This window comes from Hemiscyllium ocellatum, chromosome 16, assembly GCF_020745735.1.
Source record: "Hemiscyllium ocellatum isolate sHemOce1 chromosome 16, sHemOce1.pat.X.cur, whole genome shotgun sequence".
In the NCBI taxonomy this organism is placed as follows: Eukaryota; Metazoa; Chordata; class Chondrichthyes; order Orectolobiformes; family Hemiscylliidae; genus Hemiscyllium; species Hemiscyllium ocellatum.
This window is the reverse complement of record NC_083416.1, coordinates 71,674,758-71,810,365: the sequence shown is the minus strand read 5'-3', so window position 1 is coordinate 71,810,365 and position 135,608 is coordinate 71,674,758. Positions and strand designations below refer to the sequence as shown.

Genomic DNA, 135,608 nt, shown 5'->3' with positions numbered 1-135,608 from the left:
TTTGCGTGCTCCTTTTAAAAGATCATGTGCTTTATCTGTGCTTCGAGATTTAAAATGGACGCCTGTGAGCAGCAACTTGAGAGTTTGCAAGTACATAAAGAGCACCTGAATTGAAACATTTGTATCAAAAGGCCGTACAGTGAGCAGGTCAAGCAGCAGTTTTTATCAAGCAACAGGCTTTTGAATTTGTCAGTCAGTATGAACCAGATACTTAGATACTAAAAGCCTGTTAATTTTAAGTCTGATGGTTTTGAGAATATACTGCTTAATTTAAAACAGCAACACAGAAAATATTTATCTCCACAGCAATCTGTGAAAATTTGAGAGTCCAAGAAACATTTAAAGCACAAATAAAGAACAACTGTATTTATAGCAGAAAATAATTAACTAACAGGTATTTAAACTCCTTCCTCTAACCTATATTTGACCTTCCCCTTTTATAATATTAGTCCGATAAAACCGCCCAATTAAGATTTACCAAACATTCAAGTTTTTAAAAACAGTCAGATGTTGAATCTTCTCTTCCTTGGTTTTCTGTTCGTCTTCTGAGAGTTTTCTGTTTCACAGGTCACTGATTGATGAAGGTACCTTTAAGAGAGCTATTCTCCAGGCAGTCTGCAGATGTCATTGGCTTGGCAGATCTCCTCTCAACTATTTATTTTCCCGGACTGATACCCCCCCAAAGCATTGTATTGTGTCATTGTCATTTACGATAGTCAATATTCATAATTCAAACTTAATTGGAATTTGGTAATTTGGGGAGCACAATTTAAACTGATTGGCCTAATTTGAATCTGTTTTGTCATTTCCAGGCAACCAGCTACCCTAACTTTCAACCAAGTGTTACATTTTTACCTTATTCAGAACACTTGGTGCTGTTAGCTTTTAACTCTCTTAAAGGTACAGTACACCCAGATTTTCACAACAATATTAGCAATCCTATTGCAAGGAATACTGATATGTCATCAAGGAATAAAAAGCATAGGGCAGGGGCAAAGACCACCACTCCAAACCTCCACCCACCGCTCCCACCCAGCCCCCCCACACACCCCTGCCCCCACCCCACCCCCAGAGTTAGCTGCCATTCACCAACGTTCGAGAGAGAGAGAGAGAGAGAGAGAGAACCGTCAGCTGTCAAAGGTTCCTCAGTGACTTTAGCCAAATAACAACGGTATCAAGCACACAACTGGTTAATATTCCTGACAGAAGAATCGACAGAGAAGGCACTGAACTTCCTGGAAGATTTATAACATGGCTGTAATTTTGAGAGACTAAATCTAGTGTTTTTCTATATATAGGTGGGAGTTTTATTTATTAGAACAGCATACCATTAGAATCTTGCTTTGTTCAGAAATAGTTATTCGTTAGAAGGGATTTATTTGATTTGTTCATAGTATAGATAATCTGTTCACTGTTAGAGTTAGATAAATAAAGTTTACTTGTTTATTTTAAAGTGAGTATCAGCAATTTATTTTATTTAACCTCTAGAAGTTACTGTAGAGCAGGTTACACCTTTTTCACACACCTTTTACAGATTATAGGGCAAAGGTGCTCCTCTTTGGGTGTTTCAGTCTCAGTTTTACTTCTGAAAATGTGTTGCTGGTTAAAGCGCAGCAGGTCAGGCAGCATCCAAGGAACAGGAAATTCGACGTTTCAGGCAAAAGCCCTCCATCAGGCTTTTGCCCGAAATGTCGAATTTCCTGTTCCTTGGATGCTGCCTGACCTGCTGCGCTTTAACCAGCAACACATTTTCAGCTCCGATCTCCAGCATCTGCAGACCTCACTTTTTACTCAGTTTTACCTCTGCTTTATAACACCCTTGAGAAGGTGGTGGGGAACTGCCTCATGATCCTCTGCTGTTCATTTGGTGTAGGAAATCCAAGTAATTACCTGCTCATAGTTGCTCCTAGTAAATGTCACCAAATACTGTCTAATGATGTTGAAATTGACCTTTCCCCAATTTAGATGCTTAATTTCTGAATGATCCTTTTCCCTTTCCATAATGAAATAACTGCACAGAGGCTAGTATCCTGTCATCAAGTCATAGTACACTGGCCATGCTCGGAGTCAGTCCTCAACTGAAGAGATTCTAATATCCTGGTTATATTGGTCAGCCAAGGCTTTCCTGACTGAGGTTGGGCCAATCAAGAACCTTATAGAGAATAAGGTTGCGCTTCTCCCCCCAACCCAAGTCCAGAGATGTTGGCCTGGTCTTTGACTTGTAGATTTTCTTGCGATGCTTTCACCCCAGGTCCAGTCCCTCTGCCTCAAACCTAGACACAGGTAGCGTGTATCAGGCCATAGACCATCTTTTGCATCCGGAACATCCCAGGAGTGTCTCTTCCTCTTGTTCCAACTGAAATGGTATTAAGGCTGCATCCATTGCAGTCTCTGAGATTTCATCAGCACTAGACAGAGGGGGATAACCTGCTTTTGGGCTGATTTGAGGGGGCAGATATGTTTTGCTCCTGCCCTGTTTGTGAGCTAACAGCTTTGAGGTGATCCACATCTTCGTCAAGACTGTATCAACCTACCCAAACTTTGTCAGGCATGGGACCTGAGCTTGTGTCAACCTCGTCTCATGCCCATACAGGGCCATTTCCATCATTCCAGCACCAAACTTCCTTCCCTGAGTTAAATTGTCTCTCTTGGGTAGAGGAGGCATTTGGCTGGCATTAGCATTCCTATTGCTGTTTCATCCTCTTGCTGCTGCCCAGGTCTGGAAATATCACATTTAACTTGTTGCATAATCTCCTCCCCATCAGCAACTCTGCTGGAGCTATCCTTGTTGTTGCATGAGGGTAGTCCTATAATTGAACAGGAATCAGGACGGTTTGGTACCAATTGACACTGTAGGCTGCTTCTTCAATACTGGCTTCAATGTTTGGACTGCTGTTTCTGCTGGGCCATTGAATGATGGATGGTGTGGAGCTCTCCTTATGTGCCAAATCCCATCAGACTATAGGAAATATTGGATCTACCTGTTGCTGAATGATGTCGCCTTGCTCCGGAATTCCGAGTATCACGAAAAATGCCACAGCTCCTCAGTCATCCCTGAGTTTGTTGAATGAACATTATGCACATCCAACTGCTTTGAAGGGTATCCACAATGTCAAGGAACATTGAGCCCATGAAAGGACCATCGTCGTCAACATGAAACTGAGTCCAGGGTTTACCTGGCCGTTCTCACGATTGTGAAGGTGCTGCTACTTGCAATTGTTGTTCATGTTTGCATTTTGGCACTGCCCCACCTCAGCAACTAAGTCAGCATCCAAACCTGGCCACCAGACATATTTTCTTGCCAGCAACTTCGTCTTGGAAATCCGTGGATCACCCTAGTGGAGTTTGGACAGTATGTGGCAGCGAACTTTATTTAGGACACTCTCACTCTTGCTCCCCACAGTAATGTGCCATCCTCGACAGTGATCTGGTCTCACTAGGTCCTGAAACATTTCAAACCTGGTTGAGATGGCATTTCTCTTCCCCCATTACCACCAGCTGTTTCAGTTTTGCTAAGACAGGGTCTTTTTATGTCCTCAGTCAGATAGTGTCCACAGTGACTGGAAACATGTCCAGAAAATTTAAAACCAAAATGGACTCTTTCAGAGGAGGCACAACAGGTGGAGTATCTGTCAGTGTGAGGCAGCCTCAAGCCATCCTCTGTAGCTAACTGGCTTCCTGGACAGTGTTCTAACGTGTATTTATACATGCTGAGAATAAGGTCGAAAGTGAAGTCGTAGAGCAAAGTTGGTCGGGAAGGTAAGTGATTGTTGTTTGAGTGGGTGTGTTCTAGACTCCAGGTCCTACAATGTAGGGCCTCCTCTAACCTAAATTAAAAGTCCACAGACTTGCCCCAAAAAGAGAGTCCAAGGAAGTTCCTGTGGATTGAAGAGTGAGGCTTTAGCTCAGGAGTCTTTGACAAGGAGGTTGAGTGAAGTGATTACGCCACAGTTGAAGAGGTTGAAGACATGACTGCCAAGCTGGTTCAGTGCGCTACGTACTTGATGTGGGAGGTCAACGACTCTGGTGTGTCTGGCTCAAATAAGTGTGGAAAGTGTGTTCAGCTACTGACAGGGCATATTGCAGCACTGATGAAAGAACTCGAGGACCTTAGGCTCATCCGAGAGAACGAGATCTTTCTGGACAAGACCTTCAGCGAGGTTATTACACCAGTCATGCCAGAAGAGAGCAGAAGAGAGTAGATGATGAGGAAGACAGAGAAGAGACAGGTGCAAGACACCCCAGGGGAAGTACCTGTCAGGAACAAGTTGAATCTTTTGGAAACAGGAGAGACAGATGACACTGCCAGTCCGAGAGGTGGCCAGGTCTGTCAATCAAAAGTTAGCGCAGAGGCAGAGCGGAAGAGTCAGACATCGCACAGAGCCGTGGTAATAGGGGACTCCATAGTGAGAGGAACTGACTGGGGGTTTTGTGGCAGCAGATGGGAGTTAAGGATGGTGCGTTGCCCTCCTGGTGCCACGGTTAAAGACATCACAGACAGGGTGCAGGAAATCCTCAAGGACGAAGGTGAAGAGCCAGAGATGTGGCACATGTCGACACAAATGATGTTGGGAAGAAGAGGAGGAACATACTACAGCGGGACTTCAGAGAACTAGGAAGAAGGCTGAAAAGCAGGATGTCCAGGGTGGTTATCTCCAGTTTGCTTCCAGTTCCTCGGGCTGGTGAAGCCAGAAACAGGGAGATAATGGACTTGAACGTGTGGCTGGGGAACTGGTGCAGGAAGCAAGGATTTAAAGTCTTGCATCACTGGGGTATGTTTTGTGGTAAGCATAAATTCTACAAGAGGGACGGTTTGCACCTTAATAGGTTAGGGACCAGCGTTCTGGCAGGCAGGCTTGCTACTGCAACACAGCTACGTTTAAACTAAGTTGCCGGGGGAGGGGACAAACTGGATGTTTAAGAAGGAAATTGAAGGGAAAGTTAGAACAAGGGAAGTCAAGAAAGACAACTGCATCAATGAGGCAGAAAATTCAAAGGGATCATGCTGTAAGGTTGAGTGGAATAGGAGTTGATGAGAAGGGTGAGGGTAGTAACAAATCAAAAATACAATACATGAATGCACAAAGCATTAGAAATAAGATGCATGAGCTTGAGGCTCTTTTGGAAATTGGCAGATTTGATATTGTGGGGATAACTGAGACGTGGCTTCAAGTGGACAGGCCCTGGGAAATGAATACTCAAGGCTACACGTGCTATTGTAAGGACAGACTGACGGGCAGAGGGGGTGAGGTGGCCATGTTGGTTAGGATGATATTCAGTCCCTTGCGCAGGGAAACCTAGAATCAGAGGATGCAGAGTCAGTGTGGATAGAGCTGAGAAATACTAAGGGTAAAAAGACCCTCTTGGGAGTTATCGACAGGCCCCTGAACAGTAGTCTGGATGTCGGATGTAAGCTAAACCAGGAGCTGCAATTGGCCTGTCGCAAAGATGTTACTACAGTTGTTATGGGGGATTTCAACATGCAGGTAGACTGGGAGAATCAGGATGGTATTGGACCTCAAGAAGGAGACTTTGTGGAGTACCTCAGAGATGGAATCTTAGAACAGCCGGTGCTGCAGCCGACCAGGGAGAAGGCAAATCTGGAACTGGTATTGTGCAACGAACCAGAATTGGTCAGGGACCTCAAGTGAAGGAGTCATTGGGAAGTAGTGACCATAAGTAAGCTTCAAACTGCAATTTGAGAGGGAGAGGGTACAATTGGAAGTGACAATATTTCTGTTAAATAAAGGGAACTATGGAGCTATGAGGGCGGAGCTGGCCAAAGTTCAATGGTGCAATACCTTAGCAGGGATGACAGTGGAGGAACAATGGCAGATATTTCTGTTTATAATGCAGAAGTTGCAGGATCAGTTCATTCCAAAAAGGAAGAAAGATCCTATAAGGAGGTATGGGTGGCCGTGGCTGATGAGGGATGTTAAGAAACATATAAAGTTGAAAGAGAAAAAGTATAACATAGGAAAGATAAGTGGGAAAAAGCAGGATGAGGAAGCTTTTAACAACAGCGAATTACTAAGAAGGAAATAAGTGGAGAAAAAATGAGGTACGAAGGTAAACTGGCCAATAATATAAAGGAGGATTGTAAAAACTTTTTTAGGTATGTGAAAGACAAAAAAATGGTTAAGACTAAAATTGGGCCCTTGAAGACAGAAACAGGGGAATATATTACGGGGAACAAAGAAATGGCAGAAGAATTGAATTGGTACTTCAGATCTGTGTTCACTGGGGAAGACACAAGCAATCTCCCTGAGATAACAGTGGCTGAAGGACCTAAACTTAAGGGAATTTATATTTGTCAGGAATTGGTGTTGGAGAGACTGTTAGGTCTGACGTTTGATAAGTCCCCGGGGCTTGATGGTCTACATCCCAGAGTACTGAAGAAGATAGCTCGAGGAATTATGGATGCGTTGGTGATTATTTTCCAGAGTTCGATAGATTCGGGATCAGTTCCTGCAGATTGGATGGTGGCTCGTGTTATACCACTTTTTAAGAAAGGTGGGAGAGAGAAAACAAGAAATTATAGACCAGTTAGTCTGACCTCAGTGGTGGGAATGATGCTGGAGTCTATTGTAAAGGATGAAATTACGACACATCTGGATAGTAGTAACAGGATAGGTCAGAGTCAGCATGGATTTATGAAGGGGAAAACATGCTTGACTAATCTTCTGGAATTTTTTGAGGATGTAACTCTGAAGTTGGACAAGGGAGTTCCAGTAGATGTAGTGTACCTGGACTTTCAGAAAGCTTTTGATAAAGTCCCACGTAAGAGGTTAGTGAGCAAAATCAGGCGCATGGTATTGGGGGCAAAGTACTAACTTGGACTGAAAGTTGATTGGCTGATAGGAAACAAAGAATAGTGATAAACTGCTCTATTTCGGAATGGCAGGCAGTGACCAGTGGGTTACTGCAGGGATCAGTACTGGGACCGCAGCTTTTTACAATATGTGTTAATGATATAGAAGATGGTATTAGCAATAACGTTAGCAAATTTGCTGATGATACTAAGCTGGGTGGCAGGGTGAAATGTGATGGGGATGTTAGGAGATTATAGGGTGACCTGGACAAGTTAGGTGAGTGGTCAGATGCATGACAGATGCTGTTTAATGTGGATAAATGTATGGTTATCCACTTTGGTGGCAAGATCAGGAAGGCAGATTAGTACCTAAATGGAATCAATTTACGTAAAGGGGCAGTACAGAGAGATCTGGGTGTTCTTGTACATCAGTCAATGAAGGTAAGCATGCAGGTAGAGCAGGTAGTGAAGAAGGCTAATAGCATGCTGGCCTTCAAAGCAAGAGGGATTGAGTATAGAAGCAAAGAGGTTCTTCTGCAGCTGTACAGGGCCCTGGTGAGACCACACCTGGAGTACTGTGTGCAGTTCTGGTCTCCAAATCTGAGGAAGGACATCCTGGCTATTGAAGGAGTGCAGCGTAGGTTCACGAGGTCAATTCCTGGAATGGCGGGATTACCTTACACTGAAAGAGTGGAGCGACTGGGTTTGTATACTCTTGAGTTTAGAAGAGTGAAAGGGGATCTGATTGAGACATATAAGATGATTGAAGGATTGGACACTCTGGAGGCAGGAAACATGTTTCCGCTGATGGGTGAGTGCTGAAACAGAGGACACAGCTTAGAAATACGGGGTAGACCATTTAGGACAGAGATGAGGAGAAACTTCTTCACACAGAGAGTGGTGGCTGTGTGGAATGCTCTGCCCCAGAAGGCAGTGGAGGCCCAGTCTCTGGATTCGTTAACGAAAGAGTTGGATAGAGCTCTCAAAGATAGTGGAATCAAGGATTATGGAGATAAGGCAGGAACGGGATACTGATTGAGGACGATCAGCCATGATCATAATGAATGGTGGTGCAGGCTCGAAGGGCAGAATGGCCTACTCCTGCACCTATTGTTTATTGTCTGTTATCTATAAAGGCCCAATGCTGAACTCTACCGGAAGCTATTGGCAGCATGTCCTTCAGTAGTTCTAGCACAAGTTTGTGATCTCTTACTATGACAATTTCCTGTCCATAAAGGTACTGGTGAACCCTCTTCACAGCGAAGGCTTTAGCAAAAGTTTCCTCCTCTCTCTGGGCATACTTGTATTCATTATGAGCCAAACTCGAGGAAGCACATGCTATTGGGCATTCCTCACTGTTTGGCCACTGGTGAGCCAACGCTATCCTGATATCCCTCAGGAAGGCATCACACGTCAGCACCACCAGTCGCGTCAGTTCATGGTTTGCCAACACCCGAGGTGATGATAACTGCTTTTTCACTTCCCTTGCTTTTATCGACTCTGTACATCAGGCAGGACACTTGGGGTGCCTGGAACATACATTTTTTCTCATCCAAGGTATACGCCACCTGGGAGAAATGTTTAAGGAATATGTCCACGTTCTCCAAGTGCTCTTTGTTGGTTCTTCCCTGTTATTAATACATCATTCAGATAAATAGCAACCTAGGGCAACCCTTGTAAAATGTTCTCCATGGTGCATTGGAAAAGGGCATGGGCTGATGACACCTCAAATGGCAGGCTTGCATATTGATATAAACCCTTGTGGGTATTAATTTTAGCATACCTCACTCCTGGGACTTCTCATCCAGTGGCAATTTCAGATTGATGTGGCTCAAGTCCAGTTTCGTAAACGATAGCCCCCATCCCCATCAAATTTGCACGTAAGTCCTCTATGTGAGGGACCACATATTTACCCAGCTGCAAAAAGCTGTTTACTATTTGCATAAAATCCCCCACAACAGAAAACCGAGTCATTAGGCTTCACAGTCAGTGTGACTGACAATGCTTATTCTGCAAACTGCACTGGTTTGGTGATTCTTTCACTCTCCAGCCTCCTGATTTCTACCTCTACTTTTGCCCGCAAGGCACAAGGCACTGAGCAGGCCTTGCAAAATCTTGGAATTGCATCCTAGTCAACAGGTAAAGTAGCTTGGCCTCTGATAATTCTAACCACTTCTTGAAAAATTCCTGGGTATTTTACTTGGACTTCACTTGAGGTAGCCATTTTCCGATTGAAAAGTATTGAGCCAATCAAAGTGAATCTTTCTCAAACAATCCCACCCCAATAAGCTCAGCCCCAACCTTTTTACTACCATCAGGGGTAACTGCACCACTTGCTTCTCACAGGAGACTGGAACTGACATCATACCCTGGGAAACTGTTGCATATTCAGGGTATGTTCTCAGTCTGGGTGAGGCTTCCCGCAAGCTTAAAAGTTGGAGTCCCGAACAAATGTTATTAAATACAGATTCTGCAAACACAGATACAGCTGCACCAGAATCAACCTCTATGGGAAATGGGTGACCATTTAACAAAACATTAATTTTAATTGCAAAATAAAAAAAACGAAAGAAGTGCAGATGCATAAAAGAGATTCTAATCTCCATTTTTTTCTTTAATCTTAATACAATACATTTCTGCCATACAGCGGTAGTGCTTATTTCCCCAGCATCCATCTTGTTTGTGTGTAGTTGCAAGACACAGTGAAAATTTCCTGGTTATTTTTCCCCCCTGAACTGAGGAGATTCTAATCGCCTGGCTTTTTTTTGTACATTGACTATGGCCAACCAGGTCCTCATTACATATATTTTTAAAACCCCTGCACAACTCTTGGGAAATAGGGCAGGACAGGTGACAGAGGTGACAGTGGGGAGTACACTTTGGGTCCAGTGCCCATAGTTTGCACCTTTTGGCCGCCCCCAGGACAGCCGCCCGGTACCTGCCTGGGGTTCCCCGGTTCTATTTTTTTTTATTACTTTATTAAACGTTGCAAAACAGTTTAGAAAAAAAACAGTTAACATTTACAGCTCTATACAGCAGCAATTTTACAAGGGAGAGGAGCAGCAAAGCTAGGCCCCAAACTCGACCGTTCAACTAGTTTAGAGGGAGATGAGGACAAGCCCCATATCCCAGTTTCAAGCATGACAAGACAGCAACAATGACATTTGTACATAAAAAGACAATCGAATTACACAAAAAAAATGCATACAAAACAGACCCAGCTAGCTCCGCCCCTCCCACCTTCCGGCCACTCGAAGGCAGCCCACTCCTACGCATCTTCTGGCTCTCGATCCACCTAATGTCCCTCCCAGTTCTCGGTCCACACTGACACAGCTTTCGACCACCTCTCGGACAGCCCGCCCCGGTACCTGCCTGGGGATACCCGGTTCTATTTTTTAAAATTTTATTAAACAATTAGAAAAGAGTTGACAGAAAAACAGTTAACATTTACAGCTGTATGCAACAGCAATTTTACAAGGGAGAGGAACAGCAAAGCCAGGCCCCAAACCCTACTGTTCAACAAGTTTACAGAGAGATGAGGACAACTTCAAATCCCAGTTTCACATATGAAAAGACAGCAACAATGACATTTATGCATAAGACAATCCTGTTACATAAAAAGTGTAGACAATACAGACCCAGCAAGCCCCCCACCCCACCCACCTTCCGACCACTCTAAGGCAGCCCACCACTACGCACCTTCCGGCTCTCGGTCTACCCCATGCCCCTTCCAGTTCTCGGTCCACCCTGACACAGCTTTCGACTACCTCTAGGACAGCCCGCCCCGGTACTTGCCCGGGGTGACAGCGGTCAGGATGGCCTACCCACCTTCCGGCTTCACTAACCGCCCTCAGCACCTTTCAGCTACCTCGAGGGCAGCCTGCCCTGGTACCTGCCTGGGGTTCCTCTGGTTCTATTGGTCAGCCAAACCTTTCCTGATTGGGTAAAAAGTGAGGTCTGCAGATGCTGGAGATCAGAGCTGAAAATGTGTTGCTGGTTAAAGCACAGCAGGTTAGGCAGCATCCAAGGAACAGGAAATTCGACGTTTCGGGCCAGAAACCTTCATCAGGAAATGATGATTGGCCCAGTTTAACTACACCATTCAAGTACCTCGTAGTCAAATAAGTCCACTTGGTTCCACTTGCTACACAACATGACCTTAAAACTTACAGAGTTACGGTCACCATCCACAAAATGCTTGCTCACTGATGCTTCAATCACTTGACCGTCTTTATTCCCCAAGATTAGATCTCCAACCATTCCATCTCTCATGGGATATCTATGAGATGACAGAAAAAAACCTGTTTGGCTCAAGGGCAATTAGAGATAAACAACAAGTGCTGTTCTTTCCTGTGACATCCATATCACACAAAACAAAATTAAATACAGCTTGAACACAAAGACCTTTGTTCTGTGAACTACAAAGTCTCTTACTCTGGTGTGTTCGTGCTGTGTCATATCTGAATCATAATTAAGAACTTACTGAAAAAAAATTTCTGTAGGCTTCATAATTACACAAATAGACATTGAAATGTATTAGCTCATTTTATCAATTTTCATCTTTCCTTACAGGAAACCTCAATGAAGCATTTTTTCTCCATCAGGAAGGGTACTTTTTATTGAAAGGACCAGACCATCCTGGAAATAGCTCCATTATCTGGGAATGGAGACCACATTCAGGACAACAAACTATAAAACAATTGGGAACTTTTCACAGAGAAGGTCAGCATTGGGCTGTAAAATGGAGTGATGATTACAATGATACACCAGACATTTCTCGAAGAATGTATGAGCACTATGGTACCCTCAATCTGTTAATCAGAAATCCTAGCTTTGAACTTGGTGGATTGTTTAGCTGGACTCAAACAGAGCCCATTAAGAAGATCCTGAAACAGATTGAGCTATTTGTGATCAAAGGTAAGTAAGAAGGAGTGGAAAGGGTTGAATAAAATGATTTTCTGTCAATCCATGGAAATTCATAGATTGTTGGAATCCATTCCTATTGAGTCATAGTACAAATAGGAATTGGAAACTCAATCTCACGATTGTAGTGGTGGGAACCTTAGATGAGACTGGGTCAATTATCTTATTAAAGTGAAGTTGCTGGAGTTTAAGGTCTTTGAACGGGAAGAATGTATTCATGTGCTATATAGCTTATAGACTTAGACTTAGCACTCTTCCATCTCTTTTTGTGCTCTTTACTCCACAGTCATAAAATGATCTCTTAAACTAATATTGCTCAACTGCATAGACTTTGCATCCACTGTTTTCAAAAAAGTGTTTGTTGGAATCCAACCCATTTAAGATAACAGGTTATTTACATTCTCTTCGCTGCATAGAGTTAGGGCAAGATCTCAATTGTTGCATTGCTCTCCAGAGTCAGCTCATCAACATGTGATTTTTTAAATCACTCATGATATAGTTTATTGTTCCCATATTCAATCTTAGCCTTTTCCTCTATAATCACAGGGCAAGCACACTCTAAATTTACAAGCTGTCCAAGTTAATCTCAAAGATTCCAAGGAGAGTGAGATGGTGTCAGCAGTTAGGGAATGGAGTTTGGTACAGCGATCAAAAATGAAACTGTTTCATACCGGGTGGCACAGTGGCTCGGTGTTTAGCACTACAGCCTCACAGTGCCAGGGACCTGAGTTTGATTCCCGCCTGAGGTCACTGTCTCGATGGAGTTTGTACATTTTTCCCATGTCTGCCTGGATTTCCTTCCACAATCCAAAGACGTGGTGATCATGCTAAATTGGCCATAATGTTAGGTGCCTTAGTCAGGGGTCACTATAGGGTAGAGGAATGGGTCTGGGTGGGTAACTGTTCAGAGAGTTGGTGTGGACCTGTTGGGAAAAATGGTCTGTTTCCATACATTAGGGAATCTAATCTATACTTCTCAATATTTAACCACCTAAACTAGAATAACTAACTCAATTAAAAAAAAGAAGATAGTAAAAACAGTCTGGTCATTAAATTAAGTGGATGGATTGAGGATAATTAATTCTGATTCTTATCATTAGCTTTTGTTCTCAATCTTTTCTCCATTTTCATATAATTGAAGAGAAAGTTGCCACGGAGAGAGACAGAGCTGCAGGTATCAGTACGGTGTTCAATGTGAACGCCGATGATGATGATGACTTTGGCCTTTTGATTATGTAACTGGAACAAATTGCATCTGATCGAAGAGTAGAGGTAATATCAACATTGTGACAACACAGAAGCAAATGTGAGCGAAGGTAGACATACTGATCAGAGTGTCATGAATAGACATGTAGAAGCTGACCCAATGGATAGAATGTTCCACACTTGGAAGGACTGAGCGTTGGGACAGAAAGGCACTGAATAGGGTGCAATGTGACTCACTCAAACATTGCTGCATTCTCACGTTCACCATAATCACATTCTGGCCAGTTGGACCCATGGTTGATCCTTTTGTCAAGCTGCCTCAAAATACTCCACAGAGGCTGGTCTTCTATCAGAATGTCACCTTTTATTTCCATGTGAAGAGTCCTTGACTCTGATCCATCTCCCCTAGAGCCAGGTGTCAAAGTGAAGAAATTGTCTGTAGTGTTCAGGGATGTATAGGTTAGGTGCATTAGTAAGGGGAAATGTAGAGTAATAGGTTAGGGGAAGGGGCCTGGGTGAGTTACTCTTCGGACGGTCAATGTGGACTTGTTGGGCTGAATGGCCTGTTTCCACATTGTCGGGATTCTATGATTCTATGATGTCTGATACTCCTTTGTCATCTATCAGTGAGGGCTCCCTGATTGGACCAGATTAATGGTGACAATTAGCTGTCTCATATTCGTGTCATACACCAGGCTGATCTCATTACAATCGATACAGCCTTTAAGTGAATACTTCAAGATAATTCAAGGGTCTCATTCCACACTGCTGGGCTTAACTCAGAAACAGAAGGGCCTGTCACCAAGCAGTGTTCATGGAGGTTGTCAATCATTGGGCAGGAAGTCACCTTGGGGCTGGAGTTTCACTACATTGATCAATGGCAGCCAGTACCAATGATCAAGGGAATAGACATCAGACAAGAGGGTGTTTGCTGGAAGAAACCCCTTACACCCTTGCCTCTGACCACTCTGAACCATTAGCACTGCTACCCTAATCCGAGAAAAGCACACACTCTTGCTGAGCAGGACTTCCATCTCCAATGTCTTGATTTCAGGTGAAGTTGGGACAATGGCCTCATTAATGCCTGTTTGGCAAATGGTTCAATAACCTTCCCCAGAAAGTCATCTTGAGTTTCCAACAAGCACTATAGAGAACATGCAAATCTTTCAGAATCTCAACTAATTTCAAGCCATGTTTTTGGGTAATATTGCCAAGAAACTGCAGGTAGAAAAGGAAAAGGGAGATGCGAAGGGAAATCATCTGTGAACAAAACTGGGAAATGTGAATGATAAGCATGAAAGAGCTTTCTGAGATGTATAAGCTTCATGTCTCTGTTTTACAGTTGAGATTGATTCACAGTGGCCTGTAATGGGCAGTGACATCACCCTCAGCTGCACCATCTCCAGACTCTCAGACACTGTCAATCTTCAGTGGAAACAGAGAAACTCTTCTCAGGAAAACAGGAGGATCAACACTGAAGAGATCCAACTGAATAACACAGTCTATCTCATCATTAGACATGCTGGAACCGAAAATCAGAATTTATATACATGGGAAGTACAGGAAAATAACTCCATTATTCTCACTGGAAGCACAAACATTGATGTGAATCACAGTAAGTCCAGAACTACCATAAGTAGATGATCAATAGTCACTGATATAAAACCATTCCCCACAAAATAGAGTGAGCACTTTAACACTGTCAGATTCTAATGCAGAACATGATCTTTGTCTCTGTTCTGGTTATTGATATCATAAAATGGTGAATTTATGAATTCATGCCACCTATCAGGAGAATTTGCTAGAATCATTTCAATTTATATCAGTTCATAAAACAAAAGCAAAAACCAAAAATCAAATGAAATTAAGGCCAATGCAATTGAAAGTACAAACTGATTGAAGGTGCTGACACTGAACAAGATTTGGGTCTTTTCTGGGACATTCTTTCAATGGAACCAGTGACTTCGAAAAGTTCTCAGTGTTCTTACACTCAGAGACGATCATTTACTGTACCTGAGTGAAGGAAGGCATAGCCAAGGGATGTAAGAAGAAGATCCCTTGTGATTTAAATTGGTTATTTGTGAACCTTGTCTCTTATTCCTCTGTCACCTTGCTGCTAATGCTGGTCATTAATGGTAAAAGTGAGGGAGTGTATTTCAGGCAGTCACTGAGCATCCTGCTGCACTTGACTCTCCTGAAGATCCAATGATGCCCCATGAGAAGACCTGACTATCAGTTGGCCCACACTCCCAACTCAATCCGACAGGCATCACTCTGATCGACATGAACACCTTTCTGATTTATCCTGCTTATCCATAGCACCCACAACTGTACATGGAGACAGCCAAATGCATTTATGTTGGAGCCAGTGTAGTACTAGTTATATTGAAGGACTCCACCTGTTCTGACAGACCCCTCCAGATTTAACAAAGCATTCAAAACTGGGAACGCCTATTGTCTGCGGTGCAATGTCTCTGGTGGAAGGGCATGTTACCTTATATGTACATTTGGCCCCAGGAATATATCATCATTATCTCCGAGCAACCATCCTTGAAAAGCATTTATCCCTGACAGTGAGGCAGGAATGTGAGAGCTATGAAGACTGTAAACAGAATGGATATAGATTTTCAGGACGCCTCTGCAGCTTTATTAGTAGTCGTAACAACGATCCCAGATGAATTGGACCCTGACCAAGTGTAAACCTTTCCTGAGAATGAATTCAGCTGCATTATGAAATGGTATTGTTCGTGTGGCGTGTGGAATACCAAGCAACTTGTCACATTGGACAGTGTTTAATGGTTCATTTCTTCATGTGACATTGCAGCTGGTGGTGTTCCCACATATCTGCTATCCTTGCCCTTCTTGAAGGAAGTCTTAAAAGATTTGGAAGGTGCTCTTTAAGGTCTTTGGTTGCAGGGGGTGATTTGAGTTTCCCAGCCTCAAACCAAATGTTAAACTGTCTAATATTTCCTGCATCAGTGTCAATGCCTATCATTTGGTATCTATGTGTGATTAGGACCAGCTGATCAACTGCTTGCCTTAAACAAATTAACTTCTCTTTGCTCTTCTACTGTCTAAAGGTCTGAGGCTCATCCAAGTTTGCCCTCACTCTTTGATGTAGCAAACTTTGATGGACCTGTCTGTGTTTCTATTTCCATTGGACCATGAAATAACATCCCATTGAGATAATAAGCATCCAAGAGAATGATTATGAGACATTTCTTGATGTTTCATTGCTGAAGTAGTTCAACTAATTCAGATCCAAAGAAAAGACATATTGGACTTGGGTTTGTAAATGCCATTTTTTTCTTCAAAGATGTTGCCAGAGTTACTCCAGCCCTTTCTATTTTTATTTCAAATCTCCAGCATCTGCAACATTTTGATTTTATTTAACCAATTAAATATTGCCTCCAGGCCTTGTGGAAATGATATCACTTGGACAAGGAGATTATCTTGAGGGAAGATTGACTTTGTACCACAACCCCTTACTTAATTCAAAAATAGCCTGGGTGAATAGCCAGTGTACTCAGATCCTAATCAATCTCACTAGCCCAGTAATGTTCTCCCAGATGACAAAAGGGAAGAAGATGATACTTGGCCTCATTGAATTTCCACCCCTGTGTTTATCAGTGACTGTAACAATCTTCGGTTTCTCTTTGTTGCAGATTTACGTGATAAAAAATACACACTTTATCGGTCAGTCACAGATCGCAGTGAAGTCGAGCTGATTTGTGAAGTCGATTCTACGATAATAAAAACTAAATGGACCTGGTCTTCACCTTTAAAGGATGAAGATCAAGAAATTGCTTTCACTTACAAATCAAAGCCTGTCAACATAAACAGGACCTACTTTGGGAGTCGATTGGTCCCTCCAGTGAGCAGTTTCACTGACAGGTTTTTCAGTGTGCGGATTGTGCCTGTCCTGTTTGAAGATGCAGGAGTTTACAGATGTTTTCAGGGATCAAATAATCATTTGACCATTAACCTGATCACAGTTAAAGGTAGGGGATAAAATGTTGATGATGCTTTCATTGATCGAGTCATTGTTTAAAATCTAAATGATTTTCTTGTTTACACAGTCACAGCGGAACTCTCTGATGCAGAGACTGAGGGAGGCTCTGTTACCCTGACCTGTTCTGTCTCTGATGTCACTGAATCCATGAGACTTGCTTGGATTGATAGCGGTGGTAAAATTGTTGCAGCAAAAACATTCAAGGAACAGAAGCAGGAAGGGGATAATTTACAGCTGATTACTCAGGAATTTGATAGAGACAGCAGCTACTGGGCATGTATTTTGTTTCATGAAAACGTACCCAAGGTTTTAATTCCTTATGATCTGAAGCTTTACAGTAAGTGTCTCAGATTTTATTTGAAATGCATTTTTAGTTATTTCTTTTAAAATGAAAATGACTTCCTTTTCATCCTCTTTTATGTTTCACATTACTGAGGGTTCACAATTTAGCTCTGCAAGCAACTGAAAATGTGTATTTGTGCCAATTACGTTTATATAAGGTTGAATCCCCACTATCAACTTTAATACACCTTGCTTGTAGTGGACTGGAATTATGCAGACTTCATTGCATTCCATTAGATTCTATGTATAATGATTGAAAAATATGATGTTATTCTGTCTCCACCCCTCAATCATATCAATTCCATAACTCTCCAACACTTCTGACATTGTTTACCTGCAGCAGAGTGGTATATAATGGTTGTTCTCAAACTGTGAGATTAACAGCACATAATTCCACACGAGCACACCAGCCCACTAATACACACAGACCAGGGGTTGCATTTGGTTTCTCGATGTGGCTTTCTGTACATTCCTGGAAGGGTGAAACATAGACCTGTCTACAGTGTGGTATGCCATCCACAAGGGATAACATTCTTCTGTGAGTGGTAATCAGCCACTTTTTATCTCGGGAGCAGAAGAGGTCACAGAGCAGTTTGTTTTGAACAGCTTCTCATCTTTGGAAGGGAAAAAAAATTCACATTAACGTTTGAATTGATCAGTGATGTAAATTTGACTGATGATGTTGGGGATGGTTCAGAGTCAACCACTCACTTCCCGATCAGCAGGATTACAGATTATTATAAACAATGACCAAAAAGAAATTGTAAACTAGGCATCAGAGAAGAAATCTACTTTGACGTGGACAGTAATATGATGGTGATTGATCTCCAGATTTCATGACAGATCATATCGAATGTTTCATTTCATCGATTAAAATCTTGACCATGTCCAGGCGATGGGACCTGACTCAATTCAGCAGAAGTGTATCAGGACTCTGTCTGTCTGAGTAAATTGTGCAATTACTTTATTCATTACCTGATCGCGTGTTACAGGAGTGGATTGAGATATTGCACTACAATTTTAAATGTAACGTGCCTGAGAAAAATGTTATTCTTGTCATGAAACATTCTGAACCATCCATAGTTGCAAGGCTGGATATGAATAATATCACCAACATTGCATTTCTGAGTATACTTCTGGTTTGAAAATAGTTTCCAATTTCAGAGCTGTGGCTGTTTCACGCCTTGATGGCACAATACAGCTGAGATCGAGAGCTCACCACCTGGGCAATCTCAGTGGTGAGTTTGGTTTCATCCACTGTGGCAAACATAACACTTTTACATCGAGTCAGTAAAAGTAAACAAATGATTCAATTACTTTCCACACTCCTTTTTTCATTCACACAAAGCTGATTAATTTCATTGAATTAATTTAATTTAATTTTCAACTTTGAATGAGATGGAGACTTTAACTGTTATCAACCACTTTCTTGTTCACAGTGAGCATGAGGCCAGTTCCAGTCATTTGGACCATCGCAGTTTCTGTTCACTTGATTACTAAACTGGTCTTTGTGGTTGGCCTTATCTTCCACATGAAGAAGATAAACAGAGTAAGAATTTTTTTAAAAATCCTGATTTAACTGTCAATTGTCGCTGAGGAAACTGGTGCCTTTGGACAGATATTAGTGGTCCAAACTGAATTGTTGTTTGTGATTAATAAATTGTTCATTAAACCCATTTAAAAGAATCATAATGAGTAGAGTGCAACAGATCAATTTATCAAAATTGGATGAAATTATAAGCCTTGATTTTTTTTCCGGACTTTCCTGTCAGAAACCCTTTTTATTCCCATTATCCCCAAGGAAGAAATCAGGAAAAGCAAATAGTTCCTTCCCTGTTTATCAATGAGTGGACATGCACAAACAAGGATGCTGTTCTTTGAACAGTTTTCATTGATTCTTACAAATACTCCTCTTGTAAATTATGTTATTGAAAAATGTCAAAAAACAATATTTGAATAATTAAACCAAGAGCTGTAAAATTATAATGAACTGAAGATACCTCCTGAATATTTACTGTTTGCTCTGATTCTTGTTGCTGTAATTCTTGATGTTAGCGATCTGATGTCTCGAGAAGGCTTCAGTTGAGTTGGGATTCGGAAATCCACTTGTCACAAAGTAAACCACAACCTCTGGGGCAGGTTTGGTTTCGCTGCTTCACTGATGTTCAAATCTCAGTCAGCTCCAAGAAAAAGACTGTTTGAGAGAAACCTATTTGACTTGTATTTGAGGAAGGGGTTTTTCAAGGCCATGAACACTTGGGTGAAATTAAAATTGTGCAAGTATCTTCCAATGATGCCAAGAACTGCAGTTTATAATTTCTGCCAGGTTAGTTCCTTCTATTTGCTGAAGCCTATCAGCTGGGTTTCACTGCTCGCTGGCCGATCCGATTCTGACAAGACCCAACCAAGGTTCACCAAGTTAGTACCTTGCGAGATGGGCTAGCCCAAATTGATGAGCTCCTGGGTGAACAGGAAGAACTGGCTCCACTTCGTTATTCACCCACTCCCTCAATTAATCACCACAATCTCATCTTACAAAGAATTCCCTCCCATGTGGAAACTTCTCTCCTTAATTGGATGAATTTATATTTTAACAATGAACAGTTGATTTTGAGATTCTTGGCTTTGAAGGTTGATTGAAAGTCCTTTGTCCTGGTTCTTTTTGTCAGTGGCTACCTGTCAGACCTCAGAGAGAGATTCTTTACTCTCTCTTTCTCCAGTACAGTGTAGGGGGTCGGGCTTAATCGCCTGCCTCAGAATTGTCACCTTCAAAGCACATTGGTGTACAGGTGAGGATGTCAGGTCACTAACACAAACAGAGTAGAGTTGAATCTCACTTCTAAACCCTGTTCCTGTGTATTAGTGAAATGGGGAAAATAGGTTTCTCCTAAACCGCTGTCATTTTGTTTTAGCATCTCGCCTTCAGACTGAGACAATCTCAGGGAATTATGGTTTGGTTTGTAAATCTTTTCTCAGAAACCAAAGTTGCTGGGGTTTTGGAGAATTAGAAGCTGTCTTTACTCTCTTTCGGTTACAGCTAGGAGCTGGGGTTTCTCTCTGCTGTGAGACAAATCAGATTTTCTGAATTAGACGTTTTGCCAAGGGGTGGATTTGTTGGACATTACTATACTGGAAGCATTAATTACTAATGTTTACAGCATCTATTATTCTGTTAAGTTTTCCAGTATAGTTAAGTTATTCCAAGTTCTTCTTTCATCTGTGTATTTTAACAATAGTGTTTCGATAAATTCTGTTTTGCGTAACATCGAGTAGTTTGACCAATCAAATTGCATCTGGAACAGCATCTGGCACACAGTAAGTTACATTAGATGTTAAAATTAGACAAAATCAGGGTCTAGGTTACCTTCCAAATATTTTGAGGGGGTGGGGTCTGATTTGATCCGGAACAACAGTCACGGAGTTTACATTTGCAGTCATTTTGTTGGCTCTATGTCCTTGCTTTCGATTTTAGAAAAGGCACGTCTTGTAACTTAACATTGCTATTTGTGAGCAAACCCAGTGAGAAGGTTCAAAGTTTTCTCTCTAATCCTTACAAAGCTAACTCCCCAGAAATAGGAAAAAAAATCAGTTTCAACTGTTGAAATGATCTTATCCACCATGAGTCAGCGGTACATGAGTCAAACTCTGTTTCCTTGTCCATTCGTAAAATTTCCTTTGTCCATCACTTCCTTCTGAATGTTTACCCTTGAAGGATTAAATTTGAAGTAATTCTTTGCCTCTTGTTAGAAATCAAGCAGCAGGATTCTGGAGAAGGCAACAAGAAATACAGAAGCTGTTGGATTACAGATCCTGAACTCTAGCCCTGATTTGTGATCGCAGAATGAATGATGAGACACAGATGTACCTGTGCTCAATGAGATCTTCACTCCTATAAAACAAAATTAATCGAACTTTGCAATCTTTCATGTTAGTTTTTTTCGGGTTATATCTTTGATGCTACTTTCATGTCGGTGGATTCATTTATATTGTGACTTGTGTACATCTATTGTTCCAATCTCCGTATAATGTTACTTTCCAAGTGCTAACTTTCAAGGTGGCTGTGTCATATTGCATTGAATGGTAATTATGGTGGATGTTGGTCTGAATTCCTGATCTCTGCTCTTGGCTGGTTGGGTCACATCCTGCAGTGACCGTTTTATACCTCGAGGGATGGATGGGTGTGATGTAGGATTTGTGATTTATATCTGTTTCAATATCATTGATTGCTGTGTGTTGATTGGTTCATTCTGTTCCATCTTCATTTCTTTTGTTCATTAACTTGTTTCCTGGTTAACCAGAAATCTGCCTGATTCCGTACTTATGTTTCAACCTTGTTAAAATAAATACGATTCCAGGCAGGGAACTGAATTCTCCAGTAATAACATCAGCTGGGATCATAACGCGGTGATTTAACACTACTGCCATGTGTAAAGTTAAAAAGCTGGCAGTATGGATTTGTAACTGAGAGGGATGTCAGCCAGATTCTCTCTGCAGCTGAGTTGAATAGAATTGATCCGTTTTAACATCCACTTTGAGAATTTACAACAGAATTTTAATGCCCAATGATCAACTCAAATGAAGACACCATGTCTCCTGTGCATCTCCTGGAAACAATAATATAAAGCAACTGTGGAATCACAGGGGAACATTGTCTCCATGCTCCCCCTGTTGGAATTGTTTGGGATATGACCAATTGTGACTAAAAAAATCAATAAAATAATCATTAAAAAATCACCATAATGAAAAGACGGAAAATAATTTTGCAAATTAAAGTTATAATGGCAACAGGTTTGGGGCGGATTTACTGAGATATCCTTCACAATCATTGACACTCTCAGAATGGATTGTTTGCAGATTGTTCTGCGTGATGGTGATGAAAAGGTGAGGACAAGCACCTTAGGGGAATACCAGATGACTGCTGGACCCTCCAAAGCTCCAAGGATGGGACAGAACTTAGGTGTGCCTGTAAAACAGATCCTTAAGTTATGAGGACAGATAGATAAACTTATGAAGAAATCTCATTGCATTCTTTGTTGTATTTGCTGAGTTTAAGGGCTGAAAGTTCTGTTAGAACTGTCTAAACGATTGGTTATGCTGCAGCTAGAGTATTGTATATGGTTCTGGAAACCACATTGTCAAAGGTATGTAATGGGACTGAACAGGGTGCAAAGGAAATTTCCCAGGATGGAAAGAGAGATTAGACAGAATTGGAACCAAAAGGGCCACAGATGCTGTAAATCTGAAACAAAAACAGAGATTGCTGGAAAATCTCAGCAGGTCTGGCAACATCTGTAGAGACAAATTAAAGTTAATGCTTTGGGTTGAGTGATCTTCCTCAGAACACAATGGTGTTGTTTTCCTGAGAGCAGAGGACACTGAGAGGGGACATGATAGAGATGTTTAAAATTATGAGAGTCATAGACAGGAAGAAATGTTTCTCCTTGATGGAAGGGCCAATACCCAGGGTGCATAGATTATAAGCAAGGGGCTGGAGGTTTAAAGGAGATGTGAGGAAAAATGTTTTCATGTAGAGGAAGGTGAGGATCTGGAACTGCCTGTAAGGCTGGTAGAGGCAAAAAAAATCCTCAGTGCATTTAAGAAGCATTTATATGTGCACCTGCAATGCCAAGACATACAAGGCTATGGGCCAAGTGCTGGAAAATGGGATTAGAGTAGTCAGGTGGTTGTTTTTAATTGGTGCAGACTCGAAGGACTGAAGGGCCTTTTGATCTCTCTGACTCCATTGTTTCAGAATGGAAGGTGTGAGTATTTCCTGTTGTCATTGGATCACAGAGCCCTCTGTCCTTGACCTTCCTCTTTGTTCCCACGCTGTTAGAACATGTCTAACCTGCTTGTAAGGAGCATTCTCAACAAGGACAATAAGTAAATTACTTCGATCTAGTTTATAATTTTTAATAGAGAATATTTTTTAAAACTTTGATACTTAAATTTCATGCTTATTTGTTTGGTCTGTGTACAGATATGTATGCAATTATCACTGGTGTGCTATATCGTGTCACGAGTCTTTAAATCCCCCATCCTCGGGAAAGGCAGGTACCATTAATGATATCCATACCCCTCATGATTTTATAAACTGCTATAAGGTCCTTTCTCAACCTTCTACGCTTCAATCATGTCTGTGCTGATACATTGTGTATGTATTTATCATATGTGTTTATATTCTGATCCTGTGTACATGCGTTTGTGCATTTATCTGCAGTCTATCTATATTGTATCAGTGATTGATTCCTACTCTGAGATGGAGACTGTAATGCAGTCCAATGGAACAACCATTAGCATAATGCGTGATCTGATTTGTGATTGCTCACCAATGCAGTGTCTTATTTTATAAGAGCAAAGATTTAGTCATGAATGAGAATTCCAAAGTAGATACAAAAAGAGTTATCAGGTGTACATTTATTGTTTGAAATTTAAAATTTATGGACTGGGGTGTACAAAGTTAAAAATCACAAAACACCAGGTTTAATTGGAAGCACCTAGCTTTCGGAGCACTGCTCAGCAGCGCTCCAAAAGCTAGTGTTTCCAAATAAACCTGTTGGACTATAACCTAAGGCTATATATGGACAGTGTGAAATTGAATTTTTGAATTCAATATTGGAGGAAAACCTGAAGAATTTAACAAACTTGTTAACACAGGAATGTAGGAACAGGAGTAGGCCATTCATCCCCTCCAGCTTGTTCTACCTTACAATGAGATCATGGTAAATCTGTGGCCTAACTCCATCTACTACCTCTGGCCCAGATTCCAACGTACCTTTTTGCATAATAAAAATTTAGCTATCTCAAATTTGAAATTAACAATTGATCTTCAGTTGTCGTTTATCAAGAGAACTAGAAGCATCTCCACATTTTGCACACAGAAGAGCTTTCTAAACCTTTTCTGAAACATTCTGGCCCTAATTTTCAGACAATGCCTGTTATTTCTCATATCCCCAACAAAATTGAAATAGTTTATATTTATCCACCCTGTCTTTTCCTGATAATATCAGTAAAGACTTTGATGAGTACACACCGTAACTTCCAAAATTCCAGAGATTACAGTCCTAATTTACATCATCCTACTCAGAATAACACCCCTGACGTCCAGGTAACATTCTTGTGAACAAATGCTGTGTACCTTCCAACATCAATGAACACTTCCTAATATCCGATATATGTAAACTTCTAGAGCGTTAACATTTATATCTAATAACCAGCGATGGAATGAGTCAATAGAACAAAGAAACGATTACAACATTGTAAGTGTGTTTAATCCTGAATAAATACAACGTAAAATAAGAGTACACCTCTCTATTAGTCGTCATTTGTGGGGTTGCGTCATGGTTCAGAGGCTTGATCACAACATCATCGGTTGACAGTAGTTCTGAAGAAGAGTCACAATGGACATGAAACATAGATTGCTTCTCTCTCCACAAATGCCACCAGACCAACTGAGGTTCTCCAGCATTTTCTTTGTGTCGGAACTTCACCTTCCGCAGTATTTTGCTTTTAAGTGACAGTTGATAGTTCTGTGCCATACTGGAGGAGTACTGCACAGGCAATGATATTGTCTTTCGCTTACAAATTCAAACATGGCCCGCTACATCTAGCCTCTCAGCTTTCTATTTTTGCTGTTTCAAAGAGGATTGTGGGAGCTCTTTCAATGTGCTGCTGAGAATTTATCCTTCAACCAATTTTAATAAAAATTATTGGACTAATTTTTTAGACATTGTTATTGGTGGGACATTGCTTGATGTGAATAGCCTGGTTTGTGTTCCATATTCCAACAGTGACAACTCTCAAAAGAAAACAATGTTTCTCCAATCATTTTGGTGCATTTGGATATCATGAATCATGCAAATACAATTCTCTAAATGCAGTCACTAATTTGAGATGGATTTGAGGCGCTCTGTTTTCCACATGTGCTGTCATTCTTGATGCTGCAGACTGGTGGCAGTGGGGAGCTGCAGTAGTGTTGGTGCTCATAAATGAATTAGTTGGATGTTGTGGTTGGTGGGGAAAACAATGACGCTGGCTGTTTCCTTTGAAGAAGGACATTGAGAGATCTTTAAAAAGTTTTTGTATAGATTTGTAGCTCAGGTTGTGGATGAAGTCGGCGACTCGTTCGCCAAGCTGATGTGGTTTTCTGCAGAGATTTTGTTGCCTTGCTCGGTGACAATATCCGTGCACCTTCGACACGGTGTTGCTGGCCTGTCACATCCTGCATTTTTATGTCCCTGGTTTTTGGTCCTTGCAATTCTGTATCTGAGTGGTTTGTATATGAGTTCCAGTTCAATATGTTAATTGGTTGAGTTCAGGACAGAGTGTCAAAAATTCTCTCACGTGTTCCTGCTTAGCTTGTACTGGGATGGTTACATTGTCCCAGTTGAAATTGTGTCCGTAGTTGTCTGTATGGTTGGAAATGAGAGAGTGCAGGTAATGTCTGACAATGGTGAGCGGATGTTCATGCACTCATATGGACAGTTTGCTTCCTGTTTGTCCGATGTCGTGTTTCTCACAGTCCTTGCAGGGTATCTTAGAGTCAGAGAGTCATAGAGATGTACAGCATGGAAACAGACCCTTCAGTCCAACCTGTCCACGCCAACCAGATATCCAAACCCAATCTAGTCCCACCAGCCAGCACCCGACCCGTATCCCTACATTATTCATAAATGCCTCTTAAATGTTGCAATTGTACCAGCCTCCACCACATCCTCTGGCAGCTCATTCCGTACATGTACCACCCTCTGCATGAAAAAGTTGCCCCTTTGGTCGTTTTTATATCTTTCCCGTCTCACCCTAAACCTATGCCCTCTAGTTCTGGGCTCCCGATCCCAGGGAAAAGGCTTTGTCTATTTATCCTATCCATGCCTCTCATAACCTTGTAAACCTCTATAAGGTCACCCCTCAGCCTCCAACACTCCAGGGAAAACAGTCCTAGCCTGTTCAGCCTCTCCCTTTAGCTCAAATTCTCCAACCGTGGCAACATCCTTGCAAATCTTTTCTGAACCCTTTCAAGTTTCACAACATCTTTCCCATAGGAAGGAGAACAGAATTGCATACAATATTCCAACAGTGGCCTAACTGATGTCCTGTACAGTTGCAACATGACCTCCCAAATCCTGCACTCAATATTCTGACCAATAAAGGAAAGCATACCAAATGCCTTCTTCACTATCCTATCTACCTGTGACTCCACTTTCAAGGAGCTATGAACCTGCACTCCAAGGTCTCTTTGTTCAACAACTCTCCCTAGGACCTGACCATGAAGTGTATAAGTCCTGCTAAGATTTGCTTTCTCAAAATGCAGCACCTCGCATTTATCTGAATTAAACTCCATCTACCACTTCTCAGCCCATTGGCCCATCTGGTCCAGATCCTGTTGTAATCTGAGGTAACCTTCTTCGCTGTCCACTACACCTCCACTTTTGGTGTCATCTGCAAACTTACTAATTGTACCTCTTATACTCACATCCAAATTATTTATGTAAGTGACAAATAATAGAGGACCCAGCATCGATCCTTGTGGCACTCCACTGGTCACAGGCCTCCAGTCTGAAAAACAACCCTCCACCACAACCCTCTGTCTTCTACCTTTTGTAGATAAAGATCACCCTGTTGGATATGGGTGTTGAGTCTTTATGAGGGGCTGGTGGATGGTGATCACTGGTTTGAAGGCCACCAAGATTCCTAGGGATGTATGGTCAGTATCATGTCTGGTCATTTTCTTCTTTAGGTTTGTTGCATAAGTATCGTGGAATAGTGCGATTGGGCTAGCCATTTCATTTAAATCCATTGAATAGGTTTCCTGTTGTTCCTTCTGGAGTTCTGGGTTTGCTGCAGTGTGTCCTCACTTGTTTACATAGTATTCTTATGCAGCGGTTGAATATCCACAAGGATTTGTGTCTCAGATGCTGCTGCTCCTTTAACAAGGTTATGTTGTCCTTGGGGTTTTTTTCAGAGTGGTCGTAAAGACACAGGCTCTGGGGTATCTAGTTGGGATGGGTTTGAGGGCCAATTTGATTATACCTAACAGATACTGCCTCAGGCAATATGCGTTTCAGTTTTTTTAATCAATATTTTTATTGAAAAACATGTTAAAATATTTTACAAAACATTTATATATAAAGAAAAAAACCCATCAAAACAGAAAAAAACAGTATAAAGAACAATGCCATAACACAGTACCATTGTTAATAAACAACCCACTATTCTACCGAAACAAATTGATCTGCTTAACTAAAACCAAACTACAAATATACTGAATAAATACTAGCTTAAACTACATTCAAGTTACTTAAATTAAATAATATCTTACTGCTTTATCCTATCTTACTCATCATACATCCGCTGAGGTTCCCATTCCTGGGAGTACCCCCTACTGTATCAGTATTCTTTTCCTTCCAGTCTCCTCTTCCCAGGGCCCCACAAGCGCCCATAAAGATTCCCATGGCTATACCACAGCCCTGACCAATATTGCTGACAAATCAGTTTCAATATAATTTAAAAAGGACCACCACGTCTTATAAAACTGTTCCGTTTTGTGGTACACCATATTTAGATTAGATTACTTACAGTGTGGAAACAGGCCCTTCGGCCCAACAAGTCCACACCGACCCGCCGAAGCGCAACCCACCCATACCCCTACATATACCCCTTACCTAACACTACGGGCAATTTAGCATGGCCAATTCACCTGACCCGCACATCTTTGGACTGTGGGAGGAAACCGGAGCACCCGGAGGAAACCCACGCAGACACGGGGAGAATGTGCAAACTCCACACAGTCAGTCGCCTGAGGCGGGAATTGAACCCAGGTCCCTGGCGCTGTGAGGCAACAGTGCTAACCACTGTGCCACCGTGCCGCCTAAGAGGTAATTTGTGAGGTAATCTTGGGGGAAATGCTCCATCACCAGCTCACACTACTCCAGAAGACCTGGTGGGTTTTCTGACATCCTATTTAGTAGAATGTTCTTCCTTGCGCAACGGGCAAGGATATTACACAGTCTCTGAGGAGAAAGTGTGGTCTGCAGATGCTGGAGATCAGAGCTGAAAATGTGTTGCTGGAAAAGCGCAGCAGGTCGGGCAGCATCCAAGGAACAGAAAATTCGACGTTTCGAAGGGATGAAGGGCTTATACCCGAAACGTCAAATTTCCTGTTCCTTGGATGCTGCCTGACCTGCTGCGCTTTTCTAGTAATACATTTTCAGCTATTACACAGTCTCTTCCAATGTTCCCCCATCGAGGGTAAATTTGGTAGCCCCCAAAGAAGAATTACTGAAACCATGTTAATTTCAATCCCCAGAATGCCCTTTAACTTCCTTAAAATAGCTCTCCAATATCTTTCGATCTTGCAGTATGATCATAAACAATGTAATTTTACACTTGGGACATTCTGGTGACACTCTACGCTAAAACTTAGTTAGCCTCTGTGGTGCCATATGAGCCCTGAGTAAGAACTTCAATTGCATAGCTTGTGCTCTGTTACATGCTGAAATTTTCCTGATATTCTCCCAGATACCTTCCCATATCTCTGGTGAAATGTCCTCTCCTAACTCTTAGTTCCACATCTTACAGAGTTCTTCCATATCCCCCAGAGCATGCCCTTTCTGGAAATGATAGAAAGTACTGAGTGAAAGAGTACCTATACACCGGAGTACTCTTTTCTCCACATCTGATTTATAACATTGGGTCAGGAGTGTGGTCTTCCTCTGTATGTAGCCCCTCATGTGGAGTATCAGAAAAGGTCCTGATTGGATAATCAATATTTCTGACTTAACTGACTAAATGACATCAGGACCTCTCCCTCGAATAAATCTCCCAAACATTGAATTCAAATGTTCTCCCATGTCTTATAGATGGTGTCCATTTCCCCAGGTTTAAATCCTTGGGCACCTACCAATGGGGTAAATGGCGAAGTCTTAAATCAATTGCCCTCGTCTTGCATCATTATCCTTTCACTGTATTCTAGATAATTGGACTATTGAGTTGCTGGGTCACGGATTTCATCTTGTCCATAAATAATAAATTAATTAGAGGACATTTTGACTGTGAGGCTTCAATATCAAGCCATATCGATTCCGAATTCCCCTGTACCCAGTCACCAACACATCTTAACAGAGCACTTATTTGGTAGTTCTTAATGCCCAGAAGATCCATCCCTCCCACAGCCTGCAAGAACTGTAATCTGGTGAATTTAATTAGGCCTCGCCTATGGCACCAAATAAAGGACTCTAGCCAACCATTAATCCTCCGTCATACTTGTCTAGATGACAACAATGGGAGCATTCTCATGGGACATAGCAGTTGGGGAAGGACATTCACCTTAATCAGGGCTATTTGGCCCAGCCATAAAAGTGGTAATCCCTCCCACCACTGCAAATCTTGTTTTATTCTCTTTAATAATTGTCCAAGGTTTGTTTATACAGCTGGTGGAAGGGAGGGGTAATAAAATTTCCCAAATATAGGAAAACCTTTGGTGACCATCTAATGGGAATTGCTTTTTATCCTTCACGTTAGGTGTCTCAACTAAGCCCCCCACCAGCATAGCTTCCAATTTTGTGAAATTGATCCTATAACCTGAGAAATTACAATAGGAATTAATTCTTTGGATCATTCAGGGAACAGACTTCTCTAGATCAGCCAACAATAAAACAACTTCATTAGCATAATCTTATGTTCCCCACATTCCCACCTTTCATGCTATTATTTCAGAGTTCCTTCTGAAAGTTTTGGCTAACGGTTCAATCGCCAAGGTAAATAGCAGCGGTGACAAAGGACATCCCTGTCGACTATCTCTTCTAATATTAAAATCATTTGACTTAACACCATTTGTAATAATTGCCCACCTTTGTTTCCTTATACAGTACTGCTATCCATCTGGCAAAGGGTCCCCCCAAACTAAAACGTGTGATACGGTCATTCTATCCAATCAAAGGCTTTTTCTGCATCTGAGGATACCATCAACCCTGGAATCAAACTTTACTGACATACCTGTATTGTATTCAGTACTCTCCTAATATTGTTAAAGGAACTGCAGCCCTTAACAACACCTGCTTGGCTTTCTTTTATAATATGGGGCAAAACCTTCTCCAACCTCCCAGCCAAAACCTTCGATAAAATTTCGAAATCTACATTCAGTAGTGAGAGTGGTCTATATGAAGTATGTCTTTCAGGGTCCTTCCCTTTCTTTAAAATAAGGGCGATATTAGCTTTCCTCAGAGTGGACGGCAGGCAACCCTGTGCATAAGAATATTTGTACATCCCCAGAAGTGGTTCCACTAATATGTTTATGAGTTCCTTATAGAATTCAGTTGGGAATCCATCTGGCCCTGGTGCTTTGCCATTTTGGAGATGTCTTATCGCTTTTTGCACTTCCTGAACTGTTAGACCCACATTCAAAAGGGAAGCCTGCTCCTTACTCACATTGGGGTGGTCCATATTTTCAAAGAAGGACTGCATTCCCATTGTACAATGTTCGCTCCCCTCCAACCGATATAGCTCTTCCAAATATTCCCTAAACCTAGCATTGATCTTTTTCAATTCATGGGCAGTATTACCAGCCTTCTCCCTTACAGATAATAGATTGGGACACTTTTTTCCACCTAATTAAATTACCAGGCTTATCTCCGAATCCAAACAGTCTTTGCTTGGCAAAGGAGACCTCTTTTTTAGCCACTTGTGTGTGTATTGAGTCGAGGGCAGCCCGGAGAGCTGTGACTTGCTGAAGTTTAACCAATGATGGCTGATTATAATATGTTTTCTCAGCTACCTTCAGCCAGGCCTCCAGCATCTCCTGCTGCTCCTTCCTCTGCCTTTCTTTAGTCGTCAATAATAAAATAATCAGACCTCGTAAATATGCCTTAGTGGTCTCCCAAAGTATTGAATCTGAATCAATATCCCAAAAGGTCCTAAATTCTCTTGTAATATATTCAATGGATTTACTATCTGGTTACAAGAATGAATCCATGTGCCAGTGATGTGCATTTGCTCCACTACCCTTAGCTTTAAGATCTAAATATATTGGCGCATGATCCAAAACAGCTATCTTTCCTATTTTACATGCAAGTATTCTGTCCAGACCATCAGCTGGATAAAAAGTATATCAATTTGCACATGACATTTATGTGGGTTGGAACAGAACATGAGGGTGGAGGTATCCCCACACACCCACTCATCCCAACTCATCACATATGTCCACCAACTGTTTAGACTGTGTGGGCGTACCTGCCAGGCCCTTTTGAACCCTGTCAATCTCTGGATCTATAAAGCAATTAAAATCATCTCCAATAATCATACCGCAAACCCTCAGGTTCGGTATTTTAGTCATTGCATCAATTAGAAATTTAAGAGGGTATGCCGGGGGACAATATGCATTCAAAATACCGTATTCTTCTCCATATATTAGAGCTTTCAAAATAATAAACCTTCCCTGAAGACCCTTAATCTGCTCCATTTCCTGGAAGACTTTCAAAATAATAAACCTTCCCTGAAGACCCTTAATCTGCTCCATTTCCTGGAAGGGGAGATTCCTTTTTATCAGTACAGCTACCCCTCTACTTTTAGGACTGAAGGATGAAAACAACATCCTATCATAAACCCTCTGCTGCAGTTTCAGATGTTCCTTGTCAGTTAGGTGCGTCTCTTGCAGCCGGGAAAAATCCACCCATTCCTTCCTGAGGCTCGACAAGGCCTTCTTACTTTTAACAGGAGAATGACCATGTCCACTAACTATGACTCCCTTTTATATTCCAGGTGCACCACCTGAACAAAATCACTAGCCATGGTCATCCAGGACAGCCTGTGATTTCCCAGGAGGAAGGAACTCATCTGAGGTATGATGAGTACAAAGATACTAACTCTATGAAATCTAGAAACTATTCCTCTGAAAGCAACTACAGCTAAGAAAAAACTACATTTAACTGAAACAAGTACCCTTGTCCTTGGGGTGGTTGAAAAGGTAGGATGGTGGTGGGGGGGGGGGGGGGGGGGTAAAGTCCATCCTGTCCAGGGGTCTGGCAGCGAGCCCAGCCCAGCAAACCACTCAGACTGCCACCATCTTGGATCTCCGGCTTTTATGTTTAAAAAAAAACACTTTTCCAATGAAAGGCAAGTGGCCCGTTCTCCCAGTTCCACTTTCCTCTGGGTTGGTTTGTTTTGGTTTTAGCAGCCTGCCTGTTCAGAACAAGCAGTCAGTTTTTGGAAGCTGCTGGTCAAAGAAACAGCTCCATGGGAGAAGGTGTTCCCTGCTGAATCTCTCTGCCATCTCTCCTGTAAGACCCTGTGTTTGATCCTATCCTTTTTATGAAGCTGGTGGTTATTGGATAGTTGCAAGTATTTGGAACAACATTATTAAGTTGCGATAATCTGTTGGGATTTTGGGTAGGTTAAGTCATTCTGTATTCTGTTGTTTTGTGTTTCATTTGGTAATCTAAATAAATTCCGCTTTGTTTAAAACCCAAGGATTTTGACCAACTGCATCATTCCTGGAATATCCACTCTACACCTGCTCAAAACAACTAGAAAAGTTGGGCTACCTTCTTGAAATGTTTTGAGGGGGTCTGACCTGGACCATAACGTCGGAACAACAGCTTTACTCTCCATTACTGCTCATGGAATGAGAGCTGGTGGACAGTAACTGTTCCCTCAGCATGTGATCAGCAGGTTTAGTTATACCATGTTCAACATCTATGCATTGATTGTATTCAGTTTGTGTATCACCTATCTGGGTAATTGGTCAATATTGTGATAGTATCCAGCATTTCTTCAAGATGACTTTCTGAGACTCTTCTCCATACTGATACTTCCCATAGGATCAAAGCTTTGTGGCTGAATACCTGAATAAAGATATAGTCTGGAGAGGTCTCCAGGGATCATGTGGTTGGCAGCGAGTGCGGCCTCTGCCACAACCTCTACGTACGTTATCCCTCGGCTATCCCCACACCGGATGTATCCTCTGTTTCATGACACGTGGTCACTCCAGGATTCCTCATTGCTGTCTGACACCAGTTCACTGTGAGCCACTGTCCAAACACACTTCAGGATCTGCAGTACTACCAAGTGAGCTGTCTGTCCAACATTAGTCAACAGACTTTTAGCCTTAAGTAACTCCTGACTATAAACTGTTTCTATGGTTGTCATCCAGCCATTGGCAGAACATCATCGGCTTGACCACCTGAGCTGAGCTACATGGTGGATCCATAAGCTTCAGGATCTCAACAAAGTTGGATTGAAAAACATGACTGAATGGCAGAGCAGTCTTGATGAGCTAAGTGACCTAATTCTGCTCCTACATCTTATGGTTTTATGGTCTATCTGTGAACATTTAAAGTAAACACTCTTGGGATTCAAGAAAAACTTTTGCTGAGGAGATTATTTTCTCAAATCGTGCATTTGAAGGTTAAGTCCTTCAGAATCTGGCGACACTGTTCTTGATTTGTTCTCTCTCAACCTTCCTTATCTGGACCGATTATCTCCTGAGCCTTGTTCCTGCAGTGGATCAGGAGCAAAGGAGTTGAACATTACAGTGGGTGATTCAAATATTCAAAGCTTCCAAAAATCTAGTCCTTGAGACTTGGGATTACTTCAGCACCAGTGGGACAGGGACCAGGAAAAATGTTTTTTTCTCTTAAGGTGCAGAGGATCTGGAATTCTAAAACATCAACCCAGTCAATTCATAGGTTAACATGCTTTTCATTGTAAATATCTGCATTTCTCTGATCAACCATGAACTCTGCTATCGGTCACTTTGCGTTGATGTATAATATTGCAACCCATCAAGTGAGCACTATGGTCCCCATCACAAAATATGAAATCCCACTACAAACTGCGATGTGTTTTCTACTTTGAGCCAATTCTCTGTCCCAGCCCAAGTATATTTTACTCAGTGATGCCAGAACCTGGTCTGCAAAGGAACAGGAAACCCACCTAGCCTGTACTTTCACAAGACAAATGTCAATGACTTTGTCAAGATTGACAGTCTCAGTTTCTGGATTAGAGTGGTGCTGGAAAAGCACAGCAGGTCAGGCAGCATCCGAGGAGCAGGAAAATTGACATTTCGGGCAATAGAGTCAGGATGCTTACAGAGTGGAGAGGTAAATGAGAGGGGGGTGAGAATCGGGAGGAAGTGGCATAGAGTACAGTAGGTGAAGGGGGTGGGGATAAAGGTGATAGGTCAGAGAGGAGGATGGGGGAAAGTGGCAAAGAGTACAATGGGTGAATGGGGGTGGGATGATGGTGATAGATCAGAGAGAAGGGTGGAGAGGATAGATGGAAGGAAGATAAGCAGGTAGTACAGGTCAGGTAAAAACAATGACTGCAGATGCTGGAAACCAGATTCTGGATTAGTGGTGCTGGAAAAGCGCAGCGATTCAGGCAGCATCCAAGGAGCAGTAAAATCGACGCTTCGGGGAAATGTGGAAACGATTGAAGTCCACAGTGATGCCCTGGGGTTGAAGTGTTCTGAGGTGGAAGATGAGGCGTTCTTCCTCCAGGTGTTGGGTGGTGAGGGTGTGGTGGTGGAGGAGGCCCAGGACCTGCATATCCTCGGCTAAGTGGGAGGGGGAGTTGAAATGTTGGGCCACAGGGCGGTGTGGTTGATTAGTGCGGGTGTCCTGGAGATGTTCCCTGAAGCACTCTGCTTGGAGGCGTCCAGTCTCCCCAATGTAGAGGAGACTGCATCGGGAGCAATGGATGCAGTAAATTATATTGGTGGATGTGCAGATAAATCTTTGATGTATGTGGAAGGCTTCTTTGGGGCCTTGGATAGAAGTGAGTGAGGAGGTGTGAGCACAGGTTTTGCAATTTCTGCAGTGGTAGGGGAGGGTGCCAGGAAGGGAGGGTGGGTTGTTGGGGGTATGTGCGCTTTAGGGAACATCTCCGGGACACCCGCTCCAATCAACCCCACCACCCTGTGGCCCAACATTTCAACTCTCCCTCCCACTCTGCAGAGGACATGCAGGTCCTGGGTCTCCTTCACTGCCGCTCCCTCACTTCCCAACGCCTGGAGGAAGAACGCCTCATCTTCCGTCTCGGAACACTTCAACCCCGTGGCATCAATGTGGATTTCACCAGTTTCCTCATTTCCCCTTTCCCCACCTCACCCCAGCTCCAGCCTTCCAGCTCAGCACCGAACACATGACTTGTCCTACCTGCCTATCTTCTTTGAACAAAATAAAATCTAATTCTGTAAATACAAACTCAACCGATAAACTCATATGTGTGCACATGCAGGAGAGACAGAGTGAGTATATGCATGTGAGTGTGCATGTGTGTGGGTGTGAAAGAGTGTGTATATGCGTGTTTGTAATCTTGGTCAAGAATGTGTGTGAGTGTAATGTGATATAAGCTGGTGAGAGGGTGAGTGCGTGAGTGAGTGCTGCGGATGAATGTATGTACGTATGGTAGAGACCTTGTGTACGACAGTGGGTCTGTGTGAGTGTGTGAGGATGTAGGAGTGTGTGTGTATGTGTGTGAGTGTGTGTGTATGTATGTGAGCATCTGTGTGACTATGTGTGTGTTTGTGTGAGGATGTAGGAGTGTGTGTGAATATCTGTGAGTGTGAGTGTGTGTGTGTGTGTGAGTGTCTGTGTGTGTGTGTATGTGTGTGAATGTGTGAGAGTGTGTGTGTCGTGCAGTGGGGGTCACCTGTAGTGTTGAAAAATGTGTTGCTGGAAAAGCACAGCATGTCAGGCAGCATCCACGGAGCAGGAGAATCGACATTTCGGGCATAAGCCCTTCTTCAGGAATGCGCAAGGTGTGCCAAGCTAGTTAAGATAAAAGATACGGAGGAGGGACTTGGGAGAGGGGCGTTGGGAATGCGATAGGTGGAAGGAGGTTAAGGTGAGGGTGATAGGCTGGAAAGGAGGTGGGGACGGAGTGGTCGGGAAGAAGATTGTCGGTCAAAAAGGAGGTACTGAGACCGAGGGTTGGGACTGAGAAGTGGAAGGGGGTGTTGGGCGGTGGGGGGGAAGGAGGAGGGGAAGGGAAATGAGGAAGCTGGAGAAATCAGCATTCATGTTCCTCTGGGACACCCGCATCAACCAACCAAACCAACCACCCAGTGGCGGAACACTTTAACTCCCCCTCCCACTCCGCCAAGGACATGCAGGTCCTTGGCCTCCTCCGTCGCCAGACCATGGCAACACAACGCCTGGAGGAAGAGTGCCTCATCTTCCACCTCGGAACCCTCCAACCACAAGGGATGAATGCAGATTTCTCTAGCTTCCTCATTTCCCCTCCCCCCATCTTATCTCAGTCCCAACCCTCGGACTCAGCACCGCCTTCTTGTCCTAAAGTCAATTGGCATTTGGCATGTTAGAACAACTCTATATCATCCACCATCCAATGGTCAGATAGAAAGTGGAGCCCAAACTTTGAAGACAGGCTTAAAGAATCATTCTACAACTTCACTCAAGATCAAACTATCCAGGTTCCTGTTTGATATTCAACCACTCCTCATGCAGCTAGAAGGGTTGACAAAGTTTTGTGTTGAAAGCACGGGAAAGGACCTGCATGTGTAAGAGGCATGGCTGACACAAGGTCAGGTCCTTTGACGCACAAAGTCCTTGCAGAAAAGGTGACCCTGAATAAGTACTTGGACCACATGAAAACTGCAACGCCACAACGGGGAAGAAGCAAAATAGCCCTCAAATCATCCAGCAAGGTTGTCAGAACACATGGGTACATCTTGCTACCCTGGAGCCAATTCTCGAGATGACGTTGGGGAAGGGGAGCAGGGAGGATGGGCATAGCAGGCAAAGGGTAATGAACATTGTGGAATTTGGAAAAGTAATGTAAAGCTAATATTGCCGTAATCCCAGAGGACTGCTCTCTTATTAGAGGGAGACATCTGGTGGTGTGATTGACCTGAGGGTCACCATACCATTAGGCAAGAGGTGAGCTTGAGAAGGCAGGTAACCTTCATGGTAACCTTGGCTGGTACCTCAATTGAACCCATGCTGTTGGCTTCTCCCTGCATAGTAAACCAGCTGTCCAGCCAACTGAGCGAACCAAGTGTTGTAACGGCTTGATGGATCGTGGTCTCACACCTGTGGGAATTGTAGACTGTGGTCACAGAAAGACTTGACATTGAAGGCATGGGCTGGGCAATGCCATGGACATCTGCGTGTCACACATGTGCAGCCAATGACGTTTCAGATCCAAAACAGCCTCCTGATGGTTGCAAATTAAATGCTTCATCGTGCTGGCTGTGTTGGGTCCATGGTGGACTGGACACACTGAACTGCTTTGCTGGCAGTGACCTCAGAAATACACCGTCCGTCTGCTGATTGTGAGGTGCCATATGTGACCCCATTTGGGATTTGAAAGGAGCCAGTGTGAGGAAATTTAGTGGAACTATGAACTATGTGCATTTCATCCTCAATCTGACTGGCTTCAGATCTCCCTGCAGGAAGTGGCAGAGAGAGGCAATGGCTCTCCCTAGGCAAACGAGAGGACTGCAGATGCTGGAGATTGGAGTCGAGAGTGTGGTGCTGGAAAAGCACAGCCAGTCAGGCAGCATCCGAGGAGCCGGAGAATTGACATTTTGGCAAAAGTCCTTCATCAGGAATCAAGATGACTCTCCCTAGTCAAGCAGAATCTGTAGTTGGAACACAGTTTGTGAACTCCTGCCCAGCAGATTATTTGATAAGGCTGGGAAGCCTGGTTTTCCTCTTTATAAACAACATTAGAAATTATATCAATCATGCAATGTATATCAAAGCAATTTTCAGTGACTTGGCTTCCATTGCCTTACGTGATAATGTTTGCTGTGGTTTCATTGTGAAGGGATATCTCCTCATCTGAATCAGAATTGGCCTGCCCAGGATTTTGAGCCTGTGATTCCTCATTCTAAATCCTTGATAACAGGGAAAACATTATCCCAGCGCCCAATCTGCTCAGCCTTTTCAGAGGTTAATATGTTTCAATGGGATTCTTTCTTATTCCACTCCAGTGAATACAAGCTCAGTTGTAACAACCTCTCTTCAAATGACAAACCTGCTGTCCTAGAAAAAGTCTGGTGAACCTTTACTGCAATCCTCGATGGCAGTATATCCTTTATTAGATAAGGAGATCCAACCTGCACTTAAAGAAGTGGGAACAGCTGCAATTAGATATCCCTGCTCCTGTACTCAAATCCTCTTGCACCAAAGGCCAACATACCATCTGTCTTCCCAAAAGCTTGCTGCAAGATTTTAAGGAGACATGTAATGGATCAATGCTTTATCCTAGGCAGCTGGAATGAAGCAGTATACCCTGCCAGGTGGAGCCCTTGCTTATTTGTGAGCACATTTTTGACAATTTTAAGAGAACAAAATGACACCCACAAATATAATTCCAATGACCGAAGGAGTTAATGAATATTCACAACATATTAATGAATAAAAATCTGGTTCCTGCTGATTATTGATGGGAAACCTGACATCTTTGAAAAATTCTAAGCACTTAGATTGTCAAAGCTTTTTTGTAAACTGAAATGTTGCATTCCATCCAATTAGGTTCCCCCACCCTGGTCTTTGAAAAGCTCCAGGCCTGGAAAATTCCACCCATAGTCATCATTATTGAGACTTGATTTAGTTTTACCACTTCATTATCTTAATGGTAATTCCATGAACAGCTGGTGTGGGATTTGAACTCATGTGAACACAAACCATTAGCCTGCATGTCAGGAATACTAACTCAGTGACACCAGCATAATGTCATCATTGACTCTCAGCTCTAAGATGACAATGGCAACATCCAAAAGGCTGGATTCATTGTGAACATCACTTCACATTGTCTATCAAATTGAGTTGGTCAGTTGTTACATTGTTTCCAATTACTGGAAATTGCTCAGAAAAATCGATATTCTTTTGAATATCATTTATGGAGACGCCTGGAAACCAACCAATCAGCTTCTCCAGAAGTCCTTGTGAGGAATAATACATTCTCATGGAATTCAAACCAATAAAAATTGATAAGGAGCATCACAGTTTAACATTAAAACCAAACTTTTGCTCAGAGGATTGTTTTGTAAATGTATGCCTTTCAGATTTATGTACTTCAAAATCTGGTTATATTATCCCTGATTTCCTCTCTCCCAACTTCTATTCTCAGGATCTATCAGCTCCTAAGCCTTGCTCCTGAAGTGGATCAGGGACATCACAGTTTAACATTGCAGCAGTGGTTGAAGCGTCCAAACCTGCTAATGATGCTATCCCTGGGATTTGGGATAATGCCAACATTAGTGGGACCGAGGCGAACAGGAGTCCAACTGTATCCTTATTTTACAGAGAAGCGGGAATGTCCAAATATTCATTTGTGCTTTGTCAATCATCCTGTCAAAAGACTGAAGTTTCTGTGAATTGTGCCTTAGAAATGTTCCACTTTATAGAAAATAACAGATCTCAAAAGTAAATCCTGCTTTATTCTATATGAAATGCTTTGGACTTTGTTAACTTCCCATTTTGAACTACCGTATGTTCTCTATTTTGAGCCTTTTTTTGTATTTCAGCTAGAATTAGCCAGCTCAGTAATGACAGAACACTGAGCTGCAAAGGAAGAGGAAACTAGCCTTTGCTGTGGTTTCACAAGAGAAACGTCAACAATTGTGTCAGTACGAAGAGCCTCTGTTCGTTGGTGTTTCTGTGCTGGGAGCTTTACTGCTTGGTCTCCAGATGTTTTTCAATAGAATTGTTGACCCCATAAGGTAAGGAAATCTGACTGAAATCATAATTCTTTACAAAGAAATAACTTAAATGTGATTTGAGTAACTGATAAAATTGGTCAAAGATCTTGTACTTCCTGAACATTTACTCTTCCAAGTCAATTTTTACAATACAGTTTCTGGTTAGACTGAACAAGGGCATCTCGTGCTTATCATTCCACCATCTTCAAATGACACAAGGTAGGACATCTCTGACAAACAAATGTTTGCCTTCTGCAGTTTTACAGACTTTACTCATTTATGCTTATTGCTGGGTTGATGTAAATTTTTTTTGGTTTTTAATTGGTTTTGGCATCTTTGTGTTGCCAAGTGGCATTCTGGCTCTATCGCTGACTTTAGTTCACCTTCATACATCTACCTCTTGTCCAGTCAGTTGTGTGACTAACCCATGATGTCTGGTTCTTTTCAATGAGCATCTTGGAATGAATTAAGAGATTAAAATCACAAAATACTATGTATGAGAAGACAGAATTAAAATGGACAACAGATAATCTTTTCTGTGAGCTTGGCAAACTTTCATTATTTTCCTCAACTCCTCCAACGTACATGAAACAGTGAAAAGTTCAGATTGTAGTTGTCTTTAGTATTTGTGTGAAATTTGTTTCCTTCTCTGTTGGCTTGGAAATAACAGCAATCGCACTTAGCAGCTTGATGTTGTCACACTGAGTTATCAAAGATCATTGATTCCAGCACAGTGTGTGAGATAGTCTGGTATTTCTACACTTTCAAAATCTCTTCTGAGCTGGAGCAACATATCAGAACCACCACTGTTCAAGTTTTATTTTTGAACACATATAATCAGAAGGACTGTATAGTCATTTGGATCCTCAGAAGTTTGGGAAACAGTAAATTGATCAGCATGTTTTACTACTGCTCGGTTTGGTCACCCAATTAACATGGAGCAATAGATGAATATTTGCTGTTGCAGTTTTAGATGAAACACTATTTTTGGCGTGTGAAGACTACGAAAGGATGTAACTGCTTTTAACCAAGACTGTGATATTGTGATAACCATCTCCTGCATCATGTTAGTCCCATAATTGAAGCCAGGGACCATTGAGAAACTGATGGTGATTTGGGGCAATGTTAAAAAGATGTCGCAAATTAAATAGTTTAGCTTGTGCTCTATATTTTGTGTGATATGTAATATGTGTAATTTCACGACAAAAGTCAATAGTTACACATAACATTCAGACAAGATGTTCAAAATAGAAGCTTCCCCCCAAAGCATTAATCTGGGTCTTTTGTTTAGGAGCCCAGCGATATTACCACAACACCCTGTCTTCCACTTGGATGATAGAGACTGTTTGATCACAGGGAAACCACTGTCGTGCAACAACAAAGCCAGTGGGAAGACTGTCACTTTATTGGATGCAGCTCTGGATGCAGGAGTTGTAAAAGCAGTGAGGAATCATCTTGCCAGGAATTGTCAGAAAGCTCATCCAAATGTACAGTGAGAGCTGGCAGCAGGCTGTCAGGTGCAGGGAGTCTGGGTAGAATCAGGAAAAAGTTCAATGACCTGACACAAGTGCTTCTCACGCTGAATGTCTGCCCCACATGAGCTTCACCCAAGTCACACATCAATCCCATAGTAGCAGCAGCTGTTCATCTCTGACAAGTAAATGAATCAATGGGTGAATCAAATATTTTGTGGAGTGATCTTTTCCAACTTCACTTTTTGGTGATTCTTTTCATGGTCAGTTGTGATATTTCTCTATTCTTGCCAATTCAATTTGTTTACTTTGAGTTGGAAAGTTTGTGAGGCTGGTGATAAGAGACAGATTACACACATCACTAGGATGAACAAATTTTTAATTTTTCAGGAAAAGGCAGAGTCCATGGGTAATGAAGTTGATTGCACAATTTATATTTCTAAATTAAAATGATGAGCTGAGAAAAGGATGCTTGTTTGAGGAGCCAGTGCAGACACGAGGGACCGAATGGCCTGCATCTGCACGCTGATAATTCTGTGATCATTCAGCAAGCTGTTTCTCCACAGTTTGGTGCCCTTCACTCTCTGAAGGATTAAACAAGTTGAAGGAATATATGTCAGTTTCATATCAGAGGTGTTCTGATCTGTGTTGAACTCAGTACCTACATGTGTATTTCTTCCAGGGGAAGGAAATGGATCTGAAGTGAGTCTAAATTTCTTCCACAGCACGATGCTGACTGGTTTGAGACTCAGTGTCTTTGTTCTTCTCCTGTCACCTGTGTTCACAGAAAGTAAGTGGTATGTTTTCATTAATTTACACGTTTACTGATCTGGAGGAAAGTAAAAACCCAATCCTTCAATCCAGGTTTGGAAGATCACTTGGCAGGTCCCTGTAATTTGTGACAGACAAGAAAGAGAACTAGATTAAATTATTATTTCTGTCCCGCTCTCCCGTCCATAACACGATTGTTTTTGATGTTGACTTTCCTTATTTCCTTTCCATTTTGCAAGAAGGAAACAGGTGTCTCAAAACCTAATTTTGAAAGCTTAATTAAAATAGCTTTCAGCAGATTGTTGAGTGTTTAAACAAAGTGTGGTTTATTGGTGTATTCAAAATCCAGGGGAATGTTTTGTGACACACACAACACACACCCTTTAACCAAGCAAGGTTGGAATGTGGAAGAAATGAATTACTGATTATAAAATACTGAAAATAAAATCCAATATAGCAAAACTGTTTTGTAAATGTTTGCATCCAGCAAGTCAATATCATATTGTGGGTCCTTCAGTCGGCTTTGCCAAGTTTAGAACTCAGAGACAACCAAATTGCTGATGATGTTGTGGTAAGCTGGGAATTGATTCACTTCACAGGGGGACACTGGCTTGTTTTCTGACATCAGACTGCTGTGTATATTGATGATTTGGAGATGCTGGTGTTGGACTGGGGTATACAAAGTTAAAAATCACACAACACCAGGTTATAGTCCAACAGGTTTAATTGGAAGCACACTAGCTTTCAGAGCGACGCTCCTTCATCAGGTGATTGTGGAGGGCTCGATCGTAACACAGAATTTATAGCAAAAATTTGCAGTGTGATGTAACTGAAATTATACGTTGAAAACTGGATTGTTAGAATGCAGTGATAGTTTCACTTCTTTATGTGTAAATCACAAAACCATTTTTTTTAAAAGTTGCATTCTCAGATTAGCTGTTTACAACGTTGATAGTTAGACAACATGTTGAAGGTCTTAGCTCCCTTTGTTCTCTGTCTATGTCCTGATGTTTAGATTGATTCTAACCTAAAAAGTGAGATAACAGAGTTTTATATAGATTCATGTACATTCCTTCAGTTAAATATTTTCCCTAACATATTTAATGAAGCACAAATGATGTGTCCTCCACTTATAATTTTTCTTTATCATAACATTACCATTATTCTGAATTTTCTGAAACATTCTGAACTGATCAAAAAGTTAAAATTCTAAATTGGAGAAAAGCCAATTTTGATGTTACCAGACAGGAACTTTTAAATATTGATGTGGGTTGGGCTATTTGCAGGTAAAAGGATGGTTGGGAAGTGGGAGGCTTTAAAAATGATCCAATAAGAGTTCAGTGATGTTCCTGTTAGTGTGAAGGGCAGGCTGTTCAGTTTAGGGAATGTTGGATGACGAGAGAAATTGAGGCTTTGGTCAAGAAAAAGGAGGAAAATACCAAGTATAAACAACTGGGATTGAGTGAGTGCACAGAGGAGTATAAACAGAGCGGGAATATACTTAAGAGGGAAATCAGGAGGGCAAAAAAAGACATGAGATTATTTTTGACAAATAGCGTTAAAGAGAAATCAAAGAGATTCTGTCACAACATTAAGGGCAAAAGAGAACTGGGGGAGATTAGGGTCCCACAATGATCAACATTACCGTTTACGTATGGAATCACAGGAGATCAGGAAGGTACTAAATAAATTCATTGCATCAGTATTTACTGTAGAGAAAGACATGGAAGCTAGGGAACTTGCAGAAATAAATTGTGATATCTTGAAAAGAGTTCATATTACAGAAGAGGAGGTGCTGGAGGTTTTAGTATGCATAACGATAAGTGGATCCCCAGGATCTGATCAGGTATTTCCTCAAACTTTGTGGGAAGTGAGGAAGGAGATCGCTGGGCCACTTGCTGAGTTATATGTATTATCGACAGCCATGGATGAGCTGCCAGAAAACTGGAGGTTGGCGAACGTGAGATTGGCCATTATTTTAAAAATGTGATAATGGAAACCAAGGAACTTCAGAACGGTAAGCCTTATGTCATGGTGCATATGTTGTTGGAGGGAATTCTGAGGGACTGGATTTACATATAGTCGGAATGTCTGGACTGATTAGGAATAGTCATCGTGGCTTTGTGCATGGGAAATCGTGTCTGACTAAAATGACTGAGGTTTTTGAAGATGTGACAAAGAAGATTGATGAAAACAAATTGGGACATATTGTCCATCTGGACTTCAGACATATGCTTTCATCACATCCTGAGATCCACACTCAGTGCCAAGTGCTACGATATGCACACTCCTGAACTCTCTCTCCAACAGTACTGCCTCATGCTGCTTCAGGGCTGACCTGCCTCCGAGTTCCACATCATTCTCCAGTTCGCACAGTGTTCTATCAAGAAATATTTCCTGTCCTTTTCAGGCATTAGGGAATGTAAACTGGAACAACTCAGAGATACTCACACCCCTCAAAAAGCTTCCTCACCTCCTGTCTTTCTGAATCCACTCTTTATTTTAACCCTACTTCTTGTTTCTGAAGAGTCATCAGATTCAAAACATGAACCCTACTTTCCCCTCACTGACTTTCCCAGATCTGCTCATTTTTCCCAGTTATTTCTCATTTTTGAATCAAATATCACTGTGTGCTATTTTTTCCACCAATGTTGGTCTTTGGTTAGCCATTGCTCATGTCTTTACACGTAAAGTAAGCATTCCTGGGGCCTTCCCGTGTAACTGCTCTTTCCTTGTCTCACTTGACCTTTCTGTGACTATTTGGAGAAGCTACAATTTACTCCTGCCAAATCATTCCCTTGGAGTTAATCTCTGTCCATGGATAAACTATGGTCAACCCTACCAGTTACTATTCTAGACATTAGCTCATACTCAAGCTGCTCTCTGTACAAAGGAATACATATGCACTCCCTGCCGATACGATTCATTAAAACTTTGACACGTTTTATTGACCTTCTGAAAATACAATCGAGAACACATCCTTCAAAGTCAAGTCCACAAAGAAATTAAATGTGAAGTGCCCTAATACCACATGATATTTGATATTTAACCATTGCACATAAAGGTTTGCAAGTTCAGATGTAAAAATGTACAACGTGTCAATGTTAATAAATTGAAGAAAACTCCAAGAAATGGGGAATAATTTATGTTGTTACAATGCCAATAAATGGTTTCTTTGGACAAATCAAATTCCTGAATGAATCCTGATTTGATAGATCATGCATTTGTTTAGTTAATATACTGCTTCATCATTCACACAGGTCTGCAAATTTTCATTAGCGACAGAACACAATTACAAATAAATTAAAATGTGAGATATTGAATTGTGGAGAGTGGGCGGCATGGTGGCACAGTGGTTAGCACTGCTGCCTCACAGCGCCTGAGACCCGGGTTCAATTCCCGACTCAGGCGACTAACTGTGTGGAGTTTGCACGTTCTCCCCATGTCTGCGTGGGTTTCCTCTGGGTGCTCCGGTTTTCTCCCATAGTCCAAAGATGTGTGGGTCAGGTGAATTGGCCATGCTAAATTGCTCGTAGTGTTAGGTAAGGGGTAAATGTAGGGGTATGGGTGGGTTGCGCTTCATCGGGCTGGTGTGGACTTGTTCGGCCAAATGGCCTGTTTCCACACTTTAAGTAATCTAATCTACTCTAAATTTAAATAGATTCTCAAACGCAAAGCAAAAATAGTTTCACTCTGTTTTCTAAGACAATTTGCTGGAGACTCAAGTTCATCAGATTAACTCTTTCAATTTTGACTTATCTTTGCTGTAGACTGTGGAGACAATTTATTGAGCTGGTTACAAATCTGCTGACATGAACTTTCTACAAATCTGAAAGCCTAATACTTTTCAGTTTGACTACCTTCAGGACCCGATCTCTCGGTTTTGGACGAGTAGGTGTTGGACTGGGGGTGGGCAGAGTTAAAAATCACACAACACCAGATTTTGGTCCAACAGGTTTACCTGCATTTGGAAGCATGAGCCTTTGGAACGCTGCTCCTTCATTCCGTCACTTTGGCGAAAGATCCTAAGACACAGAATTTATAGCAAAATATTACAGTGTCATGCAACTCAGATGATATACTGAACAAACCTAGATTGTTGTTTTAAGTCTTTCATCTTTTCGAATGGGTTGCAGGTTTTGATTCATTAATGTGCAAATCCCAGAAGATTTTTTTAGTCATGTTCTTGAGATAACTTGAGGTTTTATAAAAAACAGTGACATCTCAGCTCAGACAACGTAATAAAGGTGTCAGGTTAGTGTCTGTCTGTATCCCAATCTTGAATCAGATTGGTTCTATTTCCAAAGGCAATCAATCCATTTCCACTTTGGAAAAAAAACCAGACTGATTCAAGATTGGGATACAGACAGACTCTAACTTCAGACTTTAATGCATTGTCTGAGTTTAGATGTGACTTTTTTTAGAAAACATTCAGTTATCTCGAAAATGTGACTTAAAATAAATTCTGGGATTTACATGTTAATGAGCTGAAACCTGCAGCCCATTCCAAAAGATGAAAGAGTTAACAGCCATTTAGGTTTGTTCACTATATAATTTCAGTTACAAGACACTGAAATCTTTTGCTATAAATTCTGTGTCTTAAGGTCTTGCTCCACAGCTACATGATGAAGGAGCAGCGCGCCAAAAGCCAGTGCTTCCGAATAAACCTGTTGAACTACGATCTAGTGTGTAATTTTTTTCAACTAAATAATTGAAGTGAATGGTTTCCTAAATTGGTTTGATATCCTTCTGAGTTGTTTCTCAACTCAATCCTGTTTTTTCCTGAACTTAACTTTTGTCAGATAAGTCTTGTTCAATCTAAATTGTTCTCCCCTCTTGTCGAAAGGCCAATAAGAGGGGAGGCCACACTGGATCTGGTGTTTGGTAATTAACCAGGCCAGGTGTTTGATTTAGTTGTAAGTGAGCACTTTGGAGGGAATGACGATAATTCAATTATATTTTGTTTAGTGATGGAAAGGGATATGTACACGCCACAGGTCAAGGGTTATTGATGGGGCAAGGGCAATTGTGATGCGATTAGGCAAGAATTAGGATGCATAGAATGGGGTAGCAAAATGCAGGGGAAGCAGACAATTGAAATGTGGAGCTCGTTTAAGGAACAGATATTGCCTGTCCTTGATAGATATGTCCCTGTCAGGCAGGGAGGTAAGGGAACCATGGTTTACTACAGAAATTGCATCTCATGTTCAGAAGAAGAAAGAGGCTCATGTGTTGATGAGGCAAGCTGGTACAGATGAGGCGATGGAGAGTCACAGATCAGCTAGGAAGGATTTAAAGAGAGAGTTAAGAATAGGGCCAGTCAAAGACAGAAATGGGAAGTTGAGTGTGGACCCTGTAGAGATTGGAGATGTGCTAAATACACATTTCTCATCAGTGTTCACTGAGGAAAAGGAGGGTATTGTAGAGGAAAAGAATGAGGTATGAGATATTAGACGAGAAAGGATCGAGGTTAGTTATGCATAGGTCATAGATGGAGTCATAGAGATGTACAACCTGGAAACAGACCCTTCAGTCCAACCCGTCCATGCCAACCAGATATCCCAACCCAATCTAGTCCCACCTGCCTGCATCCGACCCATATCCCTCCAAACCCTTCCTTTTCATATACCCATCCAAATGCCTCTTAAATGTTACAATTGTACCAGCCTCCACTACATTCTCTGGCAGCTCATTCCATACACGTACTGCACTCTGCGAGAAAAATTTGCCTCTTAGGTCTCTTTTATATCTTTTCCTCTCACCCTAAACCTATGCCCTCCAGTTCTGGACTCCCCAGTCCCAGGGAAAAGACTTTGTCTATTTTTCCTATCCATGCGCCTCATAATTATGTAAACTTCTATAAGATCACCCCTCAGCCTCTGACGCTCCAGGGAAAACAGCCCCAGCCTGTTCAGCCTCTCCCTGTAGCTCAGATCCTCCAATCCTGGCAACATCCTTGTAAATCTTTTTTGAACCCTTTCACGTTTCACAACATCTTTCCGATAGGAAGGAGATCAGAATTGCACGCAATATTCCAACAGTGGCCTAACCAATGTCCTGTACAGCCGCAACATGACCTCCCAACTCCTGTACTCAATACTCTGACCAATAAAGGAAAGCATACCAAATGCCTTTTTCATTATCCTATCTACCTGCGACTCTACTTTCAAGGAGCTATGAACCTGCACTCCAAGGTCTCTTTGTTTAGCAACACTTCCTCGGACCTTACCATTAAATGTATAAGTCCAGCTAACATTTGCTTTCCCAAAATGCAACTCCTCGCATTTATCTGAATTAAACTCCATCTGCCACTTCTCAGCCCATTGGCCCATCTGGTCCAGATTCTGTTGTAATCTGAGGTAGCCCTCTTCACTGTCCATTGCGCCTCCAATTTTGGTGTAATCTGCAAACTTACTAACTGTACCTCTAATGCTCACATTCAAATCATTTATTTAAATGACAAAAAGTAAAGGACCCAGCACCAATCCTTGTGGCACTCCACTGCTCACATTCCTGCAGTCTGAAAAACAACCCTCCACCACCTCCCTCTGTCTTCTACCTTTGAGCCAGTTCTGTATCCAAATAGCTGGTTCTCCCTGTTAGCCATGAGATCTAACCTTGCTAATTAGTCTCCCTGGGGAACCTTGTCAAACGCCTTACTGAAGTTCATATAGATCACATCTACTGCTCTGCCCTCATCAATCTTCTTTGTTACTTCTTCAAAAAAAGCTCAATCAAGTTGGTGAGACATGATTTCCCACACACAAAGCCATATTGACTATCCCGAATCATTACTTGCCTTTCTAAATACATGCACATCCTGTCGCTCAGGATTCCCTCCAACAACTTGCCCACCACTGACATCAGGCTCACTGGTCTATAGTTCCCTGGCTTATCTTTACCACCCTTCTTAAACAGTGGCACCACGTTTGCCAACCTCCTGTCTTCTGGCACCTCACCTGTGACTATTGATGATACAAATATCGCAGCAGGAGACCCAGCAATCACTTCTCTAGCTTCCCACATAGTTCTCGGGTACGCCTGATCAGGTCTTGAGGATTTATCCACTTTTATCCATGTCAAGACATCCAGCACTTCCTCCTCTGTAATCTGGACATTTTGCAAGATGTCACCATCTATTTCCCAACAGACTATATCTTCCATATCCTTTTCCACAGTAAATACTGATGCAAAATATTCATTTAGTATCTCCCCCATTTTCTGTGGCTCCACACAAAGGCCGCCTTGCTGATCTTTGAGGGGTCCCATTCTCTTCCTAGTTACCTTTTTGTCCTTAATATATTTGTAAAAACCCTTTGGATTCTCCTTAATTCTATTTGCCAAAACTATCTCATGTCCCCGTTTTGTTCTCCTGATTTCCCTCTTAAGTATACTCCTACTTTCTTTATACTCTTCTAAGCATTCACTCGATCTATACCTGTCTATACCTGACATATGCTTCCTTCTTTTTCTTAACCAAACCCTCAATTTCTTTAGTCATCCAGCATTCCCTATACCTACCAGCCTTCCCTTTCACCCTGACAGGAATATACTTTCTCTGGATTCTTGTTATCTCATTTCTGAAGGCTTCCCATTTTCCAGCCGTCCCTTTACCTGCAAACATCTGCCTCCAATCATCTTTCGAAAGTTCTTGCCTAATACCGTCAAAATTGGCCTTTCTCCAAGTTAGAACTTCAACTTTTAGATATTGTCTATCCTTTTCCACTATTTTAACACGAATAAAGGCCCCAAGTGCTCCCCCACTGACACCTCAGTCACTTGCCCTGCCTTATTTCCCAAGAGTAGGTCAAGCTTTGCACCTTCTCTAGTAGATACATCCACATACTGAATCAGAAAATTGTCTTGTACACACTTAAGAAATTCCTCTCCATCTAAACCTTTAACACGATGGCAGTCCCAGTCGGATTTGGAAAGTTTGGAAAGTTAAAATCCCCTACCATAACTACTCTATTATTTTTACAGATAGCTGAGTTCTCCTTACAAGTTTGTTTCTCAATTTCCCTCTGATTATTCGGTGGTCTATATTACAATCCCAATAAGGTGATCATCCCTTTCTTATTTCTCAGTTCCACCCAAATAACTTCCCTGGATGTCTTTCCAGGAATATCCTCTCTCAGCACAGCTGTAATGCTATCCCTCATCAAAAATGCCACTCCCCCTCCTCTCTTGCATTTGTATCCTGGAACATTAAGCTGCCAGTCTTGCCCATCCCTGAGCCTTGCTTCCGTAATTGCTATGATATCCCAGTCCCATGTTCCTAACCCTGCCCTGAGTTCACCTGCCTTCCCTGTTAGGCCCATTGCATTGAAATAAATGCAGTTTAATTTATTAGTCCTACCTTGTCCCTGCCTGCCCTGACTCTTTGACTCACTTCTGTTCTCAGCTGTACATCTCCCACTCCCCCCGCCCCCCTCACCTTATGAGTTTAAATCCTCCCAAGCAGTTCTAGCAAATTTCCATGCCAGTCTATTAGTCCACTTCCCATTGAGGTGCAATCTGTCCTTCTTGTACAGGTCACTTCTACCCCAAAAGAGATTCCAATGATCCAAAAACGTGAATCCTTTTCCTATATACCAGCTCCTCAGCCATGCATTCACCTGCTCTATCCTCCTATTCCTGCCTTCACAAGCTTGTAGCACAGGGAGTAATCCAGATATTACTACCCTTGAGTACCTCCTTTTTAAATTTCTGCCTAACTCTCTGTAATCTCCTTTCAGAATCTCAACCTTTTCCCTACCATTGTTGTTGTTTCCAATGTGGACAATGACCTCCTGCTAGCCCCTCTCCCCTGTGAGAACATTCTGCACCCTCTCTGAGACATCCTTGATCCGGGCACCAGGGAAACAACACACCATTCTGCTTTTTCTCTGCTGGCCACAGAAACGTCTGTCTGTACCTCTGACTACAGAATCCCCGAACACAATTGATCTCTTGGAAGATGATGTACCCCTCATTGCATTACAGCCAGTCTCAATACCAGAAACTTGGCTGTTCATGCTACGATCCCCTGAGAATCCATCACCCCCTTCATTTTCCAAAACAGCATACCTGTTTGAAATGGGTATATTCACAAAAGGCTCCTGCACTCGCAGCCTACCTCTCTTACCCTTCCTGGAGTTAACCCATCTATGTGACTGTATCTGAGACTTTCCCCCCCTGCCTATAACTGCCATCCATCACATACTGTTGCTGTTGCAAATTCCTCATCGCTTCTAACTGTCTCTCCAACCGATCCACTCGATCTGATAAGATTCGCATCCAACAGCTTTTATGGCAGATATAATCCACAATAACCCTTAAACTCTCTTTAAACTCCAACATCTGACAAGAAGTACATATCACTGCAAAGGCCATTTTTGCTCCTTCACAATCTATAGACCCAGAAAATAACACCATCTTATTCCTCTACAAACACTGCCCCAGGTTAAATTAATAGCTTTGGCTTATATTTTAAGTTTAATCAAGAGACTTATCTGCAAAAACATATAATCAAGAAAGAATCCACTGTACTCACTACTGCAGCCTTTCTCTTTGGCAGACTTAAAACAACAAAGAACTTATCTGATTCTGTGCTGTAAAGTTCGCCCAACAGTTCCTCCAAGATTAGTTGTGAATTTCACTGTTTGTTAATTTTCCCAGATGCACTCTGATGTCCAGTGAGACACAAATTCAAACAGCTAATGTGGTAACCGTACAGGTTCTCCCTCTCACTCACTCTCTCTCCCTCCCCTGCACTGTCCTCACCATGTGCTTCCTTTGTCTGCTCTTCTCCCTTTTAAACTGCTGTTGTTTTGACATTTTTTCCAAGGGTGTTACCAATTCTCGAAGGAGTGGAAGTAGACAAGTCCCCTGGGCTGGATGGGATTTATCCGAGGATCCTCTGGGAAGCTAGGGAGGAGATAGCAGAGAGTTTGGCTTTGATATTTATGTCGTCGTTGTGTCCAGGTTTAGTACCAGAGGACTGGAAGATTGCAAATGTGCCCTTTTTCAAGAAGGGCAGTAGAGATGACCCAGGTAATGACCCAGTGAGCCTTACTTCTGTTGTAGGAAAGGTTTTGGAAAGGATTATGAGAGATAAGGTTTATGATCATCTAGCAAGCTACAATTCGATTTCAGATAGTCAACATGGTTTCGCCAAGGACAGATCATGTCTCACAAACCTCATTGAATGTTTTGAGAAGGTGACCAAGCATGTAGATGAGAGTAGGGCAGTTGATGTGGTATAGTTAGACTTCAGTAAACCCTTTAATAAGGTTCCACATGGTAGGCTGATGGAGAAAATGCAGACGCATGGAATTGAGGGTGATTTAGCAGTTTGGATAAGAAACTGTTGGACGTAAAATATTCAGGCTGGAGTCCAGTTACTAGTGGTGTGCCACAAGGATCTGTTTTGGGACCACTGCTGTTTTGTCATCTTTATAAATGACTTAGACGCAGGCATAAGTGGATGGATTAGTAAATTTGCAGACGACACGAAAGTTGGTGGAGTAGTGGACAGTTTGGAAGAATGTTACAAGATGCAGGTGGACTAGGATAAACTGCAGAATTGGGCTGAGAGGTGGCAAATGGAGTTCAATGTAGCTAAATGTGAGGTGATGCACTTTGGGAAGAATAACAGGATGGCAGAATACTTGGTCAATGGAAAGATTCTTGGTAGGTGGATGTGCAGAGGGATCTTAGAGTCCATGTGCATAGATCCCTGAAAGTTGCCACCCAGGTGGATAGTGCTGTTAAGAAGGCATACGGTGTGTTAGGTTTCATTGGTAGAGGGATTGAGTTCTGGAGCCGCAATATCATGCTGCAACTATGCAAAACACTGGTGCAGCCACACTTGGAATATTGTGTATAGTTCTGGTCATGCCATTACAGAAAAGATGTGGAAGCATTGGAAAAGGTGCAGAGGAGATTTACCAGGATGTTGCCTGGTCTGGAGGGAATGTCTTTATGAGGAAAGGCTGAGAGACTTGGGTCTGTTCTCATTGGAAAGAAGAAGGCTAAGAGGGGATTTGATAGAGACATACAAGATGATCAGAGGATTAGATAGGGTAGACAGTGAAAGACTTTTCCTGAGGATGATGACATCAGCTTGTACGAGAGGTCATAACTACAAATTGAGGGGTGAGAGATTTAAGATAGATGTCAGAGGCAAGTTGTTTACGCAAAGAGTGGTTATAGTTGGAATGCCCTATCTGCTAAGGTAGTCATCTCAGCCACATTAGGGAGATTTAAACAATCCTTAGATAAGCACATGGATGATTTTGGATAGTGCAGGGGGACGAGCTGAGAACAGTTCACAGGTCGGCGCAACATCGAGGGCCGAAGGACCTATTCTGCATTGTATTGTTCTATGTCATATGTTCTATGAACAGAAAACAAAGCTAATGGCCTTTAGTGTCTGATACTATCTGTAATAAACCCAACAGTATTATCCCTTTACTCTGAAGAAAAATGGATTTAGGTCATTGATCCTTGAGGATTCTCTGACCTTGATTATTACTTGAGAAAAAAATAAATCACCTGACTGCTTCAGAAAACATTGTGAGTGTGTAGGGAACTAAATAATAGAGAATATCCGAGATCATTGTCATCCACTTGTTCAGATATGTTGTAACACACCTCTGAGCAGGTGGGGCCTGAACCCAGACCTTGCCCCATGCCTCAACCTGTCATCATCGGAGCCTTTGGTCCCAGGCTCCCATTCTTGATGAGCTTGAGGGAGAGGAGGCCATTTTTTTTCCTGTGTTTATCAAAGTCCCAGCTCCAATGCAATCACTCTTCCTCTGACAGTATCTCCCCATTCCATCCAGACCTTTATTTTGCAGTTCTCCTTCAAAAATTTGCAGATGATGATTTGAATGTGTCCAGTAAATGATCATAGTGAACTTCAGACTTAAGGTGTGCCTGGGGTCACCAATGGCGAACAGGAAGCTTCTGAATGCATTGAAATGGATTGTCAACTTTCACAAAAAAGGACTTGCTTCTGAAGATGATTTACTGGGAGTGCGTTTTTAGAGTGGATTTGTCTCTGTTGCATTCTAGACTGGGGGAGAGTGCACCCAGGAAATGCCTGTTCTCCTCCCAACTCAGAAACACTATTCCAGGGAAAACAGATTGGAAACCTGTTGTAGATGCATCTGGTACAAAGTTGTCTCCAGTCAAACTAAATTAGTGATATTAATAGTGACATAAATTAGATGAAAGCATTATGATTTGATATTAAAATACTACCATGGTTTAAAATGATATTATGATTCCTCTTTCCAACAGGAAATTCGATTTATAAGTATTTTGAGGATGGATGTGGTGATATTTCATTAAAAGGACCAGACAATCCTGGAGAGGGTACTTTTGTCTGGGAATGGGAACCACACTCAGGGCAAGAGAAACAGCAGCTGGTTACTTTTCAGAAAGCAAGGATGGGGAGTTGGAATGCACAATGGAGTGAATACTATAGAAACAATAACTGGTACAGGTCGCTGTCCCGTGATCATCGTTCCCCAGATCTGAAACTTAGAAAGCCCAAATTCGACTTTGCGGGATTGTACACCCTGTTACAGACATGGCCAAATGAAGTCATCCTGAAAACTTACAACATTTTTGGGATCAAAGGTGAGTGAAATATCATTTGGAAAGATTCAATAAACTGACTGAAAACAATTGGACATGTGATGATGGGATTGCATGAGTTTTAGTCATGCAGTGCACAAAGTGCATTTCTCACAGAAACACAAGGGGATATATTCTCTTCATTATTCCTTTTGAAATTGTCAAAATGAGCAAAACTATCTTGACAATTTCAACATTAGAACAACTGGATCAATCTATATAACAGTGAGTTTGTACACGGGTCACAGTCTCTGTAGCATGTATTGATTTTGTTTTTAAACTCATCAATTACGTCTGGTAATTTTCACTGTGGCACTGTTGTATAGGTTTCTGTTCTGTGATTTGCACATCCACAAGATGATGTGGCATTCCTTTATTGCCATTTCCCCGAACAGTGTTGAAATCATTGAAAAATGGGGAACTCTGTCATTGCTCCCGTTCCACCCTATTCCCTGTCTTGCTCCAGCTGTCATGTTTGCTTTCAGTCCTGCTGTAATCCTGAAATCTATTTTGTCCTGCTCCTGTTCCCATCAACGACTAAATGTTTAATGTAAGTGTAGGAGATGGGTTAATATTTCTTGCCCAACCCTAGTTGCTCTTGGGAAGGTGGTAGTGAACTGCCTTCTTAAACAATTGCAGTCAATGTGATCTCGGTGGTATGGCTCAGCACTGATAGATCTTAGGTTTGGCTGGTGGGTCATCTTACTGGCCACCTTCTATTTCATGATGTGATTGACCTAAGTCTCTTCTTTTAAAGATTCAATTTTTAAGAAGGCAGCTACAGTTACAGTGCCACAAGCTGATGGGAAGAGTGCACTGGAAGTCAAGTTGGAAGTCAATATTATGATCATCACAATTGTGAAAGATGACCAAATTAATCATAAAGATGTTTCCCATTGGTCTGTGACCATTTCCCTACTTTTGTTCATTCATGGAATGTGTGTCACTGGCATTTGTTGTTCAACCCTAATTACCTAGAGGGCTGTTAGAAGTCAACCATATTGCTTTAGGTCTGGAGTCACACATAGGTCAGACTGAAGATATGGACCCCTTGAAGGGGCCTCTTGGTTCAAGACTGGTCAAAGGAATCAACTGAATGCAGTCATAATGAAGCAACGTCATTAGTTTAATAAAGTAAGGCATCCTGACACAATGCTGTTCAGCACACGAAGGCTGAAGCTTCTGTGTTCAGTGGCAAAATTGCACAATTACTATTGAACAATAAACATTTTATTTTTTTGAGAGACAGTACAGTCTTAATTACAAGAAAAGACAATCAAGTATAATAAGGTGACATGATTGAGAGCAGAATAATCTAATGATATTCCCTGGGAAAGGGGTCTTAATTACAAGAAAAGTCCAATCAACCGTATTATGGTGACATGATTGGCAACAGACTAATCCAATGATATTTCCTGGAAAAAGGTTCTTGTTTCACATAAATCGTCATGTCATGGTAGCAGTTCAAGGTTAGTTCGAATGGTCAATTATTGTGTCAGAATTCATTTTATGAAAACTCCATTGTTTGCTTTATCTTCTATTTCAACTAATTCAACAAAGCAGCAGTACAGGTTCACACTGTCAAATTATAACTTTAAGTCATATTGTTGTGTTATTTTAAATTGAAAAAACATTCTGTGGTTAATTAAAACCTCCATATATTTGTTGCTTCTGACAACAGCCTAAGTTCAAATTTTAAATACTCAAGACCAGATAAGAATGTCAGGATTGCTTCCAAAAAGGGCATGAGTGAACAAGATGGGTTTCCCTGGAATCAATAACATTTTCGCAATCATCATGTGGGCCGATGGTGGCACAGTGGTTATCATTGCTGCCTCACAGCACCTGAGGCCCGGGTTCAATTCCCGACTCAGGCGACAGACTGTGTGGTGTTTGCACATTCTCCCCGTGTCTGCGTGGGTTTCCTCCCACAGTCCAAAGATGTGCAGGTCAGGTGAATTGGCCACACTAAATTGCCCGTGGGGTAAATGTAGGGGTATGGGTGGGTTGTACTTCGGTGGGTTGGTGTGGACTTGTAGGGCTGAAGGGCCTGTTTTCACACTGTAAGTAATCTAATCTTAATTCCAGATGTTATTGAATTCAAATTTCACTATCTGCCATGGTAGGATTCAAATCTGGATCCCCAGGACATTACCTGGGTCACTGGATTAATAATCTAGCAATAATCCCACAAGGCCATCTCCTTTAGTCTTATCTAAAATAAGAGAAATTCACACCAGGTTTCCTGAATGAACAAGGAAGCAACATCTGATTTACTTTAACAAACTTACAATGGCAAGAAGAGATTGATAATTACAAAGATGCAAATGAAAAATCTGCCCAATTTAAATCCAGACAAATTGGGTTCACAGAATAGACAAGAGAAAGATTGTAAAAGAATATCATGGGTGATATTCATCAGTTAAAAAGACACAAACTTTGTGGATCAATGCCAAAACTACAAAGCGAATATGAGATGATCTACTCACATTCTAGTTTGTTTTTTTGGGATGGTATCCTGCTGTTGTGAACGTTGGTGATGTTTAATTCAGCAGCCATTCAGTTGGAATCAAGTCTTGGCTTGCATTCCCAGCTCTTTCTTGGAGATAGTGAGGACTACAGATGCTGGATAGTCAGAGTCGATAAAGTGTGGAGCTGGAAAAAACACAGCAAGTCAAGCAGCATTGGAGGAGCAGGAGAGACAATGTTTCAGGTCTTGATGTAGGGTCCTGAACTGAATCATTGCCTCTCCTGCTCCTCAAATGCTGCTTTACCTGCTGTGCCTTATCCAGCTTCACATTTTAACAAGTCTTTCTGCCTCTCTGAGTACTTGAATGATGTTTGTTTTCGCTCTCAGAGGGAGAGCAAAAGAATGGACTCGCTCACTAACAGGTTTTTGGAAGGTCTGAAAATCAACAAAAGTCTGTTCTGACAGTTCAGTGAGAAACTGTCACATGAAACCAATCCAAAAGGTGTCACTGTGCAGGTTCCTTTAAGTACCCAAAAGGGCCTGGGGCTGAATCTTATTTTTGTTTGGCTCAGTGGCAGATTTATCGATTTGTGTGGAGGTTTTTTCACTTTCAGGTTGTGTGTAATTTTTTGCTGTATCTTACTCAACTCATCAAAGTAAGTACCTCACCTGCACTACGAGACACCCCTCCCTCCTGATTCTCATCCACACCTATCAGCTGCCCTTACTGAAAGATATCACCACTCACTAGATATCTGCCACATGCCTGCATACATTGCCACTATGCCACATTTGAAATGCCACTGTGCACCCAGACAGGTTTTGGCATTCCGAATCTGCCCTGCCCATTGATGGAAAGTCATTCCAAAGCTGCTAGTGAAGGGGGAAATGGTGCCACGGTTCTCTGATGGGGATATGGAGATCCAGGAGATGGGGATGTCCAGAGGAGACATGTCCTTTTCCTGGCGAACCTGCTGAGGAGGTCATGGTATCAGAGCCTGGCAGTATGGTTGAGGTTGCTACCCAGAACCGTGCTGTATCCACAGTCAAGAATAGCCAGCAGTGCCACAAGAAGGTCAATTACCCCTCTCTGCTCAGCCAAGGTAAGTCCCACCATCTTCTCTCTGCTCCTCATACTTAAACTCTGCTCCAGCCTCCACCTCCAACCACGGCCCATACTCTGTCGCTCTCACTGTTGCTCCCTGACCCCATTGCACATTCAGTGGAATCCCCTTCACAAGTTTCATTCACGCCCTCTTACCCTAACACATTTGCACTCACTGGTCAAGGGTGAATGTCTGACTGTCCCGGGGGAGATAGCCTGATTGGGTCAGTACTTTATTAGCGTGATCCACTCCGAGATCCTCCCTAATCCCTACCTTTCAGGGAATGAGAGTCTCTCCAAACCCAGTTTAACAGTGATGCACTGATCCTGCAGTGGGAGGGACATCAAGTGTGCAAACACCCTCTCACAAGATTTGCAAACTCCTCACATATGTAATGAGCTGACATCTACATAACTTTGTGATCTACCCCAAGCTGAAATAATATTCAATTCTGTGCATGGCTCCATACTTGTCCTCCAGATGAGAATAATACATTCAGTATGTCCTTACTTTAGTTGTTGTTACATTGAAGTGAATTGGACCTTCTCTCCCAGATCAATGATTTAACACTGCCTTATCCAGGTCAGACTTCACACACCAGGGTCAGTGATCAGAGCCCTGTCCCAGAGTTTCACACGGCTCACAGGGTTGAGGTAGAGGGTGTTTGGAAGTTGGGAGCTAATGGATGCTACTGTTTACAAAGAACATTTTGAAGATCTGATCATTACTGGCCATTTGTCAAGTGGAACTGCATGTGAGAGAGAGCAGTATTAGAACAAGCATTTCCTGAAGGGCCATTCGTCCTGGAGGCAAATACTTGGAACCAAACTCAGGAACATCTTTGGAGGCCACTGATTGAAGTTGCCAGTGGGGCTGTGATGACCATGATGTGGATTATTGTGCAGGTACCCAGCAGCTGTGGAAACTTGTGTGTTCAGCACAGAATAGAATGGGAGCCTTCTCAATGTCTGATGATGTGATGTTACCTTTCAATCACAACCTCATCCTTCACTATCAATGGTAGTCTCGATATCCCCAACTGCCATCCAAAGGAAACTTACCCTGACCCAATATCCTCCAATGGGTTCATGGCTAAAGTATATTACCTCTGCTCTCTGTCTCACTGTTGGAGCAGGACTCAGGTTGTTTTTCTTATTACCCTGATAAGATGGTCTGTATGTAATTTGTTTTTACTTGTTTGCATGGAAAGGATCAAATGCTCAGGAAGGGCACATTAACAATTCAGTTAGATGCTCGTCATTGGATTGTATCTGGCACTGATTACACTAATCATTCCTGATGTGTTTTCCATAGTTGAATCAAATGCCAAGTACCCTTACCCCAGGGTGGGCAGCGATGTTACCCTCAGCTGTACCATCTCCAAACTCTCAGATACAGTCTGTCTCCAATGGAAACGGAGAGATTTATCTCAGCAGAGAGACGGGAAAACCGATCAGATACGAGTGAATAACACAGTCTATCTGATGGTCAAACATGTTACCGTGGAGGATAAGAAGCTGCATGTGTGTGAAGTACAGGAAAATGGATTCATGGTTCTCGAAGTGAATCAAGACTTTTATGTTGATGAATGTAAGTGCTGTTTCCTCATTGTGAATATTAAAGGATCACTGTTATAAAACCGTTACATGTAATGTGAACACGTGAAGCTGTACCTTCAACTGAGAACTCCAAGAACCCAAACTTGCAGCAAACACCCAACTACATGTCTCACTGATTCATCATATTGTATTTCTGTCTTTCTTTGAAACACATTTGCTATTTATACTTTATATTATAGATTTAATTAGTGAAAATCAAATGTTTTGGTTTCTGAACTAGCTCACTTTTTTTCACAATTTCAGTGTGGATAAGGTGATAGGGAATAGGAAACATAAACAAGTACCTTGTTCCCATCATTATTTGTCTGCAGCTGGTCAAATGCCGGCATATTCAGTCATCTCTATTTCTTCTTTATTTCACCCAAATGCAGGTGAAGGTGAAGTAGCATAATCCTACTTACTCGTTAGACAGGGATGACTGGCAACTGTTTAACCTGAGGGTCACCATGCTTAAAATGTGGGGTTGAATTGAGAAGATGGAGACTTTTGGCAACCTCAGCAAATGCAGGAACTGCACCTTCTCTGTTTGCATCCCTGTGCAATGTATATCAGCTGGTCAGCCAGCTGAGCTAACCAGCCTCCATTATAAATGCTTACTGTCTACTCCAAAATACTACATTGAGCATTTATCCTCTTTTTCATCCAAAACCCCACCCTCAGCTTCTGCCACATCCCTCTGTCCACCTTCCCTACTCCAAGTACACATCATTGGTCTCATGGTCATCATTGCATTTGTAATTTCTGATTTTATTTGAATTCAAATTTCACCATTTGCCATGATGGGAATTGAATCTGTTTCATTATTTTAGTGTCAATACTGATAGTCTATTGATATTACCACTCAGCTATCACCTGCCCACATCTTTCCCTCTTAACCCTCGTCTCTTATCGCTCCTTCTCCTTCAGCTATCCAGCCAGAATGCACTCTTTGTGACAATTGTTTTATAAGAAGGGAGCAGTTACTTGATATATTTGCCTCCATTACTGCTTTGAGTCCTCTGTATCTGTGACAGCATGAGCTTGCAATCAGGACACACTGTATTTTGAAGGCATGAGTCCATCTGATCTTGTTGGAGTATGATGGATTAAAGGCTGTTGTTGCACTGGCAATGTAACAACTGAGGATAGCTGCACATGGCTGTACAGGTATTGGCCTCCTGACTGTTGGGGACCCCTTCCAATGGCAGAAAAATGCACATTGTAATTCTGTCCCTCCAAAACAAAATACCCTCCTACTTTGGATGTAGCTCTTTTGAACTTGATAGAGAATTGTGAAGTTCATTACAAGGACACATGGAGAGATTGAGGTAGTTCTTTGGGCTAATTGAGAACCTCCTGTTTCCACCCGCCCGATTTCCTCAATTCACTTCCTTCCTCACTGTGTTGCTGTAATCCTTCATTCTTCACCCCTTTATTCTGGAACCCATCTTTGTCACAGCTGATGTCCACAAACTGGCCAGAACCCCTCTCTGTCAATGTGCCACAAACCCCATGCTGAGCCTGAATCTTCCCCTGATCAAGGCAAACTGCTCCCTGATCTCAAAAGCCCACATGGTTCCAAACTACAACTTGCAAATCCCAGCCTACAACACTCTCCCAGTAACTATTTCCTCCATGTTATCCTACACCACCTGACATGAGTTGGTTTCAGACTAGACATTGCCCTGGACATAACCTTCCCAAACCTAGACTGTCTGCAAACCATGAACCAATGGATGGGCTTGAGGACAGTCCCTTGTCAAAGTCAAAGTACACAGAGGCTTCAAATTGCCCAAGAGGGAGTACCTTAAAGGATTTTTCAACAATCAGAGAAAGGTTCCCCACCCCCACCTCCTGTACATGGAATGGAGAGAAATGGTAAACTGCTGCTTCTACAATCACACCTGAGTTTTTTTTTTCCCCTTCTTTACTGATCAGTTCAGTAGTGAGCCTAACAGCAGCCAATGCAAGTGAGAAACAGCCTGTGATTTGAGGCATGGTGAGCAGTGAGGGCATTCAGTACAGGCAGTGAGGAAAATGCCAAAGGAGCGTTTTCTGTGAGGCCAAGAGCTGACAGCTGAGATCCTGGGGTTGCAGGCTGAGGGGGTGAGAGATGGAATGTTTGGAGGGTTGAGTTTTCCAAGATCTGACTTGAGGCAGAATAGGGGGTTAGCCTTTCATTGAGGCTGAAAGGGATTTTTCCAGATCCTGGAATTCTGTCTGCTAGATCTAGGATGAGGGAAACTGTCAGAGGATGGGAAAAGTTGAACACAACAATCAGAGGAGCGGATTGGGTGTGTAGGCTGAGGAGAGCAGCTTTGTGGTAGCAGGCAGAGGAGAGTAGGGTTTAGAGTGTCCAGCAGCGGGAGGGCATGGTTAGAAGCATCAAGCAGTTGAGGGGAAGGTTGCTGTGTATCCAATGGAGGGTAAGGTTGTAGGAAGGGCTCCAGGCTGCAATGTGTGGTTGTGCTTTGAATCTAATGCCAATAAACACCTCGATACCTACAGATGAGATGGTCAAACCACCACACGTGGAGCGAGAACTTCATCACTGAAGTTTATCTCAACGCCGAGAATCTGGTCATTTTACCTACTGCTCAATTAAGTGCACCCTGTCTCATATTCCTCTCACCATTTCTGAGACTAGAATATCCCATTGCCCTTTTCAATAATCTCAAATTGCAGTTAAATTGAAGCGATCACTAGCAGCAGGATTACATGTTTTTGTTCAGTGTCAGAATATTGGGAATTGGATGTCTCAGAACAAAGAACAAAGAACCATACAGCACAGGGACAGGCCCTTTAATGTACCAAGACTACACTGACAACAATCTTTTTAAGTTAAAAACCGTTTGCCTCCACTCAGTCTGAATCCTTCTGTTCTTTTCCTATTAACTTATCCATCAGGATGCTTCTTAAATCTTTATATCATCAAAAGGAAACATATTAAAATGATAAAAAAAAGGTTCATGATTTTCAACAAAGTCTACCTTTTCTACATATTGATCTCAACTAAAGTTTAAATAGTTAATTGTTTTGAAAAACTGATAACGCAATGTTTTAATGATCAACATGAAAATAATTTAATGCAACAATAGTCTTTTGCTATTTTGCCTTTTCCCTGTTCTTGCTCAAGCATAAAGTTCCAGCATGTGATTCTCTGTCTCTCTCATAGATTTACATCAACAGAGCTACACTCTTTATCGCTCAGGCACAGATCGCAGTGAACTCAACCTGACTTGTTATTATTATTATTATTATTATTATGATACTGCTGTTTGGAGCTGGAGGTCAGATGCTCAACATGAGGAGGAAATCATAACATTTGCTTCAAGATCTCAATCCCTCAATATAAACAGAATTCACTTTGGGAATCGACTAGTCCCCACAACGACAAAGTTTGATGGCAAGAATTTCAATGTGAGGATTGTCCCAGTCCTGTTTGAAGATGCAGGAGTTTACACATGTTCAATGCAATCAAATACGATGGTGACCATTACATTAATCACAGTTAAAGGTAGGGAACAGAATGTTGATGATGTTTTCAATGATCAAGCAATTGTTTAAACGCTAAACTATTTTCTTGTTTACACAGTCACAGTCGAGCCTTCTGATGTCGAAACTGTGGGAGACTCCGTTACCCTGATCTGCTCTGTCTCTGATGTCACTGAATCAATGAGACTTGTTTGGATCAATAGCAATGGTAATATTGTTGAAGAAAAGGCATTTACTGTGAGGAATAAAGAAGATAAATCATTGAGACTGATTGTTGGGAAAGGTGACAGAGGCAGTGGGAAGTGGACATGTGTTTTGTTTCATCAAAACATGCCTCAGGTTTCCGTCCCGTACTATATGGAACTCCGTGGTAAGTGACTCAGGGCTTGTTCTTAACAAATAGAATCCAAAGGAAATATTGTTCCCATTTATTGCTCTTAATGGCAGTAGTAACCCATCCTTTATATCTTGTGTATAAGCCTCTACAATGGTGCAGTTTGTCAGAAACTTTCCCTGAGATAACACCTCACTGTCTGGAAGACAAATTGGTTAATTAGTCATTTATTACAACAATGTGCATTTGGGAAGTGGATGAACATTTGACAGAGAGTGTTAAATGTTTGTAGTTTCTGTTCCATCAAAATTTGGAGTGAAAGCTGATAATCTACATGAGATGGTAAATTTGATCATGAAGCTAACGTTTGAAACAGCTTACCGTTGTAAACCTTGAGAGCTTAACCTACTCTTCAATTCACTGTGTCACAAAACCATGTGTAACAAAGCAGAGATATTGTAAAACAGACAGAGATGGCTCTGATTTTGGACAAAATAATCCAGGAATTTTTTCAATAGTTATTAAGCATCATAACAAAGGCTGTGGAAAGGATATCTGAAGACTAGGCCAGTGTTTGAGCAGAAGAAGTTGCAGTGACTCAGTCTGACCATAGAATGATCATTATCATTTGTTTTGTTGTCAATGTGTTGAAATTTTCTTAAATATTTCATGAACCATATGGAGTGCGAGAAAGACCAATTTGACCTTTTCTCTGTCCTGCTCACACAAACAGAATGAGACCTCACAGAATAGATACCATCTTTTCTGTAAAAAACTGTTTAACAGATGAAGCTAAAAAAAATGCATTCTTTTCAAGCATCATGTTTTCTCTTTTTCCAAAAAATTTCAAAGTCTTTACCTCTTTTAGACAACTCTCTCCTATTGCCTTGCCTTATTTCAATTCTCAAACTTTATGTGCTGTATTTTCCCAATTCGCCCCCCAACCCTTCATACCCTTTGACCCTTTTGCTTTCCTACCATTACCCTGAGTTTATGATCTGGTAGGTTAGGGTTAGGGTTAGGGTTAGATTTCCTTCTCTGCATCCTTGGCATTATCTGGCGGTTTCCTTGATACATTCACATTGCCTCATTATGAAGAAAAACACAAGAAGTCCCATCCTGCTCTCCCTTTGAATATCCTGCCTAATACATCTCGTGCTCTATATGTTCCACTCACTGGTCCACTGTTGATCATATATAATCTCCAAGTGTCTCAGCTCCCACCACCATGAAACAGATCTCCCTCAACAGTGTCCGTGCACTTGTGGAAATAAGCCTTTCATCGCTGTGCTTATTGTAGATAATTGGATCAACAACATGGTCTTCACGGGAACCCGGCTAAGAGTAGACAATATATTTTATTTCCATTTGGCTAGAGAGTCCTTTCCAAAACCTTTCTGATTTTTATGTTATGGAGACATTTCAAAAATGTCACAACATTCAAGGCTCTGGACCAAGTGTGGACAGTGGAACTAGTGTAGTTTAGAGTTAGTTTCTGTTGGTGCAGACCCAATGGACCAAAGGTCCTCTTCTACACTTTATGATTCCCTGATTCTGAATCATTTATGGCCCCAAATATGGCCATTTAGTCCATTGAGTTGCAGATTCCAACACGATTTTGTGACTTGATCTGTCTCCTTTCTCCTCATATACATTTTCTCAGTTGCATATCCCACTTTGTTCCATCCCCCTCCCCTCTCCCCCGTCATCCTCATTCTCTACTGCACACTAATCAAATTGTTCTCACTGCAATGTATTTACTGCTTTCCTCACTCAACTTTGCACCAAATGATTTCTTATCCTTGGGGAACTTCAACATCTGTCAGAACTCAGCATGTTCTGGGATCATTTCATCCATTTTGCACTTTATCTTCACCCCTCTCATTTAAATTCTCCAGTTCATATTTCCCAACTATGTCTTAATGTCATTTCATAAAACATCCCTATTCCCATGAAATCAATCAGGAAAGGCCATCTCTGATCACCTGCCTCTATCAATCTCTAACTACATCATTTTTGTTTTTGATATTAAAAATATATTTGTCTGAGTGCTGCTTGAGTAGGAAAACTTTGAGCTGGAAGTTTGATGAGTGCAGCAGTTATGGGAAGGGAGGAACTACAATTTAGTTAAGAAAGATATATTAACTGAGAAAAAATATACTTCAGGACATGTGTCACAGCTGCAGCATGTGGGAGCTTCTGGATCCCATTCAATCCATTTGAAACCAGAACTGTCCAGTTTGTAGCTTGTGGAGCGTGGCCTGGTGTCAATGAGCTGGAATGTGCCCGCATTTAATGCCAATCTCTCATTGCCCTTGTTGTGAAATTGGGTGGAGTATTTGTGGATTAGGAGGTCAGAAGTTAGGAATTTGTGTTTGCAAAGTACTAGGGGTTAAGGCTTTGCGTGCTCCTTTTAAAAGATCATGTGCTTTATCTGTGCTTCGAGATTTAAAATGGATGCCTGTGAGCAGCAACTTGAGAGTTTGCAAGTACATAAAGAGCACCTGAATTGAAACATTTGTATCAAAAGGCCGTACAGTGAGCAGGTCAAGCAGCAGTTTTTATCAAGCAACAGGCTTTTGAATTTGTCAGTCAGTATGAACCAGATACTTAGATACTAAAAGCCTGTTAATTTTAAGTCTGATGGTTTTGAGAATATACTGCTTAATTTAAAACAGCAACACAGAAAATATTTATCTCCCACAGCAATCTGTGAAAATTTGAGAGTCCAAGAAACATTTAAAGCACAAATAAAGAACAACTGTATTTATAGCAGAAAATAATTAACTAACAGGTATTTAAACTCCTTCCTCTAACCTATATTTGACCTTCCCCTTTTATAATATTAGTCCGATAAAACCGCCCAATTAAGATTTACCAAACATTCAAGTTTTTAAAAACAGTCAGATGTTGAATCTTCTCTTCCTTGGTTTTCTGTTCATCTTCTGAGAGTTTTCTGTTTCACAGGTCACTGATTGATGAAGGTACCTTTAAGAGAGCTATTCTCCAGGCAGTCTGCAGATGTCATTGGCTTGGCAGATCTCCTCTCAACTATTTAATTTTCCCCGGACTGATACCCCCCACAAAGCATTGTATTGTGTCATTGTCATTTACGATAGTCAATATTCATAATTCAAACTTAATTGGAATTTGGTAATTTGGGGAGCACAATTTAAACTGATTGGCCTAATTTGAATCTGTTTTGTCATTTCCAGGCAACCAGCTACCCTAACTTTCAACCAAGTGTTACATTTTTACCTTATTCAGAACACTTGGTGCTGTTAGCTTTTAACTCTCTTAAAGGTACAGTACACCCAGATTTTCACAACAATATTAGCAATCCTATTGCAAGGAATACTGATATGTCATCAAGGAATAAAAAGCATAGGGCAGGGGCAAAGACCACCACTCCAAACCTCCACCCACCGCTCCCCCCCCGCCCCCCCACACCCCCTGCCCCCACCCCACCCCCAGAGTTAGCTGCCATTCACCAACGTTCGAGAGAGAGAGAGAGAGAGAGAGAGAACCGTCAGCTGTCAAAGGTTCCTCAGTGACTTTAGCCAAATAACAACGGTATCAAGCACACAACTGTGAATCCATCACCCCCTTCATTTTCCAAAACAGCATACCTGTTTGAAATGGGTATATTCACAAAAGGCTCCTGCACTAGCAGCCTACCTCTCTTACCATTCCTGGAGTTAACCCATCTATAGGAAGGGTTTCCCCCCTTCCTATAACTGCCATCCATCACATACTGTTGCTGTTGCAAATTCCTCATCGCTTCTGTCTCTCCAATCGATCCACTCGATCTGATAAGATTCGCATCCAACAGCATTTATGGCAGATATAATCCACAATAACCCTTAAACTCTCTTTAAACTCCAACATCTGACAAGAAGTATATATCACTGCAAAGGCCATTTTTGCTCCTTCACAATCTACAGACCCAGAAAATAACACCGTCTTATTCCTCTACAAACACTGCCCCAGGTTAAATTAATAGCTATGGCTTATATTTTAAGTTTAATCAATAGACTTATCTGCAAAAACATATAATCAAGAAAGAATCCACTATACTCACTACTGCAGCCTTTATCTTGGGCACACTTAAAACAACAATGTACTTAACTGATTCTGTGCTGTGAACTTCGCCCAACAGTTCCTCCAAGATTAGTTGTGAATTTCACTGTTTTAATTTTCCCAGTTGCACTCTGATGTCCAGCGAGACACGAATTCAAACAGCAAAGGTGGGAACTGTACAGGTTCTTCCTCTCTCTCTCTCTCTCTCCCTCCCCTGCACTGTCCTCACCATGTGCTTCCTTTGTCTGCTCTTCTCCCTTTTAAACTGCTGTTGTTTTGACATTTTTTCCAAGGGTGTTACCAATTCTAGAAGGAGTGGAAGTAGACAAGTCCCCTGGGCTGGATGGGATTTATCCGAGGATCCTCTGGGAAGCTAGGGAGGAGATAGCAGAGAGTTTGGCTTTGATATTTATGTCGTCGTTGTGTACAGGTTTAGTACCAGAGGACTGGAAGATTGCAAATGTGCCCTTGTTCAAGAAGGGCAGTAGAGATGACCCAGGTAATGACCCAGTGAGCCTTACTTCTGTTGTAGGAAAGGTTTTGGAAAGGATTATGAGAGATAAGATTTATAATCATCTAGCAAGCTACAATTTGATTTCAGATAGTCAACATGGTTTCGCCAAGGGCAGATCATGTCTCACAAACCTCATTGAATATTTTGAGAAGGTGACCAAGCATGTAGATGAGAGTAGGGCAGTTGATGTGGTATAGTTAGACTTCAGTAAACCCTTTAATAAGGTTCCACATGGTAGGCTGATGGAGAAAATGCAGACGCATGGAATTGAGGGTGATGTAGCAGTTTGGATAAGAAACTGTTGGACAGAATATATTCAGTCTGGAGTCCAGTTACTAGTGGTGTGCCACAAGGATGTGTTTTGGGACCACTGCTGTTTTGTCATCTTTATAAATGACTTAGACGCAGGCATAGGTGGATGGATTAGTAAATTTGCAGACAACACGAAAGTTGGTGGAGTAGTGGACAATTTGGAAGAATGTTACAAGATGCAGGTGGACTCGGATAAACTGCAGAATTGGGCTGAGAGGTGGCAAATGGAGTTCAATGTAGCTAAATGTGAGGTGATGCACTTTGGGAAGAATAATAGGAAGGCAGAATACTTGGTCAATGGAAAGATTCTTGGTAGGTGGATGTGCAGAGAGATCTTAGAGTCCATGTGCATAGATCCCTGAAAGTTGCCACCCAGGTGGATAGTACTGTGAAGAAGGCATACGGTGTATTCGGTTTCATTGGTAGAGGGATTGAGTTCTGGAGCCGCAATATCATGCTGCAACTATGCAAAACACTGGTGCAGCCACATTTGGAATATTGTGAATAGTTCTGATCGTTCCATTCCAGAAAAGATGTAGAAGCATTGGAAACGGTGCAGAGGAGATTTACCAGGATGTTGCCTGGTCTGGAGGGATTGTCTTTATGAGGAAAGGCTGAGAGATTTGGGTCTGTTCTCATTGGAAAGAAGAAGGCTAAGAGGGGATTTGATAGAGACATACAAGATGATCAGAGGATTGTATAGGGTAGACAGTGAAAGACTTTTTCCTAGGAGGATGATGTCAGTTTGTACGAGAGGTCATAACTACAAATTGATGGGTGATAGATTTATGGTAGATGTCTGATGCAAGTTGTTTACGCAGAGAGTGGTAAGAGTTTGGAATGCCCTACCTGTTAAGGTAGTCATCTCAGCCACATTAGGGAGACTTAAACAATCCTTAGATAAGCACATGGATGATTTTGGGATAGTGTAGGGGGACGATCTGAGAACAGTTCATAGGTGGGTGCAACATCGAGGGCCGAAGGACCTATTCTGCTTTGTATTGTTCTATGTCATATATTCTATGAACAGAAAACAAAGCTAATGGCCTTTAGTGTCTGATATATCTGTAATAAACCCAACAGTATTATCCCTTTACTCTGAAGAAAAATTGATTTAGGTCATTGATCCTTGAGGATTCTCTGACCTTGATTATTACTTTAGAAAAAAATAAATCACCTGACTGCTTCAGAAAACATTGTGAGTGTGTAGGGAACTAAATAATAGAGAATATTCGAGATCATTATCATCCACTCGTTCAGATGTGTTGTAACACACCTCTGAGCAGGTGGGGCTTCAACCCAGACCTTGCCCCATGCCTCAACCTCTCATCATCAGAGCCTTTGGTCCCAGACTCCCATTCTTGATGAGCTTGATGGAGAGGAGGCCATTTTTTTTCCTGTGTTTATCAAAGTCCCAGCTCCAATGCTGGGACTTTGATAAACACACTCCAACTCTTCCTCTGACAGTATCTCCCCATTCCAACCAGACCTTTATTTTGCAGTTCTCCTTCAAAAATTTGCAGATGATGATTTGAATGTGTCCAGTAAATGATCATAGTGAACTTCAGACTTAAGGTGTGCCTGGGGTCACCAACGGCAAACAGGAAGCTTCTGAATACATTGAAATGGATTGTCAACTTTCACAAAAAAGGACTTGCTTCTGAAGATGAGTCACTGGGAGTGTGTTTTCAGAGTGGATTTGTCTCTTTTGCATTCTAGACTGGGGGAGAGTGCACCCAGGAAATGCCTGTGCTCCTCCCAACTCAGAAACACTATTCCAGGGAAAACAGATTGGAAACCTGTTGTAGATCCAGCTCGTACAAAGTTGTCTTCAATCAAACTAAATTAATGATAGTAATAGTGACATAAATTAGGTGAAAGCATTATGATTTGATATTAAAATACTACCATGGTTTAAAATGCTATTATGATTCCTCTTTCTAACAGGAAATTCAATTTATCAGTATTTTGAAGATGGACATGGTGATATTTCATTACAAGGACCAGACAATCCTGGGGAGGGTACTTTTGTCTGGGAATGGGAACCACACTCAGGGCAAGAAAAACAACAGCTGGTTACTTTTCAGAAAACAAGGACGAGGTCATGGAATGCAGAATGGAGTGAATACTGTAGAAACAATAACTGCCACTGGTGGCTGTCCCATGATAATCGTTCCCCAGATCTGAGACTTCAAGAGCTCAAATTCGACTTTGCGGGATTGTACACCCTGTTTCAGACGCCGCTGAATGAAGTCATCCTGAAAAGGTACAACATTTTTGGGATCAAAGGTGAGTGAAATATCATTTGGAAAGATTCAATAAACTGACTGTAAACAATTGGATATGTGGAGATGGGATTGCATGAGTTTTAGTCATGCAGTGCACAAAGTGCATTTCTCACAGAAACACAAGGGGATATATTCTGTTCATTATTCCTTTTGAAATTGTCAAAATGAGCAAAACTATCTTGACAATTTCAACATTAGAACAACTGGATCAATCTATATAACAGTGAGTTTGTATACGGGTCACAGTCTCTGTAGCATGTATTGATTTTTTTTTACAAACTAACCCGTTACTTCTAGTAATTTTCACTGTGGCACTGTTGTATAGGTTTCTGTTCTGTGATCTGCACATCCACAAAATGATGTGGCATTCCTTTATTGTCATTTCCCCGAACAGTGTTGAAATCATTGAAAAATGGGGAACTCTTTCATTGCTCCTGATCCACCCTGTTCCCTGTCTTGCTCCAGCTGTCATATTTGCTTTCAGTCCTGCTGTAATCCTGAAATCTATTTTGTCCTGCTCCTGTTCCCAACAACAACTAAATGTTTAATTCGTGTAGGAGATGGGTTAATATTTCTTGCCCAACCCGAGTTGCTCTTGGGAAGGTGGTAGTGAACTGCCTTCTTAAACAATTGCAGTCAATGTGATCTCTTATTTGCCACCTTCCATTTCATGATGTGATTGACCTAAGTCTCTTCTTTTAAAGATTGAATTTTTTAAGAAGGCAGCTACAATTACAGTGCTGAAAATGTGTTGCTGGCTAAAGTACAGCAGGTTAGGCAGCATCCAAGGAACAGGAAATTCGACGTTTCGGGCCAGAGCCCTTCAACTTCATTCCTGATGATGGGCTCTGGCCCAAAACGTTGAATTTCCTGTTCCTTGGATGCTGCCTAACCTGCTGTGCTTTAACCAGCAGCACATTTTCAGCTCTGATCTTCAGCATCTGCAGACCTCACTTTTTACTCTACAATTACAGTCCCACAAGCTGATGGGAAGTGTGCACTGGAAGTCAAGTTGGAAGTCAATATTATGATCATCACAATTGTGAAAGATGACCAAATTAATCATAAAGATGTTTCCCATTGGTCTGTGACCATTTCCCTACTTTTGTTCATTCATGGAATGTGTGTCACTGGCATTTATTGTTCAACCCTAATTACCTAGAGGGCTGTTAGAAGTCAACCATATTGCTTTGGGTCTGGAGTCACACATAGGTCAGTCTGAAGATATGGACCTCTTGAAGGGGCCTCTTGGTTCAAGACTGGTCAAAGGAATCAACTGAATGCAGTCTGAATGAAGCAAGGTCATTAGTTTAATAAAGTAAGGTAGCCTGACGCAATGCTGTTCAGCACACGAAGGCTGAAGCTTCTGTGTTCAGTGGCAAAATTGCACAATTACTATTGAACAATAAACATTTTATTTTTTTGAGAGACAGTACAGTTTTAATTACAAGAAAAGACAATCAAGTATAATAAGGTGACATGATTGAGAGCAGGATAATCTAATGATATTCCCTGGGAAAGGGGTTTTAATTACAAGAAAAGTCCAATCAACCGTATTATGGTGACATGATTGGCAACAGACTAATCCAATGATATTTCCTGGAAAAAGGTTCTTGTTTCACATAAATCGTCATGTCATGGTAGCAGTTCAAGGTAAGTTCGAATGGTCAATTATTGTGTCAGTATTCATTTTATGAAAACTCCTTTGTTTGCTTTATCTTCTATTTCAACCAATTCAACAAAGCAGCAGTACAGGTTCACACTGTCAAATTATAACTTTAAGTCATATTGTTGTGTTATTTTAAATTGAAAAAACATTCTGTGGTTAATTAAAACCTCCATATATTTGTTGCTTCTGACAACAGCCTAAGTTCAAATTTTAAATACTCAAGACCAGATAAGAATGTCAGGATTGCTTCCAAAAAGGGCATGAGTGTACAAGATGGGTTTCCCTGGAATCAATAACATTTTCACAATCATCATGTGGGCCTATGGGTGGCATGGTGGCACAGTGGTTAGCACTGCTGCCTCACAGCGCCTGAGACCTGGATTCAATTCCTGACTCAGGCGACAGACTGTGTGGTGTTTGCACATTCTCCCCGTGTCTGCGTGGGTTTCCTCCGGGTACTCTGGTTTCCTCCCACAGTCCAAAGATGTGCAGGTCAGGTGAATTGGCCACACTAAATTGCCCGTGGGGTAAATGTAGGGGTATGGGTGGGTTGCACTTCGGCGGGTCGGTGTGGACTTGTAGGGCCGATGGGCCTGTTTTCACACTGTAAGTAATCTAATCTTAATTCCAGATGTTATCGAATTTAAATTTCACTATCTGCCATGGTAGGATTCAAACCTGGATCCCCTGGACATTACCTGGGTCACTGGATTAATAGTCTAGCAATAATCCCACAAGGCCATCTCCTTTAGTCTTATCTAAAATAAGAGAAATTCACACCAGGTTTCCTGAATGAACAAGGAAGCAACATCTGATTTACTTTAACAAACTTAGAATGGCAAGAAGAGATTGATAATTACAAAGATGCAAATGAAAAATCTGCCTAATTTAAATCCAGACAAATTGGGCTCACAGAATAGACAAGAGAAAGATTGTAAAAGAATATCATGGGTGATATTCATCAGTTAAAAAGACACAAACTTTGTGGATCTATGCCAAAACTACAAAGCAACTATGAGATGATCTACTCACATTCTAGTTTGGTTTTTTGGGATGGTATCTTGCTGTTGTGAACGTTGGTGATGTTTAATTCAGCAGCCATTCAATTGGAATCAAGTCTTGGCTTGCATTCCCAGCTCTTTCTTGGAGATAGTGAGGACTACAGATGCTGGATAGTCAGAGTCGCTAAAGTGTGGAGCTGGAAAAAACACAGCAAGTCAAGCAGCATTGGAGGAGCAGGAGAGACAATGTTTCAGGTCCTGATGTAGGGTTCTGAACTGAATCATTGACTCTCCTGCTCCTCAGATGCTGCTTTACCTGCTGTGCCTTATCCAGCTTCACACTTTAACAAGTCTTTCTGCCTCTCTGAGTACTTAAATGATGTTTGTTTTCACTCTCAGAGGGAGAGCAAACGAATGGACTCGCTCACTAACAGGTTTTTGGAAGGTCTGAAAATCAACAAAAGTCTGTTCTGACAGTTCAGTGAGAAACTGTCACATGAAACCAATCCAAAAGATGTCACTGTGCAGGTTCCTTTAAGTACCCAAAAGGGCCTGGGGCTGAATCTTATTTTTGTTTGGCTCAGTGGCAGATTTATCGATTTGTGCGGAGGTGTTTTCACTTTCAGGTTGAATGTGATTTTTTGCTGTATCTTACTCAACTCATCAAAGTAAGTACCTCACCCGCACCACGAGGCACCCCTCCCCCCGATTCTAATCCTCACCTATCACCTGCCCTTTCTGAAAGATATCACCACTCACCAGATATCTGCCAAATGCCTGCATACATTGCCACTATGCCACATTTGAAATGCCACTGTGCACCCAGACAGGTTTTGGCATTCCAAATCTGCCCTGCCCATTGATGGAAAGTCATTCCAAAGCTGCTAGTGAAGGGGGAAATGATGCCACGGTTCTCTGATGGGGATGTGGAGTTCCAGGAGATGGGAATGTCCAGAGGAGGCTTGTCCTTTTCCTGGGGAACCTACTGAGGAGGTCATGGTATCAGAGTCTGGCAGCATAGTTGCGGTTGCTACCCAGAACTGTGGTGTATCCACAGTCAAGAATGGCCAGCAGCCCCCCAAGAAGGTCAATTACCCCTCTCTGCTCAGCCAAGGTAAGTGCCACCATCTTCACTCTGCTCCTCATACTTAAACTCTGCTCCTGACCTCACCTCCAACCATGGCCTATACTCTGTCACTCTCACTATTGCATACAACCTCCCCCACCCCATTACACATTCAGTGGCATCCCCTTCACAAGTGTCATTCACTCTCTCTTATCCTTACACTTTTGCACTCACTGGTCAAGGGTGGATGTCTGACTGTCCAGGGGGAGACAGGCTGATTGGGTCAGTACTTTATTAACGTGATCCACCCTGAGATATTCGGTGATCCCTGGCCTTTCAGGGAATGAGAGTCTCTCCAAGCCCAGTTTAACAGTGATGCACTGATTCTGTAGTGGGAGGGACATCAAGTGTGCAACCAGCCTCTCACAAGATTTGCAAACTCCTCACATATGTAATAAGCTGACATCTACATAACTGTGTGAGAAAACCTGATCTACCCCAAGCTGAAATAATATTCACCTCTGTGCATGGCTGCATACGTGTTCTCCAGATGAGAATATTACATTGAGTATGTTCTTACTTTAGTTGTTGTTACATTGAAGTGAATTGGACCTTCTCTCTCAGATCAATGATCTAACACTGCCTCATCCAGGTCAGACTTCACACACCAGAGCCAGTGATCAGAGCCCTGTCCCAGAGTTTCACACAGCTCACAGGGTTGAGGTAGAGGGTGTTTGGAAGTTGGGAGCTATTGGATGCGCTGTTTACAAAGAACATTTTGAAGATCTGATCGTTACTGGCCATTTGTCAAGTGGAACTGCATGTGAGAGAGAGCAGTATTAGAACAAGCATTTGCCATTCATCCTGGAGGCAAATACTTGGAACCAAACTCAGGAACATCTTGGGAGGCCACTGATTGAAGTTGCCACTGGGGCTGTGATGACCATGATGTGGATCATTGTGCAGGTACCCAGCACCTGTGTATACTTGTGTGTTTAGCACAGAATAGAATAGGAGCCTTCTCAATGTCTGATGATGTGGTGCTACCTTTCAATCACAACCTCATCTTTCACTGTCAATGATGGTCTCGATATCCCCAACTGCCATCCAAAAGAAACATACCCTGACCCAATATCCTCCAACGAGTTCATGGCTAAAGTATATTACCTCTGCTCTCTCACTCACTGTTGGATAAACAACTCAGGTTGTTTATCTTATTAACCTGATAAGACGGTCTGTGTTTAATTTGTTTTATTCTTGTTTGCATGTTAAGGATCAAGTGCTCAGGAAGGGCACATTAACAAATCAGTTAGATGCTCGTCATTGGATTGTATCTGGCACTGATTACACTAATCATTCCTGATGTGTTTTCCATAGTTGAATCAAATGCCAAGTACCCTTACCCCAGGGTGGGCAGCGATGTTACCCTCAGCTGTACCATCTCCAAACTCTCAGATACAGTCTGTCTCCAATGGAAACGGAGAGATTCATCTCAGCAGAGAGATGGGAAAACCGATCAGATACGAGTGAATAACACAGTCTATCTGATGGTCAGACATGTTACTGTGGAAGATAAGAAGCTGTATGTGTGTGAAGTGCAGGAAAATGGATTCATGGTTCTCGAAGTGAATCAAGACTTTTCTGTTTATGAATGTAAGTGTTGTTTCCTCATTGTGAATATTAAAGGATCACTGTTATAAAACCGTTACATGTAATGTGAACACGTGAAGCTGTACCTTCAACTGAGAACTCCAAGAACCCAAACTTGCAGCGAACACCTAACTACATGTCTCACTGATTCATCATATTGTATTTCTGTCTTTCTTCAAAACACATTTTCTGTTTATACTTTATATTATAGACTTAATTAGTGAAACTCAAATGTTTTGGTTTCTGAACTAGTGCACTTTTTTTCACAATTTCAGTGTGGATAAGGTGATAGGGAATAGGAAACATAAACAAGTACCTTGTTCCCATCACTATTTGTCTGCAACTGGTCAAATGCCGGCATATTCAGTCATCTCTATTTCTTCTCCATTTCACCCAAATACAGGTCAAGGTGAAGTTGCACAATCCTACTCACTCATTAGAAAGGGATGACTGGCAACTGTTTAACCTGAGGGTCACCATGCTTAAAATGTGGGGTTGAGTTGAGAAGGTGGAGACTTTGTGGCAACCTCAGCCAATGCAGGAACTGCACCTTCTCTGTTTGCATCCCTGTGCAATGTATATCAGCTGGTCAGCCAGCTGAGCTAACCAGCCTCCATTATAAATGCTTACTGTCTACTCCAAAATACTACATTGAGCATTTATCCTCTTTTTCATCCAAAACCCCACCCACAGCTTCTGCCACATCCCTCTGTCCACCTTCCCTACTCCAAGTACACATCATTGGTCTCATGGTCATCATTGCATTTGTAATTCCTGATTTTATTTGAATTCAAATTTCACCATTTGCCATGATGGAAATTGAATCTGTTTCATTATTTAAGTGTCAATACTGATAGTCTATTGATATTACCACTCAGCTATCACCTGCCCACATCTTTCCCTCTTAACCCTCGTCTCTTATCGCTCCTTCTCCTTCAGCTATCCAGCCAGAATGCACTCTTTGTGACAATTGTTTTATAAGAAGGGAGCAGTTACTTGATATATTTGCCTCCATTACTGCATTGAGTCCTCTGTATCTGTGACAGCATGAGCTTGCAATCAGGACACACTGTATTTTGAAGGCATGAGTCCATCTGATCTTGTGGGAGTATGATGGATTAAAGGCTGTTGTTGCACTGGCAATGTAACAACTGCGGATAGCTGCACATGGCTGTACAGGTATTGGCCTCCTGACTGTTGGGGACCCCTTCCATTGGCAGAAAAATGCACATTGTAATTCTGTCCCTCCAAAACAAAATACCCTCCTACTTTGGATGTAGCTCTTTTCAACTTGATAGAGAATTGTGAAGTTCATTAGAAGATCACATGGAGAGATTGAGGTAGTTCTTTGGGCTAATTGAGTACCTCCTGCTTCCAACCGCCCGATTTCCTCAATTCACTTCCTTCCTCACTATGTTGCTGTAATCCTTCATTCTTCACCCCTTTATTCTGGAACCCATCTTTGTCACAGCTGATGTCCACAAACTGGCCAGACCCCTCTCTGTCAATGTGTCAAAAACCCCATGCTGAGCCTGAATCTTCCCCTGATCAAGGCAAACTGCTCCCTGATCTCAAAAGCCCACATGGTTCCAAACTACAACTTGCAAATCCCAGCCTACAACACTCTCCCAGTAACTATTTCCTCCATGTTATCCTACACCACCTGACATGAGTTGGTTTCAGACTAGACATTGCCCTGGACATAACCTTCCCAAACCTAGACTGTCGGCAAACCATGAACCAATGGACGGGCTGGAGGACAGTCCCTTGTCAAAGTCAAAGTACGTAGAGGCTTCAAATTGCCCAAGAGGGAGTACCTTAAAAGATTTTTCAACAATCAGAGAAAGGTTCCCCACCCCCACCTCCTGTACATGGAATGGAGAGAAATGGTAAACTGCTGCTTCTACAATCACACCTGAGTTGTTTTTTCCCCTTCTTTACTGATCAGTTTAGTAGTGAGTCTATCAGCAGCCAATGTAAGTGAGAAACAGTCTGTGATTTGAGGCATGGTGAGCAGTGAGGACATTCAGTACAGGCAGTGAGGAAAATGCCAAAGGAGCGTTTTCTGTGAGGCCAAGAGCTGACAGCTGAGATCCTGGGGTTGCAGGCTGAGGGGGTGAGAGATGGAATGTGTGGAGGGTTGAGTTTTCCAAGATCTAACTTGAGGCAGAATAGGGGTTTAGCCTTTCGTTGAGGCTGGAAGGGGATTTTGTCTGCTAGATCTAGGATGTGGGAAACTGTCAGAGGATGGGAAAAGTTTAACACAACAATCAGAGGAGAGGATTGGGTGTGTAGGCTGGGGAGAGCAGGTTTGTGGTAGCAGGCAGAGGAGAGTAGGGTTTAGAGTGTCCAGCAGCGGGAGGGCATGGTTAGAAGCATCAAGCAATTGAGGGGAAGGTTGGTGTGTATCCAATGGAGGGTAATGTTATAGGACGGGCTCCAGGCTGCAATGTGTGGTTGTGCTTTGAATCAAATGCGAATAAACACCTCGATACCTACAGATGAGATGGTCAACCCACCACCCGTGGAGCGAGAACTTCATCACTGGAGTTTATCTCAATGCCGAAAATCTGGTCATTTTACCTACTGCTCAATTAAGTGCACCCTGTCTCATATTCCTCTCACCATTTCTGAGACTAGAATATCCCATTGCCCTTTTCAATAACCTCAAATTGCAGTTAAATTGAAGCGATCACTTGCAGCAGGATTACATGTTGTTGCTCAGTGTCAGAATATTGGGAATTGGATGTCTCAGAACAAAGAACAAAGAACCATACAGCACAGGGACAGGCCCTTTAATGTACCAAGACTACACTGACAACTATCTTTTTAAGTTAAAAACCTTTTGCCTCCACTCAGTCTGAATCCTTCTGTTCTTTTCCTATTAACTTATCCATCAGGATGCTTCTTAAATCTTTATATCATCAAAAGGAAACATATTAAAATGAAAAAAAAGTTCATGATTTTCGACAAAGTCTACCTTTCTACATATTGATCTCAACTAAAGTTTAAATAGTTCATTGTTTTGAAAAACTGATAATGCAATGTTTTAAAGATCAACATGAAAATAATTTAATGCAACAATAGTCTTTTGCTATTTTGCCTTTTCCCTGTCCTTGCTCAAGCATAAAGTTCCAGCATGTGATTCTCTGTCTCTCTCATAGATTTACATAAACAGAGCTACACTCTTTATCGCTCAGGCACAGATCGCAGTGAACTCAACCTGATTTGTTATTCTTCTTATTATTATTATTATGATACTGCTGTTTGGAGCTGGAGGTCAGATGCTCAACATGAGGAGGAAATCATAACATTTGCTTCAAGATCTCAATCCCTCAATATAAACAGAATTCACTTTGGGAATCGACTAGTCCCCACAACGACAAAGTTTGATGGCAAGAATTTCAATGTGAGGATTGTCCCAGTCCTGTTTGAAGATGCAGGAGTTTACACATGTTCAATGCAATCAAATACGATGGTGACCATTACATTAATCACAGTTAAAGGTAGGGAACAGAATGTTGATGATGTTTTCAATGATCAAGCAATTGTTTAAACGCTAAACTATTTTCTTGTTTACACAGTCACAGTAGAGCCTTCTGATGTCGAAACTGTGGGAGACTCCGTTACCCTGATCTGCTCTGTCTCTGATGTCACTGAATCAATGAGACTTGTTTGGGTCAATAGCAATGGTAATATTGTTGAAGAAAAGGCATTTACTGTGAGGAATAAAGAAGATAAATCATTGAGACTGATTGTTGGGAAAGGTGACAGAGGCAGTGGGAAGTGGACATGTGTTTTGTTTCATCAAAACATGCCTCAGGTTTCAGTCCCGTACTATATGGAACTCCATGGTAAGTGACTCAGGGCTTGTTCTTAACAAATAGAATCCAAAGGAAATATTGTTCCCATTTATTGCTCTTAATGGCAGTAGTAACCCATCCTTTATATCTTGTGTATAAGCCTCTACAATGGTGCAGTTTGTCAGAAACTTTCCCTGAGATAACACCTCACTGTCTGGAAGACAAATTGGTTAATTAGTCATTTATTACAACAATGTGCATTTGGGAAGTGGATGAACATTTGACAGAGAGTGTTAAATGTTTGTAGTTTCTGTTCCATCAAAATTTGGAGTGAAAGCTGATAATCTACATGAGATGGTAAATTTGATCATGAAGCTAACGTTTGAAACAGCTTACCGTTGTAAACCTTGAGAGCTTAACCTACTCTTCAATTCACTGTGTCACAAAACCATGTGTAACAAAGCAGAGATATTGTAAAACAGACAGAGATGGCTCTGATTTTGGACAAAATAATCCAGGAATTTTTTCAATAGTTATTAAGCATCATAACAAAGGCTGTGGAAAGGATATCTGAAGACTAGGCCAGTGTTTGAGCAGAAGAAGTTGCAGTGACTCAGTCTGACCATAGAATGATCATTATCATTTGTTTTGTTGTCAATGTGTTGAAATTTTCTTAAATATTTCATGAACCATATGGAGTGCGAGAAAGACCAATTTGACCTTTTCTCTGTCCTGCTCACACAAACAGAATGAGACCTCACAGAATAGATACCATCTTTTCTGTAAAAAACTGTTTAACAGATGAAGCTAAAAAAAATGCATTCTTTTCAAGCATCATGTTTTCTCTTTTTCCAAAAAATTTCAAAGTCTTTACCTCTTTTAGACAACTCTCTCCTATTGCCTTGCCTTATTTCAATTCTCAAACTTTATGTGCTGTATTTTCCCAATTCGCCCCCCAACCCTTCATACCCTTTGACCCTTTTGCTTTCCTACCATTACCCTGAGTTTATGATCTGGTAGGTTAGGGTTAGGGTTAGGGTTAGATTTCCTTCTCTGCATCCTTGGCATTATCTGGCGGTTTCCTTGATACATTCACATTGCCTCATTATGAAGAAAAACACAAGAAGTCCCATCCTGCTCTCCCTTTGAATATCCTGCCTAATACATCTCGTGCTCTATATGTTCCACTCACTGGTCCACTGTTGATCATATATAATCTCCAAGTGTCTCAGCTCCCACCACCATGAAACAGATCTCCCTCAACAGTGTCCGTGCACTTGTGGAAATAAGCCTTTCATCGCTGTGCTTATTGTAGATAATTGGATCAACAACATGGTCTTCACGGGAACCCGGCTAAGAGTAGACAATATATTTTATTTCCATTTGGCTAGAGAGTCCTTTCCAAAACCTTTCTGATTTTTATGTTATGGAGACATTTCAAAAATGTCACAACATTCAAGGCTCTGGACCAAGTGTGGACAGTGGAACTAGTGTAGTTTAGAGTTAGTTTCTGTTGGTGCAGACCCAATGGACCAAAGGTCCTCTTCTACACTTTATGATTCCCTGATTCTGAATCATTTATGGCCCCAAATATGGCCATTTAGTCCATTGAGTTGCAGATTCCAACACGATTTTGTGACTTGATCTGTCTCCTTTCTCCTCATATACATTTTCTCAGTTGCATATCCCACTTTGTTCCATCCCCCTCCCCTCTCCCCCGTCATCCTCATTCTCTACTGCACACTAATCAAATTGTTCTCACTGCAATGTATTTACTGCTTTCCTCACTCAACTTTGCACCAAATGATTTCTTATCCTTGGGGAACTTCAACATCTGTCAGAACTCAGCATGTTCTGGGATCATTTCATCCATTTTGCACTTTATCTTCACCCCTCTCATTTAAATTCTCCAGTTCATATTTCCCAACTATGTCTTAATGTCATTTCATAAAACATCCCTATTCCCATGAAATCAATCAGGAAAGGCCATCTCTGATCACCTGCCTCTATCAATCTCTAACTACATCATTTTTGTTTTTGATATTAAAAATATATTTGTCTGAGTGCTGCTTGAGTAGGAAAACTTTGAGCTGGAAGTTTGATGAGTGCAGCAGTTATGGGAAGGGAGGAACTACAATTTAGTTAAGAAAGATATATTAACTGAGAAAAAATATACTTCAGGACATGTGTCACAGCTGCAGCATGTGGGAGCTTCTGGATCCCATTCAATCCATTTGAAACCAGAACTGTCCAGTTTGTAGCTTGTGGAGCGTGGCCTGGTGTCAATGAGCTGGAATGTGCCCGCATTTAATGCCAATCTCTCATTGCCCTTGTTGTGAAATTGGGTGGAGTATTTGTGGATTAGGAGGTCAGAAGTTAGGAATTTGTGTTTGCAAAGTACTAGGGGTTAAGGCTTTGCGTGCTCCTTTTAAAAGATCATGTGCTTTATCTGTGCTTCGAGATTTAAAATGGATGCCTGTGAGCAGCAACTTGAGAGTTTGCAAGTACATAAAGAGCACCTGAATTGAAACATTTGTATCAAAAGGCCGTACAGTGAGCAGGTCAAGCAGCAGTTTTTATCAAGCAACAGGCTTTTGAATTTGTCAGTCAGTATGAACCAGATACTTAGATACTAAAAGCCTGTTAATTTTAAGTCTGATGGTTTTGAGAATATACTGCTTAATTTAAAACAGCAACACAGAAAATATTTATCTCCCACAGCAATCTGTGAAAATTTGAGAGTCCAAGAAACATTTAAAGCACAAATAAAGAACAACTGTATTTATAGCAGAAAATAATTAACTAACAGGTATTTAAACTCCTTCCTCTAACCTATATTTGACCTTCCCCTTTTATAATATTAGTCCGATAAAACCGCCCAATTAAGATTTACCAAACATTCAAGTTTTTAAAAACAGTCAGATGTTGAATCTTCTCTTCCTTGGTTTTCTGTTCATCTTCTGAGAGTTTTCTGTTTCACAGGTCACTGATTGATGAAGGTACCTTTAAGAGAGCTATTCTCCAGGCAGTCTGCAGATGTCATTGGCTTGGCAGATCTCCTCTCAACTATTTAATTTTCCCCGGACTGATACCCCCCACAAAGCATTGTATTGTGTCATTGTCATTTACGATAGTCAATATTCATAATTCAAACTTAATTGGAATTTGGTAATTTGGGGAGCACAATTTAAACTGATTGGCCTAATTTGAATCTGTTTTGTCATTTCCAGGCAACCAGCTACCATAACTTTCAACCAAGTGTTACATTTTTACCTTATTCAGAACACTTGGTGCTGTTAGCTTTTAACTCTCTTAAAGGTACAGTACACCCAGATTTTCACAACAATATTAGCAATCCTATTGCAAGGAATACTGATATGTCATCAAGGAATAAAAAGCATAGGGCAGGGGCAAAGACCACCACTCCAAACCTCCACCCACCGCTCCCACCCAGCCCCCCCACACCCCCTGCCCCCACCCCACCCCCAGAGTTAGCTGCCATTCACCAACGTTCGAGAGAGAGAGAGAGAGAGAGAGAGAACCGTCAGCTGTCAAAGGTTCCTCAGTGACTTTAGCCAAATAACAACGGTATCAAGCACACAACTGGTTAATATTCCTGACAGAAGAATCGACAGAGAAGGCACTGAACTTCCTGGAAGATTTATAACATGGCTGTAATTTTGAGAGACTAAATCTAGTGTTTTTCTATATATAGGTGGGAGTTTTATTTATTAGAACAGCATACCATTAGAATCTTGCTTTGTTCAGAAATAGTTATTCGTTAGAAGGGATTTATTTGATTTGTTCATAGTATAGATAATCTGTTCACTGTTAGAGTTAGATAAATAAAGTTTACTTGTTTATTTTAAAGTGAGTATCAGCAATTTATTTTATTTAACCTCTAGAAGTTACTGTAGAGCAGGTTACACCATTTTTCACACACCTTTTACAGATTATAGGGCAAAGGTGCTCCTCTTTGGGTGTTTCAGTCTCAGTTTTACTTCTGAAAATGTGTTGCTGGTTAAAGCGCAGCAGGTCAGGCAGCATCCAAGGAACAGGAAATTCGACGTTTCAGGCAAAAGCCCTCCATCAGGCTTTTGCCCGAAATGTCGAATTTCCTGTTCCTTGGATGCTGCCTGACCTGCTGCGCTTTAACCAGCAACACATTTTCAGCTCCGATCTCCAGCATCTGCAGACCTCACTTTTTACTCAGTTTTACCTCTGCTTTATAACACCCTTGAGAAGGTGGTGGGGAACTGCCTCATGATCCTCTGCTGTTCATTTGGTGTAGGAAATCCAAGTAATTACCTGCTCATAGTTGCTCCTAGTAAATGTCACCAAATACTGTCTAATGATGTTGAAATTGACCTTTCCCCAATTTAGATGCTTAATTTCTGAATGATCCTTTTCCCTTTCCATAATGAAATAACTGCACAGAGGCTAGTATCCTGTCATCAAGTCATAGTACACTGGCCATGCTCGGAGTCAGTCCTCAACTGAAGAGATTCTAATATCCTGGTTATATTGGTCAGCCAAGGCTTTCCTGACTGAGGTTGGGCCAATCAAGAACCTTATAGAGAATAAGGTTGCGCTTCTCCCCCCAACCCAAGTCCAGAGATGTTGGCCTGGTCTTTGACTTGTAGATTTTCTTGCGATGCTTTCACCCCAGGTCCAGTCCCTCTGCCTCAAACCTAGACACAGGTAGCGTGTATCAGGCCATAGACCATCTTTTGCATCCGGAACATCCCAGGAGTGTCTCTTCCTCTTGTTCCAACTGAAATGGTATTAAGGCTGCATCCATTGCAGTCTCTGAGATTTCATCAGCACTAGACAGAGGGGGATAACCTGCTTTTGGGCTGATTTGAGGGGGCAGATATGTTTTGCTCCTGCCCTGTTTGTGAGCTAACAGCTTTGAGGTGATCCACATCTTCGTTCAAGACTGTATCAACCTACCCAAACTTTGTCAGGCATGGGACCTGAGCTTGTGTCAACCTCGTCTCATGCCCATACAGGGCCATTTCCATCATTCCAGCACCAAACTTCCTTCCCTGAGTTAAATTGTCTCTCTTGGGTAGAGGAGGCATTTGGCTGGCATTAGCATTCCTATTGCTGTTTCATCCTCTTGCTGCTGCCCAGGTCTGGAAATATCACATTTAACTTGTTGCATAATCTCCTCCCCATCAGCAACTCTGCTGGAGCTATCCTTGTTGTTGCATGAGGATAGTCCTATAATTGAACAGGAATCAGGACGGTTTGGTACCAATTGACACTGTAGGCTGCTTCTTCAATACTGGCTTCAATGTTTGGACTGCTGTTTCTGCTGGGCCATTGAATGATGGATGGTGTGGAGCTCTCCTTATGTGCCAAATCCCATCAGACTATAGGAAATATTGGATCTACCTGTTGCTGAATGATGTCGCCTTGCTCCGGAATTCCGAGTATCACGAAAAATGCCACAGCTCCTCAGTCATCCCTGAGTTTGTTGAATGAACATTATGCACATCCAACTGCTTTGAAGGGTATCCACAATGTCAAGGAACATTGAGCCCATGAAAGGACCATCGTCGTCAACATGAAACTGAGTCCAGGGTTTACCTGGCCGTTCTCACGATTGTGAAGGTGCTGCTACTTGCAATTGTTGTTCATGTTTGCATTTTGGCACTGCCCCACCTCAGCAACTAAGTCAGCATCCAAACCTGGCCACCAGACATATTTTCTTGCCAGCAACTTCGTCTTGGAAATCCGTGGATCACCCTAGTGGAGTTTGGACAGTATGTGGCAGCGAACTTTATTTAGGACACTCTCACTCTTGCTCCCCACAGTAATGTGCCATCCTCGACAGTGATCTGGTCTCACTAGGTCCTGAAACATTTCAAACCTGGTTGAGATGGCATTTCTCTTCCCCCATTACCACCAGCTGTTTCAGTTTTGCTAAGACAGGGTCTTTTTATGTCCTCAGTCAGATAGTGTCCACAGTGACTGGAAACATGTCCAGAAAATTTAAAACCAAAATGGACTCTTTCAGAGGAGGCACAACAGGTGGAGTATCTGTCAGTGTGAGGCAGCCTCAAGCCATCCTCTGTAGCTAACTGGCTTCCTGGACAGTGTTCTAACGTGTATTTATACATGCTGAGAATAAGGTCGAAAGTGAAGTCGGAGCGCAAAGTTGGTCGGGAAGGTAAGTGATTGTTGTTTGAGTGGGTGTGTTCTAGACTCCAGGTCCTACAATGTAGGGCCTCCTCTAACCTAAATTAAAAGTCCACAGACTTGCCCCAAAAAGAGAGTCCAAGGAAGTTCCTGTGGATTGAAGAGTGAGGCTTTAGCTCAGGAGTCTTTGACAAGGAGGTTGAGTGAAGTGATTACGCCACAGTTGAAGAGGTTGAAGACATGACTGCCAAGCTGGTTCAGTGCGCTACGTACTTGATGTGGGAGGTCAACGACTCTGGTGTGTCTGGCTCAAATAAGTGTGGAAAGTGTGTTCAGCTACTGACAGGGCATATTGCAGCACTGATGAAAGAACTCGAGGACCTTAGGCTCATCCGAGAGAACGAGATCTTTCTGGACAAGACCTTCAGCGAGGTTATTACACCAGTCATGCCAGAAGAGAGCAGAAGAGAGTAGATGATGAGGAAGACAGAGAAGAGACAGGTGCAAGACACCCCAGGGGAAGTACCTGTCAGGAACAAGTTGAATCTTTTGGAAACAGGAGAGACAGATGACACTGCCAGTCCGAGAGGTGGCCAGGTCTGTCAATCAAAAGTTAGCGCAGAGGCAGAGCGGAAGAGTCAGACATCGCACAGAGCCGTGGTAATAGGGGACTCCATAGTGAGAGGAACTGACTGGGGGTTTTGTGGCAGCAGATGGGAGTTAAGGATGGTGCGTTGCCCTCCTGGTGCCACGGTTAAAGACATCACAGACAGGGTGCAGGAAATCCTCAAGGACGAAGGTGAAGAGCCAGAGATGTGGCACATGTCGACACAAATGATGTTGGGAAGAAGAGGAGGAACATACTACAGCGGGACTTCAGAGAACTAGGAAGAAGGCTGAAAAGCAGGATGTCCAGGGTGGTTATCTCCAGTTTGCTTCCAGTTCCTCGGGCTGGTGAAGCCAGAAACAGGGAGATAATGGACTTGAACGTGTGGCTGGGGAACTGGTGCAGGAAGCAAGGATTTAAAGTCTTGCATCACTGGGGTATGTTTTGTGGTAAGCATAAATTCTACAAGAGGGACGGTTTGCACCTTAATAGGTTAGGGACCAGCGTTCTGGCAGGCAGGCTTGCTACTGCAACACAGCTACGTTTAAACTAAGTTGCCGGGGGAGGGGACAAACTGGATGTTTAAGAAGGAAATTGAAGGGAAAGTTAGAACAAGGGAAGTCAAGAAAGACAACTGCATCAATGAGGCAGAAAATTCAAAGGGATCATGCTGTAAGGTTGAGTGGAATAGGAGTTGATGAGAAGGGTGAGGGTAGTAACAAATCAAAAATACAATACATGAATGCACAAAGCATTAGAAATAAGATGCATGAGCTTGAGGCTCTTTTGGAAATTGGCAGATTTGATATTGTGGGGATAACTGAGACGTGGCTTCAAGTGGACAGGCCCTGGGAAATGAATACTCAAGGCTACACGTGCTATTGTAAGGACAGACTGACGGGCAGAGGGGGTGAGGTGGCCATGTTGGTTAGGATGATATTCAGTCCCTTGCGCAGGGAAACCTAGAATCAGAGGATGCAGAGTCAGTGTGGATAGAGCTGAGAAATACTAAGGGTAAAAAGACCCTCTTGGGAGTTATCGACAGGCCCCTGAACAGTAGTCTGGATGTCGGATGTAAGCTAAACCAGGAGCTGCAATTGGCCTGTCGCAAAGATGTTACTACAGTTGTTATGGGGGATTTCAACATGCAGGTAGACTGGGAGAATCAGGATGGTATTGGACCTCAAGAAGGAGACTTTGTGGAGTACCTCAGAGATGGAATCTTAGAACAGCCGGTGCTGCAGCCGACCAGGGAGAAGGCAAATCTGGAACTGGTATTGTGCAACGAACCAGAATTGGTCAGGGACCTCAAGTGAAGGAGTCATTGGGAAGTAGTGACCATAAGTAAGCTTCAAACTGCAATTTGAGAGGGAGAGGGTACAATTGGAAGTGACAATATTTCTGTTAAATAAAGGGAACTATGGAGCTATGAGGGCGGAGCTGGCCAAAGTTCAATGGTGCAATACCTTAGCAGGGATGACAGTGGAGGAACAATGGCAGATATTTCTGTTTATAATGCAGAAGTTGCAGGATCAGTTCATTCCAAAAAGGAAGAAAGATCCTATAAGGAGGTATGGGTGGCCGTGGCTGATGAGGGATGTTAAGAAACATATAAAGTTGAAAGAGAAAAAGTATAACATAGGAAAGATAAGTGGGAAAAAGCAGGATGAGGAAGCTTTTAACAACAGCGAATTACTAAGAAGGAAATAAGTGGAGAAAAAATGAGGTACGAAGGTAAACTGGCCAATAATATAAAGGAGGATTGTAAAAACTTTTTTAGGTATGTGAAAGACAAAAAAATGGTTAAGACTAAAATTGGGCCCTTGAAGACAGAAACAGGGGAATATATTACGGGGAACAAAGAAATGGCAGAAGAATTGAATTGGTACTTCAGATCTGTGTTCACTGGGGAAGACACAAGCAATCTCCCTGAGATAACAGTGGCTGAAGGACCTAAACTTAAGGGAATTTATATTTGTCAGGAATTGGTGTTGGAGAGACTGTTAGGTCTGACGTTTGATAAGTCCCCGGGGCTTGATGGTCTACATCCCAGAGTACTGAAGAAGATAGCTCGAGGAATTATGGATGCGTTGGTGATTATTTTCCAGAGTTCGATAGATTCGGGATCAGTTCCTGCAGATTGGATGGTGGCTCGTGTTATACCACTTTTTAAGAAAGGTGGGAGAGAGAAAACAAGAAATTATAGACCAGTTAGTCTGACCTCAGTGGTGGGAATGATGCTGGAGTCTATTGTAAAGGATGAAATTACGACACATCTGGATAGTAGTAACAGGATAGGTCAGAGTCAGCATGGATTTATGAAGGGGAAAACATGCTTGACTAATCTTCTGGAATTTTTTGAGGATGTAACTCTGAAGTTGGACAAGGGAGTTCCAGTAGATGTAGTGTACCTGGACTTTCAGAAAGCTTTTGATAAAGTCCCACGTAAGAGGTTAGTGAGCAAAATCAGGCGCATGGTATTGGGGGCAAAGTACTAACTTGGACTGAAAGTTGATTGGCTGATAGGAAACAAAGAATAGTGATAAACTGCTCTATTTCGGAATGGCAGGCAGTGACCAGTGGGTTACTGCAGGGATCAGTACTGGGACCGCAGCTTTTTACAATATGTGTTAATGATATAGAAGATGGTATTAGCAATAACGTTAGCAAATTTGCTGATGATACTAAGCTGGGTGGCAGGGTGAAATGTGATGGGGATGTTAGGAGATTATAGGGTGACCTGGACAAGTTAGGTGAGTGGTCAGATGCATGACAGATGCTGTTTAATGTGGATAAATGTATGGTTATCCACTTTGGTGGCAAGATCAGGAAGGCAGATTAGTACCTAAATGGAATCAATTTACGTAAAGGGGCAGTACAGAGAGATCTGGGTGTTCTTGTACATCAGTCAATGAAGGTAAGCATGCAGGTAGAGCAGGTAGTGAAGAAGGCTAATAGCATGCTGGCCTTCAAAGCAAGAGGGATTGAGTATAGAAGCAAAGAGGTTCTTCTGCAGCTGTACAGGGCCCTGGTGAGACCACACCTGGAGTACTGTGTGCAGTTCTGGTCTCCAAATCTGAGGAAGGACATCCTGGCTATTGAAGGAGTGCAGCGTAGGTTCACGAGGTCAATTCCTGGAATGGCGGGATTACCTTACACTGAAAGAGTGGAGCGACTGGGTTTGTATACTCTTGAGTTTAGAAGAGTGAAAGGGGATCTGATTGAGACATATAAGATGATTGAAGGATTGGACACTCTGGAGGCAGGAAACATGTTTCCGCTGATGGGTGAGTGCTGAAACAGAGGACACAGCTTAGAAATACGGGGTAGACCATTTAGGACAGAGATGAGGAGAAACTTCTTCACACAGAGAGTGGTGGCTGTGTGGAATGCTCTGCCCCAGAAGGCAGTGGAGGCCCAGTCTCTGGATTCGTTAACGAAAGAGTTGGATAGAGCTCTCAAAGATAGTGGAATCAAGGATTATGGAGATAAGGCAGGAACGGGATACTGATTGAGGACGATCAGCCATGATCATAATGAATGGTGGTGCAGGCTCGAAGGGCAGAATGGCCTACTCCTGCACCTATTGTTTATTGTCTGTTATCTATAAAGGCCCAATGCTGAACTCTACCGGAAGCTATTGGCAGCATGTCCTTCAGTAGTTCTAGCACAAGTTTGTGATCTCTTACTATGACAATTTCCTGTCCATAAAGGTACTGGTGAACCCTCTTCACAGCGAAGGCTTTAGCAAAAGTTTCCTCCTCTCTCTGGGCATACTTGTATTCATTATGAGCCAAACTCGAGGAAGCACATGCTATTGGGCATTCCTCACTGTTTGGCCACTGGTGAGCCAACGCTATCCTGATATCCCTCAGGAAGGCATCACACGTCAGCACCACCAGTCGCGTCAGTTCATGGTTTGCCAACACCCGAGGTGATGATAACTGCTTTTTCACTTCCCTTGCTTTTATCGACTCTGTACATCAGGCAGGACACTTGGGGTGCCTGGAACATACATTTTTTCTCATCCAAGGTATACGCCACCTGGGAGAAATGTTTAAGGAATATGTCCACGTTCTCCAAGTGCTCTTTGTTGGTTCTTCCCTGTTATTAATACATCATTCAGATAAATAGCAACCTAGGGCAACCCTTGTAAAATGTTCTCCATGGTGCATTGGAAAAGGGCATGGGCTGATGACACCTCAAATGGCAGGCTTGCATATTGATATAAACCCTTGTGGGTATTAATTTTAGCATACCTCACTCCTGGGACTTCTCATCCAGTGGCAATTTCAGATTGATGTGGCTCAAGTCCAGTTTCGTAAACGATAGCCCCCATCCCCATCAAATTTGCACGTAAGTCCTCTATGTGAGGGACCACATATTTACCCAGCTGCAAAAAGCTGTTTACTATTTGCATAAAATCCCCCACAACAGAAAACCGAGTCATTAGGCTTCACAGTCAGTGTGACTGACAATGCTTATTCTGCAAACTGCACTGGTTTGGTGATTCTTTCACTCTCCAGCCTCCTGATTTCTACCTCTACTTTTGCCCGCAAGGCACAAGGCACTGAGCAGGCCTTGCAAAATCTTGGAATTGCATCCTAGTCAACAGGTAAAGTAGCTTGGCCTCTGATAATTCTAACCACTTCTTGAAAAATTCCTGGGTATTTTACTTGGACTTCACTTGAGGTAGCCATTTTCCGATTGAAAAGTATTGAGCCAATCAAAGTGAATCTTTCTCAAACAATCCCACCCCAATAAGCTCAGCCCCAACCTTTTTACTACCATCAGGGGTAACTGCACCACTTGCTTCTCACAGGAGACTGGAACTGACATCATACCCTGGGAAACTGTTGCATATTCAGGGTATGTTCTCAGTCTGGGTGAGGCTTCCCGCAAGCTTAAAAGTTGGAGTCCCGAACAAATGTTATTAAATACAGATTCTGCAAACACAGATACAGCTGCACCAGAATCAACCTCTATGGGAAATGGGTGACCATTTAACAAAACATTAATTTTAATTGCAAAATAAAAAAAACGAAAGAAGTGCAGATGCATAAAAGAGATTCTAATCTCCATTTTTTTCTTTAATCTTAATACAATACATTTCTGCCATACAGCGGTAGTGCTTATTTCCCCAGCATCCATCTTGTTTGTGTGTAGTTGCAAGACACAGTGAAAATTTCCTGGTTATTTTTCCCCCCTGAACTGAGGAGATTCTAATCGCCTGGCTTTTTTTTGTACATTGACTATGGCCAACCAGGTCCTCATTACATATATTTTTAAAACCCCTGCACAACTCTTGGGAAATAGGGCAGGACAGGTGACAGAGGTGACAGTGGGGAGTACACTTTGGGTCCAGTGCCCATAGTTTGCACCTTTTGGCCGCCCCCAGGACAGCCGCCCGGTACCTGCCTGGGGTTCCCCGGTTCTATTTTTTTTATTACTTTATTAAACGTTGCAAAACAGTTTAGAAAAAAAACAGTTAACATTTACAGCTCTATACAGCAGCAATTTTACAAGGGAGAGGAGCAGCAAAGCTAGGCCCCAAACTCGACCGTTCAACTAGTTTAGAGGGAGATGAGGACAAGCCCCATATCCCAGTTTCAAGCATGACAAGACAGCAACAATGACATTTGTACATAAAAAGACAATCGAATTACACAAAAAAAATGCATACAAAACAGACCCAGCTAGCTCCGCCCCTCCCACCTTCCGGCCACTCGAAGGCAGCCCACTCCTACGCATCTTCTGGCTCTCGATCCACCTAATGTCCCTCCCAGTTCTCGGTCCACACTGACACAGCTTTCGACCACCTCTCGGACAGCCCGCCCCGGTACCTGCCTGGGGATACCCGGTTCTATTTTTTAAAATTTTATTAAACAATTAGAAAAGAGTTGACAGAAAAACAGTTAACATTTACAGCTGTATGCAACAGCAATTTTACAAGGGAGAGGAACAGCAAAGCCAGGCCCCAAACCCTACTGTTCAACAAGTTTACAGAGAGATGAGGACAACTTCAAATCCCAGTTTCACATATGAAAAGACAGCAACAATGACATTTATGCATAAGACAATCCTGTTACATAAAAAGTGTAGACAATACAGACCCAGCAAGCCCCCACCCCACCCACCTTCCGACCACTCTAAGGCAGCCCACCACTACGCACCTTCCGGCTCTCGGTCTACCCCATGCCCCTTCCAGTTCTCGGTCCACCCTGACACAGCTTTCGACTACCTCTAGGACAGCCCGCCCCGGTACTTGCCCGGGGTGACAGCGGTCAGGATGGCCTACCCACCTTCCGGCTTCACTAACCGCCCTCAGCACCTTTCAGCTACCTCGAGGGCAGCCTGCCCTGGTACCTGCCTGGGGTTCCTCTGGTTCTATTGGTCAGCCAAACCTTTCCTGATTGGGTAAAAAGTGAGGTCTGCAGATGCTGGAGATCAGAGCTGAAAATGTGTTGCTGGTTAAAGCACAGCAGGTTAGGCAGCATCCAAGGAACAGGAAATTCGACGTTTCGGGCCAGAAACCTTCATCAGGAAATGATGATTGGCCCAGTTTAACTACACCATTCAAGTACCTCGTAGTCAAATAAGTCCACTTGGTTCCACTTGCTACACAACATGACCTTAAAACTTACAGAGTTACGGTCACCATCCACAAAATGCTTGCTCACTGATGCTTCAATCACTTGACCGTCTTTATTCCCCAAGATTAGATCTCCAACCATTCCATCTCTCATGGGATATCTATGAGATGACAGAAAAAAACCTGTTTGGCTCAAGGGCAATTAGAGATAAACAACAAGTGCTGTTCTTTCCTGTGACATCCATATCACACAAAACAAAATTAAATACAGCTTGAACACAAAGACCTTTGTTCTGTGAACTACAAAGTCTCTTACTCTGGTGTGTTCGTGCTGTGTCATATCTGAATCATAATTAAGAACTTACTGAAAAAAAATTTCTGTAGGCTTCATAATTACACAAATAGACATTGAAATGTATTAGCTCATTTTATCAATTTTCATCTTTCCTTACAGGAAACCTCAATGAAGCATTTTTTCTCCATCAGGAAGGGTACTTTTTATTGAAAGGACCAGACCATCCTGGAAATAGCTCCATTATCTGGGAATGGAGACCACATTCAGGACAACAAACTATAAAACAATTGGGAACTTTTCACAGAGAAGGTCAGCATTGGGCTGTAAAATGGAGTGATGATTACAATGATACACCAGACATTTCTCGAAGAATGTATGAGCACTATGGTACCCTCAATCTGTTAATCAGAAATCCTAGCTTTGAACTTGGTGGATTGTTTAGCTGGACTCAAACAGAGCCCATTAAGAAGATCCTGAAACAGATTGAGCTATTTGTGATCAAAGGTAAGTAAGAAGGAGTGGAAAGGGTTGAATAAAATGATTTTCTGTCAATCCATGGAAATTCATAGATTGTTGGAATCCATTCCTATTGAGTCATAGTACAAATAGGAATTGGAAACTCAATCTCACGATTGTAGTGGTGGGAACCTTAGATGAGACTGGGTCAATTATCTTATTAAAGTGAAGTTGCTGGAGTTTAAGGTCTTTGAACGGGAAGAATGTATTCATGTGCTATATAGCTTATAGACTTAGACTTAGCACTCTTCCATCTCTTTTTGTGCTCTTTACTCCACAGTCATAAAATGATCTCTTAAACTAATATTGCTCAACTGCATAGACTTTGCATCCACTGTTTTCAAAAAAGTGTTTGTTGGAATCCAACCCATTTAAGATAACAGGTTATTTACATTCTCTTCGCTGCATAGAGTTAGGGCAAGATCTCAATTGTTGCATTGCTCTCCAGAGTCAGCTCATCAACATGTGATTTTTTAAATCACTCATGATATAGTTTATTGTTCCCATATTCAATCTTAGCCTTTTCCTCTATAATCACAGGGCAAGCACACTCTAAATTTACAAGCTGTCCAAGTTAATCTCAAAGATTCCAAGGAGAGTGAGATGGTGTCAGCAGTTAGGGAATGGAGTTTGGTACAGCGATCAAAAATGAAACTGTTTCATACCGGGTGGCACAGTGGCTCGGTGTTTAGCACTACAGCCTCACAGTGCCAGGGACCTGAGTTTGATTCCCGCCTGAGGTCACTGTCTCGATGGAGTTTGTACATTTTTCCCATGTCTGCCTGGATTTCCTTCCACAATCCAAAGACGTGGTGATCATGCTAAATTGGCCATAATGTTAGGTGCCTTAGTCAGGGGTCACTATAGGGTAGAGGAATGGGTCTGGGTGGGTAACTGTTCAGAGAGTTGGTGTGGACCTGTTGGGAAAAATGGTCTGTTTCCATACATTAGGGAATCTAATCTATACTTCTCAATATTTAACCACCTAAACTAGAATAACTAACTCAATTAAAAAAAAGAAGATAGTAAAAACAGTCTGGTCATTAAATTAAGTGGATGGATTGAGGATAATTAATTCTGATTCTTATCATTAGCTTTTGTTCTCAATCTTTTCTCCATTTTCATATAATTGAAGAGAAAGTTGCCACGGAGAGAGACAGAGCTGCAGGTATCAGTACGGTGTTCAATGTGAACGCCGATGATGATGATGACTTTGGCCTTTTGATTATGTAACTGGAACAAATTGCATCTGATCGAAGAGTAGAGGTAATATCAACATTGTGACAACACAGAAGCAAATGTGAGCGAAGGTAGACATACTGATCAGAGTGTCATGAATAGACATGTAGAAGCTGACCCAATGGATAGAATGTTCCACACTTGGAAGGACTGAGCGTTGGGACAGAAAGGCACTGAATAGGGTGCAATGTGACTCACTCAAACATTGCTGCATTCTCACGTTCACCATAATCACATTCTGGCCAGTTGGACCCATGGTTGATCCTTTTGTCAAGCTGCCTCAAAATACTCCACAGAGGCTGGTCTTCTATCAGAATGTCACCTTTTATTTCCATGTGAAGAGTCCTTGACTCTGATCCATCTCCCCTAGAGCCAGGTGTCAAAGTGAAGAAATTGTCTGTAGTGTTCAGGGATGTATAGGTTAGGTGCATTAGTAAGGGGAAATGTAGAGTAATAGGTTAGGGGAAGGGGCCTGGGTGAGTTACTCTTCGGACGGTCAATGTGGACTTGTTGGGCTGAATGGCCTGTTTCCACATTGTCGGGATTCTATGATTCTATGATGTCTGATACTCCTTTGTCATCTATCAGTGAGGGCTCCCTGATTGGACCAGATTAATGGTGACAATTAGCTGTCTCATATTCGTGTCATACACCAGGCTGATCTCATTACAATCGATACAGCCTTTAAGTGAATACTTCAAGATAATTCAAGGGTCTCATTCCACACTGCTGGGCTTAACTCAGAAACAGAAGGGCCTGTCACCAAGCAGTGTTCATGGAGGTTGTCAATCATTGGGCAGGAAGTCACCTTGGGGCTGGAGTTTCACTACATTGATCAATGGCAGCCAGTACCAATGATCAAGGGAATAGACATCAGACAAGAGGGTGTTTGCTGGAAGAAACCCCTTACACCCTTGCCTCTGACCACTCTGAACCATTAGCACTGCTACCCTAATCCGAGAAAAGCACACACTCTTGCTGAGCAGGACTTCCATCTCCAATGTCTTGATTTCAGGTGAAGTTGGGACAATGGCCTCATTAATGCCTGTTTGGCAAATGGTTCAATAACCTTCCCCAGAAAGTCATCTTGAGTTTCCAACAAGCACTATAGAGAACATGCAAATCTTTCAGAATCTCAACTAATTTCAAGCCATGTTTTTGGGTAATATTGCCAAGAAACTGCAGGTAGAAAAGGAAAAGGGAGATGCGAAGGGAAATCATCTGTGAACAAAACTGGGAAATGTGAATGATAAGCATGAAAGAGCTTTCTGAGATGTATAAGCTTCATGTCTCTGTTTTACAGTTGAGATTGATTCACAGTGGCCTGTAATGGGCAGTGACATCACCCTCAGCTGCACCATCTCCAGACTCTCAGACACTGTCAATCTTCAGTGGAAACAGAGAAACTCTTCTCAGGAAAACAGGAGGATCAACACTGAAGAGATCCAACTGAATAACACAGTCTATCTCATCATTAGACATGCTGGAACCGAAAATCAGAATTTATATACATGGGAAGTACAGGAAAATAACTCCATTATTCTCACTGGAAGCACAAACATTGATGTGAATCACAGTAAGTCCAGAACTACCATAAGTAGATGATCAATAGTCACTGATATAAAACCATTCCCCACAAAATAGAGTGAGCACTTTAACACTGTCAGATTCTAATGCAGAACATGATCTTTGTCTCTGTTCTGGTTATTGATATCATAAAATGGTGAATTTATGAATTCATGCCACCTATCAGGAGAATTTGCTAGAATCATTTCAATTTATATCAGTTCATAAAACAAAAGCAAAAACCAAAAATCAAATGAAATTAAGGCCAATGCAATTGAAAGTACAAACTGATTGAAGGTGCTGACACTGAACAAGATTTGGGTCTTTTCTGGGACATTCTTTCAATGGAACCAGTGACTTCGAAAAGTTCTCAGTGTTCTTACACTCAGAGACGATCATTTACTGTACCTGAGTGAAGGAAGGCATAGCCAAGGGATGTAAGAAGAAGATCCCTTGTGATTTAAATTGGTTATTTGTGAACCTTGTCTCTTATTCCTCTGTCACCTTGCTGCTAATGCTGGTCATTAATGGTAAAAGTGAGGGAGTGTATTTCAGGCAGTCACTGAGCATCCTGCTGCACTTGACTCTCCTGAAGATCCAATGATGCCCCATGAGAAGACCTGACTATCAGTTGGCCCACACTCCCAACTCAATCCGACAGGCATCACTCTGATCGACATGAACACCTTTCTGATTTATCCTGCTTATCCATAGCACCCACAACTGTACATGGAGACAGCCAAATGCATTTATGTTGGAGCCAGTGTAGTACTAGTTATATTGAAGGACTCCACCTGTTCTGACAGACCCCTCCAGATTTAACAAAGCATTCAAAACTGGGAACGCCTATTGTCTGCGGTGCAATGTCTCTGGTGGAAGGGCATGTTACCTTATATGTACATTTGGCCCCAGGAATATATCATCATTATCTCCGAGCAACCATCCTTGAAAAGCATTTATCCCTGACAGTGAGGCAGGAATGTGAGAGCTATGAAGACTGTAAACAGAATGGATATAGATTTTCAGGACGCCTCTGCAGCTTTATTAGTAGTCGTAACAACGATCCCAGATGAATTGGACCCTGACCAAGTGTAAACCTTTCCTGAGAATGAATTCAGCTGCATTATGAAATGGTATTCTTCGTGTGGCGTGTGGAATACCAAGCAACTTGTCACATTGGACAGTGTTTAATGGTTCATTTCTTCATGTGACATTGCAGCTGGTGGTGTTCCCACATATCTGCTATCCTTGCCCTTCTTGAAGGAAGTCTTAAAAGATTTGGAAGGTGCTCTTTAAGGTCTTTGGTTGCAGGGGGTGATTTGAGTTTCCCAGCCTCAAACCAAATGTTAAACTGTCTAATATTTCCTGCATCAGTGTCAATGCCTATCATTTGGTATCTATGTGTGATTAGGACCAGCTGATCAACTGCTTGCCTTAAACAAATTAACTTCTCTTTGCTCTTCTACTGTCTAAAGGTCTGAGGCTCATCCAAGTTTGCCCTCACTCTTTGATGTAGCAAACTTTGATGGACCTGTCTGTGTTTCTATTTCCATTGGACCATGAAATAACATCCCATTGAGATAATAAGCATCCAAGAGAATGATTATGAGACATTTCTTGATGTTTCATTGCTGAAGTAGTTCAACTAATTCAGATCCAAAGAAAAGACATATTGGACTTGGGTTTGTAAATGCCATTTTTTTCTTCAAAGATGTTGCCAGAGTTACTCCAGCCCTTTCTATTTTTATTTCAAATCTCCAGCATCTGCAACATTTTGATTTTATTTAACCAATTAAATATTGCCTCCAGGCCTTGTGGAAATGATATCACTTGGACAAGGAGATTATCTTGAGGGAAGATTGACTTTGTACCACAACCCCTTACTTAATTCAAAAATAGCCTGGGTGAATAGCCAGTGTACTCAGATCCTAATCAATCTCACTAGCCCAGTAATGTTCTCCCAGATGACAAAAGGGAAGAAGATGATACTTGGCCTCATTGAATTTCCACCCCTGTGTTTATCAGTGACTGTAACAATCTTCGGTTTCTCTTTGTTGCAGATTTACGTGATAAAAAATACACACTTTATCGGTCAGTCACAGATCGCAGTGAAGTCGAGCTGATTTGTGAAGTCGATTCTACGATAATAAAAACTAAATGGACCTGGTCTTCACCTTTAAAGGATGAAGATCAAGAAATTGCTTTCACTTACAAATCAAAGCCTGTCAACATAAACAGGACCTACTTTGGGAGTCGATTGGTCCCTCCAGTGAGCAGTTTCACTGACAGGTTTTTCAGTGTGCGGATTGTGCCTGTCCTGTTTGAAGATGCAGGAGTTTACAGATGTTTTCAGGGATCAAATAATCATTTGACCATTAACCTGATCACAGTTAAAGGTAGGGGATAAAATGTTGATGATGCTTTCATTGATCGAGTCATTGTTTAAAATCTAAATGATTTTCTTGTTTACACAGTCACAGCGGAACTCTCTGATGCAGAGACTGAGGGAGGCTCTGTTACCCTGACCTGTTCTGTCTCTGATGTCACTGAATCCATGAGACTTGCTTGGATTGATAGCGGTGGTAAAATTGTTGCAGCAAAAACATTCAAGGAACAGAAGCAGGAAGGGGATAATTTACAGCTGATTACTCAGGAATTTGATAGAGACAGCAGCTACTGGGCATGTATTTTGTTTCATGAAAACGTACCCAAGGTTTTAATTCCTTATGATCTGAAGCTTTACAGTAAGTGTCTCAGATTTTATTTGAAATGCATTTTTAGTTATTTCTTTTAAAATGAAAATGACTTCCTTTTCATCCTCTTTTATGTTTCACATTACTGAGGGTTCACAATTTAGCTCTGCAAGCAACTGAAAATGTGTATTTGTGCCAATTACGTTTATATAAGGTTGAATCCCCACTATCAACTTTAATACACCTTGCTTGTAGTGGACTGGAATTATGCAGACTTCATTGCATTCCATTAGATTCTATGTATAATGATTGAAAAATATGATGTTATTCTGTCTCCACCCCTCAATCATATCAATTCCATAACTCTCCAACACTTCTGACATTGTTTACCTGCAGCAGAGTGGTATATAATGGTTGTTCTCAAACTGTGAGATTAACAGCACATAATTCCACACGAGCACACCAGCCCACTAATACACACAGACCAGGGGTTGCATTTGGTTTCTCGATGTGGCTTTCTGTACATTCCTGGAAGGGTGAAACATAGACCTGTCTACAGTGTGGTATGCCATCCACAAGGGATAACATTCTTCTGTGAGTGGTAATCAGCCACTTTTTATCTCGGGAGCAGAAGAGGTCACAGAGCAGTTTGTTTTGAACAGCTTCTCATCTTTGGAAGGGAAAAAAAATTCACATTAACGTTTGAATTGATCAGTGATGTAAATTTGACTGATGATGTTGGGGATGGTTCAGAGTCAACCACTCACTTCCCGATCAGCAGGATTACAGATTATTATAAACAATGACCAAAAAGAAATTGTAAACTAGGCATCAGAGAAGAAATCTACTTTGACGTGGACAGTAATATGATGGTGATTGATCTCCAGATTTCATGACAGATCATATCGAATGTTTCATTTCATCGATTAAAATCTTGACCATGTCCAGGCGATGGGACCTGACTCAATTCAGCAGAAGTGTATCAGGACTCTGTCTGTCTGAGTAAATTGTGCAATTACTTTATTCATTACCTGATCGCGTGTTACAGGAGTGGATTGAGATATTGCACTACAATTTTAAATGTAACGTGCCTGAGAAAAATGTTATTCTTGTCATGAAACATTCTGAACCATCCATAGTTGCAAGGCTGGATATGAATAATATCACCAACATTGCATTTCTGAGTATACTTCTGGTTTGAAAATAGTTTCCAATTTCAGAGCTGTGGCTGTTTCACGCCTTGATGGCACAATACAGCTGAGATCGAGAGCTCACCACCTGGGCAATCTCAGTGGTGAGTTTGGTTTCATCCACTGTGGCAAACATAACACTTTTACATCGAGTCAGTAAAAGTAAACAAATGATTCAATTACTTTCCACACTCCTTTTTTCATTCACACAAAGCTGATTAATTTCATTGAATTAATTTAATTTAATTTTCAACTTTGAATGAGATGGAGACTTTAACTGTTATCAACCACTTTCTTGTTCACAGTGAGCATGAGGCCAGTTCCAGTCATTTGGACCATCGCAGTTTCTGTTCACTTGATTACTAAACTGGTCTTTGTGGTTGGCCTTATCTTCCACATGAAGAAGATAAACAGAGTAAGAATTTTTTTAAAAATCCTGATTTAACTGTCAATTGTCGCTGAGGAAACTGGTGCCTTTGGACAGATATTAGTGGTCCAAACTGAATTGTTGTTTGTGATTAATAAATTGTTCATTAAACCCATTTAAAAGAATCATAATGAGTAGAGTGCAACAGATCAATTTATCAAAATTGGATGAAATTATAAGCCTTGATTTTTTTTCCGGACTTTCCTGTCAGAAACCCTTTTTATTCCCATTATCCCCAAGGAAGAAATCAGGAAAAGCAAATAGTTCCTTCCCTGTTTATCAATGAGTGGACATGCACAAACAAGGATGCTGTTCTTTGAACAGTTTTCATTGATTCTTACAAATACTCCTCTTGTAAATTATGTTATTGAAAAATGTCAAAAAACAATATTTGAATAATTAAACCAAGAGCTGTAAAATTATAATGAACTGAAGATACCTCCTGAATATTTACTGTTTGCTCTGATTCTTGTTGCTGTAATTCTTGATGTTAGCGATCTGATGTCTCGAGAAGGCTTCAGTTGAGTTGGGATTCGGAAATCCACTTGTCACAAAGTAAACCACAACCTCTGGGGCAGGTTTGGTTTCGCTGCTTCACTGATGTTCAAATCTCAGTCAGCTCCAAGAAAAAGACTGTTTGAGAGAAACCTATTTGACTTGTATTTGAGGAAGGGGTTTTTCAAGGCCATGAACACTTGGGTGAAATTAAAATTGTGCAAGTATCTTCCAATGATGCCAAGAACTGCAGTTTATAATTTCTGCCAGGTTAGTTCCTTCTATTTGCTGAAGCCTATCAGCTGGGTTTCACTGCTCGCTGGCCGATCCGATTCTGACAAGACCCAACCAAGGTTCACCAAGTTAGTACCTTGCGAGATGGGCTAGCCCAAATTGATGAGCTCCTGGGTGAACAGGAAGAACTGGCTCCACTTCGTTATTCACCCACTCCCTCAATTAATCACCACAATCTCATCTTACAAAGAATTCCCTCCCATGTGGAAACTTCTCTCCTTAATTGGATGAATTTATATTTTAACAATGAACAGTTGATTTTGAGATTCTTGGCTTTGAAGGTTGATTGAAAGTCCTTTGTCCTGGTTCTTTTTGTCAGTGGCTACCTGTCAGACCTCAGAGAGAGATTCTTTACTCTCTCTTTCTCCAGTACAGTGTAGGGGGTCGGGCTTAATCGCCTGCCTCAGAATTGTCACCTTCAAAGCACATTGGTGTACAGGTGAGGATGTCAGGTCACTAACACAAACAGAGTAGAGTTGAATCTCACTTCTAAACCCTGTTCCTGTGTATTAGTGAAATGGGGAAAATAGGTTTCTCCTAAACCGCTGTCATTTTGTTTTAGCATCTCGCCTTCAGACTGAGACAATCTCAGGGAATTATGGTTTGGTTTGTAAATCTTTTCTCAGAAACCAAAGTTGCTGGGGTTTTGGAGAATTAGAAGCTGTCTTTACTCTCTTTCGGTTACAGCTAGGAGCTGGGGTTTCTCTCTGCTGTGAGACAAATCAGATTTTCTGAATTAGACGTTTTGCCAAGGGGTGGATTTGTTGGACATTACTATACTGGAAGCATTAATTACTAATGTTTACAGCATCTATTATTCTGTTAAGTTTTCCAGTATAGTTAAGTTATTCCAAGTTCTTCTTTCATCTGTGTATTTTAACAATAGTGTTTCGATAAATTCTGTTTTGCGTAACATCGAGTAGTTTGACCAATCAAATTGCATCTGGAACAGCATCTGGCACACAGTAAGTTACATTAGATGTTAAAATTAGACAAAATCAGGGTCTAGGTTACCTTCCAAATATTTTGAGGGGGTGGGGTCTGATTTGATCCGGAACAACAGTCACGGAGTTTACATTTGCAGTCATTTTGTTGGCTCTATGTCCTTGCTTTCGATTTTAGAAAAGGCACGTCTTGTAACTTAACATTGCTATTTGTGAGCAAACCCAGTGAGAAGGTTCAAAGTTTTCTCTCTAATCCTTACAAAGCTAACTCCCCAGAAATAGGAAAAAAAATCAGTTTCAACTGTTGAAATGATCTTATCCACCATGAGTCAGCGGTACATGAGTCAAACTCTGTTTCCTTGTCCATTCGTAAAATTTCCTTTGTCCATCACTTCCTTCTGAATGTTTACCCTTGAAGGATTAAATTTGAAGTAATTCTTTGCCTCTTGTTAGAAATCAAGCAGCAGGATTCTGGAGAAGGCAACAAGAAATACAGAAGCTGTTGGATTACAGATCCTGAACTCTAGCCCTGATTTGTGATCGCAGAATGAATGATGAGACACAGATGTACCTGTGCTCAATGAGATCTTCACTCCTATAAAACAAAATTAATCGAACTTTGCAATCTTTCATGTTAGTTTTTTTCGGGTTATATCTTTGATGCTACTTTCATGTCGGTGGATTCATTTATATTGTGACTTGTGTACATCTATTGTTCCAATCTCCGTATAATGTTACTTTCCAAGTGCTAACTTTCAAGGTGGCTGTGTCATATTGCATTGAATGGTAATTATGGTGGATGTTGGTCTGAATTCCTGATCTCTGCTCTTGGCTGGTTGGGTCACATCCTGCAGTGACCGTTTTATACCTCGAGGGATGGATGGGTGTGATGTAGGATTTGTGATTTATATCTGTTTCAATATCATTGATTGCTGTGTGTTGATTGGTTCATTCTGTTCCATCTTCATTTCTTTTGTTCATTAACTTGTTTCCTGGTTAACCAGAAATCTGCCTGATTCCGTACTTATGTTTCAACCTTGTTAAAATAAATACGATTCCAGGCAGGGAACTGAATTCTCCAGTAATAACATCAGCTGGGATCATAACGCGGTGATTTAACACTACTGCCATGTGTAAAGTTAAAAAGCTGGCAGTATGGATTTGTAACTGAGAGGGATGTCAGCCAGATTCTCTCTGCAGCTGAGTTGAATAGAATTGATCCGTTTTAACATCCACTTTGAGAATTTACAACAGAATTTTAATGCCCAATGATCAACTCAAATGAAGACACCATGTCTCCTGTGCATCTCCTGGAAACAATAATATAAAGCAACTGTGGAATCACAGGGGAACATTGTCTCCATGCTCCCCCTGTTGGAATTGTTTGGGATATGACCAATTGTGACTAAAAAAATCAATAAAATAATCATTAAAAAATCACCATAATGAAAAGACGGAAAATAATTTTGCAAATTAAAGTTATAATGGCAACAGGTTTGGGGCGGATTTACTGAGATATCCTTCACAATCATTGACACTCTCAGAATGGATTGTTTGCAGATTGTTCTGCGTGATGGTGATGAAAAGGTGAGGACAAGCACCTTAGGGGAATACCAGATGACTGCTGGACCCTCCAAAGCTCCAAGGATGGGACAGAACTTAGGTGTGCCTGTAAAACAGATCCTTAAGTTATGAGGACAGATAGATAAACTTATGAAGAAATCTCATTGCATTCTTTGTTGTATTTGCTGAGTTTAAGGGCTGAAAGTTCTGTTAGAACTGTCTAAACGATTGGTTATGCTGCAGCTAGAGTATTGTATATGGTTCTGGAAACCACATTGTCAAAGGTATGTAATGGGACTGAACAGGGTGCAAAGGAAATTTCCCAGGATGGAAAGAGAGATTAGACAGAATTGGAACCAAAAGGGCCACAGATGCTGTAAATCTGAAACAAAAACAGAGATTGCTGGAAAATCTCAGCAGGTCTGGCAACATCTGTAGAGACAAATTAAAGTTAATGCTTTGGGTTGAGTGATCTTCCTCAGAACACAATGGTGTTGTTTTCCTGAGAGCAGAGGACACTGAGAGGGGACATGATAGAGATGTTTAAAATTATGAGAGTCATAGACAGGAAGAAATGTTTCTCCTTGATGGAAGGGCCAATACCCAGGGTGCATAGATTATAAGCAAGGGGCTGGAGGTTTAAAGGAGATGTGAGGAAAAATGTTTTCATGTAGAGGAAGGTGAGGATCTGGAACTGCCTGTAAGGCTGGTAGAGGCAAAAAAAATCCTCAGTGCATTTAAGAAGCATTTATATGTGCACCTGCAATGCCAAGACATACAAGGCTATGGGCCAAGTGCTGGAAAATGGGATTAGAGTAGTCAGGTGGTTGTTTTTAATTGGTGCAGACTCGAAGGACTGAAGGGCCTTTTGATCTCTCTGACTCCATTGTTTCAGAATGGAAGGTGTGAGTATTTCCTGTTGTCATTGGATCACAGAGCCCTCTGTCCTTGACCTTCCTCTTTGTTCCCACGCTGTTAGAACATGTCTAACCTGCTTGTAAGGAGCATTCTCAACAAGGACAATAAGTAAATTACTTCGATCTAGTTTATAATTTTTAATAGAGAATATTTTTTAAAACTTTGATACTTAAATTTCATGCTTATTTGTTTGGTCTGTGTACAGATATGTATGCAATTATCACTGGTGTGCTATATCGTGTCACGAGTCTTTAAATCCCCCATCCTCGGGAAAGGCAGGTACCATTAATGATATCCATACCCCTCATGATTTTATAAACTGCTATAAGGTCCTTTCTCAACCTTCTACGCTTCAATCATGTCTGTGCTGATACATTGTGTATGTATTTATCATATGTGTTTATATTCTGATCCTGTGTACATGCGTTTGTGCATTTATCTGCAGTCTATCTATATTGTATCAGTGATTGATTCCTACTCTGAGATGGAGACTGTAATGCAGTCCAATGGAACAACCATTAGCATAATGCGTGATCTGATTTGTGATTGCTCACCAATGCAGTGTCTTATTTTATAAGAGCAAAGATTTAGTCATGAATGAGAATTCCAAAGTAGATACAAAAAGAGTTATCAGGTGTACATTTATTGTTTGAAATTTAAAATTTATGGACTGGGGTGTACAAAGTTAAAAATCACAAAACACCAGGTTTAATTGGAAGCACCTAGCTTTCGGAGCACTGCTCAGCAGCGCTCCAAAAGCTAGTGTTTCCAAATAAACCTGTTGGACTATAACCTAAGGCTATATATGGACAGTGTGAAATTGAATTTTTGAATTCAATATTGGAGGAAAACCTGAAGAATTTAACAAACTTGTTAACACAGGAATGTAGGAACAGGAGTAGGCCATTCATCCCCTCCAGCTTGTTCTACCTTACAATGAGATCATGGTAAATCTGTGGCCTAACTCCATCTACTACCTCTGGCCCAGATTCCAACGTACCTTTTTGCATAATAAAAATTTAGCTATCTCAAATTTGAAATTAACAATTGATCTTCAGTTGTCGTTTATCAAGAGAACTAGAAGCATCTCCACATTTTGCACACAGAAGAGCTTTCTAAACCTTTTCTGAAACATTCTGGCCCTAATTTTCAGACAATGCCTGTTATTTCTCATATCCCCAACAAAATTGAAATAGTTTATATTTATCCACCCTGTCTTTTCCTGATAATATCAGTAAAGACTTTGATGAGTACACACCGTAACTTCCAAAATTCCAGAGATTACAGTCCTAATTTACATCATCCTACTCAGAATAACACCCCTGACGTCCAGGTAACATTCTTGTGAACAAATGCTGTGTACCTTCCAACATCAATGAACACTTCCTAATATCCGATATATGTAAACTTCTAGAGCGTTAACATTTATATCTAATAACCAGCGATGGAATGAGTCAATAGAACAAAGAAACGATTACAACATTGTAAGTGTGTTTAATCCTGAATAAATACAACGTAAAATAAGAGTACACCTCTCTATTAGTCGTCATTTGTGGGGTTGCGTCATGGTTCAGAGGCTTGATCACAACATCATCGGTTGACAGTAGTTCTGAAGAAGAGTCACAATGGACATGAAACATAGATTGCTTCTCTCTCCACAAATGCCACCAGACCAACTGAGGTTCTCCAGCATTTTCTTTGTGTCGGAACTTCACCTTCCGCAGTATTTTGCTTTTAAGTGACAGTTGATAGTTCTGTGCCATACTGGAGGAGTACTGCACAGGCAATGATATTGTCTTTCGCTTACAAATTCAAACATGGCCCGCTACATCTAGCCTCTCAGCTTTCTATTTTTGCTGTTTCAAAGAGGATTGTGGGAGCTCTTTCAATGTGCTGCTGAGAATTTATCCTTCAACCAATTTTAATAAAAATTATTGGACTAATTTTTTAGACATTGTTATTGGTGGGACATTGCTTGATGTGAATAGCCTGGTTTGTGTTCCATATTCCAACAGTGACAACTCTCAAAAGAAAACAATGTTTCTCCAATCATTTTGGTGCATTTGGATATCATGAATCATGCAAATACAATTCTCTAAATGCAGTCACTAATTTGAGATGGATTTGAGGCGCTCTGTTTTCCACATGTGCTGTCATTCTTGATGCTGCAGACTGGTGGCAGTGGGGAGCTGCAGTAGTGTTGGTGCTCATAAATGAATTAGTTGGATGTTGTGGTTGGTGGGGAAAACAATGACGCTGGCTGTTTCCTTTGAAGAAGGACATTGAGAGATCTTTAAAAAGTTTTTGTATAGATTTGTAGCTCAGGTTGTGGATGAAGTCGGCGACTCGTTCGCCAAGCTGATGTGGTTTTCTGCAGAGATTTTGTTGCCTTGCTCGGTGACAATATCCGTGCACCTTCGACACGGTGTTGCTGGCCTGTCACATCCTGCATTTTTATGTCCCTGGTTTTTGGTCCTTGCAATTCTGTATCTGAGTGGTTTGTATATGAGTTCCAGTTCAATATGTTAATTGGTTGAGTTCAGGACAGAGTGTCAAAAATTCTCTCACGTGTTCCTGCTTAGCTTGTACTGGGATGGTTACATTGTCCCAGTTGAAATTGTGTCCGTAGTTGTCTGTATGGTTGGAAATGAGAGAGTGCAGGTAATGTCTGACAATGGTGAGCGGATGTTCATGCACTCATATGGACAGTTTGCTTCCTGTTTGTCCGATGTCGTGTTTCTCACAGTCCTTGCAGGGTATCTTAGAGTCAGAGAGTCAAAGAGATGTACAGCATGGAAACAGACCCTTCAGTCCAACCTGTCCACGCCAACCAGATATCCAAACCCAATCTAGTCCCACCAGCCAGCACCCGACCCGTATCCCTACATTATTCATAAATGCCTCTTAAATGTTGCAATTGTACCAGCCTCCACCACATCCTCTGGCAGCTCATTCCGTACATGTACCACCCTCTGCATGAAAAAGTTGCCCCTTTGGTCGTTTTTATATCTTTCCCGTCTCACCCTAAACCTATGCCCTCTAGTTCTGGGCTCCCGATCCCAGGGAAAAGGCTTTGTCTATTTATCCTATCCATGCCTCTCATAACCTTGTAAACCTCTATAAGGTCACCCCTCAGCCTCCAACACTCCAGGGAAAACAGTCCTAGCCTGTTCAGCCTCTCCCTTTAGCTCAAATTCTCCAACCGTGGCAACATCCTTGCAAATCTTTTCTGAACCCTTTCAAGTTTCACAACATCTTTCCCATAGGAAGGAGAACAGAATTGCATACAATATTCCAACAGTGGCCTAACTGATGTCCTGTACAGTTGCAACATGACCTCCCAAATCCTGCACTCAATATTCTGACCAATAAAGGAAAGCATACCAAATGCCTTCTTCACTATCCTATCTACCTGTGACTCCACTTTCAAGGAGCTATGAACCTGCACTCCAAGGTCTCTTTGTTCAACAACTCTCCCTAGGACCTGACCATGAAGTGTATAAGTCCTGCTAAGATTTGCTTTCTCAAAATGCAGCACCTCGCATTTATCTGAATTAAACTCCATCTACCACTTCTCAGCCCATTGGCCCATCTGGTCCAGATCCTGTTGTAATCTGAGGTAACCTTCTTCGCTGTCCACTACACCTCCACTTTTGGTGTCATCTGCAAACTTACTAATTGTACCTCTTATACTCACATCCAAATTATTTATGTAAGTGACAAATAATAGAGGACCCAGCATCGATCCTTGTGGCACTCCACTGGTCACAGGCCTCCAGTCTGAAAAACAACCCTCCACCACAACCCTCTGTCTTCTACCTTTTGTAGATAAAGATCACCCTGTTGGATATGGGTGTTGAGTCTTTATGAGGGGCTGGTGGATGGTGATCACTGGTTTGAAGGCCACCAAGATTCCTAGGGATGTATGGTCAGTATCATGTCTGGTCATTTTCTTCTTTAGGTTTGTTGCATAAGTATCGTGGAATAGTGCGATTGGGCTAGCCATTTCATTTAAATCCATTGAATAGGTTTCCTGTTGTTCCTTCTGGAGTTCTGGGTTTGCTGCAGTGTGTCCTCACTTGTTTACATAGTATTCTTATGCAGCGGTTGAATATCCACAAGGATTTGTGTCTCAGATGCTGCTGCTCCTTTAACAAGGTTATGTTGTCCTTGGGGTTTTTTTCAGAGTGGTCGTAAAGACACAGGCTCTGGGGTATCTAGTTGGGATGGGTTTGAGGGCCAATTTGATTATACCTAACAGATACTGCCTCAGGCAATATGCGTTTCAGTTTTTTTAATCAATATTTTTATTGAAAAACATGTTAAAATATTTTACAAAACATTTATATATAAAGAAAAAAACCCATCAAAACAGAAAAAAACAGTATAAAGAACAATGCCATAACACAGTACCATTGTTAATAAACAACCCACTATTCTACCGAAACAAATTGATCTGCTTAACTAAAACCAAACTACAAATATACTGAATAAATACTAGCTTAAACTACATTCAAGTTACTTAAATTAAATAATATCTTACTGCTTTATCCTATCTTACTCATCATACATCCGCTGAGGTTCCCATTCCTGGGAGTACCCCCTACTGTATCAGTATTCTTTTCCTTCCAGTCTCCTCTTCCCAGGGCCCCACAAGCGCCCATAAAGATTCCCATGGCTATACCACAGCCCTGACCAATATTGCTGACAAATCAGTTTCAATATAATTTAAAAAGGACCACCACGTCTTATAAAACTGTTCCGTTTTGTGGTACACCATATTTAGATTAGATTACTTACAGTGTGGAAACAGGCCCTTCGGCCCAACAAGTCCACACCGACCCGCCGAAGCGCAACCCACCCATACCCCTACATATACCCCTTACCTAACACTACGGGCAATTTAGCATGGCCAATTCACCTGACCCGCACATCTTTGGACTGTGGGAGGAAACCGGAGCACCCGGAGGAAACCCACGCAGACACGGGGAGAATGTGCAAACTCCACACAGTCAGTCGCCTGAGGCGGGAATTGAACCCAGGTCCCTGGCGCTGTGAGGCAACAGTGCTAACCACTGTGCCACCGTGCCGCCTAAGAGGTAATTTGTGAGGTAATCTTGGGGGAAATGCTCCATCACCAGCTCACACTACTCCAGAAGACCTGGTGGGTTTTCTGACATCCTATTTAGTAGAATGTTCTTCCTTGCGCAACGGGCAAGGATATTACACAGTCTCTGAGGAGAAAGTGTGGTCTGCAGATGCTGGAGATCAGAGCTGAAAATGTGTTGCTGGAAAAGCGCAGCAGGTCGGGCAGCATCCAAGGAACAGAAAATTCGACGTTTCGAAGGGATGAAGGGCTTATACCCGAAACGTCAAATTTCCTGTTCCTTGGATGCTGCCTGACCTGCTGCGCTTTTCTAGTAATACATTTTCAGCTATTACACAGTCTCTTCCAATGTTCCCCCATCGAGGGTAAATTTGGTAGCCCCCAAAGAAGAATTACTGAAACCATGTTAATTTCAATCCCCAGAATGCCCTTTAACTTCCTTAAAATAGCTCTCCAATATCTTTCGATCTTGCAGTATGATCATAAACAATGTAATTTTACACTTGGGACATTCTGGTGACACTCTACGCTAAAACTTAGTTAGCCTCTGTGGTGCCATATGAGCCCTGAGTAAGAACTTCAATTGCATAGCTTGTGCTCTGTTACATGCTGAAATTTTCCTGATATTCTCCCAGATACCTTCCCATATCTCTGGTGAAATGTCCTCTCCTAACTCTTAGTTCCACATCTTACAGAGTTCTTCCATATCCCCCAGAGCATGCCCTTTCTGGAAATGATAGAAAGTACTGAGTGAAAGAGTACCTATACACCGGAGTACTCTTTTCTCCACATCTGATTTATAACATTGGGTCAGGAGTGTGGTCTTCCTCTGTATGTAGCCCCTCATGTGGAGTATCAGAAAAGGTCCTGATTGGATAATCAATATTTCTGACTTAACTGACTAAATGACATCAGGACCTCTCCCTCGAATAAATCTCCCAAACATTGAATTCAAATGTTCTCCCATGTCTTATAGATGGTGTCCATTTCCCCAGGTTTAAATCCTTGGGCACCTACCAATGGGGTAAATGGCGAAGTCTTAAATCAATTGCCCTCGTCTTGCATCATTATCCTTTCACTGTATTCTAGATAATTGGACTATTGAGTTGCTGGGTCACGGATTTCATCTTGTCCATAAATAATAAATTAATTAGAGGACATTTTGACTGTGAGGCTTCAATATCAAGCCATATCGATTCCGAATTCCCCTGTACCCAGTCACCAACACATCTTAACAGAGCACTTATTTGGTAGTTCTTAATGCCCAGAAGATCCATCCCTCCCACAGCCTGCAAGAACTGTAATCTGGTGAATTTAATTAGGCCTCGCCTATGGCACCAAATAAAGGACTCTAGCCAACCATTAATCCTCCGTCATACTTGTCTAGATGACAACAATGGGAGCATTCTCATGGGACATAGCAGTTGGGGAAGGACATTCACCTTAATCAGGGCTATTTGGCCCAGCCATAAAAGTGGTAATCCCTCCCACCACTGCAAATCTTGTTTTATTCTCTTTAATAATTGTCCAAGGTTTGTTTATACAGCTGGTGGAAGGGAGGGGTAATAAAATTTCCCAAATATAGGAAAACCTTTGGTGACCATCTAATGGGAATTGCTTTTTATCCTTCACGTTAGGTGTCTCAACTAAGCCCCCCACCAGCATAGCTTCCAATTTTGTGAAATTGATCCTATAACCTGAGAAATTACAATAGGAATTAATTCTTTGGATCATTCAGGGAACAGACTTCTCTAGATCAGCCAACAATAAAACAACTTCATTAGCATAATCTTATGTTCCCCACATTCCCACCTTTCATGCTATTATTTCAGAGTTCCTTCTGAAAGTTTTGGCTAACGGTTCAATCGCCAAGGTAAATAGCAGCGGTGACAAAGGACATCCCTGTCGACTATCTCTTCTAATATTAAAATCATTTGACTTAACACCATTTGTAATAATTGCCCACCTTTGTTTCCTTATACAGTACTGCTATCCATCTGGCAAAGGGTCCCCCCAAACTAAAACGTGTGATACGGTCATTCTATCCAATCAAAGGCTTTTTCTGCATCTGAGGATACCATCAACCCTGGAATCAAACTTTACTGACATACCTGTATTGTATTCAGTACTCTCCTAATATTGTTAAAGGAACTGCAGCCCTTAACAACACCTGCTTGGCTTTCTTTTATAATATGGGGCAAAACCTTCTCCAACCTCCCAGCCAAAACCTTCGATAAAATTTCGAAATCTACATTCAGTAGTGAGAGTGGTCTATATGAAGTATGTCTTTCAGGGTCCTTCCCTTTCTTTAAAATAAGGGCGATATTAGCTTTCCTCAGAGTGGACGGCAGGCAACCCTGTGCATAAGAATATTTGTACATCCCCAGAAGTGGTTCCACTAATATGTTTATGAGTTCCTTATAGAATTCAGTTGGGAATCCATCTGGCCCTGGTGCTTTGCCATTTTGGAGATGTCTTATCGCTTTTTGCACTTCCTGAACTGTTAGACCCACATTCAAAAGGGAAGCCTGCTCCTTACTCACATTGGGGTGGTCCATATTTTCAAAGAAGGACTGCATTCCCATTGTACAATGTTCGCTCCCCTCCAACCGATATAGCTCTTCCAAATATTCCCTAAACCTAGCATTGATCTTTTTCAATTCATGGGCAGTATTACCAGCCTTCTCCCTTACAGATAATAGATTGGGACACTTTTTTCCACCTAATTAAATTACCAGGCTTATCTCCGAATCCAAACAGTCTTTGCTTGGCAAAGGAGACCTCTTTTTTAGCCACTTGTGTGTGTATTGAGTCGAGGGCAGCCCGGAGAGCTGTGACTTGCTGAAGTTTAACCAATGATGGCTGATTATAATATGTTTTCTCAGCTACCTTCAGCCAGGCCTCCAGCATCTCCTGCTGCTCCTTCCTCTGCCTTTCTTTAGTCGTCAATAATAAAATAATCAGACCTCGTAAATATGCCTTAGTGGTCTCCCAAAGTATTGAATCTGAATCAATATCCCAAAAGGTCCTAAATTCTCTTGTAATATATTCAATGGATTTACTATCTGGTTACAAGAATGAATCCATGTGCCAGTGATGTGCATTTGCTCCACTACCCTTAGCTTTAAGATCTAAATATATTGGCGCATGATCCAAAACAGCTATCTTTCCTATTTTACATGCAAGTATTCTGTCCAGACCATCAGCTGGATAAAAAGTATATCAATTTGCACATGACATTTATGTGGGTTGGAACAGAACATGAGGGTGGAGGTATCCCCACACACCCACTCATCCCAACTCATCACATATGTCCACCAACTGTTTAGACTGTGTGGGCGTACCTGCCAGGCCCTTTTGAACCCTGTCAATCTCTGGATCTATAAAGCAATTAAAATCATCTCCAATAATCATACCGCAAACCCTCAGGTTCGGTATTTTAGTCATTGCATCAATTAGAAATTTAAGAGGGTATGCCGGGGGACAATATGCATTCAAAATACCGTATTCTTCTCCATATATTAGAGCTTTCAAAATAATAAACCTTCCCTGAAGACCCTTAATCTGCTCCATTTCCTGGAAGACTTTCAAAATAATAAACCTTCCCTGAAGACCCTTAATCTGCTCCATTTCCTGGAAGGGGAGATTCCTTTTTATCAGTACAGCTACCCCTCTACTTTTAGGACTGAAGGATGAAAACAACATCCTATCATAAACCCTCTGCTGCAGTTTCAGATGTTCCTTGTCAGTTAGGTGCGTCTCTTGCAGCCGGGAAAAATCCACCCATTCCTTCCTGAGGCTCGACAAGGCCTTCTTACTTTTAACAGGAGAATGACCATGTCCACTAACTATGACTCCCTTTTATATTCCAGGTGCACCACCTGAACAAAATCACTAGCCATGGTCATCCAGGACAGCCTGTGATTTCCCAGGAGGAAGGAACTCATCTGAGGTATGATGAGTACAAAGATACTAACTCTATGAAATCTAGAAACTATTCCTCTGAAAGCAACTACAGCTAAGAAAAAACTACATTTAACTGAAACAAGTACCCTTGTCCTTGGGGTGGTTGAAAAGGTAGGATGGTGGTGGGGGGGGGGGGGTAAAGTCCATCCTGTCCAGGGGTCTGGCAGCGAGCCCAGCCCAGCAAACCACTCAGACTGCCACCATCTTGGATCTCCGGCTTTTATGTTTAAAAAAAAACACTTTTCCAATGAAAGGCAAGTGGCCCGTTCTCCCAGTTCCACTTTCCTCTGGGTTGGTTTGTTTTGGTTTTAGCAGCCTGCCTGTTCAGAACAAGCAGTCAGTTTTTGGAAGCTGCTGGTCAAAGAAACAGCTCCATGGGAGAAGGTGTTCCCTGCTGAATCTCTCTGCCATCTCTCCTGTAAGACCCTGTGTTTGATCCTATCCTTTTTATGAAGCTGGTGGTTATTGGATAGTTGCAAGTATTTGGAACAACATTATTAAGTTGCGATAATCTGTTGGGATTTTGGGTAGGTTAAGTCATTCTGTATTCTGTTGTTTTGTGTTTCATTTGGTAATCTAAATAAATTCCGCTTTGTTTAAAACCCAAGGATTTTGACCAACTGCATCATTCCTGGAATATCCACTCTACACCTGCTCAAAACAACTAGAAAAGTTGGGCTACCTTCTTGAAATGTTTTGAGGGGGTCTGACCTGGACCATAACGTCGGAACAACAGCTTTACTCTCCATTACTGCTCATGGAATGAGAGCTGGTGGACAGTAACTGTTCCCTCAGCATGTGATCAGCAGGTTTAGTTATACCATGTTCAACATCTATGCATTGATTGTATTCAGTTTGTGTATCACCTATCTGGGTAATTGGTCAATATTGTGATAGTATCCAGCATTTCTTCAAGATGACTTTCTGAGACTCTTCTCCATACTGATACTTCCCATAGGATCAAAGCTTTGTGGCTGAATACCTGAATAAAGATATAGTCTGGAGAGGTCTCCAGGGATCATGTGGTTGGCAGCGAGTGCGGCCTCTGCCACAACCTCTACGTACGTTATCCCTCGGCTATCCCCACACCGGATGTATCCTCTGTTTCATGACACGTGGTCACTCCAGGATTCCTCATTGCTGTCTGACACCAGTTCACTGTGAGCCACTGTCCAAACACACTTCAGGATCTGCAGTACTACCAAGTGAGCTGTCTGTCCAACATTAGTCAACAGACTTTTAGCCTTAAGTAACTCCTGACTATAAACTGTTTCTATGGTTGTCATCCAGCCATTGGCAGAACATCATCGGCTTGACCACCTGAGCTGAGCTACATGGTGGATCCATAAGCTTCAGGATCTCAACAAAGTTGGATTGAAAAACATGACTGAATGGCAGAGCAGTCTTGATGAGCTAAGTGACCTAATTCTGCTCCTACATCTTATGGTTTTATGGTCTATCTGTGAACATTTAAAGTAAACACTCTTGGGATTCAAGAAAAACTTTTGCTGAGGAGATTATTTTCTCAAATCGTGCATTTGAAGGTTAAGTCCTTCAGAATCTGGCGACACTGTTCTTGATTTGTTCTCTCTCAACCTTCCTTATCTGGACCGATTATCTCCTGAGCCTTGTTCCTGCAGTGGATCAGGAGCAAAGGAGTTGAACATTACAGTGGGTGATTCAAATATTCAAAGCTTCCAAAAATCTAGTCCTTGAGACTTGGGATTACTTCAGCACCAGTGGGACAGGGACCAGGAAAAATGTTTTTTTCTCTTAAGGTGCAGAGGATCTGGAATTCTAAAACATCAACCCAGTCAATTCATAGGTTAACATGCTTTTCATTGTAAATATCTGCATTTCTCTGATCAACCATGAACTCTGCTATCGGTCACTTTGCGTTGATGTATAATATTGCAACCCATCAAGTGAGCACTATGGTCCCCATCACAAAATATGAAATCCCACTACAAACTGCGATGTGTTTTCTACTTTGAGCCAATTCTCTGTCCCAGCCCAAGTATATTTTACTCAGTGATGCCAGAACCTGGTCTGCAAAGGAACAGGAAACCCACCTAGCCTGTACTTTCACAAGACAAATGTCAATGACTTTGTCAAGATTGACAGTCTCAGTTTCTGGATTAGAGTGGTGCTGGAAAAGCACAGCAGGTCAGGCAGCATCCGAGGAGCAGGAAAATTGACATTTCGGGCAATAGAGTCAGGATGCTTACAGAGTGGAGAGGTAAATGAGAGGGGGGTGAGAATCGGGAGGAAGTGGCATAGAGTACAGTAGGTGAAGGGGGTGGGGATAAAGGTGATAGGTCAGAGAGGAGGATGGGGGAAAGTGGCAAAGAGTACAATGGGTGAATGGGGGTGGGATGATGGTGATAGATCAGAGAGAAGGGTGGAGAGGATAGATGGAAGGAAGATAAGCAGGTAGTACAGGTCAGGTAAAAACAATGACTGCAGATGCTGGAAACCAGATTCTGGATTAGTGGTGCTGGAAAAGCGCAGCGATTCAGGCAGCATCCAAGGAGCAGTAAAATCGACGCTTCGGGGAAATGTGGAAACGATTGAAGTCCACAGTGATGCCCTGGGGTTGAAGTGTTCTGAGGTGGAAGATGAGGCGTTCTTCCTCCAGGTGTTGGGTGGTGAGGGTGTGGTGGTGGAGGAGGCCCAGGACCTGCATATCCTCGGCTAAGTGGGAGGGGGAGTTGAAATGTTGGGCCACAGGGCGGTGTGGTTGATTAGTGCGGGTGTCCTGGAGATGTTCCCTGAAGCACTCTGCTTGGAGGCGTCCAGTCTCCCCAATGTAGAGGAGACTGCATCGGGAGCAATGGATGCAGTAAATTATATTGGTGGATGTGCAGGTAAATCTTTGATGTATGTGGAAGGCTTCTTTGGGGCCTTGGATAGAAGTGAGTGAGGAGGTGTGAGCATAGGTTTTGCAATTTCTGCAGTGGTAGGGGAGGGTGCCAGGAAGGGAGGGTGGGTTGTTGGGGGTATGTGCGCTTTAGGGAACATCTCCGGGACACCCGCTCCAATCAACCCCACCACCCTGTGGCCCAACATTTCAACTCTCCCTCCCACTCTGCAGAGGACATGCAGGTCCTGGGTCTCCTTCACCGCCGCTCCCTCACTTCCCAACGCCTGGAGGAAGAACGCCTCATCTTCCGTCTCGGAACACTTCAACCCCGTGGCATCAATGTGGATTTCACCAGTTTCCTCATTTCCCCTTTCCCCACCTCACCCCAGCTCCAGCCTTCCAGCTCAGCACCGAACACATGACCTGTCCTACCTGCCTATCTTCTTTGAACAAAATAAAATCTAATTCTGTAAATACAAACTCAACCGATAAACTCATATGTGTGCACATGCAGGAGAGACAGAGTGAGTATATGCATGTGAGTGTGCATGTGTGTGGGTGTGAAAGAGTGTGTATATGCGTGTTTGTAATCTTGGTCAAGAATGTGTGTGAGTGTAATGTGATATAAGCTGATGAGAGGGTGAGTGCGTGAGTGAGTGCTGCGGATGAATGTATGTACGTATGGTAGAGACCTTGTGTACGACAGTGGGTCTGTGTGAGTGTGTGAGGATGTAGGAGTGTGTGTGTATGTGTGTGAGTGTGTGTGTATGTATGTGAGCATCTGTGTGACTATGTGTGTGTTTGTGTGAGGATGTAGGAGTGTGTGTGAATATCTGTGAGTGTGAGTGTGTGTGTGTGTGTGAGTGTCTGTGTGTGTGTGTATGTGTGTGAATGTGTGAGAGTGTGTGTGTCGTGCAGTGGGGGTCACCTGTAGTGTTGAAAAATGTGTTGCTGGAAAAGCACAGCATGTCAGGCAGCATCCACGGAGCAGGAGAATCGACATTTCGGGCATAAGCCCTTCTTCAGGAATGCGCAAGGTGTGCCAAGCTAGTTAAGATAAAAGATACGGAGGAGGGACTTGGGAGAGGGGCGTTGGGAATGCGATAGGTGGAAGGAGGTTAAGGTGAGGGTGATAGGCTGGAAAGGAGGTGGGGACGGAGTGGTCGGGAAGAAGATTGTCGGTCAAAAAGGAGGTACTGAGACCGAGGGTTGGGACTGAGAAGTGGAAGGGGGTGTTGGGCGGTGGGGGGGAAGGAGGAGGGGAAGGGAAATGAGGAAGCTGGAGAAATCAGCATTCATGTTCCTCTGGGACACCCGCATCAACCAACCAAACCAACCACCCAGTGGCGGAACACTTTAACTCCCCCTCCCACTCCGCCAAGGACATGCAGGTCCTTGGCCTCCTCCGTCGCCAGACCATGGCAACACAACGCCTGGAGGAAGAGTGCCTCATCTTCCACCTCGGAACCCTCCAACCACAAGGGATGAATGCAGATTTCTCTAGCTTCCTCATTTCCCCTCCCCCCATCTTATCTCAGTCCCAACCCTCGGACTCAGCACCGCCTTCTTGTCCTAAAGTCAATTGGCATTTGGCATGTTAGAACAACTCTATATCATCCACCATCCAATGGTCAGATAGAAAGTGGAGCCCAAACTTTGAAGACAGGCTTAAAGAATCATTCTACAACTTCACTCAAGATCAAACTATCCAGGTTCCTGTTTGATATTCAACCACTCCTCATGCAGCTAGAAGGGTTGACAAAGTTTTGTGTTGAAAGCACGGGAAAGGACCTGCATGTGTAAGAGGCATGGCTGACACAAGGTCAGGTCCTTTGACGCACAAAGTCCTTGCAGAAAAGGTGACCCTGAATAAGTACTTGGACCACATGAAAACTGCAACGCCACAACGGGGAAGAAGCAAAATAGCCCTCAAATCATCCAGCAAGGTTGTCAGAACACATGGGTACATCTTGCTACCCTGGAGCCAATTCTCGAGATGACGTTGGGGAAGGGGAGCAGGGAGGATGGGCATAGCAGGCAAAGGGTAATGAACATTGTGGAATTTGGAAAAGTAATGTAAAGCTAATATTGCCGTAATCCCAGAGGACTGCTCTCTTATTAGAGGGAGACATCTGGTGGTGTGATTGACCTGAGGGTCACCATACCATTAGGCAAGAGGTGAGCTTGAGAAGGCAGGTAACCTTCATGGTAACCTTGGCTGGTACCTCAATTGAACCCATGCTGTTGGCTTCTCCCTGCATAGTAAACCAGCTGTCCAGCCAACTGAGCGAACCAAGTGTTGTAACGGCTTGATGGATCGTGGTCTCACACCTGTGGGAATTGTAGACTGTGGTCACAGAAAGACTTGACATTGAAGGCATGGGCTGGGCAATGCCATGGACATCTGCGTGTCACACATGTGCAGCCAATGACGTTTCAGATCCAAAACAGCCTCCTGATGGTTGCAAATTAAATGCTTCATCGTGCTGGCTGTGTTGGGTCCATGGTGGACTGGACACACTGAACTGCTTTGCTGGCAGTGACCTCAGAAATACACCGTCCGTCTGCTGATTGTGAGGTGCCATATGTGACCCCATTTGGGATTTGAAAGGAGCCAGTGTGAGGAAATTTAGTGGAACTATGAACTATGTGCATTTCATCCTCAATCTGACTGGCTTCAGATCTCCCTGCAGGAAGTGGCAGAGAGAGGCAATGGCTCTCCCTAGGCAAACGAGAGGACTGCAGATGCTGGAGATTGGAGTCGAGAGTGTGGTGCTGGAAAAGCACAGCCAGTCAGGCAGCATCCGAGGAGCCGGAGAATTGACATTTTGGCAAAAGTCCTTCATCAGGAATCAAGATGACTCTCCCTAGTCAAGCAGAATCTGTAGTTGGAACACAGTTTGTGAACTCCTGCCCAGCAGATTATTTGATAAGGCTGGGAAGCCTGGTTTTCCTCTTTATAAACAACATTAGAAATTATATCAATCATGCAATGTATATCAAAGCAATTTTCAGTGACTTGGCTTCCATTGCCTTACGTGATAATGTTTGCTGTGGTTTCATTGTGAAGGGATATCTCCTCATCTGAATCAGAATTGGCCTGCCCAGGATTTTGAGCCTGTGATTCCTCATTCTAAATCCTTGATAACAGGGAAAACATTATCCCAGCGCCCAATCTGCTCAGCCTTTTCAGAGGTTAATATGTTTCAATGGGATTCTTTCTTATTCCACTCCAGTGAATACAAGCTCAGTTGTAACAACCTCTCTTCAAATGACAAACCTGCTGTCCTAGAAAAAGTCTGGTGAACCTTTACTGCAATCCTCGATGGCAGTATATCCTTTATTAGATAAGGAGATCCAACCTGCACTTAAAGAAGTGGGAACAGCTGCAATTAGATATCCCTGCTCCTGTACTCAAATCCTCTTGCACCAAAGGCCAACATACCATCTGTCTTCCCAAAAGCTTGCTGCAAGATTTTAAGGAGACATGTAATGGATCAATGCTTTATCCTAGGCAGCTGGAATGAAGCAGTATACCCTGCCAGGTGGAGCCCTTGCTTATTTGTGAGCACATTTTTGACAATTTTAAGAGAACAAAATGACACCCACAAATATAATTCCAATGACCGAAGGAGTTAATGAATATTCACAACATATTAATGAATAAAAATCTGGTTCCTGCTGATTATTGATGGGAAACCTGACATCTTTGAAAAATTCTAAGCACTTAGATTGTCAAAGCTTTTTTGTAAACTGAAATGTTGCATTCCATCCAATTAGGTTCCCCCACCCTGGTCTTTGAAAAGCTCCAGGCCTGGAAAATTCCACCCATAGTCATCATTATTGAGACTTGATTTAGTTTTACCACTTCATTATCTTAATGGTAATTCCATGAACAGCTGGTGTGGGATTTGAACTCATGTGAACACAAACCATTAGCCTGCATGTCAGGAATACTAACTCAGTGACACCAGCATAATGTCATCATTGACTCTCAGCTCTAAGATGACAATGGCAACATCCAAAAGGCTGGATTCATTGTGAACATCACTTCACATTGTCTATCAAATTGAGTTGGTCAGTTGTTACATTGTTTCCAATTACTGGAAATTGCTCAGAAAAATCGATATTCTTTTGAATATCATTTATGGAGACGCCTGGAAACCAACCAATCAGCTTCTCCAGAAGTCCTTGTGAGGAATAATACATTCTCATGGAATTCAAACCAATAAAAATTGATAAGGAGCATCACAGTTTAACATTAAAACCAAACTTTTGCTCAGAGGATTGTTTTGTAAATGTATGCCTTTCAGATTTATGTACTTCAAAATCTGGTTATATTATCCCTGATTTCCTCTCTCCCAACTTCTATTCTCAGGATCTATCAGCTCCTAAGCCTTGCTCCTGAAGTGGATCAGGGACATCACAGTTTAACATTGCAGCAGTGGTTGAAGCGTCCAAACCTGCTAATGATGCTATCCCTGGGATTTGGGATAATGCCAACATTAGTGGGACCGAGGCGAACAGGAGTCCAACTGTATCCTTATTTTACAGAGAAGCGGGAATGTCCAAATATTCATTTGTGCTTTGTCAATCATCCTATCAAAAGACTGAAGTTTCTGTGAATTGTGCCTTAGAAATGTTCCACTTTATAGAAAATAACAGATCTCAAAAGTAAATCCTGCTTTATTCTATATGAAATGCTTTGGACTTTGTTAACTTCCCATTTTGAACTACCGTATGTTCTCTATTTTGAGCCTTTTTTTGTATTTCAGCTAGAATTAGCCAGCTCAGTAATGACAGAACACTGAGCTGCAAAGGAAGAGGAAACTAGCCTTTGCTGTGGTTTCACAAGAGAAACGTCAACAATTGTGTCAGTACGAAGAGCCTCTGTTCGTTGGTGTTTCTGTGCTGGGAGCTTTACTGCTTGGTCTCCAGATGTTTTTCAATAGAATTGTTGACCCCATAAGGTAAGGAAATCTGACTGAAATCATAATTCTTTACAAAGAAATAACTTAAATGTGATTTGAGTAACTGATAAAATTGGTCAAAGATCTTGTACTTCCTGAACATTTACTCTTCCAAGTCAATTTTTACAATACAGTTTCTGGTTAGACTGAACAAGGGCATCTCGTGCTTATCATTCCACCATCTTCAAATGACACAAGGTAGGACATCTCTGACAAACAAATGTTTGCCTTCTGCAGTTTTACAGACTTTACTCATTTATGCTTATTGCTGGGTTGATGTAAATTTTTTTGGTTTTTAATTGGTTTTGGCATCTTTGTGTTGCCAAGTGGCATTCTGGCTCTATCGCTGACTTTAGTTCACCTTCATACATCTACCTCTTGTCCAGTCAGTTGTGTGACTAACCCATGATGTCTGGTTCTTTTCAATGAGCATCTTGGAATGAATTAAGAGATTAAAATCACAAAATACTATGTATGAGAAGACAGAATTAAAATGGACAACAGATAATCTTTTCTGTGAGCTTGGCAAACTTTCATTATTTTCCTCAACTCCTCCAACGTACATGAAACAGTGAAAAGTTCAGATTGTAGTTGTCTTTAGTATTTGTGTGAAATTTGTTTCCTTCTCTGTTGGCTTGGAAATAACAGCAATCGCACTTAGCAGCTTGATGTTGTCACACTGAGTTATCAAAGATCATTGATTCCAGCACAGTGTGTGAGATAGTCTGGTATTTCTACACTTTCAAAATCTCTTCTGAGCTGGAGCAACATATCAGAACCACCACTGTTCAAGTTTTATTTTTGAACACATATAATCAGAAGGACTGTATAGTCATTTGGATCCTCAGAAGTTTGGGAAACAGTAAATTGATCAGCATGTTTTACTACTGCTCGGTTTGGTCACCCAATTAACATGGAGCAATAGATGAATATTTGCTGTTGCAGTTTTAGATGAAACACTATTTTTGGCGTGTGAAGACTACGAAAGGATGTAACTGCTTTTAACCAAGACTGTGATATTGTGATAACCATCTCCTGCATCATGTTAGTCCCATAATTGAAGCCAGGGACCATTGAGAAACTGATGGTGATTTGGGGCAATGTTAAAAAGATGTCGCAAATTAAATAGTTTAGCTTGTGCTCTATATTTTGTGTGATATGTAATATGTGTAATTTCACGACAAAAGTCAATAGTTACACATAACATTCAGACAAGATGTTCAAAATAGAAGCTTCCCCCCAAAGCATTAATCTGGGTCTTTTGTTTAGGAGCCCAGCGATATTACCACAACACCCTGTCTTCCACTTGGATGATAGAGACTGTTTGATCACAGGGAAACCACTGTCGTGCAACAACAAAGCCAGTGGGAAGACTGTCACTTTATTGGATGCAGCTCTGGATGCAGGAGTTGTAAAAGCAGTGAGGAATCATCTTGCCAGGAATTGTCAGAAAGCTCATCCAAATGTACAGTGAGAGCTGGCAGCAGGCTGTCAGGTGCAGGGAGTCTGGGTAGAATCAGGAAAAAGTTCAATGACCTGACACAAGTGCTTCTCACGCTGAATGTCTGCCCCACATGAGCTTCACCCAAGTCACACATCAATCCCATAGTAGCAGCAGCTGTTCATCTCTGACAAGTAAATGAATCAATGGGTGAATCAAATATTTTGTGGAGTGATCTTTTCCAACTTCACTTTTTGGTGATTCTTTTCATGGTCAGTTGTGATATTTCTCTATTCTTGCCAATTCAATTTGTTTACTTTGAGTTGGAAAGTTTGTGAGGCTGGTGATAAGAGACAGATTACACACATCACTAGGATGAACAAATTTTTAATTTTTCAGGAAAAGGCAGAGTCCATGGGTAATGAAGTTGATTGCACAATTTATATTTCTAAATTAAAATGATGAGCTGAGAAAAGGATGCTTGTTTGAGGAGCCAGTGCAGACACGAGGGACCGAATGGCCTGCATCTGCACGCTGATAATTCTGTGATCATTCAGCAAGCTGTTTCTCCACAGTTTGGTGCCCTTCACTCTCTGAAGGATTAAACAAGTTGAAGGAATATATGTCAGTTTCATATCAGAGGTGTTCTGATCTGTGTTGAACTCAGTACCTACATGTGTATTTCTTCCAGGGGAAGGAAATGGATCTGAAGTGAGTCTAAATTTCTTCCACAGCACGATGCTGACTGGTTTGAGACTCAGTGTCTTTGTTCTTCTCCTGTCACCTGTGTTCACAGAAAGTAAGTGGTATGTTTTCATTAATTTACACGTTTACTGATCTGGAGGAAAGTAAAAACCCAATCCTTCAATCCAGGTTTGGAAGATCACTTGGCAGGTCCCTGTAATTTGTGACAGACAAGAAAGAGAACTAGATTAAATTATTATTTCTGTCCCGCTCTCCCGTCCATAACACGATTGTTTTTGATGTTGACTTTCCTTATTTCCTTTCCATTTTGCAAGAAGGAAACAGGTGTCTCAAAACCTAATTTTGAAAGCTTAATTAAAATAGCTTTCAGCAGATTGTTGAGTGTTTAAACAAAGTGTGGTTTATTGGTGTATTCAAAATCCAGGGGAATGTTTTGTGACACACACACACACACCCTTTAACCAAGCAAGGTTGGAATGTGGAAGAAATGAATTACTGATTATAAAATACTGAAAATAAAATCCAATATAGCAAAACTGTTTTGTAAATGTTTGCATCCAGCAAGTCAATATCATATTGTGGGTCCTTCAGTCGGCTTTGCCAAGTTTAGAACTCAGAGACAACCAAATTGCTGATGATGTTGTGGTAAGCTGGGAATTGATTCACTTCACAGGGGGACACTGGCTTGTTTTCTGACATCAGACTGCTGTGTATATTGATGATTTGGAGATGCTGGTGTTGGACTGGGGTATACAAAGTTAAAAATCACACAACACCAGGTTATAGTCCAACAGGTTTAATTGGAAGCACACTAGCTTTCAGAGCGACGCTCCTTCATCAGGTGATTGTGGAGGGCTCGATCGTAACACAGAATTTATAGCAAAAATTTGCAGTGTGATGTAACTGAAATTATACGTTGAAAACTGGATTGTTAGAATGCAGTGATAGTTTCACTTCTTTATGTGTAAATCACAAAACCATTTTTTAAAAGTTGCATTCTCAGATTAGCTGTTTACAACGTTGATAGTTAGACAACATGTTGAAGGTCTTAGCTCCCTTTGTTCTCTGTCTATGTCCTGATGTTTAGATTGATTCTAACCTAAAAAGTGAGATAACAGAGTTTTATATAGATTCATGTACATTCCTTCAGTTAAATATTTTCCCTAACATATTTAATGAAGCACAAATGATGTGTCCTCCACTTATAATTTTTCTTTATCATAACATTACCATTATTCTGAATTTTCTGAAACATTCTGAACTGATCAAAAAGTTAAAATTCTAAATTGGAGAAAAGCCAATTTTGATGTTACCAGACAGGAACTTTTAAATATTGATGTGGGTTGGGCTATTTGCAGGTAAAAGGATGGTTGGGAAGTGGGAGGCTTTAAAAATGATCCAATAAGAGTTCAGTGATGTTCCTGTTAGTGTGAAGGGCAGGCTGTTCAGTTTAGGGAATGTTGGATGACGAGAGAAATTGAGGCTTTGGTCAAGAAAAAGGAGGAAAATACCAAGTATAAACAACTGGGATTGAGTGAGTGCACAGAGGAGTATAAACAGAGCGGGAATATACTTAAGAGGGAAATCAGGAGGGCAAAAAAAGACATGAGATTATTTTTGACAAATAGCGTTAAAGAGAAATCAAAGAGATTCTGTCACAACATTAAGGGCAAAAGAGAACTGGGGGAGATTAGGGTCCCACAATGATCAACATTACCGTTTACGTATGGAATCACAGGAGATCAGGAAGGTACTAAATAAATTCATTGCATCAGTATTTACTGTAGAGAAAGACATGGAAGCTAGGGAACTTGCAGAAATAAATTGTGATATCTTGAAAAGAGTTCATATTACAGAAGAGGAGGTGCTGGAGGTTTTAGTATGCATAACGATAAGTGGATCCCCAGGATCTGATCAGGTATTTCCTCAAACTTTGTGGGAAGTGAGGAAGGAGATCGCTGGGCCACTTGCTGAGTTATATGTATTATCGACAGCCATGGATGAGCTGCCAGAAAACTGGAGGTTGGCGAACGTGAGATTGGCCATTATTTTAAAAATGTGATAATGGAAACCAAGGAACTTCAGAACGGTAAGCCTTATGTCATGGTGCATATGTTGTTGGAGGGAATTCTGAGGGACTGGATTTACATATAGTCGGAATGTCTGGACTGATTAGGAATAGTCATCGTGGCTTTGTGCATGGGAAATCGTGTCTGACTAAAATGACTGAGGTTTTTGAAGATGTGACAAAGAAGATTGATGAAAACAAATTGGGACATATTGTCCATCTGGACTTCAGACATATGCTTTCATCACATCCTGAGATCCACACTCAGTGCCAAGTGCTACGATATGCACACTCCTGAACTCTCTCTCCAACAGTACTGCCTCATGCTGCTTCAGGGCTGACCTGCCTCCGAGTTCCACATCATTCTCCAGTTCGCACAGTGTTCTATCAAGAAATATTTCCTGTCCTTTTCAGGCATTAGGGAATGTAAACTGGAACAACTCAGAGATACTCACACCCCTCAAAAAGCTTCCTCACCTCCTGTCTTTCTGAATCCACTCTTTATTTTAACCCTACTTCTTGTTTCTGAAGAGTCATCAGATTCAAAACATGAACCCTACTTTCCCCTCACTGACTTTCCCAGATCTGCTCATTTTTCCCAGTTATTTCTCATTTTGAATCAAATATCACTGTGTGCTATTTTTTCCACCAATGTTGGTCTTTGGTTAGCCATTGCTCATGTCTTTACACGTAAAGTAAGCATTCCTGGGGCCTTCCCGTGTAACTGCTCTTTCCTTGTCTCACTTGACCTTTCTGTGACTATTTGGAGAAGCTACAATTTACTCCTGCCAAATCATTCCCTTGGAGTTAATCTCTGTCCATGGATAAACTATGGTCAACCCTACCAGTTACTATTCTAGACATTAGCTCATACTCAAGCTGCTCTCTGTACAAAGGAATACATATGCACTCCCTGCCGATACGATTCATTAAAACTTTGACACGTTTTATTGACCTTCTGAAAATACAATCGAGAACACATCCTTCAAAGTCAAGTCCACAAAGAAATTAAATGTGAAGTGCCCTAATACCACATGATATTTGATATTTAACCATTGCACATAAAGGTTTGCAAGTTCAGATGTAAAAATGTACAACGTGTCAATGTTAATAAATTGAAGAAAACTCCAAGAAATGGGGAATAATTTATGTTGTTACAATGCCAATAAATGGTTTCTTTGGACAAATCAAATTCCTGAATGAATCCTGATTTGATAGATCATGCATTTGTTTAGTTAATATACTGCTTCATCATTCACACAGGTCTGCAAATTTTCATTAGCGACAGAACACAATTACAAATAAATTAAAATGTGAGATATTGAATTGTGGAGAGTGGGCGGCATGGTGGCACAGTGGTTAGCACTGCTGCCTCACAGCGCCTGAGACCCGGGTTCAATTCCCGACTCAGGCGACTAACTGTGTGGAGTTTGCACGTTCTCCCCATGTCTGCGTGGGTTTCCTCTGGGTGCTCCGGTTTTCTCCCATAGTCCAAAGATGTGTGGGTCAGGTGAATTGGCCATGCTAAATTGCTCGTAGTGTTAGGTAAGGGGTAAATGTAGGGGTATGGGTGGGTTGCGCTTCATCGGGCTGGTGTGGACTTGTTCGGCCAAATGGCCTGTTTCCACACTTTAAGTAATCTAATCTACTCTAAATTTAAATAGATTCTCAAACGCAAAGCAAAAATAGTTTCACTCTGTTTTCTAAGACAATTTGCTGGAGACTCAAGTTCATCAGATTAACTCTTTCAATTTTGACTTATCTTTGCTGTAGACTGTGGAGACAATTTATTGAGCTGGTTACAAATCTGCTGACATGAACTTTCTACAAATCTGAAAGCCTAATACTTTTCAGTTTGACTACCTTCAGGACCCGATCTCTCGGTTTTGGACGAGTAGGTGTTGGACTGGGGGTGGGCAGAGTTAAAAATCACACAACACCAGATTTTGGTCCAACAGGTTTACCTGCATTTGGAAGCATGAGCCTTTGGAACGCTGCTCCTTCATTCCGTCACTTTGGCGAAAGATCCTAAGACACAGAATTTATAGCAAAATATTACAGTGTCATGCAACTCAGATGATATACTGAACAAACCTAGATTGTTGTTTTAAGTCTTTCATCTTTTCGAATGGGTTGCAGGTTTTGATTCATTAATGTGCAAATCCCAGAAGATTTTTTTAGTCATGTTCTTGAGATAACTTGAGGTTTTATAAAAAACAGTGACATCTCAGCTCAGACAACGTAATAAAGGTGTCAGGTTAGTGTCTGTCTGTATCCCAATCTTGAATCAGATTGGTTCTATTTCCAAAGGCAATCAATCCATTTCCACTTTGGAAAAAAAACCAGACTGATTCAAGATTGGGATACAGACAGACTCTAACTTCAGACTTTAATGCATTGTCTGAGTTTAGATGTGACTTTTTTTAGAAAACATTCAGTTATCTCGAAAATGTGACTTAAAATAAATTCTGGGATTTACATGTTAATGAGCTGAAACCTGCAGCCCATTCCAAAAGATGAAAGAGTTAACAGCCATTTAGGTTTGTTCACTATATAATTTCAGTTACAAAACACTGAAATCTTTTGCTATAAATTCTGTGTCTTAAGGTCTTGCTCCACAGCTACATGATGAAGGAGCAGCGCGCCAAAAGCCAGTGCTTCCGAATAAACCTGTTGAACTACGATCTAGTGTGTAATTTTTTTCAACTAAATAATTGAAGTGAATGGTTTCCTAAATTGGTTTGATATCCTTCTGAGTTGTTTCTCAACTCAATCCTGTTTTTTCCTGAACTTAACTTTTGTCAGATAAGTCTTGTTCAATCTAAATTGTTCTCCCCCTCTTGTCGAAAGGCCAATAAGAGGGGAGGCCACACTGGATCTGGTGTTTGGTAATTAACCAGGCCAGGTGTTTGATTTAGTTGTAAGTGAGCACTTTGGAGGGAATGACGATAATTCAATTATATTTTGTTTAGTGATGGAAAGGGATATGTACACGCCACAGGTCAAGGGTTATTGATGGGGCAAGGGCAATTGTGATGCGATTAGGCAAGAATTAGGATGCATAGAATGGGGTAGCAAAATGCAGGGGAAGCAGACAATTGAAATGTGGAGCTCGTTTAAGGAACAGATATTGCCTGTCTTTGATAGATATGTCCCTGTCAGGCAGGGAGGTAAGGGAACCATGGTTTACTACAGAAATTGCATCTCATGTTCAGAAGAAGAAAGAGGCTCATGTGTTGATGAGGCAAGCTGGTACAGATGAGGCGATGGAGAGTCACAGATCAGCTAGGAAGGATTTAAAGAGAGAGTTAAGAATAGGGCCAGTCAAAGACAGAAATGGGAAGTTGAGTGTGGACCCTGTAGAGATTGGAGATGTGCTAAATACACATTTCTCATCAGTGTTCACTGAGGAAAAGGAGGGTATTGTAGAGGAAAAGAATGAGGTATGAGATATTAGACGAGAAAGGATCGAGGTTAGTTATGCATAGGTCATAGATGGAGTCATAGAGATGTACAACCTGGAAACAGACCCTTCAGTCCAACCCGTCCATGCCAACCAGATATCCCAACCCAATCTAGTCCCACCTGCCTGCATCCGACCCATATCCCTCCAAACCCTTCCTTTTCATATACCCATCCAAATGCCTCTTAAATGTTACAATTGTACCAGCCTCCACTACATTCTCTGGCAGCTCATTCCATACACGTACTGCACTCTGCGAGAAAAATTTGCCTCTTAGGTCTCTTTTATATCTTTTCCTCTCACCCTAAACCTATGCCCTCCAGTTCTGGACTCCCCAGTCCCAGGGAAAAGACTTTGTCTATTTTTTCCTATCCATGCGCCTCATAATTATGTAAACTTCTATAAGATCACCCCTCAGCCTCTGACGCTCCAGGAAAACAGCCCCAGCCTGTTCAGCCTCTCCCTGTAGCTCAGATCCTCCAATCCTGGCAACATCCTTGTAAATCTTTTTTGAACCCTTTCACGTTTCACAACATCTTTCCGATAGGAAGGAGATCAGAATTGCACGCAATATTCCAACAGTGGCCTAACCAATGTCCTGTACAGCCGCAACATGACCTCCCAACTCCTGTACTCAATACTCTGACCAATAAAGGAAAGCATACCAAATGCCTTTTTCATTATCCTATCTACCTGCGACTCTACTTTCAAGGAACTATGAACCTGCACTCCAAGGTCTCTTTGTTTTAGCAACACTTCCTCGGACCTTACCATTAAATGTATAAGTCCAGCTAACATTTGCTTTCCAAAATGCAACTCCTCGCATTTATCTGAATTAAACTCCATCTGCCACTTCTCAGCCCATTGGCCCATCTGGTCCAGATTCTGTTGTAATCTGAGGTAGCCCTCTTCACTGTCCATTGCGCCTCCAATTTTGGTGTAATCTGCAAACTTACTAACTGTACCTCTAATGCTCACATTCAAATCATTTATTTAAATGACAAAAAGTAAAGGACCCAGCACCAATCCTTGTGGCACTCCACTGCTCACATTCCTGCAGTCTGAAAAACAACCCTCCACCACCTCCCTCTGTCTTCTACCTTTGAGCCAGTTCTGTATCCAAATAGCTGGTTCTCCCTGTTAGCCATGAGATCTAACCTTGCTAATTAGTCTCCCTGGGGAACCTTGTCAAACGCCTTACTGAAGTTCATATAGATCACATCTACTGCTCTGCCCTCATCAATCTTCTTTGTTACTTCTTCAAAAAAGCTCAATCAAGTTGGTGAGACATGATTTCCCACACACAAAGCCATATTGACTATCCCGAATCATTACTTGCCTTTCTAAATACATGCACATCCTGTCGCTCAGGATTCCCTCCAACAACTTGCCCACCACTGACATCAGGCTCACTGGTCTATAGTTCCCTGGCTTATCTTTACCACCCTTCTTAAACAGTGGCACCACGTTTGCCAACCTCCTGTCTTCTGGCACCTCACCTGTGACTATTGATGATACAAATATCGCAGCAGGAGACCCAGCAATCACTTCTCTAGCTTCCCACATAGTTCTCGGGTACGCCTGATCAGGTCTTGAGGATTTATCCACTTTTATCCATGTCAAGACATCCAGCACTTCCTCCTCTGTAATCTGGACATTTTGCAAGATGTCACCATCTATTTCCCAACAGACTATATCTTCCATATCCTTTTCCACAGTAAATACTGATGCAAAATATTCATTTAGTATCTCCCCCATTTTCTGTGGCTCCACACAAAGGCCGCCTTGCTGATCTTTGAGGGGGTCCCATTCTCTTCCTAGTTACCTTTTTGTCCTTAATATATTTGTAAAAACCCTTTGGATTCTCCTTAATTCTATTTGCCAAAACTATCTCATGTCCCCGTTTTGTTCTCCTGATTTCCCTCTTAAGTATACTCCTACTTTCTTTATACTCTTCTAAGCATTCACTCGATCTATACCTGTCTATACCTGACATATGCTTCCTTCTTTTTCTTAACCAAACCCTCAATTTCTTTAGTCATCCAGCATTCCCTATACCTACCAGCCTTCCCTTTCACCCTGACAGGAATATACTTTCTCTGGATTCTTGTTATCTCATTTCTGAAGGCTTCCCATTTTCCAGCCGTCCCTTTACCTGCAAACATCTGCCTCCAATCATCTTTCGAAAGTTCTTGCCTAATACCGTCAAAATTGGCCTTTCTCCAAGTTAGAACTTCAACTTTAGATATTGTCTATCCTTTTCCACTATTTTAACACGAATAAAGGCCCCAAGTGCTCCCCCACTGACACCTCAGTCACTTGCCCTGCCTTATTTCCCAAGAGTAGGTCAAGCTTTGCACCTTCTCTAGTAGATACATCCACATACTGAATCAGAAAATTGTCTTGTACACACTTAAGAAATTCCTCTCCATCTAAACCTTTAACACGATGGCAGTCCCAGTCGGATTTGGAAAGTTTGGAAAGTTAAAATCCCCTACCATAACTACTCTATTATTTTTACAGATAGCTGAGTTCTCCTTACAAGTTTGTTTTCTCAATTTCCCTCTGATTATTCGGTGGTCTATATTACAATCCCAATAAGGTGATCATCCCTTTCTTATTTCTCAGTTCCACCCAAATAACTTCCCTGGATGTCTTTCCAGGAATATCCTCTCTCAGCACAGCTGTAATGCTATCCCTCATCAAAAATGCCACTCCCCTCCTCTCTTGCATTTGTATCCTGGAACATTAAGCTGCCAGTCTTGCCCATCCCTGAGCCTTGCTTCCGTAATTGCTATGATATCCCAGTCCCATGTTCCTAACCCTGCCCTGAGTTCACCTGCCTTCCCTGTTAGGCCCATTGCATTGAAATAAACGCAGTTTAATTTATTAGTCCTACCTTGTCCCTGCCTGCCCTGACTCTTTGACTCACTTCTGTTCTCAGCTGTACATCTCCCACTCCCCCCCCCGCCCCCCTCACCTTATGAGTTTAAATCCTCCCAAGCAGTTCTAGCAAATTTCCATGCCAGTCTATTAGTCCACTTCCCATTGAGGTGCAATCTGTCCTTCTTGTACAGGTCACTTCTACCCCAAAAGAGATTCCAATGATCCAAAAACGTGAATCCTTTTCCTATATACCAGCTCCTCAGCCATGCATTCACCTGCTCTATCCTCCTATTCCTGCCTTCACAAGCTTGTAGCACAGGGAGTAATCCAGATATTACTACCCTTGAGTACCTCCTTTTTAAATTTCTGCCTAACTCTCTGTAATCTCCTTTCAGAATCTCAACCTTTTCCCTACCATTGTTGTTGTTTCCAATGTGGACAATGACCTCCTGCTAGCCCCTCTCCCCTGTGAGAACATTCTGCACCCTCTCTGAGACATCCTTGATCCGGGCACCAGGGAAACAACACACCATTCTGCTTTTTCTCTGCTGGCCACAGAAACGTCTGTCTGTACCTCTGACTACAGAATCCCCGAACACAATTGATCTCTTGGAAGATGATGTACCCCTCATTGCATTACAGCCAGTCTCAATACCAGAAACTTGGCTGTTCATGCTACGATCCCCTGAGAATCCATCACCCCCTTCATTTTCCAAAACAGCATACCTGTTTGAAATGGGTATATTCACAAAAGGCTCCTGCACTCGCAGCCTACCTCTCTTACCCTTCCTGGAGTTAACCCATCTATGTGACTGTATCTGAGACTTTCCCCCCCGCCTAAACTGCCATCCATCACATACTGTTGCTGTTGCAAATTCCTCATCGCTTCTAACTGTCTCTCCCAACCGATCCACTCGATCTGATAAGATTCGCATCCAACAGCTTTTATGGCAGATATAATCCACAATAACCCTTAAACTCTCTTTAAACTCCAACATCTGACAAGAAGTACATATCACTGCAAAGGCCATTTTTGCTCCTTCACAATCTATAGACCCAGAAAATAACACCATCTTATTCCTCTACAAACACTGCCCCAGGTTAAATTAATAGCTTTGGCTTATATTTTAAGTTTAATCAAGAGACTTATCTGCAAAAACATATAATCAAGAAAGAATCCACTGTACTCACTACTGCAGCCTTTCTCTTTGGCAGACTTAAAACAACAAAGAACTTATCTGATTCTGTGCTGTAAAGTTCGCCCAACAGTTCCTCCAAGATTAGTTGTGAATTTCACTGTTTGTTTTAATTTCCCAGATGCACTCTGATGTCCAGTGAGACACAAATTCAAACAGCTAATGTGGTAACCGTACAGGTTCTCCCTCTCACTCTCTCTCTCTCCCTCCCCTCCCCTGCACTGTCCTCACCATGTGCTTCCTTTGTCTGCTCTTCTCCCTTTTAAACTGCTGTTGTTTTGACATTTTTTCCAAAGATGTTACCAATTCTCGAAGGAGTGGAAGTAGACAAGTCCCCTGGGCTGGATGGGATTTATCCGAGGATCCTCTGGGAAGCTAGGGAGGAGATAGCAGAGAGTTTGGCTTTGATATTTATGTCGTCGTTGTGTCCAGGTTTAGTACCAGAGGACTGGAAGATTGCAAATGTGCCCTTTTTCAAGAAGGGCAGTAGAGATGACCCAGGTAATGACCCAGTGAGCCTTACTTCTGTTGTAGGAAAGGTTTGGAAAGGATTATGAGAGATAAGGTTTATGATCATCTAGCAAGCTACAATTCGATTTCAGATAGTCAACATGGTTTCGCCAAGGACAGATCATGTCTCACAAACCTCACTGAATGTTTTGAGAAGGTGACTAAGCATGTGATCAGAGTAGGGCAGTTGATGTGGTATAGTTAGACTTCAGTAAAACCTTTAATAAGGTTCCACATGGTAGGCTGATGGAGAAAATGCAGACGCATGGAATTGAGGGTGATTTAGCAGTTTGGATAAGAAACTGTTTGACAGAATATATTCAGTCTGGAGTCCAGTTACTAGTGGTGGCCACAAGGATCTGTTTTGGGACCACTGCTGTTTTGTCATCTTTATAAATGACTTAGACGCAGGCATAGGTGGATGGATTAGTAAATTTGCAGACGACACGAAAGTTGGTGGAATAGTGGACAGTTTGGAAGAATGTTACAAGATACAGGTGGACTAGGATAAACTGCAGAATTGGGCTGAGAGGTGGCAAATGGAGTTCAATGTAGCTAAATGTGAGGTGATGCACTTTGGGAAGAATAACAGGAAGGCAGAATACTAGTCAATGGAAAGATTCTTGGTAGGTGGATGTGCAGAGGGATCTTAGAGTCCATGTGCATGATCCCTGAAAGTTTGCCACCCAGGTGGATAGTGCTGTTAAGAAGGCATACGTTGTGTGAGGTTT

The 135,608-nt window shown here is 41.9% G+C and overlaps 2 protein-coding genes and 1 long non-coding RNA gene across 4 annotated transcripts; all 3 read left to right on the top strand.

Moving 5' to 3' along the window:
* The first annotated feature begins 11,388 nt into the window (after positions 1-11,388).
* LOC132823264 (uncharacterized) lies at positions 11,389-24,647 on the top strand. Its single transcript, XM_060836915.1, has 6 exons — positions 11,389-11,728; positions 14,283-14,555; positions 16,606-16,941; positions 17,020-17,289; positions 18,734-18,843; positions 21,042-24,647. Exons 1-6 carry the CDS (start codon positions 11,596-11,598, stop codon positions 21,126-21,128), a joined length of 1,209 nt encoding a protein of 402 aa, XP_060692898.1. The 5' UTR covers positions 11,389-11,595; the 3' UTR covers positions 21,129-24,647.
* Positions 24,648-39,879: 15,232 nt separating this feature from the next.
* On the top strand, positions 39,880-107,284 carry LOC132823469 (uncharacterized). 2 transcript variants are annotated; one of them, XM_060837372.1, is made up of 13 exons: positions 39,880-39,981; positions 40,116-40,179; positions 42,115-42,222; positions 70,687-71,028; positions 76,141-76,416; positions 79,578-79,919; positions 79,998-80,267; positions 94,017-94,361; positions 96,916-97,188; positions 99,239-99,574; positions 99,653-99,922; positions 101,367-101,476; positions 103,675-107,283. In XM_060837372.1, exons 2-13 carry the CDS (start codon positions 40,170-40,172, stop codon positions 103,759-103,761), a joined length of 2,769 nt encoding a protein of 922 aa, XP_060693355.1. In that variant the 5' UTR covers positions 39,880-39,981; positions 40,116-40,169; the 3' UTR covers positions 103,762-107,283. The 2 variants fall into 2 exon arrangements, with proteins under 2 accessions (XP_060693355.1, XP_060693354.1); XM_060837371.1 differs by lacking the exons at positions 39,880-39,981; positions 40,116-40,179; positions 42,115-42,222 and adding exons at positions 59,876-59,996; positions 63,180-63,521; positions 63,600-63,869 and having other exon boundaries at positions 103,675-107,284.
* Positions 107,285-122,506: 15,222 nt separating this feature from the next.
* Positions 122,507-124,797, top strand: LOC132823263 (uncharacterized). The gene is made up of 3 exons (XR_009645521.1): positions 122,507-122,608; positions 122,743-122,806; positions 124,741-124,797. It is a non-coding gene; the product is annotated as an uncharacterized LOC132823263 (long non-coding RNA).
* Positions 124,798-135,608: the final 10,811 nt, after the last annotated feature.

What these genes read in the sequence shown, in the direction of transcription:
- LOC132823264 (XM_060836915.1), top strand. Translation starts at nt 11,596, where the DNA reads ATGTATGAGCACTATGGTACCCTCAATCTGTTAATCAGAAATCCTAGC. An exon ending in AAACATTGATGTGAATCACA is followed by an intron (nt 14,556 to 16,605) that starts GTAAGTCCAGAA and finishes TCTTTGTTGCAG; the next exon opens with ATTTACGTGATAAAAAATAC. An exon ending in ACATGAAGAAGATAAACAGA is followed by an intron (nt 18,844 to 21,041) that starts GTAAGAATTTTT and finishes GCCTCTTGTTAG; the next exon opens with AAATCAAGCAGCAGGATTCT.
- LOC132823469 (XM_060837371.1), top strand. Translation starts at nt 59,891, where the DNA reads ATGGTCAAACATGTTACCGTGGAGGATAAGAAGCTGCATGTGTGTGAA. An exon ending in TACATTAATCACAGTTAAAG is followed by an intron (nt 79,920 to 79,997) that starts GTAGGGAACAGA and finishes TTGTTTACACAG; the next exon opens with TCACAGTAGAGCCTTCTGAT. An exon ending in TTATGATCTGAAGCTTTACA is followed by an intron (nt 99,923 to 101,366) that starts GTAAGTGTCTCA and finishes TCTTGTTCACAG; the next exon opens with TGAGCATGAGGCCAGTTCCA.